Genomic DNA, 142012 nt, shown 5'->3' on the forward strand with positions numbered 1-142012 from the left:
ATGGTAGATATGTGCCCCTTCCTAGGCCTCATTTTTCTCACCCGTATAATGGGAACTGACAGAAATGACCCTGTGATATCAGGCTGCCCAGCCAGTGGTTTCTGGTTTGCCAGGTGAGCCCTTATAATACCAACGCCCTTACTTGTATCCGAGGTCCAGCTCTCAGCAACATGGTGAGGGGAAGCTTGAGGGTCAAGTTCCGGGCCAGGAGCAACTAGAATTTGAATCCTTACTGGGTTTCTAGTTCGCATTGTGACTCTGGGCAAGTGGCCATTTTGGCTGAACCTCAGTTTCCTCCTCTGTAGCTCAGGCAAAGTTTTTGAACCTCCCTGGTAAGGGCGCTGTGAGAATGAAGAAGAACCATGCAAAACACCTTGCACGCAGCAAGCATCCTGTCCTCCTGCCTCCATGGGCCCTGGCTGCTTCTGTCCCCTGCCCCAGCTCCAGCCTGCCTTACCTGCTCCCTCCTACCTCCACCTGGCCTCTCATTTCCCTCTGTTTCCTGCTAGCCTGGACTTTCCTTATTTTTCTCAGAAGAAGGGCAGTGAGTTTCTGAGAAGAGGGATGGGAATTCACACTGAGACAGCCTGGCCCAGAACACTCAGCTGTTTTGATGAAAGCCAGGACTGTGTCAATTGGCCCAGTAAGTTGAGAGTCAGGTGGCTGCCCACCTGAATCAGCAGAATGGAACGTGAAGGGCTGTTGTCTTTGCTGGGACCCACTGTAATGAACTTCTGTCCCTTCCCTGCCCTATGCTAACACAGAGCTTTTCAGGGCCATGGGATTCCAGTTACCCTCCCAGTACACATTCACATTCCTCTCTGTCTCCCTTCCTACCCCGAATCTCTCTCATTTTTTGAGATAGACTTTCATATAGCCCAGACTGGCCTCAAATTCATAGCCACAGCTGACTGTGAGTCTCCCAGGCAAGCATCACTATAGCCGATGTCTCCTGCATTTTCTTAGCAGGCATGCCCTCTGTCCACAGTGGCACTCTCCTTCTCACGGTACCTAAGGAGAGCAAAAGCCCCACCAAAACTTAGCTTGGGTTTAACTCAATGAGTTGGGGTTTTCTTTTTAAAGACACCCTGTTTTTCATAAGAAGAATAATCTGTTAGGAAAAAAAACCCACAAATTTTTATTAGCCTTTTCATGGAGTAACATTCAGTAAAATTAAAACAACAACAACAACAACAAACGAACAGACAGTTGAACAAACCAAGAGCTAGGCTTGGTGACCATGCCTTCCATCTCAGCACTTAGGAGGCAGAGGCAGGTAGATCTCTGTCTGTTTGAGGTTAGCCTGATCTACATAGCGAGTTCTAGGCTAGCCAGGGCTACGTGGTGAGACCCTATTTAAATCAATAACAAGGGTGTATGTAGCTCAGTGAGTTTTGACATAGGTAAGCATGAGCTGAAGGAAGAAAATGTCGAGCTGGGTGCTGAGCTGGGTGTGGTAGAGCATACACACCTATAATCCTAGTACTTGGGAGCAAAGAGAAAGGTGGGTTGCCTAGGTTAGGTAACATAGTAAGATCCTGCTTCCAAAAGCAAAAGAGGAAAGAGCATTTCTGGCGCAGTGGTGCATGCAGATAAGCCCAGGACTCAGGACACTGAGGCGGCGGGATCTCAGAATCAAGATGGAAATAATAAAGCAACACTTGCTAGTCCAGAGAACATGGAATTTGTTTTGTTTGACAAGAAGAAAAAGAAAAGTAGAACTTCAAGAATTAGGGAACTATTCAAGATCAGCTAATAATCAATCATTTGTGAGTCCTGGGGCCACGAGAAAGTGGCCTGCTGTCCCACAGCTGGCCGTGTGGTCAGTCCCTCCTGACCTATGACCTCAGGCTACTGCTCATCTTCCAGGATGTTCGTCAGCACCGGAACTCTACCTAGCATCCAGCAGAAGGCCTTTTCCTGTAAAGCCGCGGGCAATGAGAACAAACCCAAGTGCTGAAAAGGACCTGGAGCCCAGAAGGAACTAGTGTCAGTCAGGAGGCTTAAGCCTCCTTTTCTTCCCCTGAAGGTAGAGATAGCAAACTTGCCTTTTAGGGTATCTAGAGGGTAGTGATCTTGGGGGCCCATAGGGTGGATGCTGACGTCAGAGGCCTGGAGTCCTCTGCCTGTGTTTGCTTATCCCAACTACAGATCTATCAGATAGAGCGTTGGAAAGTTCACTCTCTGAGTTTGGGAGGGGCTGTGTGGGCCCAGCCCTCCGGAGGAGGAGGGGGTAGGTCAGAGCTCCCTTGACTTCCCTCCCGGCCTTGAGCTAGTGGTTATAAGTGTGGAGGTTAGGGGTAGAGACAGGCACACGGCAGGAAGTGGCAGTCGTGTGTACAGTATGCTGGCCAAGGGACTTTCCTTGCGCTCAGTGCTGGTCAAATGCTGCCAACCTTTCTTGAGCCCTACCTGGCAGGGGCCAGTGCTGGCCATTGGAGGGGAAGCTGGCATCTCTACTAATAGTCCTCGGCCTTTCAGTGAGATCCCTTCCCCCAGTGACAATGGCTGGCTAAACCTGTACCACTTTTGGAAGAAGAATGGCACACACAGAATCCACTATCATCAAATACAGAATTTCCAGAAGTACGGCCCCATTTACAGGTAAGCCTGGCAGAGGGCAGAGGCAGGTATATGGGAGACACAGGGCCCCAGACAGGCTCAAACATTCTGCTTGGGGTCTCAGACTTGTGTCTACGTTCTTTCATTTCTTCAAGCCTAGGGATGGTGGTAAGAGAAGCATAGACCCTCCCAATTTATGGCCCCAAGATTTCAGCTTTCTCCTTTCCCAGTTCCTTGCAGGAAGTGCTGTGAGCAAACACACCTCCAATGCCCCCTTCACCTACCGTCCTCCAGACAAAAAGACCAGCTGGCTCTCTCTACCTTCGGGGGGAGCTAGCTTTAGGTTCCCTGACTACTGGCTAAGCTCCCACCCCGCTTCAGGGCCAACCTCAGCTCCAGGCCCTTTGTGACTCCACACAAGTTGGTTTCCTAAGCATCTTCTAGGAGCAATGACCTTGTGGTCCGTGGCTTCTGAAATCTGTCTGTGGCCTATCCTCGCTTAACAGTACTTGTGGTCAGAAGTCTGTAGGCTACTTGTGGGCTTTTTTTCTTCTTTTCTTTTCTTTTCTTTTTTCTTTTTGGAGCTACTTCAAGAGATGGGCGGTGCCACAGTCGTCAGGGAGCATGGAGGGCGATGCATTTCATCCTAAATGACCAGATCCTTAGCTCTGCTTTCAAGCAGCCCCAGTCAGAATGCCTTCTTCCATCAGCTGCTCTTGCGGTCACTTTCATCTGAGTGTTGTGCTGTGTCCCTTGAAGTTGGCGTTTTCACCCCTACCGTATCTCCACTTTCTGGAAAGAGAAGGGACTTACCAAGGTCGTAGATCATCAGACTTAAACGAATACTAGAAATCCAGTTTGTGCATCGCCTTGCTCCACATCAGGGTGATGCCACAGTTTATAGACTGGAAGGTAGCAAGCACTAAAAGGGAGGGACTCAAAGCACCACCCTCATGGTCCCCTCACCCCCATACCATGAAGGCTCCTTGCAGTCTTTGGAGAATGGCTGAGAAAATCAGGGATGCATGAATGAATAATTGAAATCACATCCGTCCTTAACCTATATGGTCCTTTAGTACCACGAAGACTGACTACTGTGTGTGTCATGTGGAGTTGCTTCCCCAATGCATTCAATAGTTTTTCTCGTCCCTCTATTTGGTTTATTTTTTGTTTGTTTGTTTTTCAAGATAGAGTTTCTCTGTGTAGCTTTGGAGCCTGCCCTGGTTGTAGACTAGGTTGGCCTCAAACTCACAGAGATCTGCCTGACTCTTCCTCCCGAGTGCTGGGACTAAAGGTGTGTGCCACCACTGCCCGGCTCCTTTTGTCTCTTTAAAACGATTTAAAATAGCAGTACAATAGACCATGTGTATGGACAGCTACGTTTTGAGGACAGACTTTAAGTGAGCGTTGAGCTCACACCCTTAGATACAATGTTCTGATGAGTGTCTGTCTTTCAGGTATTCTGTTGATGTCAGATCGTCCCCTTGGGCTCAAGTCTCAGAAGTGAGGCTGATGATCCTGACAGTATTTCAAGGCCTTTTAGGATGTAGCAAATATGGGATTGGATAGTGGAAGCTGGAAAAACACTGAAGGGGTGTTTTCTAGAGGCCATGAACAAGCTGAGGAAGGCCATGGCTTATGAAGGTGGGCCTGGGCTTAGACTCTGAGACAAAAACTGTGCATTCCAGGAGGAGGATGAAGGAGAAAGAGGGAGAAATTAGGAGATAAGGAACACACACACACACACACACACACACACACACACACACACACACGGGAGGGAGACTTGAAGTACAGTGATGAAATGGTCAAGAGGGAAGGAGCCAGAGATAGGAGAGAGGAACGAGAGATGGAAGGACAGAGATAGAGGGATAAAGGGGGGAGAGGGAGGGGAGAGAGAGAGAGGAGAGGAAGGACAGCTAGAAAGAGGGAAGGAGAGAAAGAGAAAGAGGGAGGAAGAATAGAGAGGAAGGGAAAAGGAAGGGGAAGGGAAGAAGGGGTGTCAGGAAGGGGGAGAGGAAACACCTAACTTGTGTCTTATGTGTATAGATATTTGTTTTCTTATAAATCAGTGGATTGTTCTTAGGAAAAAGGTGGTGTAAACAAGAGGCAGACTCTCCTGTGGCCTTTTAGTAGTTGCGTGTGTGTGTGTGTGTGTGTGTGTGTGTGTGTGTGTGTGAGAGAGAGATAGTGGGGGGAGGAATGGGGAGAGAGAGAGAGACTTACACACACAAGTGTATTGCCTCAGAGCTCTGGGAGTTAGACCCTGTGTAACATCAAGGTGCATCCGGAAGACTGGCTTCTTCTGGGATTACTCTCCTCAGCCTTGAGACCAGTCTTTTCACCTAGACACCGAGTCTTTCTTTTTCACGTCTCTGTTAGAATATGTTTCTCTTAGAAGGACACCCGGTCATGCGTACAGTTGTGTGTTCCTGGGGACTGGCTGTTAGAAGGACATCCGGCCATGCGTACAGTTGTGTGTTCCTGGGGACTGGCTGTTAGAAGGACATCCGATCATGCGTACAGTTGTGTGTTCCTGGGCACTGACTGCAAAGCGCTCTGTGGGCCCTGTCACCTGTCAGCTTCATCCATACTTGGGACTTGATTTTTTTTCTTCTTCTGCAGTTTTAAACAAACTTTAGAGTCAAACATGACACATATACCTATGACCACTGTAGCTCTTCCCGAGGGACCACGTCATGGACACTATCCTGCCTCACACAGCATACCCCAGGACCAGCCAAGCCCCGTCCCAAACCTTCCATTTGTAACCATGTCTACAAACTAAGTCTTTGTCTTTAAACAAAGCTTTAGCTTAGATATTAATTAGGCGGAAATGTGTGCAGTGAGGAGACAGGTGCGCATAAGTGCAGTTGCCCTCAGAGGCCAGGAGGGGGTGTTGGGTCTCCTGGAGTTATCCAATATGGGTGCTGGGGACCCAGCAAGAGTGGTATAGGCTTGGGACTGGAGCAATGGCTCAGAGGTTAAGAGCAATGGCTACTCTTCCAGATCTCCTGAGTTCAATTCCCTGCAACCACATGGTGGCTCACAACCATCTATAATGAGATCTGGTGATCTCTTCTGGCCTGCAGGCAGAGCACTGCATATGTAATAAATAAATCTTCTAAAAAAGAGTGGTATAGGCTCCTAGTTACTGAGTCATCGCATCAGCCCTGAAGTATTACGTGAAGGGCAGTATCTACACTGAATTACAGTTCTACAGGGGCCCGCTGGCCTGGAGCATGGGAGATGCAGGACATTCACTGCAGGGTAACATGGAAGTGTGCTATGGCTCCAAGTTCAGCAGGACAAGAAGACTCAGCATGGGTAGGCATGGTTACAAATGGAAGGTTTGGGATGGGCTAGACTGCTCCTGAGGTATGCTGTGTGAGGCAGGATAGTGTTCATGAAGTGGTCCTGTGGGAGGAGTCACAGTGGTCATAGGTATATGTGTCACGTTGGGCTCCTCAGCAGTTCCATGAGACTGAAGGCACATCTGTCTCCGTTTCATAGAGGAAACCGAGGCTGACCCAGTTCCAACATCAGTCTCCCTCATTTTTTCCAGGGAGAAGCTTGGCAGCGTGGAGTCTGTTTATATTCTGGACCCTGAAGACGCAGAACTGCTGTTTTTACACGAGGGTCCCTACCCAGAACGATACATTTTGCCCCCCTGGCTTGCCTATCACCAGTATTACCAGAAGCCCATTGGGATCCTGTTTAAGTGAGTTCTGAGTGAACCCTGCGTGTATGGAGGGTGTTGGAGGGGGAGAGAGTGGGTCTTCTCATCTTCCTGCTCCATGAGGCAAAAGATGGTGATGATGATGGCGATGGTGGTGATGATAGGGAATTGTGCTGCAGACTTACGGGGAGGTGTCAGGCTGAGGTTCTTCATGAGTGGCGAAGGACTTTTCTGAGTTCTCACTAATTGCTTTAAACATGAAGTGCCTCTTTATCAAGCACCTGCTGAGTACCAGGCCTTGTGCCAGGTGTTGGCAGCACAGTGGTTAATAAAGTGGGGTCCTGACAGCCTGCAGGAGCTGTGAGAAGCAGCAAATCCATCAGAGAAGTGTAGACACTGTTTTCTACCAATCTGCTTGTTGAAAAATGTATTTATATATTGCTGGGGTTGAGCCTTGGCTCTGGTTCAGGTCCTGAGGAGGGGAAGGGGCGTTGGCACAAGGAAAACTTCTGACCACCAAATGGATTGAACTCAAGTGGCTCTGAATAGTTCAAGCCATATTTATTTATACTTAACAGAGTTTTTCTTATCAGGCTTACATGAACAGCTTTATTATTGGCTCCTATTTTTGACTTTAAGAAATACATCATACTTTAAGGAATACATTGTAGTCTTTATGAAAGCCCCCATTGTTCCCCCTTATGCTTCCCCAAATACACTTTCCCACCCCCCTACATAACCATATTCCAGACAGAAAGTTCAGCATTTTTGCAAGCTTAACTAAATATGGAGACAGACACATCCTGCACTCACAGCGCTTAAGTCAGCTGGCAGCTACTTGTGGTTACCAAGTTAAAAAGTAATAGACACAGGTACAGTGCTTTAAGAACAACAATATTCAAACCCAAACAATTCTCTCATATCTGCAAGATATGCTTTGATACAGTCCCCCTTTCTACAAGAGGGTACCATGTCTCAATCTCTGTAAGAGGCAGACATTGATAAAGCTCCCTTTTCCCATCTCACTATACCATACTTCTTCCACCAATATGAGCTCCTGTGTATAGTAAAGATGAATCCACCAATTCCAAAGTTTGCATTGTATTTTTTCCTCTTGGAGCATACCAGATCCTATCAATGATTCTAGGGTTGGTGTCCAGGGAACTTCCTCTCAACAGTAGGCACCATGTGTATTCCTGAGACTTTTTCCCTATTCTGTGCGTGCATATCTTACTCTCCTCTCCACAACTGTGAGACATGGTTAATGTCCCAAGTGGTGTTTTCTCATATGAACTCAACTATCTCCATTGGGTCAGAAAAGTTCCTAGGATTAGGAATTCCAGATAAGAGACTTGAGAAATGTTAGCCCCCTGCTGAATCTTAGAGGAAAATATTTGAGAAAGAGCAGAATTTCCAGAGAAAATTACAGTTGTATCATGAGACTGACAAAGTAAAACTGAAAAACACCCAAAGAAACAATAATATAATGAGAGAGAAAAGAGTCTGTAAGCTGCATGAATTTTGCAAATTCGTATGCTGTCCCGTGGACTAGTGAGAGTCAGTTTCCATGTGTGCTTTGCCCCGAGGAAACCCACTGGACAGTCATGTGTTGATCTGAGACTAGGCTGCACATATCCTAACCATATATATATATATATATATATATATATACACATATATACACATATATATGTTTGTATATATATATATATGCAAACACTATATATGCATATAACACACACACTCACACATTTCCTCTATATAGCCTAGAACTTCCTACAAGTTGCTATGTAGACCAGGTTGGCCCCAACCCACAGACATCAGCCTGTCTCTGCCTCCCTTAAAGATGAAAGACATGTACCACCACACCAGTCATCACTGAAAAATTTAAATATGACTTGATCAAGGGCTGGCAAGGCCTTGGAGAAGCTGAGCTCTCTGGAGTAGCTGCTTCTCTCGTCAGCTGTGGAGGGAGCAGAAACCAGGCCTCTGTGTGGACAGTGCTTGGATCTTATCTCCTGAGACTGACTATTCCCAGGGGACACGATGACTGTGATCCATGCAGTGTTTCTAACTTTAGGGACATATGCCACAGAGTAGTTCCCCCAGGAGACATGGACTAGAATGCTTCTCCTGTGAGAAAACATTAGAAAACACAGAAAAACCAGGAAGCTTCCTAGCTGGTTGAGAGGGTGGTGGACAAGAAGGTAGCACGTACCAGTCACCATGTATGGACTTGGGTCCACAACAGAACTCTTCCGAAACGTAAAACTGAGTACAGAAGGCAAGTGCCCCCAACTCTGACAGGTGTTTTAAAAATCTGGAAATAACTGTACACTTTTAAAGTATCTTTTAGGAGTATATTTAGATTCAGTAAAACCATACACAAAAAAGGGGGCAGGGACTCAGGCTAGGGAGCTCTCCAAGTGGCGAAGGTGTCCATGGGAGGACAAGGTAGGCTGGCGCCCTGAGTTTACAACATTCTTTGCGCCAAAGTTTTTATTTTTTAAATCCATGAATGTGTGTGTATGTCTGTGTGAGTGCATGCCATGTGTATACAGGTGCCCCTGAAGGCTAGGAGAGGACACTGGGTCCTTTGGAGTTATGGTACATGGTTGTGAGTTGCTCTACAGGAATGCTGGGAACTGAACAAGAGCAAGAGCCATAAGCCATCTTGGCAGCTCACAACAACATTTTTAGACAAGCCAGCTCCCAAATTAGGGAATGAGCTTTGCATAGGTTATTTTTTTAATGTGTGTCATGAATTGAAATTTTAAATAAAAATTGTATTTATGTGTGTACATACATGTGTATGTGTGTGGACACAAGCACACCATTGCACACGTGTGGTAGTCTAAGAATATGTTGTGGGAGTCATGTCTCTCCTTATATCATGTGGGTCCCAGGACTTGAGCTCAGATCTTCAGGCTTAGTGCTAAACACCTTTACCTGCTCAGATCCTAATCTCAAGGTTTTTATAAATGATTCTCAGTAGCTGGGGTTCCCAACGTAGTGAATTCTCAGATACTTTGGGGAGAAAAGGTCAGTTGGCTTCACCTGTGTGGGAATGAGAAAGATGAACGAGAAGGGTCTTCAATGGCAAGGCTGTGTAAGGATCAGAAGGCAGAGGAATACATGGAAGATGGGCTTAGAGGGGGGGGTCAACTCAGACAACTCAGAGTTACTTCAAAGGAGATAAGCGTTTCGGGGTTCTTGGTGGTGGTGGGTGGCAGCGGCAGCTGTCAGGGTGGAAGACAGTTAGCTTTTGTTCTCTGTTGCCAGCTCTGGTCCATTCTCCTCTCCTAGGCCAGGGAGGGCGGGGAGGGATCAAGAGACAACCGTGAATATTGGGGAGTCGGGGAGATAGTGATGGTGCAGGCTCTGAAAACTAGAGAGCCCATCCAGTGCCTCTGCCAGGCCTGGACTCTGTGACCATGAGGTGGACGTGTTTTTCCCCAGGAAGTCAGAAGCTTGGAAGAAAGATCGAATTATCTTAAACCAGGAGGTGATGACCCGCGACGCCATCAAGAACTTCATGCCCCTGATTGAAGGTGTAGCTCGTGACTTCACCAAGGTCTTGCACAGGCGCATCAAGGAGCAGAACTCTGGAAAATTTTCAGGGGACATCAGTGGTGACCTGTTCCGGTTTTCCTTTGAGTGTAAGGGTCTTACACTTGGCTGGAGGGAGTCGGGGCCAGGGAGCCAGCTTGCAGTTCTATGTATGGGGTTGGCTTCTTTTTTTTTTTTTTTTTTTTGGTTTTTTTTCGAGACAGGGTTTCTCTGTGGCTTTGGAGCCTGTCCTGGAACTAGCTCTGTAGACCAGGCTGATTTGGAACTCACAGAGATCCGCCTGCCTCTGCCTCCCGAGTGCTGGGATTAAAGGCGTGCGCCACCATCGCCCGGCCTGGGTTGGCTTCTTGAATATGCTCTACTGTCTGTCACCCGGGAGGTAGCCAGGTTCCTCTCGTCTGACATTCATGTTGTGGGGTCCCCCAAACATAGATCTTCCATGCCACCATCCTCCAAAAGCCAGAGCTTGGCCTGGTCCTTCATGCTGCTGGTCTCCCCCTCCTAGAAACAGACCTCTGAAGTTGAGCAGGACAGAGGAGGCCTTCATGGTTGATCTGAGCTGGGTGTGGACAGACACCTAGAAGTTATTCCGACTGGATAAGGTAGTCAGGCAGCTTAGACCAGGCAACAGTGCATGCATGTGGCTTAGTGGAGGTCATATGAGGCCTGTAGGAGATTTGGGGTACCCTGGGTATGAACTTGGCATTCAAATTCTTCATGTGATAGTTGAGAAAATTTGAAGGTGGTTGTGATCTTTTAGCTCTAAAAAGATTGAGTCTTGGGTAACTCAGACTGATATCCCAAGTCTCTCAGCTCATGTGTGACATAGTGAATTCAGTCAATTACAAGGGGAAATCCCTCTTGGACAGTTTTGTCCTGATTCATTTCATCCTGTACATGCTTCCCACAAAAGCATCCTTTTCGGGGCCTCCCAATGAGGGACCTGAGTGCCTTCTTTCATCCTTCGGGGTTCAGGTCTCCGTTGGAGGAAGCTGAGGATGAGGGAGAGCTCCTGTGTGTGGTGGGCGTGGGTGGAGATAATTCTGGGAGCTGAGGTTCTCATATAGCCAGGTTGGAAGGGGGTCTTCAGCCTCAGCCTCCCGCTGCAGCTGTCACCAGTGTCGTGTTTGGAGACCGCCTGGGGATGTTGGAGGAGATCGTGGACCCTGAATCCCAGCGGTTCATCGATGCTGTCTACCAGATGTTCCACACTAGTGCCCCCATGCTCATCCTGCCTCCAGAACTCTTTCGATTCTTCAGAACTAAGATCTGGAAGGACCATGCGGCTGCCTGGGATGTGATTTTTGATAAAGGTGAGGACTCCTCTGGCAATAATCAGGAAATGGGGTCACCAAACAGAGAGTGCATCTAGCTGAATCCCTGGCCTCAGGTTGCCTCTTTGTTTCAAGATTAGTCAATGGGTGCTAATTTCCCATTGAGGAAACTTCTGGTGAGAGGGATGAGTGTCAGGGCTGAAGGCTGACTATTGGAGGGTTTTTTTTTTTTTTCTGGAGAAGGGGGAGTAAAGATGTCCATGGTGTTTCTTAACAGGTCTCATGACTAGGGGTGGAGACATGGCTCAGCAGTTAAGAACACTTGCTGGTCTTAGAGAGCTTGAATTCTAGGACTCATATTAGGAGGCTCACAACTTCCTGTAACTCCAGCTCCAGGGGATTTGATGGGCTTTTCTGTCCTCCACAGGCGCCTACACACACACACACACACACACACACACACACACACACACACACACACGACAAATACACATGTACACTTCATTTAAAAAAAATAAGCCCTTAAAAAACCCCTTTTTAAAAAGTTGCTCGTTATCTATAGAGTTGATGGCTGGTGTCTGCGCCATAGTTGTCTGAGTGACAGAAGGCTTAGGGGAAGAGCTAGGGCCTATTGAGAGGGGAAGGTTGATGGATAAAACTGCCTGGGGTGTGGGGACATCAAATGTCACCTTGACCATCAGTCCCTACAGAAGCTTGGGCAATCAACCAACTCTGCCCATTCAGTAAAGTGCTTGCTTGCAAGTGTGAAGACCTGAGTTCAATTTCCAGGACTCATAGTAATGTTTGCTTGTACTACAGCTCCCAGTGCTGGGAGACTGAGACATGTGGCTTCCTGGGGTTCACTGGCCAGCTACCCTAGACACTAGGTGAGTTCCAGACCAATGAGAGACCCCACCTCAAAGAAACAAAGTTCATGAGGGTACCTCTACATACATATGCGAACCTGCACACATAGGTTCTCTCTCTCTCTCTCTCTCTCTCTCTCTCTCTCTCTCTCACACACACACACACACACACACACACAGTGGGGAAGATCTAGAATTAAATGACAAGGGCTGGAAAACTGGCTTGGTTGTTAAGAGTGCTGGCTGCCCTCCCAGAGGACTCTGGTTCAACTCCTAATCTACATGGTATCCTATAACTGTGTGTGACTCCAGTCCCAGGGATCCAGCACCCTCCTCTGGCCTTTATGGACATGGCACACACATGGTGCACAGACATCTGTGCAGGCAAAACATTAACACACATGAAGTGAAAAAAATTAAGGGAAAGAATTAAATGACAAAACAAATATGAAGGGGTTAGTACAAGAATGGAGGCTTAGTAAAATGGCTGCCTACTGGTAGGGGTTCCGGACTATCAAGCCCCTGGCACCCTCCCACCCTCCCACCTACAGGGAGCCTCACTCTGTTCCTCCTCCTGCTCCACAGCTGATGAATACACTCAGAACTTCTACTGGGAGTTACGGCACAAGCAAGACTTCAACCAGTACCCTGGTGTCCTCTATAGCCTCCTGAGTGGTAACAAGATGTCCTTCAAGAACATCCAGGCCAACATTACGGAGATGCTGGCAGGAGGAGTGGACACGGTGAGTGCTATAGGGCCTGGCATGGGCTTCCTGGTGCCCACATGCTCCCTTCCCCACCAGCTGCCTTGTCAGAAGCACTGCTGTTAATACGAGGGGCTGGGTACACATGCATGATATGCTTCTCTCTCTTGGTGCCAGGCCCTAAATGGTAGTCTTTTAGAAGGGTAACATTAAAGTCCTGCCATGAACCTGTTTGGGGAGGCTGCTTGTTTGTTCCTGACTGTCCAGACCTGAAATAATCACTCAGAAACCATATTATTTACAATATTGTTTTGCCAATAGCTTAAGTGTATTTCTGGCTAATTCTTATATCTTAAATTCACCCATCTCCATTAATCTGTGAATCGCCATGTGACTGTGGCTTACCGGGTAAAGTTCTGTCTGGTGTCTGTCTCTGGCAGGGCTACAGGGTTTCTCCCTGACTCTGCCTACTTTCTCCCAGCATTCAGTTTAGTTCTCCCACCTAGCTCTATTCTGTTAAGCCACTGGCCAAAACAGATTTATTCATTAACCAATAAATCAACATATAGACAGAAGGACCTCCTACACCAGGAACCAAACACTCTTCACAACCCATAGGGCAGGATCTGAGACTGACTCATCCGTGAGAAAGAAGGAATAACAGGTTCAGTTCCTGCATAGAACTTTGGTTGTTTTTGAGATGGGGGTTTCTGTAGCCCAGGGTGGCTTTGAACACACTATGTAGATAAGGTTGACTTTGAACTCTTGATCCTTCTGCCCCTACTCCCCGAATCTGGGGATTACAGGACTGCTATTACCATGTTCAATTTGTTAAAAAATTATTTTTTACATGTATGAGTGTTTTGCCTGCATATATATCTGCACCAAGTGAGTGCCTGGTGCCTGGGGAGGATAGAAAGTGGTGTTGGGTCCCTTGGAACTGGCATTACAGTTGTAAGCCACCATAGGGTTGCCAAACATTGAATCCTCTTAGTTGTGGAGCCGTCTCTCCTGCCCCACATTTGATTTTATGCAGTGCTGAGACCAAACCCAGGGCTTCTTGCATGGTAGGCAAGCATTCTGCCAGCTGAGCTGCATTTCCAGACCCTTTATGGTTTTCATCGTTGCTGTTTCAGATAAGTTCTGACGTAGAGTAAGTGGGCCTGGAATTCACTCTATAGGTCAGGCTGTCCTTGAACTCACATCAGTTCTTGTGCTTTGGGCTCCCAAGTGCTGGAATTAGTGTTCTCAGCCCAGAGAACTAAGCTCCCAGGAGACTGTTGTCTTGCGAGCGTAAGCCATATTAACAGCACAGTGTAGATGACACATTCTCTCACAGCTTGAAGCTATAAGCCATATCAAGGTGCGAGCAGGACTGGTTCATTCCGAGGCTTGACGGTGGCCATCTCCCTTGTGTCTACATGTGGGCATCCCTCATGACTTCTGTCTTGCCTTCTTCCTCTTCTTAGGACATCAGTGCCTGGGCTAGAGCCTACACCACGTCTCCCCTTTACCCCATAGTCTCCTTAGAGGGCATATCCAAATGCAGTCACTTATGAGATATTAATAGTTTAGATGAAGACATGTCTATTTGTGGCTGAAGGAAGGGTGATAACATGACTGTCATATGTCACAGGGCTAGATGGCAGAGGCATGCACAGCTACTGACCACTAGGAGAATTGAAAGGAGAATTGTTTGTGGGGATGGTGTTCAGTGTTGATCATGAGATTCCTCGCAGGGAGGCAGTTTTGATTCCAACTGTAATTGGAATATCATCATGACGTGATCTGCTTGCAAAGTTCCACTCTTGACATCTCCACACCATCTAAATGATTCTTATTTTGGTGTCTTCAGCCTCAAAGAGAAGAGTTAGCACAGGCCAACAAAGACCAATTGGCCTTGTGTACCAGCTTTTACAGATGTTCTTTGAGTGATCAGATGATGTTTTTAGAACGGAGTTGAGCAAGAATCTGACTCAGAGCTGAAGGTTGCAAAAAGACAGTGCTGTGGATGGAGACAGTGGGGGCCAAATTCTGGGTGGATCCTCCACCCTACGCCCTTGAAACATACCAACCTTTTAATTTATCCTGTGTCCTGTTGCCCAACAGACACCAAGGCCCCGTGACACTGTGGGGTCTATCACGGCCATCTTTTCTTTGTAGGTGAACAGTGGTACAGAGAGGTTAAACAGCTGGGCTGAGGCACACAGTTAGCAGAGTAGAATGAGCTACCTTGTTCGCCTGCTATCCTGGGTATCTACCCTGTAGCTGGCCTTGGAGGCTCTGAGGTCAGTGTTTTCAAGGAGTCTATTTGCTTTCCGGGTAGATAAGGAATTCTAGGAACTGCCTTGGGGAAGACTCCTCAGTGTCTACAGTGTCTGTTGCTAGGGCACTGGCCTTGTATTGGAGAGGTCATAGGAGAGATGCTAGGGGGGCAGCAGGCACATGTCCATGGAGCCTCCATACTTCATCTGCAGGCTCTGAGGAGCCAGGACTTAAAGCCAAGAAGTAACTTGACATTGTTTCCACTTTTATCTCTGCTGGGAAGATAGAGGTGTGCATATTTAAACCTTTTGGATAGAAATATGATCCTTGACAATGTGTCTACACTCCTCGTCCTCTGCCCCAGGAGGGAGTGTGGTCCAGGCTGAGGCCTCTGTCTGCTTAGTCTGCTGACCTGGGTGAGTCTGAGACTGTGGGGCTTGAGCAGAGTCACTGAGGCCTCCAGTGGAAGACCAACGGCTGCAGCCTCTGCTTCTCGTTGAAGTTACATTGTGAATCCCAGTACGTCTTTTGCACTAACTGCAACAAAGATGGAGAACAGATCTGTGGTCTGGCTTAAGGATGGTTGAGTCTTGTTTTCTGTTATTGCGGTTAATACTGAGACTCAGTTGTCTCTCAGTGACACCAAAGGAATGACAGTCATTTCAGTGGATAAATTTGTTTTGTTTTGTTTTATTTCATTTTGCTTTTTGAGACAGGGTTTCTCTGTGTAGCCCTGGCTGTCCTGGAACTCACTCTGTAGACCAAGTTGACCTTGAACTCAGAGATCTGCCTGCTCTGCCTCTCAAGTGTTGGGATTAAAGGCCTGTGCCACTATGCCTTTGACATGGGTAGACAAACCTTACAGAAGTATAAATGTGGTTTCTGGAAGCCTCTGGAGCCCTCTGGAAGAGGACATTGGCTGTGTAGCTCTGTTGGTTAGGAGATGAAAGAGAGCTGGGTTCACACGGGATGAAGGCAGAGGCAAATCCTGCTCTGAACATCCATCCCTTGGCATTAACTATTTTTGAGCCAGTGTATCAGGTAGCCCAGGCTGACCTTGAACTTATGTAACTGAGGATAACATCCTGCCTCCCAAATGTACCAACGCAACCAGTTTATATGGTACTGGGGACTGAACTCCAGACCTTGTGCATGTTAGGCAAGCACTCCATCACAAGCTCCCTACCTGGACACCAAGAAAACCTTAAACATTGTTCTTTCAAAGGTTTTGCAACTGGTCTTGGATATGGGGGGTTGAGAGTAGAAGACAGGGAAGTTCTTTAAGGTAGGTCATAGACACTGTGTTACCTTGAAGTGACGGGCCTTCCTGGCTTTTGCAATCTTTGTATTTCTACCAGACATCCATGACCCTGCTGTGGATCTTTTACGAGATGGCACACAACTTGAAAGTACAGGAGATGCTGCGGGCAGAGGTTCTGGCTGCCCGGCGCCAGGCCCAGGGCGATATGGTCAAGATGGTGCAGTTGGTCCCACTTCTAAAAGCCAGCATCAAGGAGACCCTGAGGCAAGTCTAGCAAACCCATGCCTCCCCATCCCCAAGCCCCTGGGGAAGGGTTCCAGGGATGGGCTAGTGGAGGAGAGTAGAAATAGGAAGGGAGAAGTGTGGAAGGGGTGAATAGGACTGGGGAGTGAGAACTAGAACCAAGTCCTGCCTTAGTTTCTCCCTGTAGTCGGGGGAGCTGCAATGCTAGGTTGGTGTGGGAGTCAGGGTAGGGGATACATCCCTGTTCCAGGATCTGAGGCCATCTATCTCTGACGGTCCTCTTTCTGCAGGCTCCACCCCATTGCTGTGACCTTGCAGAGGTATCTTGCAAATGATGTGGTGCTTCATAATTACAAGATTCCTGCCAAGGTAGGACTCAGGGGCTCTGTTAGTCACACAGAGGAGAGGAGAGAGCAGGATTCAATTCTAACTAGATGGTGGTGATGGGGGCTTCTCTCTGGGCCTTTCTTCCTGATGCTGGGGCATTGGTGGGGCACTCAGATGCGGCAATCTCAGTTTGCGTGAACAGTAGTGGCAGTGGGCATGATGGGTAATGAATTCTGGAGTTCAGGGCTACAAGGCTAACCTGGCTGGTATTTCTGGGTTGAGGTATGGCAAGGGTTGAGAACAGCATAGGAAAACCCCATGGGTTCTTCCTTAGCTTTTTGTCTTCAGCCTTCATCAAGGTTCACAGAGGGGTAGGAGTCCTGTTTGAAGCTACACAGTGGGCAGAAGGCCCTGCTCTGTCCTGTCTTGGATAGCTGGGAAGCTAGGCTTGGAAGCAGGGTCCCAAGGAAGCTGGGGTTAGGGTTGTACTCGGAATGGTGGGGAGCTGGAACCACTCAGACTTTGTTACCTTGCTCCTAGACATTGGTGCAGGTGTCTATCTACGCCATGGGCCGAGAACCCAGCTACTTCTCCAACCCAGACAAGTTTGACCCAACTCGCTGGCTGGAAAAAAGCAAAAATAACACCCACTTCCGGTACTTGGGCTTTGGCTGGGGTGTTAGACAGTGTCTGGGCCGGCGGATTGCGGAGCTGGAGATGACCATCCTCCTCATCAACGTGAGTGGGGCTCTGGGACATGGCAGCACCCTGGGAAGTCATCAACATTCCTCCCTCCATCTCAGAATTCAGGGAGTGCAGCCTCAGGGCTCACCAATCTACCCCAACTCCCAACTGCCTCCTCATTTGGACTAACCTACTTCTTACCTATCCGTTGACGTCCCTTGAGCATCTATCTATCTGTCCACACTCAGGAGGTGAAGTGGGAGACGTTGCTCAACATATTAGTTAAGGTCAAAGGTAAAGTCATGGAACAGAGCTCGCAGGACCCATTTAGACGTGGTGAGAGTGAATAATTTGTGGCATGTTCTTTAGCTCATACTCAACATAACAACCCTGTGCGTAGAGATGTCGAGTGGGTGTGACCTAGGGGAGACAAATCCTCCTTTCCATTCCTCAAGCCTACCTCCTCTTCTTCAGGTGCTGGAGAACTTCAGAATTGAAGTTCAAAGTCTCTCTGATGTGGGGACCAAGTTCGGTCTCCTCCTGTTGCCTGAGAAGCCCATCCTCTTCAACTTCCAGCCTCTCAAGAAGGACCTCGACACCACCATGATCAGACAGGGTGGCACTGTCTGAACTGCAGGCTGGAGTCACATGGGGCGATGGCCCTATGGGGGCCTTTGGGCAGGTGTCTCTGTCTGCAGAAACACCTGCTCCCTTTGGATGGTTCTGAGCTCTCAGGGGCTACCTGCTTAGGTTAGCTGGGTCCTCCTCTTCTTTATCCACTCTCCTCCTTTACTTACCCAGAAAGTTAATAAACAGATGAACTCTGCAGAGTGTTTTCGTTCCTAGAAGATCTCTAAGACATTCATTACCCCCATGGAGATGAACCCTGATCCTTGGTCAGCAGTGGGATGAGTGGCATTTAGCAAGATGGGAAGCTGTTGTGCAGCCCAACTGTGATCCCCCCCCCCCCCCATCAGTTCAGGAGTTAGCAGAATCGACACTGAGATCGCTAAGGGATCTAAATGAGATCTATCAGGAGAGGCTAGTACCATCAATCCAGCAGTTATCAACGGACCCAGGGAGCTCTGCTGTGGGGACAGGGTGGCCAGGGAGATGTGAGTAATCCCTGTCCTCCTGCGTGGAACCGCATGTGGTGAAACATCACGACGCTAAGAGGCTGAAGTGAGGTGATGGGGCCTGACGACAGAAGGCCAAAAGGCTCCACACCCTCTGCTGCCCATCCTGTGGGCACGCCCCCGGTCTGTTTTCTTGCCCCAGGGGGGTGTATTCTAAGAGCACAGGATGGAGTCTGCTCAGAATTTGGTTTATATGACATCTGTCTCTGTCCAGATCTCTCTAGACCCTCTGGTTCTATATCGTGCCATGAGCAGGTGCCAGATTCTTGCTAGCCCTTGGCTACCAGAGTCTAAGTCCTGTAGATAGGTGTGGAGGCCAGGCCAGCTCCAAACAGCAGTCAAGCTGGCTTGGTCCTTTCTAGTAAGGCTGAAGGTTCTGGGTCCACTCTTGAGCCCTTTGTTTCTCCCTAGTCTATGGCCCTCCTCCCATGTCTCTCTCTGTGTTTCATGCTGTCTTTCTCTCCTCTCATCGGTGACTCAGAAATTTCAGTGCTGCAAAGGGCCTCCTTGCCAAGACAGATGCTCTGCATGGGATAGATGAAGAATGTGGAGGTCAGAGAGATTTCCAGTCACTTAGAGTCATCCAGAATGCTCATGGCCAGAACCCAAGCTAGCTGGGACTCCAGCCTTCATGACTTCCTGCCTCTGACTATATTTGTACACCATATCATCAACTCTGCCAGGCATGACGGGATATCCAAGTAGTGTCATAGGAAAGCTTTAGTCTTTCTGTTCCCAGGACACTTGGAAGTCCTAAGCCTGAATGAAAGGGTACCAGAAATGAAAAGGTATTGGGGATTGATGGGAAACATGGCCTCCCGTCTTGCACAGAGCTTGGCTTCAGGCACCTTATTTCTGGTCTCCATGGTCTCCTCAGCATTCTCCACAGATCATAGTAGTGTTGGCTTTCTGGGTCAGACAATAGGTACAAGGCAGCCTCAGCCCAGGACTCAAGCTGGATGTGAAAATAGCTGCTGATCCACTGCCAGCTGCCGCGCTCCAGGAAAGAGACAAACACTTATTGAGTTCTAGCATTTACTAAAGACATCTTTGGGGTGGACATGACTCCTCAGCACATGGGGAAGGAGGCCAGCTCCAGGCTCAGGTCTTCTGGGAGTGAAAAATCTCAATCTTGGAGTTTGAGGGTCTGTTGAACTTCATGTCTGAGTTGGGCAGTGAGGGTTCCAGTTTGGAGGACTGTTGGAGATCCTTGGCCACTCCAGCACTCTGTGACATACAATATAAGGCAGATAAGTATATGCCCATTCCCAGGGTACACTGTCTTGGGGCATCTTGTGTGGTAAGTCATGCTTCTGAGGATCCAAACCCAGCAGGCTGTGGCATTTTATCATTGCGGGTGACCCTAATTCCTCTGGGTCCCTAGGACTACATGAGCTTGTAGAGGTAATGCTATGCCCCCTGGACAGCCTCAGGTTCTGTTTAGGGCCGGTAGAGCCTTGGCTGCAAAGTGCCGATAGATTGAAAGTAGGAGAATCAGGACCTTTTGCTGTGGGGTATGAAGTCTTCAGGGCTGGGCTTGGGGTGGGGTGGAGACACTGATGTGATTGATCTACTTGTTCCTGGGAAGAAGGGAATGTGAATCTATCCCCAGTATTGATGTCATCTAAGAAGGAAGCTAAACAGAAATCTATTGCACTAGAAATTGTGTAGGAAGAGGTACAAGGTATTCTGCCCATGTGTGATGGCAGAGTAGAACCAGAATACTCTAGAAACGCCTGTGAAGGCCATGTCTCACCCATAGTTATCTCCTCCTTGAGGTTTAGGACAACTAATGGGGAAGGGGACTTGTTGGCAGGCATTCCCGTCCCTTCAGACGAGTGGGGGAATGGAGGTCACTTGATTATCCAGTTTGTTAATGGTGGGACCTCAGCTCTAGACTTCTGATATCTAGCTTAAGATCTATCCCCCAAGTTTTTCTCGGGGCCTCATGATTGGAGGTTAGGATGGTTTTTAACCTATCACCCAGGAACTCTGTGTCAGGGTGACTCACAGGCTGGTCTGTGATGATGGAGTTTGACGGGTGTCCAAAACCATGTTGTTGCTCCTGAAGCCGTATGGCCAAGTTTTGCTTCTCACGCGCCCAGTGGCGAGCTGAGTCCTCAAGCTGCAGATTTGGAGAGGGGAATTTGGAGAGGCAGAAGTTAGCACAGCTCCTCCCCAAGAGCTAAGACAGGGTCTGGGCTTGTCCTCTGGGAAAAGGCAAAGCCCTGGCAGTAGCAGAGGTGAGGAGTCAAAACAGGCAGCCTAAGACACAGACAGATCTCAGCAGTCCGCATGGAGTACATACTCTGAGCGGCATCCACACTGGGCTTCACTCTGGTCACAGACCAAGGCTGACCTGGTTACATAATAGGCCCTAATTATGGAGTTGTACATTGGGTCTTGACCCTACTTGTATACTAGGCATTGCTCCTGGCCAGAGGCTGCACTGTGAGCTTGCTCCAGCATCTCACCTACCTGGTTTTCCAGGGACAAGATCCGACTCTGAGCTTGTTCTAGCTTGGCCAGGAGGTTAAATTTGTCTGAAGTACCACCAAGGAGATCCTGTGGGATCAGACGCTCACGTGAGACCCCATATGGGAGCTGAGGCCATGACTGAGGAAGCCCCAGGTGCTTCAGGAAAACCCAGCCAGGCCTGGGTTTCAAATTCAGTGGTAGACACAGCGCCTCAGTCCTGGGCCAGGGCCTCTGCTTAGCATCTGCATAGGGCTTGGTGTGCATTGTTCCCTATGCTGTTTCCCACTCAGATTAGAGACTCTGACATCACATAGATTCCAGGCTGGCCTTGAACTCACTATGTAATTAGGATAACCTTCACTTCCTGTCCTCATGCTTCCATCTCCTGAGTGCTGGGATTACAGGCGTGTGTAGGTTTATGCAGTGCTGGGGATTGAACACAGGGCTTCATATATGCTAGACAAATACTCTACTCACTTAGCTACACCCCCAACTCACACCTAATAACATTACCAGCTGCTTATGTAAAATGCACTAATGAACTCCCTTTAATACCAGGAGGCGGTTGAGCTGGGAGTCTTTTTGTAAATGAAGATTCAGCAAAACAAAGGATGCCCATCTTTCATGTTTTACCTGTCTGCCGGTGCGTTGGGACATTCCAAACAGAACTGACTTCCTGGATGAACACAAACACTCACCTGTGCCCTCTTGCCACCATAGCTTCAAACATTGACTCTGGGTTTGTGTACAAAGGGGTATTTGAAGTACTCCCCGGGACACCCACCTGTGCTGGCAGGGTCTCTGTGCACATGGAGTGGCCCGGGCCATTTGTGTCTCGTAGCCTCTCTGCCAAGTCTCCACCTGCTCCCAACTCCCTGGGATCCACCTGGGATGGGGAAAAGGGCTCTCCAAGGCTGCACCAATCCCAGACGGTTCTGAGAGGCCCATGGTGGGAGGAGGGTGTCCAAGTGGGAGCAAGCCAGGTGATAGGTGGAGTCAGGGTTCAGGGGTCAAGGGTGAGCTAGGGCCTTGCTCTCTCCCAGGGCTCTAAACGAGGGCAAAGCATTCATCTTAGGATCATGAGCGCAAAGAGTGCAAGGCGTCAATATGAGTTTCTGGTGCCACTGGGTGCTGGGAAGCCCAGATTCTGGGCTGGATCTTTAACCTGGCTCATGCTGGGGGTGACTGTGGGGTACATGCTGACCAGTGTCCTCAGGCTCCAGCCAGGTTGTGTTGGCGGCTCTTACCGGCAGGGCCTGCTGCTGCAGGATGATGGGGGCTGACTGCTGACGGTTCTTTTCCAACTCTGCCCGCAGCCTTGTGTTTTCGGCCAGCAGTATGGAGTAAAGATCGACAGCCATGTTCTCTCCCGTGGGGCCCAGGTGAATGCCAGAGGTGGTGAACACGGGGAAGGCTGTGAACATAGTCACTCGTGCTTGTGACATGGGCTTTCTAGCCTTTCTGTTCCCATTTTCCCCAGCATTTTGTTCCATTCTGCTCCCAAGCTAGCAATGGCTCCCTTTTGCCAGTGGAGTCAGATCCACGTCCCCCAGGCTGTTTAGGATCTTAGTCCACTGTTTTCCCTGTTCCTTCCTGCTCATTCGTCCTTGTATTTGTCTCTCTGGTCCTGACCTGGTTGTTGCCCTCCATAGATGCTAGCCCACATTCTAGGTGGCTTAAGGAGCCCTGAGATGTTCATTGTTTTCTAAACACTTTCAGATCCCAGGTGCCTAGCCATCAATGAAGACTGAACCCAGAGCCAGGCATACAGAGATACTTTGGGGGAGTCTCTCCACGTGGCCAGGGAGATATCTGACCTGATATGGTGTCATTTTATTCTTTCCTGCTTATCAGAGCTATCTTTTATTGACAGTTGTGGATAGCTGTGGTTTTCACCGATGAGGAAAATGAACTGATCCCATCAGAGTGGTTTTGTCTTTTGCTTTGTGGAGGCAGAATAGAAAAGATGCCAAGGGGGGCAGGGAGGAAGCGGAGGACGCGGGCACTGTGGCCTAGGAGGCCTTCCATCTGGGGAAGTCTTTCTCTGCTCCTGTGGTTCATGGGGCCTCAACCCTAGAAGTCTGGTCTCTGTCTGCTTGGCTCACATGGTATCCTTGTGTCCTAAGACATTTCCTGACAGAAGGGCTCTGATCACCATGGAAGCTCTCTGAACCTGAGAGAGGAGAGGACTAACACTATCTCGGGTGTCTCTCTCCTGCTCACAGACACAGAAGAGCACTGCCCCCTCTCTGAAAGTTCTTGTGAAGCTGGAGGGCTCCAGGGTAGGACAACAAGCTGGAAAGTAATTTACTCCGAGATCTACCTTGGGGAGTAGGCTCACCCACGTTGGGCTTCCCCTGCGGCCTGCTCGATGGTGCTGGCTCCTTCCTCTCACGGAGCCTTTCTTCCAGTACCTGCTCCATTTTCTCAATCACCTGGTGACAGAGACCAAGGCTGGGCTGGCCCAAGAGCTCCACAACCTCTAGGCTGCAGCACCTCCTGGGCAGCCCCAGCACCTGCCTTCTCCTGGTGCCGCACGGTGTCCTCCAGGGCCTTCATCTTCTGCAGCTTGTCCTGGTACCGCTTCAGTTGTGCGGCCTGCGGCTGCTGGGCCTGATACAGAAGCAGCAACTCCTTCTCTCGATCATTCTTCTGCAGGATGGAGGCGAATGGGTGCCTGGGAGTTATCTCAGCCACAAGGGTGCACGTGGCATCCTGCTGCACCCTGCGCAGCAGGCCAGGTTCCCTCCCCACCGTGTGCTTCTTTCTGCTCTGGAACATTTCCCGGGACTTTTCTCGGTGATGGCACTGTTCCCCTGACCACCAAGCCTTGGCTTACCCGAATCAGCTCGTTCTGCAGGTGTTGCACCCTGTCTCGCAGCCTCTTTATGTCCAGTTCACTCAGCAGTAGCCTCTGCTTCATGGACACCGCTGGGGTGGAAAGAAGCTGGCTTGAGAGCAGATGGAGGCAAGGGTACCCAGCCTTGGGGCTTGACTCAGGATTGTACTTTCTGTCCCCCCCCCCTAGGATGCTATAGCTGGGCAGATTGTGCAAGTGAGTCTACAGGGAGGAGCAGGAGGGGTAGGGGACTTGTGGGACACACATCTGGAGAAAGCTCCCCATCACCCTGGCAAAGAGCCGCGTGAGCCCCAGACTAAACTCAGCCCAGAGCCTGGGCCCCAGTAGGTATCCAAAGGCTCACCCAGGTTCTCCTCTTCAGCTCTGCTCTGTTCTTCTTCTAAGTTCTGCTGGGTCAGGTGACTCCTCAGCGTGCGGTTCTCCTCCTCCAGGATGCTGGTTTGCTTCCTCAGTGCCAGGATGTCCTCTGCCATCTTCTGCATGGCCCGCCGGTAGTTGTTCATCTCCTATGATCCCAGAATCCTCCGCTGAACCCTTACTCCATGCCCAACCCCCCAGGACTACGTCTGCACCCACAGTGAGCCTACTCAACTCAATGAGCGATTGCCCAGAAGAGGGGTTGGGCATGGTCCCCATCTTCTGGTAGCATTAGGACAGCCACACTAAGGTGCCTCCTCTGGGACCACAATAATTCATATGACACCAGGGGTTGCTAGGATTCAGGAATCAGGTGAGGAAGCCTGCAGGCAACAGCCTCAAAGCACGCAGCCACGTTTCCGTGTTCTGAGTAAATCTACAGCTTCACCTTCTCTTTCCTTCAGCCCCCTTTTCTAACCCAACTCCTTCTTAGACTGCCCACTGAAGCCACTTGGGGGCTGACCTACCATCAGCTTCCCAAACAGCCCAGCATCCAAGAAGAGACACCAAGTAGACCCTAGAGACTCAGGTAAGATCTCAAGGTCAAGGTGTCAGGATCCATATGCAAAATGAGGAAGACGCAGGAGATGGGGGCAGGAGCTGACTCACGTCTGGAAGGGCAATAATCATAGTGTTGGTGTTCACTGGGCTTCCCCCACACCCCAAGCCTCCTGCTAAGGGCTTTAGGTGTTTTTCTGCATTCAACCCCTAGTAAGCCTATGGGATAGGTATTATTGTCACCCCCACTTTACAAAGGAGGAAACTGAAGCCCCAAAGAAGCGAGCAACCTACTCAGTGATGAGAGCAATAGATAGTAAAGTCAGGGCCTGAATCAAGCCTGCTGGGGCTGGTGCTTGAGGCTGGTTTTTTATTTTTATTTTTTACAAAACAAAAGTCTGCTCATATATGTACAGGACAACTGAGATGAATTTTCGTGCATTATGTGTGCGTGTGTATGCATGCGTACATGTGTTGGTATGTGTGTGTGTTCAGTCTTGGGTGTCAACCTCAAGAATGAGATCCACTCCTTGAAACAGAGCAACTTCTCATTGGCCTGGAGCTCACCAGTCAGACTAGATTGGTTGGTCAGTGAGTCCTAAGGGTCCTTCTGTCTCCACTTCCCTCTTGCTGGGATGATAAACACTCAGTCACCATGCCTGACATTTACATGGGTGCTGCGCATCAAACTCAAGAACCTGCACTTGCAAGGCAAGCACTTTACCCACTGAGCCATATCTCCAGCCCTGTATTTTGCTTGTCAATCGGATTCTGTACCATTGTTACAAGTCTCAAGTACACAGTATCTTAAGATAAATATTATTTAAAGAGAGGAGAGTGAGAGAATGAGCCAAGACACAGCCAGTAAGGTCCTGGAAGAGTAGATCTCAGAGAAGGACTTAGAGGTAAAGAGGGAGGAGGCAAGTAGGCTATCTGAGTTGTCTGTAGACTTCCAGGCTGTGGGAAGCCTTGCTCCTGTGGGTGGGCCTCACAGACCTAGCCTGACTCCCAGGCCCCACAAAGAACAACCCTCCATGCAATCTCCCCTGGTCTCCTGCTGCCTGGTGTGTGTGTGTGTGTGTGTGTGTGTGTGTGTGTGTGTGAGAGAGAGAGAGATCCAGCTACATTCCCAGTTATACTCTCCCACCTGCTGCCTGGGGTGAGGGGATACAGCTATATCCAAGCTACGGTCTCCCACCTGCTGCCTGGGGTGAGGGGATCCAGCTATATCCAAACTATGGTCTTCCACCTGCTGCATGGTGGGGCACAGCTTCTAGGGGAGGGGTCCCCAGTCAGCAGGATTTCATTAGACACTGCTTGTTGTCTGCCGTTGCTGTCTAGCCGTCTGGCTATAGTCTCTCTGACGGTGCCACTGCTGGCTCTATCTCCCTAGAATCTGTTGTGGCTTCCCCAGATCTGCGCCCATCTGGCGTCCTCAGTCAGGGTGCTTACTGGGACCCTGGACCTGGGACCGCATGCGCGTGCACACACACATACATACACATGCACATACTTACTTTGGAGTCAGGGACATGTGTGGAGTTTGGGACCTCCTAGCGGCCCAGGAGTTGCTGAGAGCTCAGGATGGGCTTTTCAGGTGTGCGTGGGGGGCACTATTTTCAGTCTGTCTCTTTTCGGCTTCAATGGCTATTCCACTTCACAGATCCTTCCCTTTTCCTTCTTCCTACCATGGGCCTGCTGGCTCCCCCTCTGCTGAGTGGTTAGGGCACATCCCAAGACTGACTGCATCTAGGGCCCAGGGCTTGACTGGAGGAAGTCTCTGATATTTCAAAAGAGGGGATCATCTCCTGTCCGCCCCAGCTACTTCAACCTCTTCTCACGCTGCTTGGATTACAGCAGCCCCAGTGCGGTTACTGGTTTCTAAGTTATTGCCTCAACACATACACATTCCTAGGTCTATGGTCAAGGATGTTCCATTCAGCAGTTTGTAGTCTTATACTATGGCTTCTCTCATGTCTGGTTGCATGGAGTGTCCTAGAATTAGTTGTCCTGGTTCAGAGAGAAGGCCACACTCTATTGTGAAATGAAGGGTTTGTGTGGAGAATTAACACAAACTTAACTGGGATGAGATGGGAACATGCACACAAAAGGAATTCTGGGGAAAGGTTGCAGCCCCTCGGCCCCTCTTACAGGATCCGGGCAGCCCACTTCTCATTCAGGGGATTATCGTTTTTAAGATCTCACTCTTCCCCAACTCTGCAGTTCTGGGATGTGGGGGAAGTAAGTATTGCTCTTTTATTTTTACCCTCCCCCATCGATGAAGGAAACAGAGATCATAGCAACAAAGGAAAGGACAGAGGGAAAGGTTGGCTTCTGGTGAGGCGGCCCCCTGCCTCAGCCGTCAGGTCCTTCTAGAGGAGGGTCAGTGGGTCCTGGGGACTCCATCCCTTGAAGCCTCATCTTCCTCCCAGACTCTTAGCCTAGCCCTGCCTGGTCCCTGGGAATGAGGCCTCCATAGAGAGACAGACAGTATAACCTCCTGACTCAGCCTCTCAACTCCAGCCAGGGCTCTGTTTCTGTGGGGATCTCAGCTGCCCCCATTTGCATGGCCGAGTGGGGACCTTGGCAGCACAGCTGGGCTGGCAGACCATAAGGTTCAAGTTAGCAGCCCTGACCTCTGGCCACAGCCTGCAGCCGGTTTATCCTCAGGGCCATGTTCTACATCACGTTCTGGCCTTGAAAACACACAGGACACCCTGTTCCAGATTCTCTTTATAATCTCACTCTCTAGTTACCTCCTGGGGGAAGGACAGCGTGGTGGCCTCAGGGGCACTGACTCAAATGCCTGACCCTGAGGACCCTTCACACCCTTCTGGCCCACTGGCTCCCTCCACCCAACCCTCAGAGCCTGCCAGAGTGAGGAATGTCAGAGTGCCAGGTTTTAGTTTCCCCGCTGCCCAGGAGTATTTGTGGGCTTTACCACATCCATAGCTCCCTGTGGGCTCAGGAAGTGGGGTTCCCGACCTTAGGCTTCAGTGCCCTCATCTGTGGATATGAAATCAGCCCCAAGAACACTGTGATATGAGAGCTAATAGGAAGGTTAGCCCTGGCCCTGGCGCTAGGGTGCCTGGGGACAATAACTCAAGGAAACCACTTTAAAGTGCTTCAAAACACTCCAGAATGGCCCTGGTCACTGGGCCCAGAAATTCTTCTTATATGATGAGACCTAGTTTACTGGACAGAGGTTCATTTCCACTGAGGAGGAGGGTGGGAACTCTCTGAACCCAAGAGAGATACTTAGACTATGGCCAGAGCTTTCGCTAAAGTCTGAAGCACATCACCCAATGGGGACCCAGCACGCATCTGGCTGCCACCAATTGTGTAGTCAGAAGAGACCTTGTATCATCACTATACAGATGGGGAAACTGAGGCTGGAAGTAGTGTGCTCCAGAGACTGTCATAAAGCCTGCGCCCGAAGCATCGCAATAACCCCCTTGGTAGTCAAGGCTTGCTGAGTGCCACTTTGTACAGTTCTGGGTCACATAGAGCCTGGATCAGAGATAAGCAAGACTGTCCCTTCCCACAGTGGTCCACCTCCACACTGAGGGGGTAGCAGATGCTTCCTTGTCTGTGGAAGAAGGGGCCTCCAGAAGGCCTATTCCCAGCTTAGTAAGCCTGGAGAGCTTCCTGGAGGCAGTGACAACCCAAACCTCTCTTAGGACGAGAGTGGTACCTGGAGGAAGGGGCTTCCAAGACCAGGAGAAGTTGTGGGGAGAGACGGGGAAGGGGACAGCTGCAGAGCAAACTGGAGAAATGGACTCTCCTGGCCTCTGCTGGAGGAAACAGAAGGGCCCACCATGCAGGGGTGTAATAAGTGCTCGTGGCTGCCAGCTACTAGGGACAGATGGGTATAGGGGTCCAGAGTAGTGCTAGGTGAGAGGCAGGGGCGTGGAACAAGATGAAGGAGGAATAAAAGCGGAGGGAGGGAGACATGGGAAGGCAGGCCTCTGAGATGTGCACCTCGGAAAGGGAGCGGATGTTCAGAATTGGGGAATGGAGAGAAAGGATACAAAGCAGTTGGTGAAGAACACTCAAGATGGGGGGGGGGGGAGAGGAAGGCGGTGTATGGGGGTAATCGCCAGAGAGGAAGACAAGCGGGAAGAGCCGGTGGCCAAGCCAAGACCATAGGACTCCCTGAAGAACGCTTGGGCTGTGGACAGCAGTAGGAGGCTGAGCAGGGATCTGGGCTCACCAGGCCTGCTTAAGTTCTGGCCTCAACCCCCCAGGGCTCCTGCTGGTGGGCTCAAGATGCTGGCATGTGGTTTGCCTTTGCTGCCACCAGAGGGCAGCCGCCTCCCGCCAATGCTCTGCTTTCGGTCTGTCCCAAGAAGAGGGCAAGGCTTCCGAGGAGCCCCACGGCTTGTATTAGAGTATTTCACCACCTAGCCCCACCACACGCATGCCCCTTCTCCAGATGATCCAGCTGTCCTCCTGAGACATGCCCTGGCTAGGATGGGTGCCCTCTGCTGAGAATCATCCTTGGAAACCAGAGAGGTCAGTGACTTGCCTGAAGTCACACAGCAATTCTTGAACCTCAGCGGGGTCCTTTATTGGCTCTAGGGAAGATTATGAGCCTGAGGCATGAGGTAGGGCTTGGAACAAGACTTATAATGAAGCTAGCTCAACTTCTCCCACAGCTGAAGACACCTGACGCTGACGCTCGTGCACACAGTACAGCTGGGAAGGAAGGGGTGTGGGTGAGGAAGCCTGACCCTTCTCCCACACATACCCAAATCTTTGTAGAGAGAGACAATTCTTCTACCCAACTAACTATTCCATGAACACTCGACCCAGATGAAAACCTAGAGGTCCCAGGTGACTTCGTGGATGGAAGCTCTCCCCTAACCCTTAACCCTGAACTCAATCTAAGCCTAAACGTAGGGCTTTGGATGGCCAGGTTCTTGCCTAGTTTCCCCTGGTTGAACCAGTCTGAAGGGGAGTCCATTCCGCTCTCCTTGCTGAGGAAGAAGCTGGCCCAGAAGAGAAAGGCCTGGCTGTCTTTTGCTTCATTCCTAAGGGGCACAGGTGCAACTGGATGTTTGTGAAAGGAGTGCTCTGTGGAGCTCAAGGAGCAAGGCCTGGCTGGAGAGGACCTGAGTGCTGTCCTGCCCCAACACCTCTCCAGCTAACTGCCACAGCTCTGGACTCCACCATGTCTGTTCCTCACAGCCAGCTCCTCCTCCTCCAGGCTCTCCTCCCCCAGGCTCCTCCTCCAGGCCCTTCCTCCCCCAGACTCCTCCTCCCCCAGGCCTCTCCTCTTCCAGACTCCTCCTCCCCCAGGCTCCTCCTCCTCCTCCAGGCTCCTCCTCCCCCAGACTCCTCCTCCCCCAGGCCTCTCCTCTTCCAGACTCCTCCTCCCCCAGGCTCCTCCTCCAGGCTCTCCTCCCCCAGGCTCCTCCTCCAGGCCCTTCCTCCCCCAGACTCCTCCTCCCCCAGGCCTCTCCTCTTCCAGACTCCTCCTCCCCCAGGCTCCTCCTCCTCCTCCAGGTTCCTCCTCCTCCAGACAACTCCTCCCCCAGGCTCCTCCTCCTCCAGGCTCTCCCTCCTGCTCTCTGTTCCCTGCAGCTGAGTCCTCTCAGCCTTCCTCCCTGGTGGAGCAACAAGACAGCTAACATGCTTTACTCCTCTTCTCTCTCTCCTCCCCTCCTCTTTCAAAGCCCACTGTTTTCCCAGAGAGAAGCCCAGCTAACCAGGGGAAGAAGGAGCAATGATAACAGCCTCTAAGTCATTCTCACTGAGGGCCCATTTGAGGCTTTGCCTGATCTGACCAGCAGCCACCCCTGACCCATAACCATGTGGATAACCAGCGTGGATAACCAGCGTGGATAACCAGCGTGGATAACCAGAGTGGATAACCATGTGGATAACCAGCGTGGCACAGCTGGCTACCAGGGACCACTCACCCCACAGCTACCAGAGGCCTGAGAGACTTCCCTGCCTCCCTGCCTCTCTCAGGGCGCCATTGCTGTCACCCCTGTCATTTTTGATGCATAGCGCTCCTGCGAGTCCCTAAGGATACCAGAGACCTTTCTTGCTAACTTTGTGTTTCCCGTATTTTAAAAAGGAATGAACCCCAGTTTTTTGTTTTTTAATAAAATGGCCCCTTCAGCCTGCACAACTGATGCTGGCCTTGCCCATTTCCTGAGAACATGAACTGGGAGTCCACCCCAAGGAACCGATATGGGGATAGATGGCCAGAGATTTACTGAAAGAAGCTAGCGATGTCCCAAGTTCAGTATTGCTAGGCAGCTCCTGTACCCACCGGAACATCTAATACCACTGGAGTCCTGGTGCCTCTGTCCTTGGTCCATCCAGAAAAACAAACAAAAACTCCCTTTCTACACACCATGGGCAGGACAATTACCATAGAACCAACTGGCGCTGCCTAACCTTATCACCACCAGGGGGCAGGCAAGGGACCTTGAACGTCTCATTGCCTGGGTGGGGACCTGAAGCCCAGAACAGGAGGTTGGGAGACTGTAATCCAGAATTCAGAGGGCAGCACAGGGGAGGGTTGGGGCAGGGGCCGGCTCTGCCGAGGGACTTTGGCTGGAGGTGACAAAAACCTAGTGGAGGAATAGCCTCACCTGGAGTGGCCCTACCTTCCCAAGCCTGACCTCAGCTCTGTAAGGGTGGGGAGGACCATGTCCTTAGAGAGCTGCCAGTAGCAGTGTGGCTCCGAAAGTACAGCTAAGCAAGAGGCAAGAGAGGCGTCTCTGTCCAGGACCATGAAGGAGCCAGGGCTAGTGTGGCCATGGGTATGTGTGTGTGTCACAGACTTCCTGGAAGTCACATCCAGCCTCCTGTTCTTATCCTTTGCTCTGAGCCCCCTCACCTTCCCCCAGCCTTTAAGGTTCTACGCTGGCCCCCTTCCTCCGGGAAGTTCCTGGGCAACAGCAGGTTCAGAGCCTGGCCTCTGTGGCAGAAGTGGGAGTGGAGTGGATGATATGGGATTGAGGCTGTGAGACTGACCGGAGGCCAGCACAGCTGCAAGGGCTGTGACGTCATAGCACACAGGTGGCCCTGGCCTGAAAGCTGGAGCGTGCCCAGCCCCCCCCCCACTAGCCAGGGTGGGCTGTGTCCTGGGTAGCAGCCCTAGGAACTCCGCTAAAGCACAGAGAAGATGGGAGCAGACGGGAGCCATAGGAGGTTCTAGAATAGAAGAAATCCATTCTGCTCATCTGAAATCCTGTGCCCCAAATAATTTCCCCTGACTGACAGTCGGACCTCTGCACCAAACAAGCCCATGCAAAGTGCTATTGCAAACAGCCTCCACTGCTCTGTAAATGTGCCCTCCCGGGGATGGGGACACAGTGGCTTCTTTATTCAATCCAAGGTTACGGCAAAGAAACAAAAGATGCACATCTTCCCTGTCCTATTCTTGTTCTTCCCAAGCAGCAGAGAAAGCTTTTGTGCTTGCCTTCCTGAAGCTCTGAGGGGCTACAGGGCCTTGGCCTGCGTCTGACCCCAGCCCCTGTCTAATTAGCCCCCACAGGAGTCAGGTTCCTAATTGGGTCAGGCCAGGACCATGGGTCTGGAGTTGGAACAGGTACTGAAGTGTGTGGAGCTTTCAGAAATACGCCATCTAACTTCCTGCTCCCTATCCCCTTGTCCCCAGGTCTCCCCAACCTTATCCATCATTCAAGGCTACACTTTGGGCCCTCCGTCTCCAGGAAGCCCCTGGCCACCTGAAAGCCAGCATCAGTGGCTCAGAGTCCTGCCTCTGCTGATAGCAACTTGGATCTGACCTGGCCCTTGTCCCCAGGCCAGGGAAGTCTAGGGCTCAGGGTGCTCTGGAAGCTGCAGATGGGACAGAACTCTCGCCAGTGTGACTCCATGCCACAAGGAGTCCTTCCCTGTTGTCACCTCCTTTTCCTCTGCTTTCAGAGAGACGCTGCCTCTGACTATGTTCACAGGGTGGGGCCAGAATCTGGCTTCCCCACTGCCTTTCCCTGTTGCTGTCCCCCCGACTGCCAGAAGCCCCTGTGCCTCTGTGGTCCTTCATCTGCACACTACAGAGTGCTGCCTTCTGGTCTGGAGCTCTGGGGCTTTTATCACACGCTTTGGTAAGGGGTTAGAGTGGGAACGGTCACCATCATCAGCCGAACCCTGCGTTCAGCTAGTCAGCATCCTTTTAGATGCCTCTTCTCACGTTTTCACTTTCCCCCTAAAGCCCACCCCTGGGTCCGGCAGCACAGACTGAGGTCTGGGGCTAGATCTCCAAGATGCCCTAGCTAGGGTTCAAGCTAACTGGAGACAATGGCCACTTGAAGGGATTTCTCTATCAAAGCCCCGTTTTCCTCCCTCTCTGGGTTCTGAACGTGGGCTCTAGTGGCCTGAGTTGGGACTGGGGTCCCATTTGTAGGTTCCTAAAACTAGGACCATCTAGAAGTGGTGGCCTGGCCCTCCCCTACCTTACCTCCTACTCACACAGGCTCTGGGAATGCCTCTGCTGGTTGCTTGGCAACACACCCCTACACACCTGCACCCCGGAGGAGCGGACCCATCTCCATGAACTAGAGGGTATGGGGCAGACTTACAGCACGGCTTTCAACTAGGCCCAGGGCAACCTTGGGGGCTGGAGGGGCGGGGTCCCCCGGCTCCCCCATCTGTGTTGATAGCAGTCTGTTCCCCAGGACAGGTCCTCAGGGACTGTTGCTACAACAAGTGTCTGCTTGGTGACTGGGCCCAGCCCTGAAGCTAGTGGGAGACAAACCGTGGGGCCTCTTTCTTTTGTTCTTGGGTGGGGGACACTTGGATGGGGTGATAGAATCAGGCTAGGCTCACTCCTTGTTCAGGGAATCACAAGGAAATAACAGGGGGCCCGTGGGGACCTTAGGCTTCTGATGCCGTTACTTAGAGATCTTCCCACACCCTGGCCTCCAAGCTCTGTTTTCCAGTCTGACTGTCCCCGTTCTATCTCCACTTTGTCCCCTTCTCATGCCTCATCCTTTGTCTCCCTGAATCTCCCTGTGCCAGCCCCCAGTAGCCTAAGCAGGGCTCACTCCCTCCACACCCCACCCATGGCCCAGTGTCCTCCAGCTCTGCTTTCCCTACAGTCTGCACAAATTCCTTTCCCTTTAGTTCAGCACAGACATGGGTGGATGTTTTTGAAAGGAACTCTCTGGGAAGCAAACGAAAACAAACCCAAACACCCCAGCCCACCACCTAGAAACGCAGGGTCAGAGAGGCAAGGTTATCCACTGAAACTGTCTTTGAGCCTGGTTGCAGATCCTTCCCTGGGGCAAGAGCCTGGCCACACAGCTCCTTCCCCCTCCTAGGGCATGGGATAAGGTGGTGGTGGTGGTGGTGGTACTTGTTAGCCTATCTGTCCCAGACGTGTGTGGTTTAAAGCTTTTTATTCTAGGACCCCATCAGGAACCAACAAGATGCCTTGGTAGGAATGGGGACTTTATAAAGATATAGTACTAGTTTAATGAATAGATGACTGTAGGGTTCTTTGGAACCTTAGGGATGGCACAGAATAGTCTCCAAGACACCTCTACCTCAGTATCTCTATTCTCAGGGGCCTCTGGCCTCTGTCAGTATTGCTGGCATATACTGGGATGGGGAAGACTCACTTCTTCTGGTTTGTTGGCTACTTTTTTCACTTATTTTTCTCAGTGCGATGGGGATAGGCAGGGACGTTGGACAATCCAGCCCACTCTGTAGTCAAGCCAGCCTGGTGAGGCGGGAAGACTGTAGGCCCTGCTACGAATTCACTCAGACAGGTCACTCAACTCCTCTGGACGATGGAACACAGCATCCCTCAAATGGGGCTGTCAGGGAACTACAAGCAGGTCTGGAGCTCTGAGCACACTCCATGGCACATAGGCATGGCTCTGGAAATAGTGTTTCTCTTCTGTGTGACTCATGGCGACTCAAGAGGGCCCAACACTTCCCATTGGGGAAGTGAATATGTGACTTGGTGTGTGGTCACGTGCCTTCCTGACAGTAAGGCACCCAACAGGCACTAAATACAGGTTCAAAACTACCTCAATCCTCCCCTTGGCTTCTCCCCCTGGCTGCTGCCTTCTGCTATGTACCTCTCCCTCCCACAGATCCAGGGCCAAAAGCTCAGGAGGAGGGCGGGCACTGTGCCGCTGATGGCTGCGCCCTCTCCAGCCAGCCTTCAGCTGTTGTCCCCGAGGGGCCCTGGACCCCCTTGTCTGCCGCACTGCCAATCGATCGAACGCCCTGCCATCCTCAGGCGTGCCATGAATTTTTCATCAAAAGCCTGTAGACTTTGGGAAACACACAATTAGAAGCACCATCAATAATGTACCACGTGGAGGCATCCACAGGGCACAGCCAGACCCCAGACGTGACTGTCTTCCAGCCTGCTCTAGCAGGAGACAGAGGGGGAGGCCCTGACTGCACCCTCAGGGACACAACTCTGGATACAGAACAAGTGCAGCTGTTGCGAGAGGGAAGGCAACCACACCCTTGGCTTGCGTCAGCTCCTTAGGGCCCAAGCCAGCCACAGGAAGACTAGTCTGATTTTGGATGTTTTGTCAGTAAAATAAACACTGATGAGTGCCCCGAGCTCATTCCTTTCCCCATATAGCACAGCAAAATGCCAGGCTGTTATATGACATCTCTGGGTGGGTTGCTTTGTTTTTGTTTTTGTGGACCTAGTGAGTGGCTTTCCAGGATCCCAGGAAGCAGGACAGGTGTTAGGTGAGGTTGAAGAAGCAAAGGCAGGGAGACTAGAGTTGCTGGTGGTGCTTCTCACAGCCAGTCCAGCACTCTAAGAACTCCAAGGTCAGAAGGCTGTGGTGTAGGAAGGACCTAGCGATACACACCTATAATCTTAGCATTTGAGGTAGACAAGCAGAGGGAAAGATGGAGGCTATCTGGACTACACAGAGTTCCAGGCTAGCCTGAAATACAAAGTGGGATCCTGCCTTGAAGAAAGAAAAAAAAAATCCATGCTGAGGGCAGAAGCACAGTCTACTCAAAAAGAACACTTCAGTGATGCTACCTCGTCTCAGTTCTCTGGGCAACACGCTGGAGTCACCATCTCATAGCCTGTGCTGTCCCATCCACCCAGAGGAGCTGTCCAATTCTAGGCCCCTGGGTGGCCCTTGCTCAACAGAGTTGGATGTGGCTTCTTTGACCCTTCCCAGTCCTGTGACTCAAGTGTCCCTGTTCTCAGAGCATGGACCTGTCAAATCCATACTGGGGAGGGGGGGGGCGCGGTGGCGGGCAGAGCAGGAATCAGGCTGGAAATCCTGTCTCTTGGCTCCCGGACATCTGTGCTCTGGGATCACTGGGTGTGAGAAGGGGGCTTCCTCTGTAGGGCTAGGGTCCAGCCTGCTGCAGTCAGGTGCGGGGAAAGGGTTACAAGGACCTCAGGCAGAGTTTGACTCACCAGGTTGAGAAGCTGGGTGGGGAGGGAGGAAGGGGGGGGGCAGGAAACCATGCCTTTGTCTTTGGTGATCCTAGACTGACCTTACTTGAGAGTCATGGTTGCAGGAGGAGGGTTGCTTGTCTCCACTCTGCAGCCCATAGGAGGGGGAGGCAGGCCTAGCAGCTCTCAATAAGGCCGCGTGAAAAGCACAGATGGTGCCAACAAGTGCAAATTAATTGAGCAAAGCCTGTGTACACAGGCGCTGCGAACAGGCGGCTGACAGGAGGGGAGGGACTGCTGGGGGACAGGGCAGGGAGCAGGGAGAAGCCTTAACGAGCACTTATCGATGTCTCGGTGGATCCACAGCCCAGAGCACAGCTATTGACAAAGCCTGTCTATAAATCTCCCAGCCATGTCTCCAGAAGCCTTAATTACGGGGCCTCATTACCCTTCACACCTCTAGGCTCATGGGGGCCAGCGTGGGCAGGGGTGGCTGACAACACACTGGCTGACCCACGACAGCCTTGCGGAGCCTTTCTACGAAAGGTGCCTAGCTGGGCTGCCTGGAACAGTGTGGGGCTATGTATTTAGCCGAGCAGGTGGGATTCAGCCTCCCAGGCTAAAGGCAGAGTGTGGAAGGGATTTTGGAGCCAGAGAATTCTAAACTCCTGATCCAGCCTGTCCAGTTACTGTTGACTCCAGTGAGTCTCTCACCTCTCGGTGCCACAGTTTGCTACTGTACCAAGGAAGAGAGGGTTGTAAGGAGATTAAGGGGCAAGGTCTGTGCCTAGCACACATAATACTAATGTAAGGCTATCTGGCCACAGCAGGCCCTGGGGCTCTTCTGTTGCACACAGCATTCCAGTACCATGCCAGGCCGTCCAAATCTGAATAGAGATAAAGCACAGACGTCGTCCTTCCTGGCTAACACAAGCGACTACTGCAGCTTCGCGGGGCGACAGTTTGAGCCTCACTCATTACTCCTGCCTTCTATGTGTGAATTAGCAAGAGGTTAATTATATTCACGGAACCGTCTGACCCTTCATCAGCATCACCAACTGCAGTTACAGTCCTGATCTTTCCCACCACACTCAGAGAGCCCTGAAGCTGCCAGGGAGCTCCCTACACTAGTCAGCTGACCTGGAGGACGGCAGCTGTGCTCCTGTGAGGAAGGAGAGCGCCCATTTGCTCCTTCACACTTCTCTTCAGGGGAGCACGCTGTCCAGGCTTTAATTGGAGGCTATTTTCTTTTTATCCCCCTACCCACGCTTGAATTGTGTGGTCCTTGTTTCCTATTCATTGCCTCCAGGGAGGCATCTGGCCAGAAGAAAAGCCTGGGTCAGGGGCTGTGGAAGGGAGGGATCCTGGTATCTGCCTGCTCTCTGCCTGGGGGAAGCAGCCCTTTGAGCCTGGGTGGTATGTGTGTGGGTGTGTGGATTGGTGGGTGAGTTGAGGTGACAGGTTGGGGGTGGGGTCTCAGCTGTCATGGTCACCTGGTGGTACAGTGGATGAAGAGAGACATGGCTCTTCTGAGCATCTGCTAGCCTGTCTTGGGAGGGTCCATTGAAAGGAGGCACCTTCTGCCTGGAAGCCAGGAGGAGTAGACTCAGAACAGGCAGGTCTGCCCCTGCGGCTCCAGGACTTATGCTTCCCAGAATAGCCATGTATGTGGTCCAACACCAAATCATAAGCTTACTCAAAACATTGTATGTATGTATATAATATATGTATAGAGCATACATATATCACACGTGTGATATGTGTGTATAACCTGATTCTACTTGAGTAGGAATTTTGCAGAGGATGGTATCTGTCACAGTGCTGAAAGGGTTGGATATGCTTGCTCCATGGGGTTTCTCAGAGGGGTGGTCCTTGAGGTACTGTCTGGGGATGGGACATGTCCCTCACCTCCCAGGCTGTCCCATCCTCTGTCTGGATTGTCTTTTGAGGGCTATGCGTCTACCACCCATTTGTCTTCCTGTAGCTTACCTTTCCTGCCTCCCACCCGGGCCCCAGGTGTCCCAGCCCCGTTCCACTGAAAGCCTCCATTTCGCCAGTACTATCCACAGCCTCACGTAGTGTTTTAGTTTTTTGGTGTCCTCGGCAACGCTTCTAGGAATCTTGTGTCCACCTTGGCTTGTTGAGGTTCCAGCCCAGGACAAGGGTCCTTTCAGCGTTCCCCCTCACCTGGCCTGTCCTCCCCCCCCCCGACTCTTCTGACCACTCCTCCCCGAGTGCCTTCTGCTCCTTGTCCCTGAGAGTCTTCCTGCAGCACCCTTTCCAGCGTTACCCCTGCTAAGGTGTGAAGGTTAATTTGAGTGTCAACTTGACAGGATGTAGTCACCCAGGAGACTCACCTCTGGCATGACTGTGTGGCAATTTCTAGCCTGGGTTAACTGCGACAGAGAAAATCGCCCTGCTGATATCACCACCCCGTGAGCTGGGGTCCTTGGGAAGCAAAAAGGATAAGGGGACTGAGCAACAGCATTCACCTCTCTGCCTCCTCACTCGGGGTGTCATGTGACTCACTGCAACCGTACCCTCAAACTACGACCCAGGATAAAACCTTCCTTCGTAAAGTTGCTTTTGTTGGGCCTTTGACCACAGCAATGAGCAAAGTAACTAAGGCATCAGGTTCTGTCTTCTTTCCAGGCAGTGGAAACCCAGGGCCCTTGTGTATGCAGCTGAAATGACGGGAAGGGCTTACTGGGCGTCTTAGTTAGGTATCCACTGCCATGATAAAGCATCATGACCAAGAGCAACTTGGGGAGAAAAGGGTTTATTTCAGCTTCTGTCATCCAGGGAGAACAGTGCAGGAGCTCAAGGCAGGAGCTCAATGCAGGAACAGAGGCAGTGGCCATGGAGGAGTGTTGCTTATGGCTTGCTCAACCTTCTTTCTTATACAATTCAGATGGCCTGCCCAGTGGTCACCGCTCTCTGTGCAATGGCTCCTCCCACATCAATCATTAATCAAAGCAATACCCCAGTCTTGCCTACAGCTCAATCTCATGGTGGCAGTTTCTCAATGAAGCGTTCCTCTTTCCAGCTATGTCTAGATTTGTATCAAATCGACACAAATGGGGTAGCTTGCTTTGCCTAGGCGTGCCCTTCTTGGGGTGTCAGGGAATGGCCCCTGACTATCTCAGATTCAGGTCAGTTTTATCAAGCTTGCTTGGTGTCCTGCCTCTGTGCTACCCTCTTCCTTTCCAGCTGCAGGTTCCCCTAAGTCAGACGATCAAAGAGTGGAGAGTGCAGAGTAGGAATGGATAGATCTCCCAAGGAAGCAGCGACAACTAAGGGTCATGGAGAGTGAGGGACAAAGCCTGCTCTTTCAGATCCCTTCCCCAACTGTCCCCTGCACCCAGTACCAGGGACTTTTCATAGTTCATAAAGCCCTTTCCAGGCACCCAAGGCTCACAGAGTCAACCTGTGGGGTATTCTCTGTATCTAACAGTTAAAAAGACAGAGATTGCTCTGAGATCCGGCTGGAGGCCAAGCAGACAGCAGACATCCTGGTTCAGCAATCTTCTGGCAGGGTATTGTGGGGTGCAGGGAGCTGTTAGATATGAGTAGCATATTCTGGGTTCTGGTGAGGGCTTAGGCCCAGACCTCTGAGCCTTAGGGACTTACACTGGGCAGAGCTGAGAGCAGCAGAGAACTAAGGGAGGTGGCAAGCAGATTAGGACATCTGTGCTTTGGACAGGCTGTGCCTCAAACAGGAGGAGGCCCGATGAGAAGAAGACTCATCTGGACTCAGTTCTTAGGTTTCCTGAGTGTCCCCCCACCCACAAGAGGGGAGACAAAGGGGACGGTTTCATCTTCAGCCTCACAGCCCACCACCAGCGAAGTAGAGATCAAGAGGGGGTCTCCACCAAGCCTGATGCGGAAGTTGAGATGCCTCTGGTCCCCCTAAAACAACCACTTGAGGTCTCTGAGCTACTATTCAGTGCAGTCCCTGAAGCCCACTATGCTGTAATAGATTTGCATATCTGAGAGCAAAAATCATTCTGCGGCTGGCTTAGCACCACAAGGCTGGAGCCCCCTTTTGTCTGTTTGAGTAAGAGCTGGCTAAGGGCGGAAGGATAATTAGTCCCCTGTGGGCAGCGCCCCCCCCCTTCCAAGGATGTAAAGATGCAGCCTGTATACCCCACGCTCACACTCCCGCAGCCTGCTGACTACGGGATGTCTGCATCGGCAGGAGCCGATAAATGGGCGTTTTATCTGATTAAACTGGGAGTGAACTGGCTGTTCTCTATTATCTATCTGTAGGCTTGATTGGATATTTAGCACTGTGTGTGTGTGTGTGTGTGTGTGTGTGTGTGTGTATGCGCGTGCATGTACAATTTTCTTGTCTATATTAAGAGAAAATTGGATTGTACTGAACAGCATTTAATCTGAGCACACAGGAGTATACCCTAATAAAGTCACAGGGCTGGAAAGAGGGACAGGGGACGGTTGGGTCCTTAGCCCTGGATGGACAACAGGGCTTCTGCACAGGGCCCCCTGTGCTCCAAGGCAGCACTCCTTTTCAGTCCTGATCCGGCCCTCCTCTGACACAGCCCTTGATATCCGGTGAGGGGTTAGTAGGACCACCGGATGTGTCTACCCAGAGCCTGTGTCCCTTTAGCCCCAAGAATTCCCTCCTGCTTCTAGTCTGATGCTCCATAAGGTGGCAGTGCATCCTTATGCACACAAAAGAGGTTGTAGGCTGAAACAAAATGGGGTGAGGAGAAGATGGGGGAGGCGAGGGAGACGCGGGCCTGGGGGCTGTGTCCTCCCCATCACCACGCTAGCAGCTAGGGTCTGTGCTGGGGAATCTGTTTTAGGGCTGGATACAGTGTAGCGGTAAAGGCAGGGGATAGAAACTGTTCCACAGCTTTATTCCATTTGCAACTGAACACTGAACACTGAGGTGTGGGGGCCTCTCTGCCTTCACATGATCCGACCTGGGAGGTAAGAGGAGCACACAGCTGTCTGTTTTCTAGGAAACTGAGGCAACTCTCAATCCCAGATGGGCTGGAGGAGGGACGTGTGTCAGGATCCAGATTTCTGTGTCTGAGTCACTAGGCCTGGTTGGCTCTGGCTGCTATGGGATCAGGCTCTGAGCGAGAGCCCCAGACCTGAGTTTGTCAAGCACATTGGTGGGCCTACTAGGTGACAAGATGGGGGTGGGTACCTACTTGCACAACAATGAGTTGAAATAAAAGTGAAATGAGTTATGACTAGAAGTCTGGGGGCTGAAATTCAGTCTGTATTAACACACGTGCTTGGTATCGTACACTTATTATCACAAGTAGGATGAAGGCGGGCAGCTTGCAGAAAGGGACGATCCCAGTGCCCAGGTCAGCAAATGTCCCCAAGCTGTCCCTGGGTCTGGCGCATGTCCCTCTTTAAGAATTGCTGACTCAGCCTTAGGAACTCATGACCTCATCTTCTCTACCTTGTTTACTGCGGACACTGCACCCTTGCGTGTCCACCACCAGTGGACAGGATGCACCACGGATTGGAGTTTCAGGCAGTGCTGGCATCTTGCTGAGAGCAAAGCTAGCGTCTGATCTGCTTGTTCCAGCTCCATTAAGCATGATGCTATCAAACCCAGGACCATAGCCATACATCGGAGCCCAGCCTGCTCCAGAGAGGGGAAGGCCAGTGGGTGACTGCCGGGCACATATCTCTCCATGTCACCCAGAGTTCCCTCTGAGGGTAATCTCTCCTGCCTCTGGGGGCTCTTGCTGTGGGTGGTCTCTCCTCCTCAGCATCTCTCAGACAGGTCCTGAGCCGGCCAAGGCATACCCCAACAGCCCTTCAGTTCTCTGCCCTAACCTGGAAGACTTCCTCTCTCCTTCCTAGAGAGGTATGTGTTCTCCCCATTTCACAGATAGGTAAACAGAGGTCTAGAAGGGAAGGGATGTGCTTGGAAGGCCCAATGGGTCTTTTAGTGAGATCTTGGCCAGGCTCAGGAAAGATGAGAATGCAGTGCCCATGTGTACGTACGCAGGTATACACACACACACACACACACACACACACACACACACACATTTCTGCACAGCAGGGAGGCAGGTTCCTCTCTCAGGAACAAACTGACTATCTCCCTGCCACCACTGAAGCCAGACCGATCACCATTCACACCTGGCTTCTGCTCTCACTCTCTGTTGTCCCAGTGACATCTGCCCCGACCCTGAGGCAGATGAAGTGATCCCTGCCTCACAAAGCTGATGGGGTTAAGGCCAGATTCAGTCCTGGGGGAAGACTGTGTCCTGGTCCCTGTCATCTCCTCCTCCCATTTCCTGTGTTCACTGCTCACCTGGGGCCTCTGAGCACCGACATCCTAGACCGGTCCCACTTTTATGTGACTGTCACTTGAGGACGGGCTTCAGAGAGGCCTGGTGAGCTGTGCTGTCTCCCTTCCTCCCCTCAGTCTAAAAGATTCCCTGAACATCCGCATCATCATCAAGCCTCCTGAGCAGGGGACAGCTCCTTAGCGTCCCCCGCCCCCGCGGCGCACTGCAGCCCGCTCCCCAGTCCTCTCACAGATCTCAGAAGGTAAGTAGGAATGACATCAGAGAGGTGGAGTGGCATTTCAAAGTCACACAGCTCTTGACAGCAACCTGCTAGAACTGCCCAAATTGGTGGTGGGTTCCTTGAAGTGAGGTCACAAGACTTGGTACAAAGAAGATGCTAGAAAAGCTGGCTGAATGAATGAATGCACACGCTAGACCTTGGGGAGGTGACAAGCAGCCGAGGTGCGTGAAGGAGAGGTGCTCTTGAGGTTTTCAGTGCCAGAATGCATCATGCCCTGTTGTGGTCCTTGAGCCCCCCTGCACTGGGCTCAAGCCATCTTTGCCTCTTGGCTCCTGAGGGCCCTCCTTTCTCCCAGCTTTTCCAGGCTGATTCACTTTTCTGGGCCCCTGCAGGCTCTCCCTAATCAGACTACAGAGATGTCTCCAGGCCACCCCCAGTGTCTTTAGGTTCAAGAGAGGGTATACATGACAGTTCTGTGTATGTCCTGAACAGCCATCCCTGGGCTTAGGAGTGAACCATGAAGCCATTTGGTATTTGGCCTTCTGGAAGTGTGTGACTTCACCCACTGCTTGATATAATCACTGTAGGGCAGGGGTTGCTGGGCCCTTGGGTATCTTGATGTCAGTTTAGTGGTGCGGGTGTGGCTTTCATCTTAAGTCAAAGTCTCTGTCTCTCTGGTTAGTTGGGTCAAGGCCCTCCAGTGGGCAGTAGCTTTGAAAGCTGGATATAGCACCGGTTTCCACCCAGCTCTAGGAATGGAGGTTGGGAGGGAGTGGGAACAGGGGAGGGGAGCTGGCCAGCAGGGGGCCTTGCTCAGCCTCCTTGCTCCCAGCATACACCCACCAAGAGACAATAAATCGACAAACACTTAATCTCTCTGCAAATTGAAACGTAGCCGTAAATATCTGGTGCATCCCAGTAGCTGAGTTATGAGTCTCGTTTATTAATCTCTTTAGTCTCAGGTGATGGATGGAGAATGGGAATGGCCCGCCTGAGATGCAATGGGGGCGGGGGAGATGAGGAACTGTAAGCAGGGGTCTGGGGACAGGCTTTCTGGAGATAGGGTTATAGCGGAAGGCCTGGAGATTCATGTCAGTGTTTTTCATCCTAAATGCTTCTATAGCCTGGACACTGGGGCTGTTTCTGTTGCCCTCCTGTCCACACTCCTGTTCATCTTCCCCTCAGCCTCAAGAGGGAGCAAGGAGACAATATTCCTTCTCTTTAACAATGAAGAAGCAGGATCAGAGAGGTGGAAGGCTTTCTCTAACCTCACACAGCTCTGGAGGTAGACTTGAGACAACCTGTTAGAGCTGTGGGCGTCAGGTGGAGCTGAGTCTGCAGGAGAGACAACAGACCCTCCTGCAGGATGACAGCTTTGCTCCTCCCTTTCCAGCTTCTCTTTCCTCCCTTTCCCTTCCTCGCTGCCTCTCCCACTTCTCCCCCACCTCCCACTCTCTGTGCCTGCCTCTCCCTCCTTCTCTTCCCTCTCTCCTCCCTCTTTCTCTTTTCCCCTCTTTCCCCTCCATCTCTCTGGTGTGTGTGTGTGTGTGTGTGTGTGTGTGTGTGTGTGTGCCTGCCTGCAGTGTGAACCTGAGGAGGAAGCAAAGGGAGGCACAGGAAAGAGAAGGAGCTGCTGAGGGCTCAGACAGCTGGGGACTTTTGCATTTATTTTTAGAACCCCTTCCTCTTGGCGCAGCACACAAGGCTCCCTGGTTAGGAGGAGCAGAAGCACAGGGCCCTGAGACGACCTCCAGCCTGGAGGAGCAGGGCCCTGAGATGACCTCCAGCTTGGAGGAGCGGGGCCTGGAGGGGCCTTTGTAAGTGCATGGTGGACACGCACCTAGAGGTCAGAGGCAGAGCACTGGGTGCTGTATGAGTAGAGTAGCAAGGAGCAGAATGGCCAGACAATTAGAGGCAGAGAAATTGGGGACAGCAGAGACTGAGGTGTAAGGGGATGGAGCAGCAGCTACATGGAGAAGAAGGCTGGTAGCTTGGCCACTGTGATCTGAAGAGAACCCAGTCAGGTGTCTATTCTGATACTGAGGTTAGCCTGGGTGGCTCATGCTCATGGTTGCCTGGGTTTCTGTACCTCTCCTCTGTTCTTTGTCTCTATGGTTTTATAGGATCTGGGTCCCCAGGCAGGGGTGGTGGTAGTAACAATGGAAGATGTCGTCTCAGGGCCTGAGGATGTTCCTCTTGACCTCTATGATACCTCTGTGGTACCCACCCAGCCCACGGTACCCTGGGTTGAGACTCTCTCTCACTGGAGGTTTTTCTACTTCTGGTTATCTGTGTGAAAAGAGTCTAGGAGAACACTGCCCCCCCCCCCCCCCGTGACTACTACTACCGGTGGCCACAGAGGTCACCTGCCATCAGGTGGTGCTGAAGGAGCCAAAGTCAGCTTTGAGCATCCACTCACCTGGGTGGGGTCTGGGGAAGGAGGAAGCTCCAACTACACTGCCCAGTCTTGAGGAACTAGGGCACATCTTCTCCAATGTCTCCTGCTGACAAAGGCAGGAACTGGGGCCCAGAGAGGAGGGTTGAGCTCAAGGTTACTTCAAGGAGCAATGGGAGTGAGTGCAGAGCCCAGCATGGAGCTAGGCCAGGCAACATTGTGTCCTGTGGCCATGGGGTATTGAAGGAGGCAGAAGATATGAGGGACTCAGAATGAGGCAGGCTTGGAGAAGGGAAGTTCCCGTGGCGTGGAGATGGCCAGGCAACATTTGCCCAGACTAAATAGGGAGATTGGCTGCCCTTTGCCCATGCAAAGGAGGAACAAAGGCTTCAGTTCACAGGGAGCTTTGCCGCATGACCAACCTCCCTTCTCAAGGCCTTACCCATCTCCTTTGCCCAAGGAGGCAGCTCTTCCATGTTACAGACAGTAAATCAGGACACAGGGACATGAAGTGACAAAAATGGGCAGGCACAGCAGAGACTCCTCCGCACCAGCCTAGGAAGGTGGCCTTGGCCTGGGGAGTCTGACCTCCTGGACTGAGCTGCATTCAGTCAGCTGTGTGCCTCAGGTGAAGTCCCCAGGCCTCTCTCTCCATATGCACATGGGCCCCTCTCAGGGGGAGTCACCCTGCCACCCCTAAGAGCAGTTTAAACAGGACAAGGACAGCCAGTGACTTAAAGAGACCTCTGGGTCAAGGACGGAGCCTTGTAGGACTCATAGACTCAGGAAAGGAAAAGAAAAGCTTGGACTGGGGGTGGGGTAGGGACTAGGGGATGGGAGGAGGGAAGGGAAAGGCTTTCAAAGAGAGGATGAGAGAAATGAGTTATTCCAGCATGGGGAGCTTAGAAAAGTCCACTGAATCTTTTAACAACCCTGTCAATTATTCATTTTCTAGGATGCGGGGGCCCTCTGGTTGGCCTCAGAGCTGCTGTGAGCAGGGCAGAGGGAGGGAGGGAAATGGAAAGAAAGAGAGGGGGAGGGAAAGAGAGGGCTGATATCAGAAAGAAATGGCAATATACAAAGACAATGGCATGTGTGTGCATATGGGCATGGATGTGTGTGTATGTGTGTGTGTTTGTGTATGTGTGTGTGTACATGTGGGGGGAGGGGAGAAAGAGAGTGAGTAAGTGAACAACGGTGGAGTGGAGGGCAGCAGAACAAACCCTGCTTGAGCCTCTGGGTGGAAAAGACACGGAATACCTTGTCTAAAGCCTGGTCCTCCTCCTTCAGGAAGCCTTCCTAGGTCCTCTCTCCTTTTCTCCCCACCCTGCCTTTAGGAAGGTCCTTTGTCTGGATCATATCTCCCTGCTTGTCCATCCTCACATGTTCATTCTTGTCTTCTCTGTGTGGTTGACAGTCTGTGGCTATTTTTATCTCAAGGGGATTTCCAGTTCTCAGGCCTCCATCCCCTCTCTTGCCCCCACGGCCTCACTGGGTGTAGGACTGGGCACTCATTAGGTTGGGTCATCCTAGGTTTCTGATGATTTGGAGATGTCTCATGGGTCTCTGTGATCGGCCGCTCTGAAGACTGAACAGAACTCCTCAGTTTACCCCCTGTGGTGGTGGCATCAGGAGACACCAGCTAGCTTCAGTGAGGTGGCTCAGATGTCAGGGATAAGGACAAGATACTGGCAAAATGGGTCTTGGAATAACTGTCCCTTTCAGAATGGCTCGGGAGCTGAACATTTCCAAAGAAATGTATGTTCCGGGCTGCTCATAAGGGACGCAATTGCTTCCCTTAGCTCTGCCGTGGGTCTGTCTTACCCCTGATCTCCGTGGTCCCACCCAGCACTGAGCTTTTTACTGCCCTGAAAAAACATGGTCCCTGGAATGACTGCATTAGAGCCAGATGTCTGGGGATGGGAAGAAATGGCTGGGCTTGGTAGGAGTCCTGACTGGGGTCTATGTGCTGTGAGGGGCAGGGAGCATTGCACAAAAGGCCACAGACCAGATCCCTTCTACCTGTTCCTCTGTCCCCAAGGAACCCCTTTCCAGAGAATATTCAGTCCTCAGTGCTCACAAGTAGACTCAGGAGGGAGCCAGAGAGAAGATGGATTTGAGGCTCTGGGGACTGCACAGCGACACTAGACAGAGAATGAGGCGCCATGGAAGTCAGGTGATGCAGAGAGGCTCAGCCAAGGCCACAGAAGAGAGCAGAGGGGGCCGCTCATTCATCCTTGGGTCACCTCGCAAAAACTGCTGTGTCATAAGGCTCCCTGCCTCACCTACAGGCTCTGCGGATGACACTGCCTGATACAAGTCCCGAGTCACATACCTCATGACTGTCACTGCTGCTCAGGTTCCTCCGGGCTCCTCAGGTATCTGCTGCTATAGATCTGTGCCTTGAAGCACAGGTGCTGTGCCTGTGCTCTGTCCCACAATCATTCCTCCCTGCCCTATGGTGCTGGATGACATCATCTTACATCAGGGTCTATTGCTATGCAGAAACAGTCCTGGGCCCCATGGCTGTCTTCTCTGGCTTGTCACTCTGCCTCTTGGTTACATGAGTTCATCCATTGCTATGTAATTTTCTTTGGTTGCCATGGAACAGTGACCCATGGCTGCACAGCTGCTTGTGATTGGCATGGAACTGTAGCCCGTTGCTACCCAACCACATTCTGTTACTTGCAACTGGGTTCTCTTGGCCATGGGGAAGGTGTATAGCTGGGCCCTGCCCTCATCTTTCTGAGCTCTGGCCTGTAGGTTTGTAGGAGAGCAGCTGGGATAACACGATGGCAAGGGGGCTGGGGAGAGAGCAGGGGCGGGGAGAGAGTCCTTGTGCTGTGTTAGAGGGCTAAATCAGGCACAGGAAGACAAAAGCTGAAACCAAGAGTCCTGAAGGAGGATTCAAGGTTAACATGGGTCTGGAGTAGACTGGATGGGCAGGAAAGAGGGCCAGGGCCATGAGCTTTTACAGGGCATGGAAGGTGGGTAGCTAACCACAAGCTTCTGCAGCCACCCGGAATTCTCTGGATGCTATATAGCATGGGTGATAAGGTCAGGAGCCTTGGGCAGGTATCACATTACTTCTGGACCAGGTCATAACCACCACTGGTAAAATGAAAACAGGTTACCAATGGTGGTTATTCTTGGTCAGAAAGAATTTGTCCTAATGGCTGACCTTAACTTCTCAGGCTGCAGTCTAATTCTTCTCTTTTGGCTGAATCCTTAAGAAAAAGTCAAGAGGACCTGGCCTGTCCATCCATGTTATACCATCCTTCCTGACATTTAAAGTCAGGTCCTCAAATGTCCACCCATCAGAACCATCCTATCCTGAAAGGCTCTTCCCAAGTCATTTTCTCCTCCTTCTCTCCCATCCATTATCTCCCTCCATCAATTTCATAGGTGCAATGAGCCCCTCTTTCAACCCCTTTTTATGTCTCTCATCACACACAAGGGCACAGCATTAAGTTATGTGTGTTTCTCATTGCGCATGAACCAGGTTCTCAGACTTGCTGCCCGCAGCTCAGGCCTTACCAGAGAGTCCCTGCCATTCCCAGCTGTGGGATGGAGCTTGGCACTGCTCACTGCTTGCTCACACTACGTCCCGGATGTTCGGGCAGGGTCTACTCTCAGAGGTAGTGTGACTCAGGGTGAACTCTGCCCTCTGGGTAAGGCTGAGGCTTGGTTGGCTCATGGCAAGGCAGTGGGGTGAGGGCAGAATCTCACTGAAATTCTCTGGTGGTCACCAGGGAGGACCACCTTCCTTCTCCCTCCTTCCCATCTGCCCTTTCCTGGAGTGGCCCTTTCACTTTTTCTCACTGCCCTGGCTTTTGAAAACCAACCTTCTTCCCTATACCACTTTGGATGAGGTTGTGCGAGTTGACAAGAACTGGCTTACCCGTGCTGTCCCGAATCTCCCAGGCCAAGACCTGTACCTTTATTTTCAATGCAACTGATGGCTGGACTGGAGGTGGCTCCTGAGCCCTGCTTCTCCACAGGGCGAAGGTAGCATGTGTGTACTAGAAATGTCTCTGAGAGCTGTTGCTTGTATAGGAAGGCTCTGCTCTTGGGGAGGGTGCTCTATGTGGAGACCTTCTCTTGGGTACACTCAGTAGGCAGCTGCCTTTCCTACTGTCTGATGGGACATGTTTCAGAAAGGTGCCAAGTGCCAAGGGTAGATGAAGAGACTGTCAGTAGAGAAGGGCAAGTCCTCAGGAGGAGACCTGAGGATTAGATGGGTGGCTTTGCCTAAGTCCTTTCCTTGGGTACTTTGGGGTAGCATTTGCTCGTGGAATCCACTGTGGAGGGCCATAGAAAGCCACACATGGAATCTCTCATGGTCATTGACGGGGGTGGTGATATCTCCACTGGGGACTTCAGCGGGATTATCTTTTGAGCTTTTGAGTGTTGTGTTCTCTCTCTCTCTCTCTTTCTCTCTCTCTCTCTTAGTTTTCAATACAGGGTTTCTCTGTAGCTTTGGAACCTGTCCTGAAACTAGCTCTTGTAGAACAGTCTGGCCTCAAACTCAGAGATCCGCCTGCCTCTGCCTCCCGAGTGCTGGGATTAAAGGGGTTCACCATCACCACCCAGCTTGAGTGTGTACTCTTTTATTGTTTGTACAAAGAGGTTGAGACTCAAAAGTGACCCATCCTGAGGCCAGGTCCCAAGATCAAGACACAGACTGCATCTGAACATAGTATACTGCCTCCTTTATAAGGTACAGTTAGTCTCTTGGGGGGCTTCCCATGGCCCGAGGGACATACCCTGAGTTGAACATGACTGAGCAGTAAGAGCCCACCTAAAAGGTGAGGAAACCACAGAAGGAGTCTCCTCTTCCTCTTCCTCCCACTGGCTAATGTTTGGGGAGGTGTGCAAAGGGGTGGACCACTTGCCGCCTGGGGAGTGATCTCAAGGGGTGGCTCTTGAGCCTCCTTTCCCATTGCACTATCACGGCACAAGTTCTCCATGTCCTAGGGAGAGGTACTCACCATCTCGTGCAAAGTCTGAGGCTCCTCTCCTTCCTGAGAGGAGTCTGAGGAGCTCTTGGACCAGGACTCACGGATGGCACCCAGATTCTCATCTAGGATCTTCAGGTTCAGGGTGGGCAGACCCTTGCTGTTGTTTAGTGTCAAGAAGTTTTCTGGCCTCTAAGAAAAAGATGGAGAGAGACTTTGAGCCGGCCCTTCCATGGTGCCTGCTACACTCCAAGCTGTTCAGACCCTGCACACCCATCCTCTGGATACTCCCCGCCACCTGCTCCTTGATTCCTGGGTCCCAGCTGCAGTGTCCTGCAGCTCCTCCACAAGCCAAGTGATTCCCTGCCTCAGGACCTTTGCATCCGATATTTTTCTCTACCCAGGGATCCTTATACAACTGCCCCCTTACCATCTTTTGAGTCCTGCCCTTGTATCATCTTTTTGGAGAAGCGCTGCCCCTTGACACAGAGACCACACCCCAACTCCAAAGTAATCTCATCATTCATAGCACACCATTTCACAGTGTTCACAGTAATTACTCTATGGGTTTGCTTATGGACTCTCTCTGCCTTCTTCCAGTATGTACACCAACACTGCAGTTCATGTAAGCAAGGGCACCGGTCTCCCCAGCGTCCTGTTTACTGCAGGGGCTCCATGAGTACGCCACCCATGGCCACTGTGCCAATATGGTGATAACTTCTAAAATGCCCCGCTCTTTTCACCCCGTTTCCAGCTCACCTCTCTCATCACTCAGCTCCATCACCCCCTTAGAGAGCCTCTCTGTGCACCTTGGTGAACCCTTCTTCATGGCTGTCTCTCATCTCCCTCCTCCTCCCTCGGGAAGAAGCCCTCTGTCTCTGTCCTTTCTTGATCAAAGGTTTTCTGAGTTCTTCCAGCCCAGCATTGGCTACCTGCACTTCACATGGCTCTGTGGCTCTAGGCTAGTTTGCTATTTTTGTTTTCCCTAGCAAAACTTTATGTTCCCTGGGCTTAGGGGCATGTGTCAGCGGGTCTTTTTGTGGGGGTCATCATTTTAAAACTTGTTTGGGGGCTGGTGAGATGGCTGCACAGGTAAAGGTGCTTGCTGCCAAGCTTGACGATGTGAGTTTGATCCCTGGGGCCCAGGCAGTGGAAGGAGAGAGCCGTCTCCTGCGTGTTGCCCCTTGACCTCCACGCAGGCACCGTAGTACGTGTTGGCATGTACACGCAGAGACACAAAATAGAATCGAAAACTTATTTGAAACCCACTGTTAGTTCTCCCATCTGCCTTTTGTTTAAAGCAGCACACGGTCTCAGGGTATGCAGAGGCCTCAAATGTGATGCAATCTCACCCCGCGTTAACTGTTGGAATCCTCACTCTGTCTCAATGCAGACGTATTTATTCACTGGGTGGTGTTTTACTAGACGCAAACGGAGCCCTGGGCACAAACAGGAGGAACGTGCATGGGGCGCCGGGTGCCTCAGTGTCTGTCTTTAAACAACCCGAGCAAGGAGGGTGTGGGTGTACCTCACTAAGTGGACACTGCCTGAAAACTGACACACCTGGACTACATAAATTGAGATGAAGATGCTGTACTCGAACACTGAGGTGTTTGCAATGACTTCTTTATGTGCCATACAATTTGGGGTTCAGAAATGCATTATAACACGGGCTTTTATATGCTTATGTCAGCAGGGTTAGGGGTCGCCCACACATACAAGGAATCACTTGGGACATTCTATGCTCCAATTCCTTCTCTTTGAAGGGGTATAAGGTAGGCATTTCCTAAGAGAAACATCTGTAAATGTTCTTGGCATGGAAGAGGGATGCATTTGGTGACCTGAGGCTGACTTCAGCCTGCCATTTATATCTGTGAACACCAGCCCAGCTTCCTGCCTCATCTTCTCCCATTTGAAGAGGGGCAGGATTCACTTAGTTGTTTCCCATATGACATGGAGTCTTCTATGCCCTGGAAGTGCACAGGGCAGCATCCGACTCACACAGTTTGGGGTTTTCTAAGTGAGACTTTGGATAAGGAAAAGCACCACATCTGTCTCCTATTCAGAAATTTTGAACACTTGGGGATGGGAAGCACTACCTGCTCTTTCGGAGGATCTGGGTTCTAGTTCCAGTTCCCAGCACCCATGATCTGTTACCCTTGTCAAGCTTCTGTGGACACTAGGCATGCATGTGGTATATAGGAATATTGCAGGCAAAGTACTCAGACACATAAACATTTTTAAAATGCTGAACATCAGACTGACTACAGAGGGAGAACTATGTATTGCTTACTGGGTAAAATGATGGGTGGGTGGTAGAAAAATAGGAACAACCAGCCTAGCCAGGGCAAAAACCACTTCCCCAGTGACCAGGTGGGTCCAAGCTCGGGTGAGATGCTGATTCAGGACCTGTAATGACATTTCTCCTCATTTCCAGGCAGAAAGCCAATCTCAATGCCCTGGATTTCATAGACTGCCATCTAATGCAGTTAGAGGAGGAAGTAGGAGTAATGAAATCAAAAGGGGTCTCCAGAGGTGGCCCAGTCATTACAGAAAGCAGGGACAATTGCCAAGGGAGTCCCCTCCCCCACTGCCTGTCTCCCTGCTGTCCATCCTGTATGGTCCCACCACCAGCTAGGCCAACTCAGTGATGTGGAACTGATGTTTTTGGGTCAGTTACATACGCACTAGATATTTTTAGGTAGATTCTGATACTATGTATAAATTCCTTTAATTTCATTAGAAAGATAGATTAAAAAAATGAGACTTTCAGTCCAAAACAGTGAATTCATCCCACCAGTCTCTACTAGGCAGGGGAGTAACCTGAGGGGGAGGGAGGGAAAGCAGGCTGAGTAGGAGGGGGCAGGAGAGAGTAAAGCCTTGCAGATGAATTGCCTATTCAGGCCTTGCTTAGCTCTGCTAACCCCATTCTCTTCTGTATGCTCACCTCACAAGCTTGTTTATTTGCTTTTCTATTTGGCAGGCCTGCTGGGGCAGCATGGGGCTGACAAGTGGCCCCTCAGTCTGTAGCTCCGTGGTGGTAGCAGATCCTGCTTCATTAGGACTGTAATTGGAGACTGACTTTGAAAGCTCAAAGAGATGCGTGGCCATGCACCAGCTCAGACTCAGCGCCTGGCCCAGCCCCTGTGCTGTGCCAACTGCCTCACACCGTGTGGGAAACATGGTGGGGAGAAGATGTCCAGCAGGCACTCTAACCAGCAGAGTGGGGTCTGTCGAGACAGCCTGGGCCAATGGCATTCCAAGCTGTTCGCATTGTAGGTCACCTGTCTCCCCGCCCTACCCTCAATACTTCTGCCGCCCTCCTCCGTACTCAGTCCCCTACATCCCTGGTCATGCAAAATGCAACAGCTCCTGCTTGCCCTGGCAATTACAAAGCAACAGGGCTGCAGCTGCTGTCCCTGGTGCTGAAAGTGCCCGCCTTCCGGCCAGCCCGCCTCTCGCCCCGCCTTGAGCTTTCTTTGTGGGGAACACAGTCTCTTAATTCAATTAGCTGGCCCTGAACCCTCCCCAGGGAGCCTGGAGCGGAAACTGACAAATTCTGTTTAACAAAGACATTTGTCCCCCGCCCCGCCAGGCTGAGGGCTCTGCTCTCCTGTAACCCGCTCATTAGGTATCTAACAAAGTGCGTCCCAAGAAATCTGCTTCCAATCGCTAGTAATTCAGGAGGCCTGATACAATTTTCTCCCTGATAAGGGTGGCTCGCCCGCTGGCAAGCACCATAATGAGCCCTGTGCAGTGGCTCCCCGATCAGTCATTGCTTTGTCATTTCCTGTGGGCAGCAGTTGTAGGTTCTTATCTCTCCTGCTGTAGGCGAGGCTCAGACAGCAAGCCCTTCAAGAGGGCTTGCCTCCCGTGCATATGGGCCAGCCTCATTTACGGCATCCTGAGGGCTGGCTGCTGCAGCTGTGACAGGTTTGAGCATCTGAGTTGCTCTCCCAGCCCAGATGGACCCATGGTATATCTCTCAGGAAATGGTGTCAACCCCTGCCCCTCCCCAAAGCAGGGGTTAGGATGGGGGCGGTAAAGATTTTTATTTTTTTAATTCTGTTGGGGTGTTAGGATTAAATACAGCCCCGCCTGTGGCTTAGTGGATGGACTGTGGGCTCATTCACTCTTTATTCATGGAAAAATGAAATCATTTTTCCCTACCTCCATCAGCCCCTGTTCACATCTGAACAGAACCATGCACTACTGCTGCTCAAAGATTTTCTCTAGTTGCCCATCATCTTTCGGCAAAGTCTAAACCTTGTGTCCTGGCACCCACCCAGTCCTTCCACAATCTGGGTCCCACTTAGAAGTCCAAGGTCACTGCTTACTACAGCATCGTATGTCCCACAAGCCTCCTTGTTATTACATATGCTGGTCTCTGATACACCACCGCTTTCCCAACTTCCAAGCCAATGTCTGAAGTATAAATTAAGCCATGCCTCTGGGTGACACTTCCTCTGGGCTTATATTCTCAGTGTAGCACCTCATGCTGGATGCACAGGTGGTGATAATCTGTTGGAGTGCTTTCTTGTTGGGTGCAGGTCAGGGCCCAAATAAGCAGGACCCCAGTGAAATTATAGATGCATGATCTTGTCTGGGACAGGGATCCATCTGGCTTGGCTGGAGGACTAGGCTAGAGTGAGTGGCCTGGTCTTGAGTTGGGGAGAATCCCTAGGCCAGCTCTCACTTCCTTAGAAGTTTTTCTAGAAGCATCTATTCTATTTCTTTCTCTCATGTCTTCGATCAACAAATTATGCATTGAGCTTGTAAAAAAAAGCAGCAAAAGGATGTTTTAAACCTCAGCCTGCCCAGCATCCTGACTTGGGACACTATTTCTTGAGAGGCATCTCAGGCTCATGTTCTCAAGGCAACAATGGTCCACAGGCTTGTGATAAATTAGAGATGAGCCTGAATTACTTGCACCAGAAGCAGCCTGGATCTTGGTCCCAGACCCAGAAGCAGGCCTTCATGTATCCATTTCTTCCATAGCCCCAGCTCTAGTCAGGGAAATTCTACAAATTTAACTCTGGAGAGAAAGAGAGATAATCACCTTTTTAAAATTTTTCCTTCTCAGGAAATTTTCTGTGAGAGCTGAGAGATGACTCAGGAGGTAAAGGTCTTTGCCATCAAGTCTGACAACCTGGGCTAGAACTGACTCCTGCAAGTTGTCCTCTGACCTCCATATGCATGCTATAAAGCACAAGTGTGTGTGCACGCACGCGCGCGCGCACACACACACACACACACACACACACGGTGGAAATTGCTGTGAAAACAAAGGTGGAGCTGGTGATGTTTATCTTCAGCACTTGACAGGCTTTCTGATGTCTGTATGAATAGAAATCTGGTGGGGCAGCTGTCATCAGGGGCAGGTGCTGAGTGATGCATTAGTGGGGTTCTGATATTTCCCTAGCCCGATGCCCTGCCCCCATCTCTGAACTCAGTATGCTTGTCAGCAGCTCTGGTACACAGTGCTGAGAGCCCCCTCCTGTTCTGGGCCTCAGCACGGACGGGCCCCAGCTCTCTCCTCAGCACCTGTATGTAGGGTTCCAATTTTCTTTACAGGTGAGGAAACGAAAGCTCCGAGGAGAGCCAGGTCTGAAGATGTGCCCTGTGCGTCACAGGTTGAGCATCTTGACTATAATTATGGGTGACCTGGACCCTGAGGTAGCACACGGGGTGGGGGGACTCTCAGTATGTTATAAAATCAGCGTCTAGAGTGGCCTTAAGTCTAGAAAATGGGCTGAGATGAAGGTGAGATACTATAAGCATATTGTAGCTTGTCTGACTTTGAAAGAGTGGAAGTACCAGGTGAGGGTGGGCTGTCCTACTCAGGTGCCATAGACTGGACTCCCTACTTCAGTGACCCTCGCTGCCTTGGAAGGATTCAAATGATCAGACTCTGGCTGCATGAAAGGGGAACATGCATTGAGAAAAGGAGTGATGGGCTTGTGCTACCTAGTCCTGCCTATGGCGTTCCACTGTCTTGGAGGACATTTTAAGAGAGGAATGGTCAAGAGTAGATAAACAGGAGTATGGGAATCAGAAGTGAAATGTGTGACCAGTCCATAAAGAGGGAGGGTTGGCTCAGGCTGGGGAGGTTGTGGTAGAAGCATACTATAACCCCAGCCCTCAGAAAGCTGAAGCAGTAGGATAAATTTGAGGCCAGCCTGGGATACACACCGAGACACTGTTTCAAAAATAGTAAAGCGACAACCAAATTTGCAGGTGCTGGGAGGCCTGACATGAACATGAGCTCCCTGGAGATGGGCTGGGGAGGGAAAAGACAGGCCAGTGGGAGGGAACACAGGGGAAGGAGGCGGCTTACGAGGAGCTACAGAGGCTAGAGAAGGCTCCTGTCAGGAAGTGAGGGAGCTCTTGTCACGAGAAGCAAGCCAGAAGAGTCTATAGCACTGTGTGTGTGTGTGTGTGTGTGTGTGTGTGTGTGTGTGTTGGAAGAAGTAGTAGACTCCTTCCTCTCTGAGGTAGGGACTGTATCGGAAGAGTGACATGGGAGAGCATATTGTCCTCAGAGCATGCAGCACCCATGAAGGCAACTCCAGAGAAGGGAGAAGGTGGGAAGCTTGGAAGGTGACAATCCCTGCCCCATGCCTTGTACCTTGGCCCTTGGGAATCTGAGACCTTTTTTTTTAACCACCCCTACCTGTCCGTTGTCTCTTCACCTTGGATAGGAAGCCCCTCTGGATTGGACCTGAGCCAATGAGGGAAGGGTACTGTGAGAGAGAGGGATGGGGCAGAGCTTTTTGTATCCTGCCATCTGGCCTGAAGGAGTGAGGACAAGAGCATAGGGGACCTCAGGGAAGGCAGCCAGGGATACTGTGAAATGTTGGAAGGGGAAGTGTCCCTCTTCTGGGCCCATCCTCCTGCTATGGTGTAGTTTTCAGAGCTGGACTCTTTGAGGGTGGGAATAGGATCTTCCCAAGGACAGGCTAACAGAGAGAGCATGTCACTCTGGATATTGGCTGTCCAGGCAAATGAGTTTGTTGGGGGAAATGGAGGCAGTTTTGGGTCAAGATTTCTCTAAGGACCAACTCAAAGCAATCACATGGTGTTTTCGAAGAATTCATCCAAAACCTGTCTGATTGTATTTGTCCTCTGCCCTGTCTCTCTAGGCACCTGGCTGACTTTGCCCTTGGCTGGTAGCCAGAGAGGACTTTGTAATGAAGGCACCAGGGTGGTCCCTTTTCATGGCCTCAAGTGTTGCTCTACCACACTTCCAGGGAGAGAGAAAGGGAGTAGCAGGTCAAAGGGACTGTGTCTGCCACCTGTCTCTAAGAGCAGGGCCTTAAATGCACCTCCTTGTAAGAGATTCCCCGCATCCAAGGGGCTCCAAGTCTTCCCCGTGTCCTTTAATGTTGCAGGCTAAGGAGGGATGGCCACACACAAGAAGCCTGATCTCTGCCTGCCTGATGTCCCTCAACCCTGGTCAGCCACTGAATCTTGAATCCTAACCCTGAGAGAGGGAACTGTCCCTAAGACCAAAGTGCTCATGTGGCCCCCGTTCTGTCTCACTTAAAAGGAGGTGTGTTTCCGGGCAGAGGCAAGAACGGGCCCACTCAACACCTACTGTGTGCAAGTCAGGTTCAGGTGAGGGGGAATCTACTCATCTCAGGCTGCACTTCAAAGAGGCTGGCTGCAAGCTGGAGGGCTCCCAGGATGTGGTGGAATTATTAAAAGAAGGCAGGCTGCCTTGCTTGGAGAAGCAAATCCTCTTGTGGGGGTGAGGAACAACACATCCACCTCTTCAAAGAGAAAAAGTTGAGATCAAAGCGGGAAAGCAGGAGGCCAAAGGTTGATTCCTGCCTGTCTGTGGAGTGGCCCTGGGCTCATGAATTCTTAGTGCCTACATCCTCCAAAGTCCACTTTGGAGGACCGGGCGCATGCATTGTACTTCACACTCATTGTACTTCACACACCTGCATGTTTTGTTCAGGCGGTCTCCTACATATGCAACTCCAGCTTCTGACAGATCCCCAGAGGCAGCAAACACCCACAGAGATGCAATACATCAGGGTAACCACAACACCCCCCCCCCCCCCGCCACTGACAATCCCCTCTGAAGCATAATATTCCAACCCAGAGCTAATGCTTGCCAATCACTGAGCTGGCAGGCTGTGGTCGCTGATCAATCTGCCAGCATGCCTGCTGACTGATGGTGCCATCCATGCGGAAGGCTTGCTGGGTGTGCTGCAGCCATGGAGGGCCAAGCTGGGAACATGGTGCAAAGGAGAGGCCCAGGAGAGGCAGGGGATCTCAGTCTGAGTCTCTCAGTCAGTTGCTGTGTCATGCCGGGCTGTTGCTAAGGGGAGTGAGCTTGCTGTCATGGCAAAGTAAGGGGAGAGGATAGGATAACCACCTATAGTGGTGGTTGTAGCTGACGATGTTCCTGTCCAGATTTGTTGAGAGAGACCTCTGCTGCCTCCTTTTGGACATCCTACCACACTCCTGTCCCTGATCTCTGAGAATGGCTGGCACAGAAACCATGGGTATGGCAGACTGAGCTTGGCAAGTGACCAAGGAGCTAGAACAACCTGTGCTGAACCTTCAGCCCTCAGGCTTGGAGCCCTTCCTCTCTACTCCCATCCTGGTCACATGCAAGGAGTTACCCAAGGATAGACTTGTCAGTTGTGCTGGTCAGGTGTCCCAAGACACCTGCCACCTCAAGCTGCTCTGTGCAGCTAGAATGCACACAGAACTCTGGTGCCTTGTCCCTGGTAGTGACTCCTTGGTGCTTTTAGACTGTGCTGGGAGGAATTACTGGGTGGTCCTTGTTCTGAGTCTGCCATCACTGGCCCATAGACTGCACATGGAGGAGCATAGCATGGACCACAAAGCTCAAGTCTGCTCCAAGATGGAACATCAAGATGGAAGGATCCTGGTCTCTCACAGTAGCTAAGCTCCAACTTTACTCAGATTGGGATGCCAAACAGCTTTTCCAGGGACTCTGGATTTTATCATCTCAAGGATCATTAGGCTGTATATTGCTAACCAGTATCTACTCATGAACCTATGTATTCATTCTAGTCTCCATCCTTTGATGTCTATAAAGAGAAAGATTTCTTGGTCTTGTTTATTGTACTCTCTCTTGACCCCAGTACACAAGGGTTGATGCGTACTGATAGCAGGTGTGTGAGAATAATGACACTTTATCGTGAAGGTGATGGGGATCCAGGGAGAGGGCCCCTGTAGATCTACCTGAAGTACCACCTGACCCGTTCACCAATTCTCAACACTCTTCATTTGACCCTTAGTGGGAAGATGACAAAAGAATTAGTGTCTATACTGGGTGAGGGTCATGTCCAAAACTAGTTGAGAATTAATATACCTTGAGGAACACGGGTTTTGTAACCCCAGGACATGCCCCCACTTCAACCCACAAGGTCACATGGTGAAATTTTTGAGCTGCCCACTGCCTGGCATGTAGGAAGTTCTCCTTAGATCTGTATAGCAAGACAGATGTCATATACTCCTTATGTCTGTACAGCACAGAGATGGCTGTCGTTGCAGCAAGGGCCTGATGACGAGTCCACTCACACCAGCACCGCCACAGCCACTTCCCTAACTTGGTCTTCAGCATGGTAGAGTCAAATGAGTCACTTACTGGTTAGCTCTCAGCTGGCATCTCCATGGAACAGCTGAGCTACAGAGAGACTGTGTGTGGACACAGGAGTGAAATGTCCGTCATTTTACCTCTGGTGGACATATGCATTGAATGCAGGCACCATTGAAGAGGTGTGTGCCCATGCAAATCTGTGCACATGTGACTGTCCCTGTGTAAACACTCATGCATGGCTGCATGAACATGTAGACATGTGCAGAACGTCTGTGAACAAATTCGTGATGGTTGGGTCTGCATTTCTGCCAGTACTATTTTTTTTTCTGGTACACACCTAATCTTGGTCTCTTTTTTTTCCCTTTCTTCTTAGAAATCCATTACTAAAAGGTTTCTCCCCCACCTCTAGGGGAAGGGGGCTAAGGAAAGGGAAAGCTAAAATCACAAGGCCCAGATCAAAACACTCAGCAGCTAAATGAATTCGGCAGCGTTTTCCCGCATGACTTGGAGGGATAATTTAGTGAGGCCGCCAGCTGGAAGGAAAGGGATTAATTCTGCACTTAGCACAGTTCCAGTGAATAATTCATCACTGGAGACCTTTGTGCCCAGCCTCTGGGCAACAGGGGACAAGTCCTACCCACCTGCCTGTTGCCTGCCTGTCCCCATCATCCTCCCAGCCAGGGCTACCTAGCTCTTTTTTCTTCTCTGGCTGCAGAGTGCATGTGTCCTGGGGCAAGACAGGAGGCAGAGGGAGATGGCGAGAAACTGGTAGTGGCTATTGACAGACAGATCCTAGACCCTGAGAAGGCTTGGGATTCTCTAAGATGTATTTTTCCTTTCCCCGCTTCTCCTTTCTTAGGATTGAAACATTTTTAATTGAAATTTTTAGTTATTATACATGGCACACATGTTATTATTAGTGATTATGCTTGAGCATGTGTGTGTGTGTGTGTGTGTGTGTGTGTGTGTACATACACATAAATGTCAGAGCGCAACTTTGTGTACTCAGCTCTCTCCTTCTAATATACATGAGTTCTAGGAATCCAGTTCAAGCCGTCAGACTTGAGCCATCTCAGCAGTCCTGAGTCTTTTGCTTTGGGCGACTTCTCTGTGGGTTTTCTGACTCTTGCCTTTGGTTTAGTGGTAAGGACAGGTGTGGATGCCATGAGCAGGGATTAGAGGGCTCTGGAGAGGATGATGGTGACCACACTGGGGCTTTTGTGCCGTCATCTTCCCAGCCTCCTCATGCCACATAGCATGGAATTCCCACATTCTTCATGGGTAAGGACAGAAGGCTCTGAACTACCCCACAGCTGTCGGATTTTTCCTGTCCCGAGAAACTAGCAAGAGTAGATTAGCCCTTAATCAGCTCGTGAACATTTCCTGGCTTTGTGGTCAGGTTGCCCACACCCTAGTACCAGAGGGGAAAGTGGAGAGGTTACAGAGGGTGACTTTCACTAGTGGGTCCACTAGAGCCATGGCCTGTGTCTGAGCCGGAGTCAGCCACTAAGTGGCTAGAGGAGGCGTGGCCTCCCCCAGGCAGGGCTTGCCCTAGTAACCTTCCACATGGATCAACTCTGTTATGGCTGGCAGTACCCCAAAATGGGTCACCAAGCCCCCACACCTTAATGTTGAGATAGCCAAATAGCCATCGCTTTCATGATTCTGTTGGGCTGTCTGACATAGCGGCCCCTAAGACAAGATGATGATCCCATTTTTTTTTTTTTTTTTTTTTAAAGCACAGTCTCTTCTCTGGCTGCTGACAGAAGAGAAAGTCAGAATTTCAAAGTGTGCTGGGGACTGGCTGTGCCTGCTGGCATCGCAGTACAGGGACCCTGGTAAGAAGGCATGTAGGCGGTCTCCAGAAGCTGAGAGCAGCCTGGCTAGCAGCCAGCAAGGAATCAGGGCCACCAGTCTTACACTGCAAGGAACTAGATTCTGCCTGCACCCCTAAAAGAACCCCTGTCATCCCCACGGAACTTTGACTCCCAGTTAAGCTGGAGAGGGTTAGGTTAGGTTGGGGCAGAGTGTGCAGCCCTTTGTTCGTGGCTTTTCCTCATTGGAGCACTCTGCCTGGTTTCCTGGGGCCTCAAACTTCCTCAGAACTCCCTAGCTAAACCTGCAGGTTCTTTCTTCTTCCTGACCACAGCCCTGAGGGTCAGTCCCTGTGAAGGACATCGTCACTCACTTTATGGTTCTGGGGGCCATGTCTGACCTTTCTCCCTTACCTCAGAGGAAAGAAGTTGGAAGCAGAGATTCACCGTGGGGGCCTCTCCGTTGATGGTTTTCAGGTGGGTGTTCTGGGGAGGAGAAGGGGTAGTGAGTCTACATGGCCAACACAGGCAAGGCCTCTGCCCCACCTCTTGTTCTGGCTTCCCCGGGAAGAGTGTGGGAGGGAGGGATGCCTGAGCTGGCCTTCTGCCTCTGTTCCAGCACCGCCTCCACACGGCCCTTCTCACTCCATTCGACACCTGACTGGCACCTCCACACTCATCTTCTGGCAGAGCAGAAGTTCCTGCTTGCTGTCATGTCAGAAGTATTTAGGGAAATGTATTTAGGCACAGAAATAGACAATGGTGCTGGGTATGGCGGCTCTTGCCTGTAGTCCCAGCACTTGGTGAGTGGAGGCAAGGGGATTAAGAGCTCAAAGTTAACATTGGCTGCATAGCAAGGTTTGACCCAGTCTGGGATACCTGAGACCCTGTTTATATATATACAGTAATGATAAAATTATTTTTTCCAATGGGGATTGAACTTTTTCCTCTTGCAAGCTTGCATACTAGGCAAGTGTTCTTTCACTAAAGCTACATTCCAAGCCTTTAAATTTTTTTTCACCTTTTATTTTGAGATAAGGTTCCCCACACTGGTCTCAAAATCATTCTGTAGCCCATACAAACCTCAAAGTTTCCATCCTCCTGCCCAGCTTCTGGAGTAGCCAGAATTTATAAGCTCCGCCAGGCTAGACATTATTGGAATCTATTCTAAGTGCTTTATGTATTTCCTGGCTAAATCCCATAACAACCCTGTGAGCAAGCGCAGTTCTGTGTGTGTGTGCATATGCTATGCGTGTGCATATGTGTGTGCATGAGTGTGTACATGTATGTGTATGTATGTGTATATATGTGTACGTGTGTGCATGTGTACGCGTGTGTGTTATAGGCAAGGAAACTGAGGCACGAATAGTATTTTCCTCACAGAAAGGAATACGGTCACCTGTAAAGCTGGCAAGAGGTGAAGCCGGAATCTGAGCTCCATCAGTCTACCCCCCAGAGCCTGAGTGTAGCCCTCTGTGTATTGTGTTGGATGTGTGAATAGAGATGAGAAATGAGGCCTAGAGAGGTCGTCATCTGTCCCAGGTCCTACAGGAAGATGGGGTAAGGAAAGCCTTGGGCCCAGCTCTGGGAAAGCCTGAGCTCTTGCTCTTACCCCCTGAGGCCCCAGGTTTGCTTTTTCAGGGGCTCACCCTGGCTTGTCTCTCAAGCTCCACAGGTAAGACCAGTCTTCCGTGTTCCTCACACCAGCAGGTGGGCACTCTGATAAGTGTGAGGCTGTTAAGAAGTCACATTCAACTGGGTGCCTTCAATCCCAGGACTCAAGAGACAGAGGTGGGCAGATCTGAGTTTGAGGCCAGCCTGACCTACAGAGCAAGTTCCAGGATAGCCAGGGCTACACAGAGAAAGCCTGTCTTGATTCCCTTCCTCTCAAAAGACACCATTATTCCCTTCTGTAGGTGTGGCCATGGAGTGGGTGGTATCATGTGGAGGACCAACCAATGGTAGGGACTTACAGTGATGGGGAGCCGTTCCACACACAGCCCTTTCAAGCCTTTTCCTGTCAACATCTTGTGGTACAGACGAGGCTTTAGTGGTAGCACGGAGACACCCAGGGGCTGTTTGAGGCTCCACGGTTCACTGCTTTTCACTGTGGGAGGAAGGACCAACTGAAGCTCCTGTCAACAACTTCCTGTTCCTGTTGCCCAGATTCCTAGGTGGGTTTTTAGACAGGCTCCATCCTTGGCATTGGACATGCAACTCTCTAGGTTCCCACTGCCCCTGGTTCCCTGCCTCCCATTTTCCCTTATACACACACACTCGGCCAGATTCAGAGATTTATCAGTTCAGAGCGACTCTAAGCAGATAGGTATTCTTCTGACTCATCCTGTCTCCATCCTCTAGTGTGTGTGTGTGTGTGTGTGTGTGTGTGTGTGTGTGTGTATTCCTCTGCCATTCTCCAGTACACCCTCTTCTCACTGATGGATGCTACGGTGTCCAGGAAGGGATAGGCCCACAATTCCTGGCCTGTGCTCCGTAGCTGCCCTATGGATGTGGATTTAAACTAGACCTTCTTCTAGTCTTTGCCTGTACTGGGGGTTCCTGGCTCCTGGAGATCCTTAGGCAGTCCTTACAAGAAAGAGGCAGAGGCAGGCTGTCCAAATGTCCCTTAATAAGATTCTCCTGATGGATTTTGCCCTGATGGGACACTGGGCACTTACTTGAAGCAGAAGGGTAATACTCCAGCACCAGTGCTGTGTCCTCTGAGAAATTGGTGGCTCCATCTCGGCCTTGGAAGAGGAAGGACTGGTTCCATATGGGCTGCTCTGGGGGTCCCCCGGGCCTGGACAGCTGGAAGAATGAGAGAGCAGCCGTGGGGTCATCCTTTCTTCTAGGTTTGGAGCACATGTATCCGTTTGTTCCAGTTATAAAAAGGCAAAAAAAAATGGTAAATAAAAGGAAGGGGGAACTCCTATATTCTTACATTAAGACAACCACTCAAACTGGGCAGTGGTGGCGCATGTCTTTAATCCCAGCACTTGGGAGGCAGAGGCAGGCAGATCTCTTGAGTTCGAGGCCAGCCTGGTCTACAGGGCAACACAGAGAAACCCTGTTATCAGAAAAAAGAGATGGTCACTCAATACCACCGTGTTCCCACTTTGTCTGCGCACATTTTTTTTTTTGTCTAATTACCACTCTGCACTTTTCCGTTCATACTCAAAACAGAAGCACACCCAGAGTCTCAAGAAACTCCCGTTACCCATGACTTTAGTAACTTCAAGATATCCTATGTTTGGTGGCACAGACCTATAATCCCAGCACTTGAGAGGTAGAGGCAGGAGGATCGGGAGTTCAAGGACAACTTGGGCTATATAAAGAGTTGGAGGATACCTTAGCTAGGTAGCAAATTTGAGGCCAGCCTGGGTTACATATGACCCTCTTAAAAATCAAAACAGAGTCCATCTTCCCCAGAAGATGCGTTATCATGTCCAATTGCCCTGATTTTTCCTTCTTTTAAAGTTTTTAATGTGTGTGTGTGTGTGTGTGTGTGTGTGCACCACAACACATATGCAGAGGTCAAAGAAAAACTTGCTTGAAGTAACTTTCTTCTTCCACCATGTGGTAGATTTTGGATAATCAAACTCAAATTGTCAGGCATGGAAGCAAACACCTTAGTGCTCTGAGCCATTTCGCTCTCCCATTTTCTGGTATTTTTTTCCTCCGACGACACTGTACTGGGTGTTCCTTGCTCCACACCTCTGTACCCCAGACTGTTTTCCCAGTGCAAATACCTAAAGTACTGCTCAGTGAAAACATTTTCAAGCTCTAATGTGCTTGCTAGATGTGTGTAGTGTTCCCCAGTGCTGTACCAACATCCACAGGCCCTGTCTATTCCACACAAGTTACCCCAGACCTGCCCAGAAGGCCACACAGGTCCTCAGACTCCAAAATGTGGGAGGCACACATGGGCATGGCTTGGAAGAGGAAATGTGGCAGCGCTGACTAATACCCAATGAGGGAGACTCTGGGTGGTCCCCAAACCTCAGAGGAAGCAGGGCCAGAAGAGGCCCTGAAGGGGGATGTGACATGGTGAAAGAAGAGGGGAGGGGCTTCCAGTGGGAGAGTGACACAAGCCACAAAGTGTGGAGGAGGCATACAGCTTAGGACACGCAAAGAACCCTGGAAGGGAGTGGGGGGACTCATGGAAAATCCCAGAACCCACATAAATGGTGGAAAAATAGCTGCATGATCTCAGCATGGGCTGCCTTGCCACTGCCCTGCCCGGGGCCGCCAGCCACAGTGGCAGGGGTCCTATGTTTTGTTCCCCTGGGGGGATTAGCAATCTCAGGAAAAGGTCAGCAAAAACACTCCAGGGGTTACTGATGTTAGACAGAGGAATGTCAGTGCAAGCCTACTCCTCCTGACTGGGCGGGGTTCTCACATCTGTTACACTAGTAGGCTTGCTCTGGTCCTCAGGAGTCTTGCCCAAGGCTTGTCTGAATCTTTCTCTGTCCCCTAGGAGATGGTCTGTGGTCAGCACAGGAACAGATGAGCACTAGGATGGTGGCTGGAGTCATGGACACATCCCTAAGATGTCACGGTGGAAGCTCAGGGAGGGTCAGTAGTCGAGGCCCCAGAAGCCAGACCTGAGTTCTGTGAAGCTTGGTATTGGTCTCTTAGGATTGATCCCCATGCTATGACCCTCCCACATCCTGGGTATCAGAGGGGGGTGTCCACATTGCCTGGGCCAGCTGCCAGGCCCCATGGCCCCCAGGGAGGAGGGACTGTGACTTGGTTTCTTGCTGCCTCATTTGTTGCCCCTATCCTGGGAAAGGGTTATTTAATGGATGCTAGCTGTCTGCTGTGGGACTTATTAACAGATCTAAATGGAGTCTACATGGCAAGAGGTGGTAAGTGGCTGCTGCCCAATGAGGGACACCATTTCCCTGAAAGGGTCCCAGGGTAAATCCCTAGGAGAAAGCCCTTCATACCTGGAATATCAGAGGGCGGATAATACATATTTTCTCTTTCTCCTCTTTCTCCTCTCTCTCTCTCTCTCTCTCTCTCTCTCTCTCTCTCTCTCACACACACACACACACACACACACACTCGTGTGTGGGACTCACAGTTAAATAAAAATCTGTTATCAGCCCTGTGAAGAGGCAAGTGCTAGTGGCTGATCTGAATGCTGTGCAGGGGTGAGGGCGTGGGGTGGGGATAGGGTAGACATGGCCTGAAGATGCTAATGGGAAAGGCTATGGTGGGCTTTGGAATTAAGGAATATCATTAACCCTCAGCTGTGATCTTCAGAAAAGCCATTAACCCTCTGCCACTGAGGCAGACCTGCCTTCCCTGGGGACAGAGCCTTCATTCCAGGGGCCCTTGGCCCTTCCTTCTCCTCCTATTTCCCCTGGACTCACCCTGGCTCTCACCCTCATCCACTGCTGTCTGCTCTGCCCAGGAACAGCAGAGGCATGCTGTGAGGAAGAGCTGATGGTGGCTGGTGCTGCCTGGGGCTCCCGGCAAGCTAGGACCCTTGGCTCTGGGCCCACGGCACACGCCTTTAGTCCCAGCACTTGGGAGGCAGAGGCAGGCGGATCTCTGTGAGTTCAAGACCAGCCTGGTCTACAAGAGCTAGTTCCAGGACAGCCTCCAAAACCAGAGAAACCCTGTCTAGAAAAAGTAAAACAAACAAACAAACAAACAAACAAAAAACCTTATTGTTTGTATCACAGCAGGTCCCTTTCCCTCTCTGGGACTTAGTTGTTTTTTTTTTTGTTTGTTTGTTTGTTTGTTTGGTTTTGGTTTTGTTTTGGTCAAATAAATGCCTCTTGCTTCACACTTTGAAAGCTGTTTGCAAGGCTGAAGGAGACAATGGATGTTTTTCTAATAGGTGGAAGTTCAGTTTGACTTAACTTAGCAAATAATGCCTGGGACACCATGACGACACTCATAGGGTGTTGCATTGACTGTGGGAGAGCTAGAGGCAGACTCTGACTCTTCCTAGAGCTTATCTTCCAAGAGTATAGAGTATATCTACGATGTTAATAAATACCCACCCATTCCTGCCACCGTGCAGTGGCCTGATCAAGTTCTTGTGGTAGCAGTTAGGATACCTGAAGAGAAAGCCACACTGCTTAAGAATATGGGGCAGGGAAGAGCTGAGAGTTGAGGTCAAGGTTGAAGGTGAGAGAGGACTAAGACAGAGAACAGTGGATGAGTCTTCCCCGAGGCTGGGTGAGAATTGGAGTGATGAGCTCCCGTATCTGGACAAACAGTATACAGGTAACTGGGGCTTGGTTCTGTGTGAGAGAGGGCTGAAGGGGCCCAGGGAAGCCTGTGGTTCAGGCAGGGCATCCCTTACCTGTTTCTGGAAAGGGAAGGCTGCAACAATGGTCCAGGCAAGAACAGCAGCCAGTACTAGAGTGAACCCAGGGTGATGGGAAAGACTCTAAGAGCTTGGGAAGACTGAGAGACTGGGGCAGGGTGAGATGACGGGCACAGATGGGTCTTCTCCTTCATTTGTTTCACTCTTGGGAGCTCAGCCCCCATGTTGCAGGTTGTGAGAGCTACAGGAGCAAGCAGATGGGTCCAGCTCACAAGTCTATGTCCAATCGGATATGTCTGATCTATCGCTTGATTCACCAGAGCTCAGGTTTTGCCATCCTCACCAGGCTGGGGAAGGAGCAGAACAGATTGGGGATGACCTGGTATGTTCTGTGGAACAGACTGGGGGTGACCTGGTATGTTCTGTGGAACAGACTGGGGGTGACCTGGTACGTTCTGTTCTTGCCTCACAGTCAGAAGCTAGAGCCCTTTTATCCGGGTGGCTCCTTTCTTCACAGCTGCTGACTTAGGCTATCAGCAAGTCAGAACCACACCCTCCTTAGGAAATGGCTCAAGGAAGTGCTTATGATCCGACTCTGGCCAACGAGACCAGAAGGAAGGTTGGTTGGGAACTTAGTAGGAGGAGTTAGTTACTAGTTTCTCATAAAAACCTAGCTCTTTACTAGCCTTTGATCATCTCTGGGCCAGAAACCTGGGACACTTGCTGCCAGGAGCAGTTAGTCGCTGAAATGATCACTGCTAGGTGTCAGAGATCACGTCCTGAAGGGCTACCACAGGGTGGCATCTGATGCCGAGACTATGATGTATGGCGGTAGAGAGGTCCATCTGAGTTGGGGTTTCCGTGGGGCTCATCACAGGCATCAGGTGCAATGATAAGGCTGGCCTCAGGGGGAGTTCTATCATAAAGACTGTGAAACTCTGAAGGAGACAGAAGGGACTCCTGGCCTGGGTTAGCTCTTTTAGTCTAACTGCCTAGTCAGCTAGGAGTCAATAGGTCTGGAGGAACCATACGGTTTGTTGAAGGTCACACACTAGCAAGCTACAGAGTTGGGCTCCAACCTAGGTCTGCTGGGTCTCGCAACCACTCCCCAGGGGTTGTGGGAAACGCACAGCACTCCAAGATGTCAAAGACCAGACTTGGAAATTACCTGGTTCAGTCCCCACTCCGTCAACTGTAAAGACCATGAAGCTCAGAAGGGACAGGTAGGGGACTGTGTACTCTCTAGGCTCAGAATTCATGACAGGATCCCTCTTACTTCCCAGCCTGTCTCTCTCATTTTCCCTGTTGACCCCTGGGCCTCTCTGCACAGGCTACATGTAGCTTTAGACCTTATCCAGCGGCCACCATACTGGGTAACCTTAAACAAGTGTCTTGTTGCTGGGCTCTGGCCTTGAGTCCCACACATGGGAAAAGCACTGGAGAGCTCTCTCGGGAGGAGTGCCTCGCCCTTTTATGTGTAGTAGGCAGTGGAGACAGCCAGTGGTCAGGCCTGGAGAGGCTCACTCATTAAAGCAGGCAGTATCTCCTGCCCCTTGGGACAGCTGCCGATTGGTTCATAATTTTCTGTGCAAATGCAGGGCCATGTGTGAGGTGACTCTGGGGAAATCAGGCCGAGGATTGGTTTGATTTTGAAGCTGTCCCCATGATCCCCCCCTTTATCCCACCCTTCCCTGCCTACCATCACTCCTGCCTGTGTCTGAACCTTCTTTAAATGTCTGCCTTTACATGAAAGCTAGGGCTCCAATTGAGTGTCTCGTTCTAATTTTAGTGGACTGATGACAGGAGGGACTTCCAAGAACCCCCTGTCTTCCAAGCTTCCTTCATCATGTACAGCAAGCTCCGAGTGGCATACAGTCTACAGGAGGTCAATCTGGCCATTTCCTGGGTCCTGTGTACCCCTTCTCCAACATATTTAAGCAAATACCTTCCTGCCCATTCCCAGCACTCACGACATCTTGGGTTATACTATATACTATACAATATAGGTGTTTTCACTGCTCTGGACCAGCCCTTTCATAACAAAACATCAAGACCAATGGGCTGGTGAAATGACTCAGCACTAAAGAGACTTTCTGTTAAGGCTAGCCACCTGAGTGTGATCTCTGGAACCTATATAAAGCCAGTTCCACAAAGCTGTCCTCTGACCTCTATGTGTGTGTTGTGGTATGGTTGCCCCCTCATTATTAATGCATTGATAATGAATTGAAAAGGAAAAAAAAAGCCTAGAAAGTGATGACTGAGTTGGCGTAGTGACACGTGCCTGTTTTACTAGGGCTGGGAGGGTAAAGCAGGCAGATGGAGAGACCCTGTCTCAAAAACAAGGTGAAGGGTCATGACTTGCCTTCCCTAACCATCCAGACATCGGCATTCCATTTCTCTCCTTAAAAAGGTATTATGGAGGCTGAGAAAATGACCAGTTCTCTGAAGACCTTGCTAAAGATCTGAGTTCTGTCCTCAGCACACATATGAAAAAAGCTAGGCAAGGGGGTGAGCTTCTGGAATCCCAGCACGGAGAGGCAGAGACAGGCGGGTCCCCAGTCAGTCTAGCTGAGTCAGTGAGCTCCAGATTCACTGAGACAGTCTCAAAAAATAAGGGGAAGAAGGGCTCTCAAGAGAGTTCAGTGGGTAAAGGTGCTGGCTGCCAAGACGGATGACCTGAGTTCGATCCTTGGGACCCATATGGTGGAAGGAGAGAACAGGGTCCTGCACGTTGAACCTTTGACTTCTATACTTGTTCTGTGGCATGTGAACACACAACACATCCCAAATTTAAAAACTATGAAAACAATCAAGTGAAAACACTGCACGTTGACCTCTGTTACACACACACACACACACACACACACACGTGCACACACATGCATACACAAACATGCATGTTCACACATCATCCTAAGTGTTCCACACCCACAGACCACAAACCCTGTTCTCTCATCTCCCCAACCCTTGATAACACTATTGTGCCTTTTGTCCCTATGACTGTTGATTTGAGGTGCCCCACGACAGGTGGAATCCATACTTTGTTCTTTGTGTCTCATCTTTTCTGCTTTCCTTAGCTCTGACAGTCCCCATTGGCTTGTTACTAGATTAGACATGATCTGGGTGGATGTTTAGTATCTCCAGGAGTCCCGAGGGCAGGTTCTGTGCAGCACACAGGAGCGGATCCTGGGCAGCAGTGAGATGCAGCAAATACCTCGCAGCATCAGCTGAGCTGCCGCCTGATGTCATGATGAAGGAATGTGTCGGTTACTCGTGTACTTCAGTGAGAGGCCGTGGCTGGGAAGGAGCCATACCTGAGGATACCCATTCTGGCTGACCCGAGGCACATCAAAGTTCATTGGTGATGAAATAGGGAAGGAGATCTGGGTGAGGGGCAGCCCCACAGAAGCAGGGTCCCGTCTGGTCTGGTTGGCCCTGGAGAGGCAAGGAGACAGGAGTTGGAGACTCTCTGACCTGTGGCCAGCCTGGCAGCTGGGACTCACATCCACTGGGTTAAGGTGAAGGGGTGAGTGCAGTGGCCACCTTCTTTAAGCCTTGTAACAAACAAGCTGGTGATCTCTGGCCCAAGCCTTGGGAAGGCTAATTTTGGTCTGGAGATGACAAGGGTAGCTCTTAGGCTCCCTCAGCAGTGACTTGAGATGACCTTGGCTATATCAGAGCCAGTCAGCTTTACCATCTTTAAAAGGGGCCTTACCTTCCCCACCTCATCTTTGGAAGTCTTTATCAGAATTGTTCCTGACCTGTGGGAATCCTGGCTTATGCTTACCTGGTGAAGAGCCTGTGGGGGAACGTGCACACAGGCCTGCAGTTTGGGTGCAGTGGGGTATTATCACTGCAGTGGGACGTTAGTGGTTATTCCTCTAGTAAGAAAGTGGGGCTTTTAGGGTCTAAACACTCAGAGCTGTAGGTAGTCATGAAGTCAGCTTGGACAGTAGTGACAGCTGACTCCAGGAGGGGTGCTGGCCCAGAGCACACACGTCGCCTGAAGAATGTTCCCCTCTTTGGGCTTCATTGGTCAAACTATCTGGATCCATTCCTGAGATTGTGACTCTAAGGGAGATCTGGGAACAGTGGAGACCACAGACTCCTCCAGGAGGCCGAGAGAGGACCCTCCTCGCAGGACTAAAGTTCCAAGGTGGCCTTATGTCATCCACTGGGGACCACCAGCAGCAGGATCCTGAATGAAGCCTTGAGCCTGACAGGGAAAGGGGACCAAGGCGTGGTAAGCCTAGGATGGCAGGCTTGTTTGTTGTGGGGGCAGAGGTGCTCCTGGGCAGGAAAAGGGGCCTCTCTTGGGCTTCTTAATACCAGCTCCTTCCTGTTCTTTAGGCTCTATACGCTCAAAAATCTTAGGAGAGATCCCCACTTTCCCCTTCCAGGGCTTGGGTCTTCTGGAAGAGAAAGGCAAAGTTTGCTATGGGAAGCTCACTAGAGCCTCAAGTCAAGGTGTGTGGGGAGCTTTGAGGGAACTTAGGTGAGGGGAAGTTTTCCCCATCCCAGCCCTCTGCCCTCCCCTCCCTCCTAACCTGTACCCACTTACTTAAACTCAGTATAGCTGGGAACCACCCGAGCAATCACCACCATAGGGCTGGGGTTGTTGACCAGGGGCTCATTGACTCCCTGAACCAAGACCTGTAGAAGAGAGGAGTAAACAGGTGAAGGCTTGTGACTTGTGCCCCCCACCACTTCCTTAGAGCCTTTTGGCTCTCAGCTGAGCCTCAGTGAGCCTCTGATGTCAGCGCAGAGCCGTCATGCCCTGTTGCTCACAAGAACTCTGACAGGTATGCGGGCCGAAGGGGATGGTGCAGGTGTGTCTGGAGGGGATGGACAATTTACGCTTGCTGTGTGCTGACTCTGGCCAGGGGTGAATGAGACACTGGTACCCGGACACCTGCTCCTGATCGTCTGGCGAGTAGCTGAAGCAATTTCTTTTCCCACCGTGTCTCCTGGTCTATCATCAGTAACAGACGGGTGTTCCTGTGGCTGTAACTGTGACATATTCGGGAGGAAGGTCTGTACTGCAACAGGGGAGTGGGTGGATGGGCTGCTGGCGGCAGGGTAGCTCAGACTCTACTAGACAAGGCAGAGATTAAGGCAGGAGTGGGGCAGCTCGGCAGTCCTGGCGGTGTGGCCCCTTCCTGGATGAAAGTTGGGGACAGCAAAGCCACCTTGACTTTACTTTTCCTTGTTTCATATGCTGGAGTAATTGGCTGTCTTAGAAAGGGGCTAGACAGAAGAAAGGGAAGAGATGCCTGCTGACTCCCAAGGGGTGGCTGTGGGAGAAGCAGAGATGTTGTGCAGGATCTCTGGGCTCTTATATCAGACTCCTGTGGGTCTCAGTGTCCCCAGATGTGACATGGGATTCGAGATCAGTTATTGCCCTACCAGACTCATGGCGCCCCATGGCAAGGGGTCAGATCAGATCTGCTGGGGTAGGAGAAGGCTAGTGTCAAAGTCCCGTGGGTCGCACAGAGGCATCTGTGGCTTAGGGAGAGGCTCAGGGCCCAGGAGCCTGGGCCGTGCCTGCCTCAAGCATCCGTCATTCCTCCCGAAGCTGTCGCTGGGCTGAAAGGTGAGATATTATGGTTTGGCTTGTGCTCGGTCTGCCCAGTGGCTGAGGGTGACTGATGGTGTATAAATAGCTGTTGGAGGATGAGTGGGTGAAAGAGGCTGTGAACACTCAAGCAGTAGACCAGCCGAGTTCAGGAAGGGCCAGGGAGATGGCAGGTTTTGTCTGGCAGTCGTAAGCCCTAGGTCATGGGTCCTTACCCCAACAGGAGAGAACAGACCTGAACACAGCCAGGGACTGGACCAGGATATGGAAGATGGGCTTTTCCTTGCTCCTGGGAGTGCAAAATCCAAGGGAGCCTACTGTTGCTCCCTGAAATACACAGGCACATGAGAAACACAGCTGCCACTCGGCCCCTTTTTCCTCCTTCCAAGGGCAGTTACAGGAAGGAGAGACCAGGGTACTTTTGTCCCAATCAGGGATCGTCTTCACACATTCTGGCTATTTTGTTGTTTATGTTTTAAATATTTTTTTTAAAAAAATTATTCTAATTGTGTGTATGGTATGTTTGTCTGTGGGAGGGGTGCTTGTGCATGGTGCATGCATGCATGCATGTGTATATTTGTGTGAGTGTAGGCCACAGGACAACCTTATGGAGTCAGTTCTCTGTGTATATTTCAGGGACTGAACTTAGGTCATCAGGTTTGCACGCGAACACTTTACCCACTGAGCCGTCTTGCTGGCTAATTTGGAAAGGTCTCATCGCTTTTGTCCTTGTTGATTTCTTCCCTAGACACCTCTGGTCCATACTCTAAGGCCAATTGGAGGCAATCAAGGGCTCCACTTGTCCCCACAGTCCCCCCAGTGCTGGTACCTCCAGAGCGGTATGGTCACAGCCAATGTAGCGGGGTAGCAAGTTGCCCTTCCGAACCACGGTGGCATAGAGGCGGGTCTTGGCAGTGTCTTCATCAGCATTCTCAGACTGCGTGGGGTGAAGACAGGATGGAGACAGAAGAAACATAGGAAGGAGCATGTCTAAGGGGCAGAACCTGGTCATAAATCCAGCCCTGTGCGGACACTTGCTTATCATTGCACCACTGGGACTCCAGCTGTAATTAAAGCTCATGGTCCCTGGGAGCCCTTCCAAGAAGATCGGTCAATAAATCTCCCCTTTTCCGTTTGAATATTTCATTGCCCTCGCAGACACTACTGCTGCCTGCTCTCTGGGTGAAAATGTGATAAGGAGGCCTGCGATGTAGGTGGACAGAGGGCTGGGGGGGCTAGGGGCTGGCAGAGACAGATCTAGGGCTACCTCCAGGGTCTCTTGGGGAAGAGGTTTGCTTTCCTGCCTGCCCTGGTTCCCCTTCTGTAGTCCTGGAACCCAGGGAAGATAAAGATCTCTGGCATCATAGTAGAAGAGTTGCTTGGCAGAAAGGTGAGTGCCAAGGCCTGAGGGAAGGAGAAAGGATGGGAACTACCTATGCTGAGTTCTTCCCATGTGCTGGCACTTCACCCATTACCACACCAGAGCCTGTCTAGAGGTGCCATGTCTTGCCTTCGCTATGGAGTAATGGAGGACTGGAGTAAAGTGGCCTCCTATGGGTATACAGCTAGGGAGTGGCAGACCTGGGAAGGAACCCAGACAATCTTATCTCCTGTTGTCCTCTCCTTTGAAAGGAAAAGTTCTGGAGTGCTTGTTGGAGGAGAGCAAGGTGATGCTTCTACTCCTTTGTGGTCCAGGACCAGGCACTCAGTAGGTACTTAATATAATGCTTGATCAATGAGAGTGGATCTTCCCCTTCACCAATCAGCAGTAAGGAGTCTAGTCCAAGGTTGAGAGGCTGGAATTTCTACTCCAGGTTGGTATTCAGTTGTCCCCCTGACAGGGTTCATTCTGGAGAATGTTTTGCCTACCAAATTTATACTCCACATCTCTGGCTTGGGAGGAACATGGCCTGGGCCCACCCTCCACTCTATTCTCAGAGAACATTTGGGAACACCAAAGCACTTCCCCATCAGATCTCTCCTAGCCAGGCAGAGGTTAGGCTGAGCCTGGGGCTTGCTTAGGCTTACCTTCTTAAACTCAAAGTGGTATGGGTGGAAGACACGTAGGTATTTAATGGGGATTGTATAGGACACCAGCTCCTCTTTCTTGTTGTTGTCCATCACCTTGAGGATGACATCTGGAGAGAGTGGAGGGTGGGGAAAGAGCTTTCCCAGTGATGGGAGACAGCGAGAGGCAAGGGACATTGTGGAGACAGACAGATGTTGGAACGCATGGAGGAATGTAGGCCTTTCCTTGGGTAGCTTTTTCATAGAAGTAAACACTCCCTTCTGGAGCAGGGAGGGAGGCTCACAAAACTCAGGAAAACCATGAAATGGAAAGGCTCAGAAAATTACAAAATTCACAATCCCCCTCCCGATGATAATAGCAGTCAACAATTACTGGTAAAAGGAGATTCTCTGGTGGAGCTGCCTGCAAGCTGTGCCAGAATCTACTCCACACACACACACACACACACACACACACACACACACACACACACTGATGCTGCTTTTGTGAGTTGCCTCCCCAGCTGAGGGTGAGCTTTCCAGTGATTTTGCTGCCTCCGAGCCCCCATGCTCCTGTGACTGTACTGGCTGGATTTTGTCAAGTAGGCACAAACTAGAGTCATGTGGGAAGAAGGACCACCAAGTGGGGAATTGACTCCATCAGACTGAACTGTAGGCATGTCTTTGGGCCATTTTCTTAACTATTAATTGATGCAGGGAGCCCAGTCCACTGTGGGCGGTGCCATCCTTAGTCAGACGGGCCCGGTCTGTATAAGAAAAGTAGTGGGCAAGCCAGTAAACAAAATTCTTCTGTTAATTTTTGCTCTAAGCTACTTCCTGCCTTGGTTTCCCCTGATGGACTATAACCTGTAAGTCAAATAAACCCTTTCTTCCCCAAGTTGTTTTTGGTCAATGTTTTATCACAGTGATGGGGAAGGAGACTAATATAGTAGCTCCTTTCTTGAAGTAACCTAAATAAATTTTCTGGTCCATCAAGCTAGACTTGAGAGGAATCATTAGTTTGTCGTGGTACACCACATGGGATAAACACATTTGTTTTCCTGGGGAAAGTCACATGACACATGGACATGTGGGAAACATACATGTGTATAAAAACCCCCAGGCACTATTTGCATTTCTATCCAGGGCAAGGCTCCATGTCATGTACTGTGAGAACCTCCAAATGTGAAGAACCTCTGACCCAAGAATGGCCACATATGACCAAGTTCAGTCCTACAAGGCAATAGACATATGTAAGCATAGTGTTACAGGCCAACGGTAATAGCGCCCTCTGCAGGACTGAGACCCCTTGGTCAGAAACACTCCCACTGGGAAGGCGTGTGTCCTGTATGTTTTAGGTAGGGAAAGAGAGGCTCAGTCAAGAACAACAATCTATTCAAGAAAATGCTCAATATAAGAACCAGGAAAAGTCTACTTCATGGGGCTAGAGAGATGGCTCAGCATCAAGAGTACTGGCAGCTCTCCAGATGACCTGGGTTCAATTTCCAGAACCCACAAGGCAACTAACAACACTGGTAACTCCAGGTCCAGATCTCACATCCCCTTCTGGCCTCCATAGGCACTGCATGCATATGGTGCATAGACATGCAGGCAGACAAACTGCTCAAACTCATAAAATAAAAACAAATAATTAAAGAAGCTTACTCCAAGTAAATTCAGTACTTTTGGGAAGTTTAATTTTATTTTCATTTTCACTTTCTGTGTGGGAGTGTTTGCCTACATGACTGCATGTGCACCATGTGATAGCCTTGTGCCTGCAAAGGCCAGAGAGGGAATCAGATTCCCTGGGACTGGAGTGTGGTGCGGTAGTTTGAATGCAACTGCCCCATAAGCTCATATGGAGTGGCACTATTAGGAGGTGTGGCTTTGTTGGAATAGGTATGCCTTGTTGGAGGAAGTGTGTTACTGTGAAGGCAGGTTTTGAGGTTTCATTTATGCTTGAACCATGCCCAGTGTCTCAGTTTACTTCCTGTTGCCTTTGGAAGAAGATGTAGAACTCTCAGCTCCTTCTCCAGTACCATGTCTACCTGCATGCCACCATGTCCCACCATGGTGATAATGGACTAAACCCCTGAACTGTAAGCCACCCCAATTAAATATTTTCCCCTATAAAAGCTGTTGTGGTCATATTGTCTCTTTACAGCAATAGAAACCCGAACTACAACAGAATACAGGTACTGGGGTATTACTGTGAGAGACCTGACAATGGTTTTATTTGAAAGAATATAGACCTTGTGACTGTGGATTAGAAAAGCAGTTGAATGTTTTAAGTGTTGCTGAATGGGCCATCCTAGTAGGAGCATGGAAGACAGTGGTGCTGAGTGTGATTTGATGAACTAGCTCAAGATGTCTCAGAGGAGAATAATAATAGCAATATGTAGCCTAGAGATTGATCTTATTATATTTTGGTGAAGAATGTGACTGTTTTTCGCCCTTGTCCAAAAAGTCTGCCTGAATCTAAGGTGAAGAGTTTTAGATGAATTCCATTGGCAGAGGAAATCTCAAAACAGCCTAGCATAGAGTCTGTTGTGTGGTTATTAGTGGTAACTCTAACGAAGATTTATAATGAAAAGGAGCAAGTTGGGCAAATGAAAATTCAAAATGAACAGATTGAGAAAAGGGGCACCAGGAAGTAGAGTGGAGCTAAATCCTGTGTTCAAGGAGATAAATCAGATTAAGGCATGGAATAAAGGGAGTGGTGACCTCAGGGCAAGATCCCACCCAGTTAAGCTTCCAACTTGTGAAAAGGGATAAAGAAAAGCTTAGAACTGGGTATGGTGGTTCACACCTTTAATCCCAGCACTCAGAAGGCAGAGGCTGGCAGATCTCAGTGTGGGAGGCCTGCCTGGTCTACAGATCCAGTTTCAGGACAACCAAGCCTAGGGAGTAAAGGAAGACAGAAAGCTGGTCAAGATGTAATTGAACAGGGGGGGGCATATTCTAGCCCCAGCAGGCATCAGAACTTAGCAGCTTCTGCCCTGTGGTTCTGGCTTTAAGGATAGAAGGAAGAGGTAATAGGATATTCTCCATTACTCCTCAGCAAGTTAGGAAAGCTGTTGAGGTCAGACATGTGCCAGGGGTGTCTTGAATGGAGACCTAGAGAGGCCATTGTGTGAAGCTATAAAGTTGAAGCCTGGATTGCCTTGGAGATCCCAAGATGTTGGAGATGCCAGAGCTGTGGGATACCTGTTGAGGAAAACTGCTACTAGGGAGTGGAACCAGCCAGAGAGAGAGACAGAGAGAGAGAGACAGAGACAGAGAGACAGAGAGAGACAGAGACAGAGAATGGAGTTGAGATCTGAAGAGCGCTTTGACATCAGACACGGAGAAGCAGAGTTTGGAATTTGTCCAGCTAGTGTTCGGTCTTGCTTTGGTCTAGTATTTCCTCACTATGGTCCTTTCCTATGTTTTAGAATGGTAATGTATATCCTGTGCCATTATATGTTGGAAGTTTGTGATCTGTTTTTTTTTTATTTTGATTTTATAGGTGATTACAGTTAAGAAATTGCATGAATTTCAGAAGAGACTTTGAACTTTGGACATTAAAACATTGTTGAGACTGTGATAGACTATAGGTACTTTTGAAGTTGGACTAAATGCATTTGCATCATGATATTGTTACAAGCTTATGGGGATCAGTGAGTAGAACTTGGTAGTTTGAATGTAATCACCCACCATAAGCTCACAGGGAGTGGCCTACTAGGAGGTGTGGCTTTGTTGGAGTAGGTTTGGCTTTGGAGGAAGTCTGTCACTGTAGAGGCAGGTTGTGAGGTCTCATATATGTTCAAGCCATGCCCACTGTCTCAGTTCACTTCCTGTTGCCTTTGGATCAAGATATAGAATTCTCAGCTCCTTCTCCAGCACCATGTCTGCCTGTACGCCACCATCTCCCACCATGATGATAATGGACTAAACTTCTAAAACTGTAGCAAGCCACCCCAATTAAATGTTTTCCTCTTTAAGAGTTTCCATGGTCACAGTGTCTCTTCACAGCAATAGAAACTCTAAGTCATGGAGTTACAAACAGATGTGAGCTTCCGTGTGCCTTCTGGGAACTGAGTCTAGGTACTCTGCAATAGCAACAAGTGCTTTTAAACACTAAGCCATTTTTTCCAGCTCTGCTCCAAAGAAATTAGAATGAAGATCAGCACACCATTTAGTAAACATTTCCCAGAGACAACATTGTCTCCTAAAATCAGGACAAACTTTAAGGAGAAAGCCAGAATCCTGGAAATGATCACGGTACCCACTCATGAGCACCTGCTGTGTTCCAGGCACAATGCTAAAAATTCCCCAGCTAGAATTCCTATGAATTCTTATAACAAGTACCATCACCTTTCTCTCTAAAATATGAGCAGTGGCATTCAAAGGGGGCATGGAACTGGACCAACATCCCACAGCTGGGAAATGGTGGCAAGGAGGCTAGATTATTCATTTTCCCCATTCTTGGAAATCTGTGATTGTTTTTTAGAAGAAGAGGTGGGGAATGAGGAAAGAGGAGAAGGATAAAGGGATGGGGGAGAGAAGATGGAGCTGGAAGAAGGGAAATCTAAAGAGATACAGAGAAAAATGGACAAGAAAGGACAAGGAGTTTGTTTGAGGGGTGCCCTTCCTTAGAGGACGTTTGAGTGCCATGAACAGCTGCTGCCCCAGGCCTGTGCACCCCTCCCACCTGCAGTGGGGTGACAAGAGGGTAGGAAGCTATTCTTTCTAAGTCTTCCTTACAGGTACCCTGAATGCACAGAGAGGGGAAGCCACTTGCCAAGAGTGGGCTGCATGGGATCTGGACCCAGAAAGAAAGTCTGGGTTCTTTTGCTAAGGTGCTAATTTACTTTCTGGCCTCTAGGAAGTCATTTATCCCCTCTGGGCTTCTGTATAACATTAATACTTTAAATAACCAAACAGAAAAGAAAGAAATCTTATCCAATTTCTAAGATTTCTGAGGAAGGACTTATGAATGAGGACTGCATATCCCTCACCCTGGCTCTCACCAGTTTACCCTTGTTAACCATCTGCAGCTCTCCACACAATCACCCATCCCTGAACAGATCTGAGGAGAATCTGCAGTCCCAGCCAAGGAAGCTGTAAACACACACCCACTCCCCATGGACTCTGAGTCCCCCAAACCAATTGGAATTTATGAGACCCTATATCTCTGCCTGTCTTGGGACGCTCTATTTTTGTAAGAAACTGGGCCTGAGCTGTAACTGGGGGGATGGACAACCATTCCTTCCATGCTCATGTCTTCTTGTTTCAAACAGGCTTCATAAGCTTCCTGTTTGGGCACTGAGCCCTTCTGCTTCCCACCACTCCTTTTGTGTGGCCAACAAGCCATTTTGGTTACCCGCCCACTTTGGCCTTGATCCAGGGTCTAAAACCCCCCTTTGCTTTTCATCAACATGTCCTCAAGCCTCCTCTCCCACCCAATCCTCTTGCCTCTTGGCCTGGCCCCCAATTCCCTACCTCCGCTGTAGATATCACCACAGCAACCAGTTCCAACTGGGTTCCAACAAGCGACTTTAGTCTGCAAAGAGGTGCCTGCCAATATTGTCTAATTCGTGTGGCCTCCTCACCCTCCTGCCCCTCCCATCTCTCCTGCAATTAGTCCTGCTCTGGCTACACAAAAGACTCAAGACCACTGACCTTGTCACGTCCTCCCTCATTTTATTCCAGCTGTGCATGGCAGAAGGCAGGGGCCACCTACCATCCCTACTAGCTTCCTTACACACACACACACACACACACACACACACACACACAGAGAGAGAGAGAGAGAGAGAGAGCTCATGGGGTAGGGAGACTACAGCACAGACAACAGTATTATGCAATGGCATTCACAGAAACACACAAGCCAGCACACAGGTCCTTGCAAAGTGTGCGTGTACAAGCACACATGTGTATCTGTGAAATCCCAGGGATGTTTTTGCTTCTGTTCCATACCTTCTCAAACCATCCCCACAGCTCCACTTCCCCCTTTCCAGAAAGGAAACTGTTCCCCTGCCTGCCTGCAGCTAGCTTCTCCTTGTGGGTGTTTCCCTCCCACGGTCTCATGATAGTCAACTCTTGGTTCTGGGAGGTGAACAAGGACACTAAAGCCTGCTGTCTCTTCTAGAGCCATCTGCAAGAAGTAAGGCTGCTGATCTGACTAGCTGTGTCCAGGGATGTGGCAAGGGACCTCTGCTCTGTGCCGTTAGTGCTCCCAGGCTTCCCAGAGTCAGTGCTCCCAGGCTTCCCAGAGTCAGTGCTCCCAGGCTGCCCAGCGCCATTGCGCCCAGGCTGCCCAGTGCCAGTGTTTCCAATCAGTTCTGGCATCAGCAGTCAGTACTTCAATATGCCCAGCCTAACCTCTCACTTGAGGGTAGACACTAGATGGTCTCACAGTGAGAAACAACAGGGCACACTTGCGAGTGTCTGGTCTAGGACCAAGGGAAGACAAGCTGGGGATAAAGATCCACTCAGGATTTGTGTTATTTAAATTCCCTAAGCCTTAGTGTTCTCTTCTAAGTAGCATAGCTCCTCTTAGGAGGTGGTGACTCTAATGATGGATGCGTGGGGACATGCTACAAAACTATAAAGTGGCGTTTCTATGGGACGTGGCAGTAATAACAACCATGAAAATAATAACAACCGCCATAAAAAACGATAAGCTCACACTGTCTGGAAAATTCATTTATGTGGAACAACTCATTTTTCCAGCAGGCTGGGGGTGATGAGGCGTGATGGGATTATGATTGTCTTTTTCAAATGCTTTTATCGGAGCCCAGGGAGGTGCTCAGGTGATCTCCAGCTGTGTTGGGAGGAGCCCGCTTTTGCCTTCCAAGGGGGTAGAGCTGTGTTCACTGCCCCTCCCGCACGCCAGCCCCCAGCCCCAAGCCCCCAGCCTCACCTTCTTGTCCTGTATCCTCTGCCTGGACCTCCACTTTCACTGTGTCCCCCCAGATGGGTGTTCTGGTGGGTTCTGAGGCCACAGAGGTCACTGCTTTGGGGCTGTGAGCGGTGGCTTCCTCTGATGTGGTTTTTCTGGAGAGGAGGGGTGGTTGAGTTAGGAGCCTTCCTGCCTGCTGTGACCCCTTCCTGGGCTCCACTGGCAGAGGGTAGACAGAAAGTGGGCAGCTCTCCCCATGTAGACTCACATGCCATCCTGGGCTCAATGCTTCTCCCCTCAGCTGTTCTGTTTGGTGACCACCCCATCTTGCTGACCACTACGGAGGCCTTTACTTAAGGTGCAGGAGCCGGAAGTTCAAAGTGAAAGCATGGCAGATGCCACGCCTATCCGATTTCCTTCCCCTTGCCAAAGAGGGATCCTGGCAGGTGCATCTATGCCGGGACCCCATCTGGACCCTCTTCTCTGGAGGTCTGTTCTATGGGAGGTTGCTTCTGGATAACAGTTGGCCCAATGCCACCCCTCTAGGCTGCTCGTTCCTGGCTTTCATTTCTCTAAGTGTGTGGCCCAGAGTCGCAGGCTGGCCCAGATGCCTCAGCTCTGAGCCCTCTCAGTGTGGTATACTATTTCCCTTCCCACTGTGTTCAGAACCCTGGGGTGGACACAGGGTGCTGGGCACAGGGCAGAAGAGGAAGCTTCCTGGCCCTTGAGCTCTCAGGCTCTAGGGGCAGGCTTGCGGGTGAGGCAGGAGCCGGGGTTCTCTGTAGCTCAGTGCAGCCTATGGGTGCAGGAGCTGAGTAGCCTGAGATCCAGAGCCATTAAACGGCTCAAGGAAAGAGTTAATATCCTTGTGTTGTATCAGGCTGTAAATGGTGCTGCTGTAGGGATGAGCAGTCCCTGACCCAGCCTGTAGGAGCAGAGCTACACCACACACCCAGCAGAGGAGGTCTGGTGCATCCCTCTCTGTCCCTTTGCCCTGTCTCTGTGATCATGGCTGACTGAGGGGTGCCATATGAGCTCTTCCTGCCATTCTGCACTTCTATCCTCTCTCTTGATAGTTGCACCTGCAAAGCCAGAGACTAGAGTGCTCACGGGCTTTGCCACCAGTACGCCACACCGATGTAAATGCAGAGTCACCTTGGCCTCCTGCACTGGGACTCTGTACCCCTGACAGAGGCAGAGGAAGACAGCACAGCGGTCGTGGAGATGTGGGTGCACTGAGGACACGCAGGAAGGCAGGCAGGCCCTCCTACAAGCCACATGTCACACACCTGCTCCCACACTGGTTCATCTCTGGGGGCCTCTTAGGGATTTTCAAGTGACTCGATGTGTAGGAAAATACAAAACCAAGGCCGTGAGAATGGCAGCGACAGGTCTGAGATCGGAACCCGTGACCTGTTCCTTGACAGCCCGTCTTCCCCCTCCAGCTCCTGTCCTCTCCTCCTCCATCCAAGCTCAAGGGATTTTGCAGGAACAAGTCAGATGTTAAAAGATGGCGGAAGTTAGACAGAGCTTTCCCTTAGGACCACAAAGAGTTAAGTCTCCTCAGCCTAACTAAGAGGTGGTCAGGGTAGGTGAGTGAGATGAAGGGAAGAGGGGAGGAAGGCCCAGGGGAAGGGGTTGGGGGCGGAGGAGGAAGCTTTTAGCAGGTGGGGGAGTCTGTCAGGGTAATGGCTTTTCCTGGCATAGCTGACTGACTCCTTTGGGCCTTGAGGAGAATCTAGAACTGGAGCTGGGAGTGGGGAGACTGCTGTGATTCTTTCCAGAATGGACCAGTTGACTCTCCGGACTCCCAGTACAACCTCAGGACCCCGAGTCCCTCTCTAAGACCTACATCCCTGTCAGCTGTCTACAAGGCTAGGATTCCTCTCTCACTGTCTCCAAAGGCCTGCCCTTGCTAAACAGCCCAGCGGCTGCAGTTGGGGACTAGATGAACCGGAGCCTCTTTTCTCAGTGCTCAGACCTAGTTCAGTCTCAGCAGGAAGAGACTGGGGTCGGGTGTAGAAGAGGGGTGCACCTTGTGTCCCAAACTCCTCCCCAGGGTACAAGAGGAGCGTGTCTGACAAACTCCAGGCCTGAAGTTTCCAACCCAGCATGGTGTGAGGGGCCAAACTCAAGCACAGCTGTGTGTGGGAGGGAATGAGAAGCTTCTTGCTTTTTGGTTTTTCCTTCAAGGTCATGACTAAGGGAAAATGCAGTGCCTGCTTCTTGTAGGCTTCTGCTGGGGGATGGAGATGTGGAAAATCACAGACGTGGATGGAGGCTGAGGGAGCATGCACACCACATACCTCCATACCCCTAGCCAGAGAGAGGGAGAGGGAGAGAGAGAGAGAGAGAGAGAGAGAGAGAGAGAGAGCTGTATGTTTGCACATGCACATTGGTTCAGTTTGTGTGCCTCACACATTCTTTCCCCCGCCCCCTGATGTGTGTATGTGCATGCGTGTGCATGTATGAATGAGTATGCTCATGTATATGGAGGCTAGAAGTTGACTGTAGGTATCTTCCTCTATCTCTCTCCATATTTTTGAGATGGGATCTCTCAGAAAAGATTTGGCTGGATTAGCTGGCCAACAAGGCCCAGGCATCCTCTCGTCTCTTCACCCCAGCACTGTGGTTACAGGCAGCATGGATTTTGACATGGGTACTGGAGATGGATCTGAACTCAGATCCACAGGCTTGCTCATCTTGCTGACTGAGCCATCTCTCCGGTGCCTCTTCACCCTCTCCATCCCTGTCCTTACTTTCCTGGCTGTCTGCTACCCTCCAGCTGCCTCTGTTGTCTTCTAGTTCCATCTGAACCTGTCTCCCCCATTTGCCTCACAGCCCTTTGGGCCTCCTTGTCCTTTTAGAACTTCAAAGCAAACTGCACAGTGGGCCTGTCTTATCCTCAGTGCTAATCCCAGGACAGCCCACCAGGAGAGCAGAGCAAAGGGAAGGGCCCAATTTATTCTGTTCTTGTTGCTGAAGTCCTAGGGAGCTCTTAGTGGGATGAATAGGGCCAAAGCCATGTGCCCAGAAACACCAGCAAGGAAGCCTTCAAGCAGGCACTGGGGAGGATGAACGAAGGACAAGCTGGCATGGCAGAAAAAAGGTCCTGCTAGCATTCAGAGTGGTCCACTCTGACTCCGTTGATGGCTTTCCTGGAGAACCCAGAGGGAGGTGGGAAGACAGGTTCACACTAGGTGTCCTTGAGGTCAACTGCCAGGTGTGTGGCTGGGTGGGCCCGACTATCTTGAGAAGATCAGGAAACCGCCGCACCCCACCCTGCCACTCACTAGCCTTCTTCAAGTCAGGCCCTGAGCCAAGGATACCTGGTTCCTTATCTTCTAGGAGGCAAGAGGCAGCCAGACTCTCAGGCCTCAAGTCTACCTTCCTCCTGGAGGGCACTTGGCAGCTTGAAGCCCTCTCCTGCAGGTCAATCTTCCGCAACAGAGGTAGGAGCTACTGAGCTAGCCTCTACAGTTTGGGTCAATGGTTGCATCCCTGTCTCTGAGGTTATCTACCATGGCTAGCAAGGGAAGGTGTCTGGAGGACGCAGGGATCACAGAGATGTCTCCAGAAAGAGGACCCTTTCCACAGGGAATGCTTGCAGACTTGGAGGAGGTCGGGAACTGGCTCACAGCAAGTCACAGGTGGGGCAGGATTGAACAGTCAGGCTTCTGGGCCTCCTAAGTGAGTCCTTTCTGGAGTTTTCTTTATTCCAGGCCCACCTTCAGGGTCCTCTGAGGTCACATAAAGGAAGGGAAATAACTGATTCCTGTGGCCTTGGCTAAGCCACGTGGAACTGCTGGATAAGCAGCTGTGCCCCGGGAGGAGAGGGGCTGACCTGAAGCGGGTAGAATCCCATCCAAAGCCCCTCTCCTCCCTCTCTCATTCCAGACCCAGCCCAACAGTCAAACCCCATCTCAATAATCCCTCCTCTGGCTCCTGTGCTCTTCAAGTCTTTATAGGCTAAGCAGAGTCTGTCACGTGGGTCATGAATGGAACTGTTATTGTATGCAGAGTGAAGGGTTCTCATCCCAGATTCATTGATTAATTACAGACTAATGAACCGTCACTAATTGCTGATGGTATTACAAGGCACCTGGTGGGCCTCGTGCTGGCTAGTCTTTGTCAACTTGACATAAACTTCGACATACTTGGGAAGAGGGAATCTCAATTGAGGAATCTCCTGCATGAGGAATCTCCTGCATCAGACCGCTCTATGGAGCACTTTCTTGATTGCTAACTGATGTAGGAGGGCCCCGCCCATTGTGGGCGGTGTCATTCTCGGGTGGGAGGGCCTGGACTACAGCAGAAATGTAGCTGAGCAAGTAAGAGAAGGCAAGTCAGTAAGAAACATTCTTCCTTGGGTTTCTGCCTCAGCACCCATCTTGAGTTCCTGCTTTGGCTTCCCTCCTGATGGACTGTAACCTGTAAGCTGAAATAAACCCTTTCTTTCCCAAGCTGCCTTTGCTCACGGTGTTTATGGCAACATGGAAGCAAACTAGGAGAGCCTTCTCCCCAGAAGAGCTGACTCTGAAGGCAGAAGGTATAAGCTGACATCAGGGATCCCCTACCAACCAGAAACTAACTCTGCCATCTATAGGAAGGGCCTTAGCTTTGGAAACAGAAAGGAAATCTGGTTAAGCCAAAATTCTTTAAAGTTCAGGCTGGGTGTGCTGGTGCACACCACTTGGAGAGAAGATTACCTTAAGTTTGAGGCCAGCCTGGTCTACATATCAAGTTCTAGGCCACCCAGGGCTCTATACTAAGACCACCATCTTAAAAAGCCAAAACCAAAATGAGACTTTGACTCTCCTCCTCATCCCTGTCCATTTCAGCTGTTCTCAGAGGAATCGTTCATGGTGGTGGGGACGCCATCCCTTCTCGGAACTCAGTCAGCTGGGCGGATCTTCCCATATGGTTCAAGAGGGAACTGTGATCCTCAGAACACAATGGCTGGGGTAAACTTAAGAGTCAACCTGGTATACTGGGCACTGTCAGATCATCTTCTGGAAAGGGGATTTTCCTGTTTCCCAAAGATGGTCTCCGAGGCTGGGGACAGCACTAGGCCAAAGATAGCATGCTGCCTGCCTTACCTGCAAGCCTCAGGGGCATCTATCCTGGGTCTTTATTGGTGAGGCTCTCAGAAGTCACTTTCTTAGGCTAGGGAGTCACCAAAATCCTGTGGGGGCAAATGACAGTTCCCGTGACAAGCTGCGGGTCCGAGTGAGACAACTTTAGAAGGTCTCATGTCTTGAGAGATTCTCAACACATCAGTCAGTGACCATCCTCTCTTCTAGCGTCCCCTTGCCTCTGTAAGCAGGGGACCCAGGCTAGACACTGGGGTGAACTTCCCAGCCTCAGAGTTCTTCCTGAATGTTCAGATTTATTATCCCTAGTTCTGAGGGCTGGGGTATCGCCTTGCTCGAATGCTAGGGTTTGAGGTCTGGGCTATCTCCTTGCCCGAATGCTGGGGACTGAGGTCTGGGCTATCTCCTTGCCCGAATGCTGGGGACTAAAGACTGTGAACAGAGGACAAAGGAGTGGGGCTGGTGTCACCTTACCATCTCCTTCCTCCCATGTACATTACTGACTTCAGGAGTGGGGACTTGACTGGCCATGTCAGGTGTTCATATCTTATGTCCCAGTCTTGGCCAGTGGGTCCCAACTTAGTGTGAATGAGGACAAGGGATGGTGGTGGAAAGGCCCATGGAGGTAGCTCCTTTCCTAAAGCTGTGCTGGGCACCCTTGGCTCAGAGGCTGGAACCCTGCCTGTACTGCATCTATTCCTAGCTCTGCCCTGGAAGCAGAAGGCAAGCTCTGATTCCAAGGGCTGTCCCAGTGGACTAGTCTTAAAGATGGCAGAAGTAAAGCCTGGCTATAGGATCTCTTCAGGGGTAGCTGGGTCTTGGCTCTATTTTTGCTGGGTACGCAGACCATCCTCCGAGTTCCCAGCCACAGTTCTGAGCTAGTTTTTGGATCAAATTCCTCCAACACCTTCACAGCACCCAGAGGGCTGTCCATGGGGGTCTCAAGATGCCTGGGAAGAGGGGGTCACATCTGCCTGCCCCCCTCCTAGCCCCCTTCCTGTGGGAAAAGGAGAGGAATTCTACCCTTTATCCTCTCCAGAGATGAACCCTACAGCTTTCTGAGGATGTCGCTGGTGCCACTGAAGGCCAGAGAGGTGGACTGGGGTTCTGGTGCAGAGCTCTGCATCTGAGTCCTGGTCCTGGCTCCACTGCCGTGGATCCAGACTTGTTCCTTAAACACTCCCTCCACTAGCGGCGCCCTGTAGTTAACGGCACCAGATGGGGTGAGGTGGCTCTGTCCATTCCCAGGGCTGAGGAGAGGGCTGGACCCAGGGCTTTCTGGGGCTTTCCAGTGCAGTGTGAGGGTGCTGGGTCGGAAGAGGCTCCGAGGAGAGAAGGGGTGCATAGAACAGGCCACGGTGGAGCCTGAAGCAGTATTTGCAGGTGTGGAGACTAGCAATAGCTGGAGGCGGGGAAGGAAAACTTGTCATCTTGGAAATGAGAAAAAGGGAGGCCTCAAGAAAAGACAATGCCCGCTCCCACAAGGGACAGTGCCAGGGGAAGTCACTCTCCTGGCAGGAGACCACCAGCCCACAAAGCTGGATGTGACATTAAGCCTGAGATAAGTGTGGGGGGGGGGGGATCTAAAGGGACCGCTGTAGGTTCTAGCTGACCAAGTTTGGCCTGCATTGCAAACTCTGGCTTTCACACAGAAATCTAGATTTCAACACAGTGGAGACAAACCCCAGTTTCCCCAAATCAGAAATCAGCAGGCGGTTGTTCGGGTGTGTGTGTGGGGGGTGCTCTGAGGGAGCCAGGGCCCTTGGCTTTGCCAGGCTCTGCTACACCCTATGACATCACACAGCAATGACCTCAGGATTATGTCACAGGTCTGGCCCTGAAGGGGTTGACTTTGGAATTGTTAGTGAAGCCCCTTCTGAGGGAAGCTGTGTGGCTGGGTAGAGAGTGTCACACACAGGGAAGAGGCAAGGACAGGTGGAGCTCTTAACAAAGTTAAGAGGAAAGCCCAAACTCCCAGCTGCCCATGGTGTCTGGGGAGGGAGTAGCCCGGTAGGCACTCCGCACATGCTCAGTAAGAAGCTCTGGAGCCTAGGCATCCATGCCCCATGGACTCCAGAAAGAGCTCTCCCTGCCCTGCTCCTCGCCCTCTCCCCAAGCATGCTTGCTTCTCTTGGGCAGCATTGCTCTCCAGGCTGATTCTCAGGAGTCTGGTGTCCTGGAGAGAGTCCTACTGTCAGGGGCTGAATGAATGTTCAGTGCAGAAGGAGACCTCAGGGGCCTTGTGCTGGGCTGGTGGGGGAACATCTGGAAAGAATGCTCCTAACTACAGTCTGGCTGGGGTGGGGTGTCCCAAGCCAGCCCTACTTTATCCACTACCACCAGCTGTGTTTACAGCCCTGGGACATAGGGAGGTTCTTACAGAACAAAAATTTGGAGGCTGTGAGCCTCGGAAGTGAAACCATATGGAGAGCAGGTGTGAGCAGGAAATTAAGTAAGTTACAGGGCTGGGGCCTTACAGGATGATGGAGTCCCAGGGCCCACCCAGGATCTACTCCCCAGCCTTGTCTCTCTCCCCAGGGGCCTCCTTTTGGGAGACATGGAGCCTTGATCTCTTCTAGAGTCAGAGGTCAGATGGGAATTGGTACCTTTGCTCCACTCCATGGCCTGACTGTCTCCTCAGCCCAGTCCCTCACTGTTCAGGGCCTCAGCCTTCTTGGCTACTTCGAGGGGACAATGTCACTTCCTCCCCCAGGGCCCTGTGGTTAGGAATATATAGGGAACTGGATCGTTGGTGTGCTTAAAACAGGACAAAGTTACTCATGAGGTCTGCTTTCTTCCTGGAACTGACCCTCAAGTATGGTCACTATTAGTGTTAGTTTTGCTAAGTTCAGCTCTAGAGTAGCCGAGGCAGAGGTCACCTATGAGTCATCCTGGACTTCTAACTTCTCTGCTCAGATTCTTGCCCTCTGTGACCCATTGGCCAATGCAGGGAGGGTAGGTTCAGAGCACAGGCTGGTCTCTGCATCTCTTTGGAAGACTGTTGGGGCCTTGATGCCAACATTCCTCTTTCAAGAGAGGAAACTACTGCATAAAAGATCAGTTCAGCCGGGAGATAGAAAGGACTTTGGAATCCTGGGTCTTCGCTTGGGGACCCATCCACTGTGAGACCACAAGGATCCTAGAAACACCCTGAGCTGTAAGATGAGGCCCGAAACCTACACACTCTCTGGGCACATTCACCTTAAACATGCAGTTCTTAACTCTTCGCTTACTGGGACCTCTACTCTCTACTTCCAATGTCCTTTCCAAGTAGTCACAAGGGTCGGGACCATCTGTGACCAAGATCAGGCTCAGTGTGGACCAGGGACAGGGCTCACACCTGCCTAGGACTGACTAACCCTGACCTGTTTCTCACCCTCAGCTCAGCCAAGCCAGGCCTGGACCTCCCAGCTGGCTCTGCCCCGCTCATTAGCTCAGGGCAGCAGGCAGCCAAGGCAGCAGCTGCCAGCACTGGCAGTCCTTCCCCAGCCCTTGGCCAGGAGTCAGAATTCACAGGCCCTCTCCTGGTGCTCCCCCATCCGGCCCACTGGGGTACCCCCACCTGTCAGGACCATTGCCTTCCCGGTCCATGCTGGACTGTGACTGACAGGTCTCTCTGTACCAGGCTGGGAGTTAGGTACTGGACACTGGACAAGTTAAGGGAGACCTGGGACCTGGCACTGGTCCAGCAGACCTGGGTGTGGAGTCTGCCTTGTGCAATACAGTGAGGGCTCTAAAGAACAGTTTCCCAGGCGAGAGAGGAAGCCAGCCTACCAGGCCTGTACCAGCATGGAAGCCAGCATTCATATCCTGGCCCATGGAAAGACTGAGACTTTGCAGACCAGGGACTAAAAGGCAGGGGCAGTGGGCCAGACTCTGGGTCTTCCTGACCCCAGTTTGATTTATTTCTACTACTCTGCACCTTTTGTACAGTGGGTTTCATGTGCCCAGCGTGAGTGCTGGCTGGGGAGTCCTTACCCTGTGTTTTGCACTGGACCTGCCAGCATCACCCTGGTTCTACCATCCTCAAGACTCTTCAAACACTCCCACATGAGGCATTCGGGCATGAAGAGGTGAAGTAACTTTCCCAAAGTCACACAGCAAGTGAGAACAGTGTTACATACAGACACATACATACATACATATACACATACAGCAATTACTAGCTTCCAGCTTCCTACATCACATGGGTTTTGTAAAGGGGAAAGAACAGTGAGCAAAAGAGACCTAATACCCTAGTGGTTGCTCTTAGAATCAGTAAGACCTGATGAATAGAAAGTAACTAATCATACAAAGGCAGAGCTGTATCACCGTGGAAGTCTATAGTACTGTGGAGGTAGGCAATGGGGAAAAGCTGGCCAGGGAGACCAGGGGTCTCTTTTTGGAGGTGAGGTTGGAAGAGGAATACAAAGGCTCGGGGTGTGAGGGAACAGGTAAGGACTGGAGAATGCCTATTATGGCTGGGGCAAAGATAGAAAAGGGGAGTCCTGCTGCTGGGAACCTGAAGAGCCAACTAGTGAAGAATCAGCCATACTGGGCCTGGAGTTCTCTTCGTCCTGGGAACAGTAAGGAGCCATGGGGTGAAGTAATAAGGGCGGCGGGGCTGCGTTCTCAGCACCCCTGGCCGCCTGCCCGGCTAGCTTATGCCCCAAAATAACAACACACAAACTGTATTCATTTAATCACTGCTTGGCCCATTCTCTTCTAGGCTAATTCTCACATATTAATTTAGCCCATTTCTAATCATCTGTGTGTAGCACCCCAAGGTGCGCTTACCGGGAAGATTCTAGCCTATGTCCATCCCGGGTCGGAGCTTCATCCCGGAGCACGGCATGGCTCTGCCCCGAGAGGAGAGCTGTCGAGTCTCTGACCTCACTTCCTCTTCCTCCCAGCGTTCTGATCTGTTTACTCCACCTACCTATGTCCTAACCAATAAAATGGGCCAGGGCAGTTCCTTTATTAGCCAATGACCTTCCTCCATCAATGGGGTCACTTTGGTACTCTGATGCCACAGCAGCAAAGGGAAACCTCCCTTAGAAGGAACTTGGCAAATGAGCAAGATTAGATGTACCTAGAACAGGTGAGAAAGCATAGTGGCCTGTTGGGTGGTGAAGAGACATGACCAAATTTAAGAGATAAGGGTAGGGGTTTTGGTGCTCTAAGACATAGATAGATTGGATGGGCCAGGATGGGATTCCTGATGCCAGGACGGGCACGAGATGGCATGGAGAATATCAGAAATGTGTAGCCTTGGAGGAAACAAGGTGGACCAACACTTAATGCTGCCTTGCAGACCAGGCAGTGTTAACACACACCTTTAATCCCAGTAGCCACACTAGTTGCCATAGAAACCAGGCGGTACATCCCTTTAATCCCAGGGGTGCACACCTTTAATCCCAGAACTAGAGATGATTATAAAACAGGAAGAAACAGCTCTCAGACACAGTCTCATTCTGAGATTCCTGGAGGCAGGATCTCTATTTCTGACTGAGGTTGAGGTAAGAGTCAGTGGCTGTCTGTTTTGCTTTGTAGATATTCAGGTTGAACCCCAATATTAATCATGTATCACTAGTGTTACTAGGGGACCATACAGATGAGATGTCCCTTGGATGTAGTTGAGGTACTGTGCCCGCAAGGAACTAAAGAGAGAATTGTTGCCATGGGGTGGGATTGGAAGGTGGCTTGAATAGAGACTTGCAGAACCAAAAAATAAGCCACTGAACCTAGTTGGCTAGATAGCTGTGGTAACTGGACTGGCTGGGGCTAATGTCTACAGAGGGGTAAAGTGACCTGAACCCTTGGCAGCTCCCACTAGTGAAGCAGATGAGTGAGCAGCTTGGGGTTCGTGTTCCACCCAGTACCTCAACTATGAATCTGCCTATTGGAAGAACAATAAAGCCAAAGAAGACAGAAGAAGTCTCAGAAAAGGACACAGAATCCCCACCCTGACCTGAGGTGGGCCAACATGGATAGGCAGAACTCAGTAAGCCAAGCTGGATGACTAGACACAGGACATCAGAAAGCAGAGTAAAAATACTTGGAGTGGAAGTTATATATGGAGTAAGAATATATATATATATATATATATATATATATATGTGTGTGTGTGTGTGTGTGTGTGTGTGTGTGTGTGTGTGTGTGTGTGTATATATATTCTGACCTAATTGGGGTATAATTGGAAAGTAAAAATAATATGTATTAGAAATGTATAGTAGGATTTGACATACTTACCTACTATGAACGATACCATGCAATCAGGCTAACACACCCACCCCTTCACAGTTATCCTTTTGTGTGTATGTGGTGGGCGTGCCAAAAACTCACCACATTAAAAGTCTACAACGCAATATTAACAGTATTGCCGTACTGTAGAGTTGATTCCCAAATGTATTCACCTTGTAGGTAGATGTTTGGACTCTCTGACTGACATCTCCCTATTTTCCCCGTCCCTAGATCCTGGCACCATCCTACTCTCTGTTTTGTGAATTCAACAAGATTCCACATTAAAAGAAATAATGTGGTATTTGTCTTTATACGTCTGGCTTCTTTAACTTAACATCATGCCTTCCGCGTTAGAGGAAGTTACACATGACACGTGTATGTATGTGCATATGTGTGTGTGAATGTGTGTGCATGTAATTTCCCCATTCATTGATGGGCAGATGTTTAAGCTTATTCCATCTCTTCATGTGAGGATGCTATAATACAGGGATGCTGACATTGCTTCACGACACTGACTTCATTTCCTTTGGATATGTATATGGAGGTGGGATTGATCTATACTAATCCTATTTTTAATGTCTGAGGTGTATCCATGGTGTTTTCCACTGTATGAATCTGCATTTCTAGCCATAGTGTAGAGCGATTTCCTCCCTTCCACATTCTCACCAATATTTGCAATTTTATTGCATTTAATGAGTTAACCAATTAATTTTGTTTATCTGAGTGTTCATGGGATGGAGTGGCACATGGGCCATAGTGTCTGTGTGGTCAGAGAATAAATTGTGGGAATCAGTTCTCTCTTATATGTGGGTTCCAGGGTTGAATTGTCACACTTAGTGACAAACACTTTTACCTTCTGAGTCATCCCAAGCGCCCCAATTCTGGTGGCTACTTGTCTTTCTGATAACAACCCACTTAACGGGTATGTGTGGGATGGCCTTCAGGTCCTGACTTCGACATCTGAGGTGATAAGCAGTGCTGGGCACCTTTTCCTGTCGCCTGTCACCCAGTTATCTGCACCTATTTAAGAGAGTCTGGTGCAGCATGGGCTAGTTTTGAGTTCACTGCAGAGCCAAGCATGATGGCCTTCAACTTCTAATCTTCCCCGGTGGCCAAGTGCTGACAAGCTAGGTTTGGCTGGGGATCAAACCCAGGGTGTGGCATATGTTAGGCAAGCACTCTACCTTGGAGCTATACTTCTAGGTTCATCTGCCTGTTATTGCTTTGGTTTTTGTTGTTGTTGTTTTGAGACGGGGCCTCACTTTGTGTCCCTGGCTGTTCTGGAGCTCACTTTATAGACCAGGCTGTCCTGAACTCCCTAAGATCTACTGGCCTCTGCCTCTTTGTATCTGGGATCAAAGGTGTCTGCTGCCTTATCAGGGCCCTTTTTCAAAATCCGGTTGGTTTTCTGGTACTGGAGGGTGTAGCTCTCCATACGCTCTGGGCGTCGGCTCCTCGGTAGATGTGTGGTGTGCATGCGTTTTAGCCCATTCTGTTTCTTCAAGTCAGTGGAGGTTTTCCTTTGCTGCACGGAGCTTTTCAGCTTCTTGTCACACACTTGTTTATTTTGCTTTCATTGCTTATACTTTTGATGTCAAATTAAAAAAAAAAATCATTGCCAAGACCAATGTAAGGATCCTAGGGGAAACTGTTTACTTGTAGATCTTAACAGTTTCAGATTTTACATTCAAATGTTTATAATTAAAAAAACACACACATTGAAATATCCATATGAGAAAAGACTTTAGTGGACTTTCTTATTGCATACTTTGTTGTTCTATATTGTAATCATTTCTGGGAAGACATCAAACTCTTCCTGGGGTCTTGGGTCCAACTCTAGAGACTTGGGAGTTTTTGTTCCTCCCTCTGGGAGTCCTACCTGGGGCTGGGGGTTAGCACTGAAAGCCGGCTCTAGGTCCTGGCAGCTGGGCCTTCATTCCCAGAAGCCCTCCCTTCTTCTTTTCATTTGCATCTCATTAGCACCACTCAGAGCTGCTGGCAGCTCAGCCTGGAGCTCTGGGACCAGGCTGGAGCCTGGCACAGGCCCTGCTCCCATCATGAAAAAGGAAGCAGGGATGCATGCCTCCCACTTTTTACACTGCATGCTGTGCTGGTGGGTCAGAGGAACCAGGATGTTCTCAGCACTTCACACTCCTATCCAGGCTCATGTCCCCTAGACTCCCCTCCCTTGCATGTTCCTATGGCAACAGGGTGATGGGGCAGGGGTCTTGGAATAACACAGCCATCCAGCTACCCTCCCCTCCACAGCCCAGGCTGGATTGGTGACAAGCAGGGCCTCAATCTCCTGAGATGATCAGTGATAATTGGTTTATGGAAATAGCTGAGAAGCTGAGGGACATTTCCCAATAGAAACCAACCTCCCGCCAAGCAGCTTTCAGCCACCTGTCCCTTCCCTGGTTAAGAAATGGAGTTGGGGGAGGGGAGGGCAAGAAGCTGGGCTGGGGCTAGTGGGGTTTTTCTGGGCCAACCAGGCAAGAGCTTCTTCACCTGTTGTTCTTCAGCACAGCCTCTGTACCTCGTGGGAGAGGGGGTGGGAGAAGGGCTGCTTGTCATCTTAGCCAAGTTTTGCATCCTAGGTCCATTAGTCTGTGACCATGTTGGGTGCATGACTGGAGAAATGGAGAATAAGACCTGAGATCTGCAAGAAGCCTCCGTTCTGGGGACAGACTAGAAACACACGTGTGTTGCCGTTGCTAGGGGATCTACCCTGGTAGAGCTGACTGCCTGGAGGAGGAGGCGGGAGGAATGCTTTGAAGGTGAAGAATCAGTGTTGTGTGCAGCCTCCTGGGGGCAGGCATTCTCCAAAGGGACTAAGCAGTGGGTGGGAAGTGCCTGGTGCAGGCAGGGGTGCAGGCAGGGACTCAGGCAGGGAGGTGTCAGGTAGAACTGTGGGAAAGTGCAGAAGCCAGAAAGCCCCATTCTAGCGCAGTACTAATGTCCCTCGAGAGGGAAAGCTGGCTGGCTATGGTGTTGCCTCATATGCTCTTTGAGGAGGAATGAGGCTCCTGAGGTGGGCAGCAGACATGGCATGTCAGGCCCTGGCCACCAGGCTAAAAAGGGATGGAGAGAGAGAGAGAGAAATTCATTAAAGAACGAGAAGTCCCATGGCAGAAGTGAGAAGCAAGGGCCCACAGAGGTACCTGCAAGCAGCATAACCTTTTGGGACCCCCAAAAGCCAGGAGAGGCAGACTCCAAGTCTTTCTGTGGTAGGAGAATAAGGAAGGACTTCAGAAAGCTGCATAAAGATTGAAGCCGCCAAAGAGCCCTTTGGTAAAGAAACACTGGAAGCCATTCCCTACCCAGGCTTCATGTAACACACAGGACTCCAGAAAAAAGCCCATTCTATACATGATGGGATGTAAATGACCAGTAGAAGGTAACGAGTCCATGCTGAGTTTTTCCATGATTGCCCTTCCAGCTCTCGAACACATTCCCATTCTTAGGAGTGCTGTTTCTATTGATGTACCCTTTGTTCTTTTTTCTTAAGACAAACTTCAGATGTTTTGGAACTCAGATCTGTGCTTATAGCTGTTCCCCTGACCATCCATGTCCCACACTGAGCCCAGCATAGGCACCACAGACAAGGACCTTGCCCTGGGGAGGTCAGGCCCTGCTCAGTCCTGGCAGCAATTACCACACAGCAGGGAACAGGACAGGCTTCTCATTTGTACAGCCTTAGTATGATACCTCTGGGTACCACAGTCCCTTCAGGAGTTCAGCTTCCAGACATCAGCTGGTTTCTGTTTCCAGACCCAACCCCACCTCTAACCCTGCTTCCGCAGCCACTTACACCATCACATAGGGCCTTGGATCAGAGCCATCCTTGCTGGCAGGAAGGTCAGTAGCTCCATGCAGAGTGACCACAACAGTCTCCTTATTACAGGGAGCCAGGTAGCTGGTGTCAGGATCTAGGTCCAGGGGCTCCACTGGTTCTCCAGGAACCTGTAGGGAGAGCCAGGGCTAAGCACACTTATCTGATGGAAAACTCCCTACCATCACCCATAACCTCTACCAAGCATCTGGAAGCTTTTGACATTATAATTTTGGCTAAGGAACCATGCATTTAATTACAAAACAAACAAAACATCAGGAAGAAATTTTATAAAACCTGCCGATGGTGGTACACACGTATAATCCCAGTCCTCAAGAGGTAGAGGCAGGAGGACCAAAAGGATCAGAAGTTCAGGGGCATCTTTAGCTACTTTAGTTTGAGGCTAGCCTGGGTTACATGAGACCTTGTTGCCAAAGAACAAGTGCATCAGTTGGCTCACCCTTTGCTGTGTTAGCCCGATGACCTGTGGCGGAGTCCAGAAACCCCTGGGGAAGAGAAAACTGACTCGACAATGGTTTCCTTCTGATCTCCACATGCACCTGCTGTCACACACACACACACACACACACACACACACACACACACACTATAAAATACAAATAATAAAATTGAAAAATACAAGTTTTAGGTTTTAAGTAAGTCTATGCTATGATTTTGTGTTGAGCTGTGTTCACCAAGACTCCGGGCTGCAAGAGGCTGGATATAGGTTGTAGTCTGTAGGCTGGATAGGTATGGCTGTCTATTCCTTCCAGTACCGTCTCCCCTCTGTAGCATTATCCTGCTTCCTGAACCACAGAACAGTAGCCCATGAAGCCATTTTCCTCCCTACCTCTGCCTCATACACTGTCTATCCTTTGGGGTCTCTCTTGCTTCTTCCCTAGCCTATGGTATACCCCTGTTGCAGGCACAGTCTCCCTTAAGCTTCTGCGGGTACCTCTGTCTGTAACTCCTCAATGCCACCTGCTCCTCAGGTCCTAGCATCTCATGTACATCCTATGGGACAATGAGGGCTGGGACCAGACAGAAACCTCCTGCCTCCTAGCACGGGAAAAGGAAATAGCATGGCTTAGCCCTGGGAACATTTGTGAAGGCTGCTTAACTCGATTTTCAGGGCCTTGGCACTGCATGGGTGACCCCAACAGGAGCCACAACTCCCTTATTCATCCCCAGTTGACCCCCGCACCCCAGCCTTTGTCCTGGTATTCCCTTTGCCTGGGCGGCTCTTTCCAGAAGACTCCAAGCCCACATCCCCTGCCATGTTCCTCTCTTGCTGCAGCCTGCAGTCCCTGCCTAACAAGTTGTCTCATTAGGAGGTGAGAACAGGGCTTCCCAGCCTTAGACACGCCAGTTCTGCAGACTCCTCCTCTGCCTATGACTGAGGACTGAACTCCCTCCCTTCCCCAACAGGACCCAGCAGGGCCTATCACCATCTGCAGAGGTGTTGATGAAAGTTGCCCATCCCTCTGCATACTAAGGGAGGGTGGAGGGGAGATACCCGCCCCCCCTGCATGGTAAGGGTAGGTGTAATGGAGGTGGAGCATTCACAGACCAGGGCCTCCCCTAAGTCAGAGGACTTCCTTCTAGCACACTGTTCTCACTGTGTGCCCTGCCACAGTGTGGTCACCCAGCCCATTTGCTTTCCTGTGTTCTGATGGAGGAGTGACAGCGGCTGGCAAGCCAAGAGACCTGGGTCATAGCACCTCTGTGCCTTCTGAGATGCTCCCTCTCAGAGCCAGTTTCCCTGCACACCAGTGGGAATGTCCAGAATGATTTGTGATTTGACTTTTCTAGGGCTTGGTATGTCTGAGTTCCATGAAGTTAGGCTAGGAGAGCTTTGTACTGCCAGATGAACATCTTTGCTGCTATGAGGACACAAGCCTGCCATGGGCACCTTGGGGCCACAGAAGTGAAGGCCCCTCCACATGACAATTATCTACGGGTTTCCATGAATCCTTGGCAGCCCTGGAGGCCAGCCGGAGGCCTCTGTCAGCTCCAGGGATTTGAGTATCTTCTTTCCCCATCTCCTCCATGGGGCCCTCTCAGGACAGCCTTCTTGGAAACAGTGGTCACAGAAACACTGCTTGTGCTTCACATGTGTGCTTCATGTGTGTGCTTGAGGCCAGCTGCTAGGCAGGCACCTCCTGATGAGGCCTGAAGGCATGCAGCCCATGACCATGCTGGGCCTAGGGCCTGGAAGGCTGGACCCAAGGTATGGCCTGTAGGGGGTAGACGCGTGATGAGCCTGGACTGCCCCCTTCCCTTTGCCTCTTTCCTACCTTATGGTGTCCTGTCCTTGCATCAGGACCAATGTGATCTGCCTGTCTTTGCCCTGGTTACACTGAAGAATTTGTGGAGGAATACAACTATATATATGTTAACCTAATATAACCATATATATACATATATATATATATATATATATATATAATAACCTAATATAGGCCATATATATGGTTATATGGTGAGGAGGAATTGTGAGTTAAGATGCTCACCCTGGGCAGGGAATCTTTCTCCACGAGAGCAGAACTCCATGCACATCACAGCCTCTCAGACCCCATTCTCACTCACCCATGCAGCGCTGTTAAGATACAGAAATTGGCAGACTACAGTCTCACAGACCACAGACAATGGGCTGGTGGTAAGCACAAAGTCTGCCAGTTTCCAAGCAGAGTTCCCTTGGCTACCCTTTAGGGCTCGGGCCCTGGGCAGGCTTGCAAGCTGCTAACCCCAACGTCTTGTCCATCTTTGCAAACAAACTTGTCCTCTACAAACCAACAATAGCCAGCAGATGTCCTTGAGAATCCCAGAAGGCTCATTGCTTGGGACACTATTGGAGGTCTGAGGAAGGAGTGGGGTGTGAGGGGGCGATGGACCCAGCAGCTGACAAGTCAGGCTTCAGGCAGCCCTGCCAGGAAGAGGGAAGAGACAAGACTCAGTCCAGCCTGTCTGCTCTTCCAGCAACCTGGGGAGACATGGAACGCTAAGAAGCCCATATCCCTCTCCCAGAAGGGTCCATATCTGAAAGCACCCCAGCTGAAGAGGCTGTCCCTCAAGAGGGACGCTGAACTGAGAGGGTCTTGGGACTCTGATATGCCATTTGGGCAAATTATTATGCTCTGGTGGGTGTTGGGCTTAAAAAAATGGTCTCTCAGGCCAGTGAGATGGCTCAGTGGGCAGAAACTCCTGCAGCATAAGCCTGACAATGTGAGTCAGATCCCATACACAAAGTCAGATGAGGTGTCATGCATCTGTAATCTTGGCACTGCTGAGATAAGATGGAGACAAGAAAACTGCCCAGAAACTCACAGGTCACTATCCTGCCATATTTGATGGGCAGAAACAACAGGAGAGCTCTTGCTTTAGAACATAGTAGGAGAACACCAGTTTCTAAAAGTTATCCTCTGAATTCTGAACACACACACACACACACACACACACACACACACACACTCCACCCACTCACTACCACAGCCACCACCACCACCACCACCAACAGCAGCAGCAGCAACAACAACAAGAAAACCAGAACTTCACAATCCTTCCAGCTTTGATGACCGACGTTACCAGTGGGGATAGCTGGTAAGGCCCCTTCCTACTAAGGAAAAGGACTCAGGATATGAGACCTCTCCCCTTTTTTCATGCTTCTTCATACAGGCTCCTTTTCTGGGTTACTATGTCTGCCCCTAAGGCTTGCAGCCTCAGGATTGACTGGTGACGTGAAGAAGTCGCAGTGTCTGACGCAGAAGCGCCTTTTTGCACTCTGACCCAGGGCGGTGGTGCAGTTTTCACACTCTGACCTAAGGCTGCGGAGAAACTCAGTGGGAGAGCACATACTGAGCACATCCAAGGCCCCAGGCTGGATCATCAGCACCACAGACACAAAAAAATATGTTAAAAGTCAGAACTCATAAGAAAGATAATTTATAGGTTTGACTACAGTTTTTAAAAAGTCAGGCTGGGGAGAGAGCCTGCCTGGCGTGCACCAGGCCCTTGCATTCAATCTTCAGCAAGGGGAGGGAGGCCTTACAGTATTATTATAACCAGGCTTGGTGACTCATGCCTGGGATGCTATCTGTCCCTTAGGAAGCAGAGGAGGGAGGATCACCACAACTCTGAAGGCTTCCCTGGTCTGCATAGTGAGACCTTGTACCAGAAAGCAAAGGAAAAGAAAAAAAAAGATGGAGAGACAGCTGCATAAATAAAACAACATTTCTAACGAACAAAGAGCACTGAAATTTAGAAATATTACTCCAGTTATAAAAAAAGCGATGAGCTGAGCAATGGGAAAAGAAGTAAAATGAGGGAGCTGGCTTGGCATGGCTGGGGGGTGAAGGGTCCGCTAGCACAACCTCATTGAGCACCCACTACATGGCAGGCATTCTTCTGAGCACTAGATACATGGCAATAACCAACAAAACCTGAAAACAAGGGGGCTGGAGAGATGGCTCAGTGGTTAAGAGCATTGCCTGCTCTTCCAAAGGTCCTGAGTTCAATTCCCGGCAACCACATGGTGGCTCACAACCATCTGGAATGAGGTCTAGTGCCCTCTTCTGGCTTGCAGACATACACACAGACAGAATATTGTATACATGATAAATAAATAAATAAAAAAAACCCTGAAAACAAACACGAGGAGCAGAATTCAGATCCTAGCACCCACGTAAAAGCTGGGCACATGGCAGCCTGACTCCATGATCCCAGCACTGATAGGGTTGGGGGTGGGGCTATAGAAAGGCATCCTAGTTCTCCGGAGCTCACTGGCCAGTCAGTTTAGCCAATCAGTGAGCTCCAGGTTCAGTGAGAGACCCTGACTCAAAATACAAGGAGCGTTTCAGGGCTCTGGTCCCATCTCCATAGGTTCTTGTTTTCTTCCACAAATCTTCACCGAGCACTTCTCTGTCCTGTGCACTATCTGAGTGCCGGGGATACATCAGTGGTCAAAACAGGCTGCCCCACCATCCCTTCTTTGCAGAAAGTCCAGATCTGTGTTCGAGATAAAGGCAAGGATGAGGCAAGAGAAGAGAGAGCCATACAACCAAGGATTGTATGGTGACCAGTGGGCAACATTAGTGGGCTTGCAGGCAAGAGCATGCCGAGGTAGCAACCACCTTTGGGAACATTTCATCTCTGAGAGCCTCAGAGAACAGGATATCTAAACCACAGCTCTTTACAGCAGTGACTGAAGCCCAGAGAAGGAGTACTTTTGTCACCATGGGAGAACAAGGACAAGCTCACACAGCTGTGACAGCCGCTGGCCCAGCCTCACCTTTGTCTTTTGCCGTCCCATCCTCTTGGGGGCAGGAGCGCTCACTTAACGGTCTTGGGGGTTAGCATCAGCACCAGGGCTTGGCAGCTGACCCAGGTGCCTTGAGTCTCTGTCGGTCAGCGTGGTCCCATGGGTGCCATGCACTGACTTTGGGGTCTGGACTGGGTAGGGGAAATATGAGTGGGTGTATGCAATCTGGATATCTCTCAGAAGTGAGAGATTTTGTGGGTGGAGGTGCTTGGGGGTATTTGGGCCATGGCCAGCTAAGCAGGAAGTTAGGGAATTGATTCCTGGCACCCTCAGGAGGGTGAAGTGGGGTGATCCTTGCTCTGCCCAGTCCTGGGAAAGTACAGAGTTTCCCATTCAGCCTGATCACCTAGGCAACACTGTATGACATCACAGGACAGAATCAGTCACACAGATCCACTGTAGAAGGGTGGAGTCAGAAGCCGTCCTGTCCTTCTTCAGAGCTACCTGGTGTCCCTGTCCCTGCTTTCCTGTTCCTGACACCCGTTACTGGCCCTCAGTCCCTTGTAGTTCCTCTCACAGCCTAGAGACCCAATCACTGTTCTCAGAGAAGCGGCAATAAAGAGAATAGAAAATAATTCTCTTGAATCAGTAGCCTTCTAGCCTCTGGGTAGAGTCTTTCTTCTGCCTGGTAATAAACACAGGGTTGGGGAGATGGCTCAGTTAGTAAAGTGCTTGCCTTGTAAGCATGAGGACCTGGGTTGAGATCCCTAGCACCTATGTGAAAATCAGGGCATGGCTGCGTGCATCTGGAATCAGCACTGGGAGACAGTGGTAGGTAGATCCTGAACTCGCTGGCCATCCCAGCCAGTGAGTGAGGCCCTGATACAATGAAAAAACCCACCTCTGGCCTGAAACTGAGGTGCCTCTCATTTGCACCCTAGATCTTGTCTTCTTTTTCCACTCTGCTCTGTGCCTCAGTAGGTGATCCTTGGCCGTAACCACACTGGCTTCCCCGAGGTGCCTGCAGGGATCTGGGGAACTTCATCCAGGCATCCAAGGGCACCCAGGCTGCTGTCCTGGGAAGCTGCCCTTTGGGCTGAGTTCATGTTCCTAACTCTTGCCCTTCAAGCCTGGGGTCACGAGGTTGCTTGGTATGACACCTCCTTCTAGTTCCTCTTTAACCTGAGGCAGCTGCTACTCGAACCATTCCTGTAGGCCTGTGCTCGTCCCTGACATCCTGTAATTACCTTGTCATCATCCTCTCCCTGGCACCTTTGTACACCCCAGCATTTAACGAACACACACTGAGTGGGGGCTCTTGCCAGCTTCTTTATGTGACTGCCTCAGTTAAGCCTCACAGTATGATCTTCAGAAACAACCTTTGTCCTTCTCTTCGTCAAATGAGGAGCAGGTGCTCTGAGGAAACCGACGGGCTGGAATTTGAATCCAGGGCTGCTGGTTGGGAAGTCTGTGAGCATGGTTAGCAAGCCTGGCGGCCTCTCCCTTCTATTTAGGAGAAGGAATTTGCATTTTCCTTACTTCTCTTTCAGGATAACATGGACAGGGTTAAGACTAGACACGAATGTCTGTGGGTTGTTTTTGTTGTTATTGTTGTGTGCTGGGGATTGACCCTAGGTTATGGTAGGCAAGCCCTCTGCTATTGACCTTTTGAATGGACAAACAGATGGCTCAGTGACTGTACAGCTACTGGCATCACAGATGATCAAGCTGGCATGTCTTGGAGGCTCACCTGAATAGTAGCATGGCATCTGAAGGCAGCCACTGCTACCCAACGCTAACAGATACCTTGTCCCTGCCTCCAGCTGGGAGGCTCAGGACATCTGAGCTGTGGCCAGTAGTATTAATGCAGCCCTGGTCCATTTTTGGTCAAGCCCTGTGGATGCATGTTGCGTGACAAGACCTATTGGCCATGCTGGCCACAGTTAGCAGTGGAGGGCCAAGGAGGCTACTCCTGTCTCCTGTCAGTCCCTCAGTATGCAAAGGAAACCACAGTAAATGGTAACTGGGTTGAACTGGTGTGTTCATGTCTTGGTCCAGGCCATTTCTGTAATAGTTTCTATGACTGAGTCTTGTGGTCCCTTGTTCCAGTGGCCGCTAGACCCCAGGACAATTAGACCAAACACCAGCAAGTAAGCAGGAGAGATGTTAGCCACAAAATACACGACATCTTGGAATCTGTGGGGCCCACCTTTAGCCCTGGTTTTCTGTAGTCACTTTGAACTTAGCAACCCCAGTGTCCTCATCAGCTAAGTAGCTGTGCTGGCTGACTCCACGCGGAGGGATAGAGAGTGTTAGACAAGACAACGGGGGCCAGGAGGAACTGAGCAGACCAGAGAAGGGTTCCCTCCATGTCTACCAGTTTGTGTGATGGAGAGCACCCATGGCCCTGGCTTTGTCTCCAGCAAATACAGGGCTGACCTCAAAGAGAGTGGTATTCACGTTGGGGGCTTCCATCTGCTTAGCAGGCACGTTGATTGATTGCCCTATTGGAAGATTCTTCTCAGTGTTGAGTAACCAGAGCGCCCATCTAAGGCAGCTCAGGTCCCACTGCCAACTCATAAATCACTTTGCTAAAGATGCAGCGTGGCTTTTGAACATTTTTCTTTGAAGAGAATCGATAACTCGTTAACAAGCGATTGAATAAAGGGTAAGCGAGAAAGCTACCCACTATTGCCTTCCATTAGGAAGGGGCAGAGGTGGCAGGTGCCCAGCCAAGGTGGGGGCATCTGATCAGCGGAAGGCTGTGGGTCGGCCAGTCTTCAGCATGTTTCTGTGTCCGTTTAGCCTCACCTATTCCACCAGTCTGGCCTGTACGCCCCCTCCTCTCCTCCGTCCAGTCCTATTTCATACCTATCCTCCAGGCACCCCTGAGCAGGCAATGGTCTCTTCAGCCTTGGGGAATATATATATATATATGCTGCTCTGTCTGTCTGGTAGTCCTTCCCCAGCTGAAGTCACAGACAGTTGCTCTGGGGGCCACCTTGGGGATGCCTGCCATTGAAAACCTCAATTTCCTCCTGCAAGGCCCTGTGGTTCCCGAGGAAGAGGGAGGAGGGTGTGGTGGGGGCCCTCACCGCAGTTGTGGCTCCCAGACAATCGCAGTTTTGTTACGTGGAAATGATTCTGTTTCCCACAAGTTCAAGGCCAGCCTGGACTATATAGGGAGTTATAGGCTAGCCAGGGCTACATAGCAAAGACTTGTCTCAAAACAACAGTAAACCAATAGGATCTATAGAGAGGATTAATCTATACAAAGTGCATAGAACTATTCTGTGACCAGCTGAAGTCACAGACAGTTATCCACCACCAATTCTTCCCTGAAACCTGACCCCATGCCCTTTCCCACATACCTGCAACCCATAAACCTGCCCTACAGAGCTCATGACCCACTATCTACTTCTTTAGAACAGGGTTTGTCTCCCTTGAGGGCAGGGACCATGCCAGGGGAAGCTACATCCTGTGGGACAGCACAGCACAAAGTCTGTATTGGGTAGGTGCTTGGTGAGTGAGGAGTGACGTCAGCATTGAAGACTTTTCTCCCCTCTTTTGCGTTAGCCTGGGAGAATGATGTCTGTTTCTCTAGTGTGGTATCCTTTGGTGCCTCTCTCCCCACAGGAGTGGATAGATAGCATCTGCAAATCTCAGAAAAATGACTACCATTTAGTGGATACCTAGAAGGTCACAGAATAGTTCTATGCACTTTGTATAGATTAATCCTCTCTATAGTTCCTATTGGTTTACTGTTGTTTTGAGACAAGTCTTTTCTATGTAGCCCTGGCTAGCCTAGAACTCCCTATATAGTCCAGGCTGGCCTTGAACTTGTGGTGCTTCTATTGCCTTTGCTCTCTGAGTGCTGGGATTACAGGTGTGTGCCGCTATGCCTGGTTCTGTAGTTCTCATTTTAAAGTCAAGAGAATTAGGGCTCAGAATATAGTTCAATTGGTAGAGTGTTCACTTAGCCTTTACAATGCTGTTCCCAGCACTGCATAAAACTGGGCATGGTGGCACATGACTGTAATCCCAGCATGTAGGAGGTAGAGCCAAGGAGGATAAGAAGTTCAAAGTCATCTTTGGCTATACGGCATGCTTAAGCCTAGGCTGAGTTCCATTTTAAGAGGAGGAGGAGGAAAAGGAAGGGGTGGAGGGAAAGGAAAAGGAGGAAGAGGAGGAGGAGGTTGAGAATATTGAAGCCACGCTGAAGAATTTGTGTTCATCCTCCCTTACTGAAGCGCTAAATATAGGTGACCTGGAAATAGTGGGGTATTAAAGCGCAGAGTACCCACCTCAGGACAATTTTAAGGCTGGCACTGCAGTCAGGATAATAACAGAAGGTCTGAGGAACTCCAGTTACAGGGAGCTGCTCAGTCAGGCAGCCTGGGCCTGGACTGGCTCTCTCTCTCTCTCTCTCTCTCTCTCTCTCTCTCTCTCTCTCTCTCGGACCTCCAGCTCAGCACTGGCTACTCCTGCCCATGTTGCCTGCAGCCTCCACTAGAGAGCAGAGCCTTTGGCCCTAATCTCATTTGAAGCCATGAAATCACATTTGCAGTGTGTTAATGCAGCATGGGGCTGGCCCAGCTGTCTTGTCTCCTGGCAGAGAGAGGAGCCTAGAAAGCCATCTCTCTGGGAGGGAAGTCTCTTCAGGAACACCAGGAGACAGAAAGCAATTATGTTCTAAGAGGAAGATTAAAATAATATCCGTGCTCGCCACGCTCAGCCGAGAGTCTTAGCACCATTCTGTCTGCAATGACTTGCGGCAGGCTTTCTGAGGGGGGAGGGGGATGCCATGAATAGGCCCTCATTGCCCCCAGCTTACCACCTCCCCAGGAGTCTCCAAGTCCCCCAAAGAAACCACTATCTCCCAAGCCCCACATCTTTGCCCTGCTGTCCTCTGCCTAGGCTATAGCCTCCAGCCTTGTCTCAGGATACTAGCTTCCTGAGCTCTTGCTGTGTGCTCCTGTGTGCTTCACAGCTGGTCTGCTCTACTGGCAGGATGTCTTTCCCCAGTCCTTATAGCCCCGGGAATGGGGCTGCAGCACAGGTGAAGCCCCACAGCTGAAGGCCGGCAGAACTAGAACTTTCATTACCTCCTTTCCTGCTTTACTGACCTGACTCAGAGCAGTCTGCCTCCATATATATGGGTTCTATGTCCACTGATTCAATTATCTTTGGATTAAAAATACATTAAATGTATATTATTTAATTAAATATATTTTAAATATATTAAATACCTTTGGAAAAAAAGAGTTTCTAGGGTTGGTATGCTTGGTATACTTGAGGACTGGTTTTGATCTCTGGCTCCTTGAGAACAATACAAGAAAGTTGCATCTGAACTGGATGTATAGACGTTTTGAGTCTCCAAATGACACAGTACAACTCTCTACAATGTACCTGCATTGCGTTAGGTACTATAGGAAATCTAGAGATGAATTAAAGTGTAGAGAAAAAACCAAGTGCAGCTACATACTCCTGTAACCCAAACAATTAGGAGGCAGAGACAGGAGGATCACAAGGTTGAGGCCAGTCTGGGATGTCTAGTAAGACCTTATCTCTTAATAATAATAATAATAATAATGATGATGATGATGATGATGATGGTGATGATGATGATAGAAAGATTGTATAGGTTCTAGGAAAACACCATGCCATTTTATATAAAGAACTTGGGCATCTACAGATTTGGGCTTTTGTGGGGTCCTTGGAACCAATTCTCAGGACACCAAGGGCAACAGTGTCATCTTCTCTTATGTTTCTTTAACTTTCCCAGAGGGAGCCAGTTTGTGTCCCCTTCTGTACCAGATAGCTTTGTAATCTCACTATGCTGCTCTTGTCTTCCTGAGAGTTCCTAGAGGCCAGACCTGGCTCAGAATCAGGGATCGGCAAAGCCTTCCTCCTGTAGGTGGCAGCCTTCAGGGCTGAATCCAGGGGACCTTCCAAATTGTCTATTTTTTGAGGAGTTTAGGAGCTCCTGTCTCCTCCAAGAAGCCTTCCTGGACTGCAGGGAAGCCAACATGTCACTTGAATTTTACAACTATCTTGTGAGGGAGTCATTGTGGCCCTTCTACAGATGAGGAAACAGTCAGGAAATGGTGTGACTCGCTAGGAACAGTAGGGGGCAGTGAATCGGAACTCAAGCCTGACTCTAAAGTCTGGCAGTGGGCCTTTGTTGGTGTAAACACACCAACGTTCTTCAGGCAGCATATCGGAGGGCATATTCACGTGCTGGGAATTTTTATGCACGTTTCTATTAAGTCTCATTGAGCCAGTTCTAGTGAGCCCCAAGGTTGGTCCTGAACTCTGCACACTGACAACCCCAACTTTACTCCAGCCTTGCTCTCAAACCACTCAGTGCCCCTCACTGTGGGGGTCTGCTGAACTCTGGGTAACCTGTTTTAGCTGCTTTTGGTATGATATATCTTATAGTATCATATATCATATCACTCATATCATATCATATCATATCATATCATATCATATGATGCCATCAGGAACAAACTACTTCCTCATGATCCTGTCCCAGGGGCCAAGAAAGTGAAGCATTAGGGCCCCCTGCTAGAGGACTGAGGAAGAGTTTGCAAATTGTAAGTCTGCCTGGGCATGGGTGTAGCTGATCATCACCTCACCCCTCCCCTGGTGCTAACTGCTAGAGCAGAAAGTCTGGAACACACTGTGGAGAGCAGGATTCCAGCTTGGCCTTTGCTGCTGACTCTGCAGGACCTTGCCTCCTCCAGGGCTTAGCTCCCCTCTACAGAAAGTGAATGCTGTCAAGGCCACCCTACCCACTTTCTAAGACCAAGCTGATGCGCTAACGCAGGGGTTCTCAACCTGTGGGTCGCAACCCCTTGGATTGAATACTTTGATGGGGGTCGCATATCAGATATCCTGCAGGTCAGATATTCACATTACGATTCATAACAGTAGCAAAATTATAGTTATGAAGTAGCAACAAAATAATTTTATGGTTGGAGTCACCTACTACATGAAGAACTGTATTAAAGGGTCACAGCACGAGGAAGGTTGAAAACCATTGCTCTAATGGGCTTGGTGGATCCCAGTGAGGTATGAGTTCTGCCTTTGTCAGTTTGTCTCAGAGTAGCCTCCAAGACAGAAATCCCAGAGCCCATGGAGATGCCGCCTCCTCTTCATCCCCTTAGCATCCCTGTAGTTCTGTTTCCTGATTTCGCCCTATCAGCTAATCCCCTGCCCAGCTCCATATCCTGCCTCGACATTGTGCTTTTTCTGAGCATTCAGTTAGAACCCTCTCTCTTCTGCCCTATCTGTCCTTGAGGCAAGGCTCAACTATCTCCCTGATGTCTGTAAGGAGGGCTTTCCACTGTGCAAGCCACACACCCTTCTCTTCAACAGGTACCACAGTACCTATTGTTCGGTGTGGATTACGAGGCCCAAGGAGGTCAGTGGTCCTCCTTCTGAGTTATAACTTAGTCTGCTCCTTGGGAGAAGGAAAGAATGATGGATGGGTGGATGGATGGATGGATGGATGGATAGATGGATGGGTGGGTGGATGAATGAATATTTCCTTGTCAAATAAGGTTGGACCACAGTAACCCAAGGCAGGCTGTAGAAGCCAAATGGAGGAGGGGCACCCATATGCATGCTCCATTTATCCTGGAAAGGGACTGTTCTCTGCTGGCCTGAGCCTCTACTGACCCTGAGACTTTGCAAACCCCACCTAGGCTGAGGGTGGCAGTACTGACCCCTGCCTGGGAGGCCAACCCTCACTGAGTCCAACGCAGCCAGGCTATGAGCTTTCCTTGTTGCCTGCCCCCATCTCTGTCAGAGTCATATTAAATGCCAGTTTCACACAGCGCTTTAATCTCACCTCATACATCACACATGTCATGCCCCCAAGTCTCTTAGTCACTGGGGAGGGATTGTTTGGGGGAATTTGTACAGAGATGAGGCCAGGAGGTGTGGGTCTAGGTGTGGAGGCATGTGTGTGTGCTTTCCATGTGTGTGCTTCTTGTAAACTTGTCTCTGTAAGAGATGAGGTGTGTTTTTGCATACATATAAACACTGTGCGCATGTATGTGTGTTCCTGTGAGCCTAAACATCTGTGAAAGTGACTGGGGGAGATGACAGGCGGGCCCACACTTCCCTAGAGTTGCTGCTTAAGAGGAGTTCAGAAGCAGGTACCCCCTTCCTCTCAATCTCCCCCAAATCCTCTCTCTCTCTCTCTCTCTCTCTCTCTCTCTCTCTCTCTCTCCCTCTCTCTGGCATCCAGGAGGTGTGAGTCAGCACCAGTCCTTGCTGGTGGGAGAGGGGAGAGGCTGCGAGGAGGCTGCGAGGAGGCGGGCCAGCAGGGCCATCTGCTCTGCTCTCTTCCCTCACAACAATCTGCTAAGGGAGCTAGTTCCCAGACTAGCACCCAGACTGGCCCTCCCCACCCTGCAGTCTTGTTTCTGACCCAGAAATTGTGAGACTCACAAGTTCATAGCATCCCTCTTTGGGGAGACTGGCCTGGCTAGAAGGAGTTACCTTGTTTTCTAGGTGTGGCAATGGAAGCCTGTACTATCTGCTTGTTCCACCCAGATTTCCCCGCGAGCTCCTTAGTGGAACAGCAAGTTTTCATTAAAATGCCTCTGCTTGGTGTACTGGATTGTATGCTACTTCAGTATCACTTACAGCTTCCCAGCAATAGCACACACAGGAGTTGTTTGCACCCATTTCACAGGTGGGGAAGTGGAGGCTGAGAAAGTCCTGTAACTTGTACAAGGTCAAGATGCTGCTAGATAAACCAGGTCATCCTGACCCACGTGCCTTCCTGTCATGGAAAACTGACTGCTCTGTCCACTCACCTGATAGATGGGGGCCTCCATGACAGGACTCCAGGCCTACAGAGACAGCTTGATGATCAGGCAGGGTGGAGGCAGAGGTACAGGCTTGTGTGGGGACATAAATACGGGGGCCCCTACAACTGATGTGTCTTTGAGTCTCATCCGGGATAACCTCTCTGGGTGGGACCCCTGGGTCCTCTCTAGAGGATTCTTTGAATAGGAAGCATTTCATTGCAGGTGGCCAGCCATTACGGGAAGAGTCAGACACTGGCTCCTCCCCTTTGTGTGTGTGTGTGTGTGTGTGTGTGTGTGTGTGTGTGTGTGTGTGTTGGGGGAGGGATTGGAGGTGCTTTCTGCCCCATCCTCCCCAGGGCCAGGACTGGCTACTCTGCTCCTCTGCCAGCCGCAGCTCACTACCATAGTGACAGGCTACACCCCTCCCTGTGTGGGTGACAGCACTCTCTGAGCACGCCTTGACAGTGTCTTTGTTCCTCGGAAATAAAAGAAAATCGAGCTACAAAGGGAAACCTCAGGTAGCTTTTAGCAGGTCTCAGCTGCCTGGGGCAGAGTGTGTTTAAGCTGGAGGCACTTGTCACGGGAGCAGGAGGGGAGTGCCTCAGACCCCGCCCAGTCCCTACGTGGTAAGACGGGTGGGAGGGTGGAAGTCCCATGATCACGTTTACTTAAGAAAAAAGTGCTTTCAAATAATGGCAGAGGAGAAAAAAATCAATGAAAATTGATAGAGAATGTAAAACAGGGTTTCGTGTGTGTGTGTGTGTGTGTGTGTGTGTGTGTGTGAGAGAGAGAGAGAGAGAGAGAGAGAGAGAGAGAGAGAGAGAGAGAGAGAGAGAAGCATTTGTCAGGACCAAAACTGACCTGCTTGGGGCCCCAGGCCCAGGAAGGTGGGGGCTGGCACGTGCCTGTCGAAGGACGCTGGTGGTTGAGGGGGGAGGGGTGGCAGCTGAGTCTCTAACTCGAGTTAAGAGAGAGATTAATATATTCAATCTGCTCCAGGGTAATTGAGGGAACAATTGGAGTGTTTTTCTAAAGCCCATAAAACTGCCTCATTTGCAAGGAAGAGCCGCCTTGCTGCAGCCCGCAGATTTCATGGAGGCAGAAGAGGCAGAGAAGGGCCGACTTTGGGATGCTAGTCCAGGGCAGCAGCATCAGCCAGGCAAGGGACTGGCAGTCCAGTTCTAACCTGCTCTCTCCTGCTGGACCTCCTCTTGCTCTTTTTGTAGTCTCAGCATTGTTTTCCCAAACCTGTGAAATGGGCCACAGCACTCCTCTTTAACCACCAGGAGCTTGGCAGGTGGAAGCTTTGAAAGACGAGGAAAGTGGGCTGGCACTGAGGGACAGGACAGGGGCGCGAACAAGGAGGTGCCCAGGTCTCCCTCCCCACCCTTCCAGGCCAGCCCCCTGAGAGTGAATGGGCAGTAAAGAGTGGAGTTAATAAAATCCACATCGCGTGCCTCTCCTGCTCGAACCACTCCAGTCTCCAGGGCAATGGGAAAAGCACAGGCAATAGCCAGCCATAAAAGGCATAATGAATTTAAAAGCGGCTCGGAGAGGGAGAGCGAAGACTGGCAGGGCTCTGGCCTGAAACTGGAGGGTTCCTGGGGTAGCAAAAGTGTTGGCCTGCAGCTCTAAGCCAGAATCAGGACTAGGAACAAGCAGGCTGAATGGGGGAGGGGACGAGGAGAGGGAGGGAACAAAGGGAAAGGAAAGGCGGCCCCACCTAGGTGTGGGGAACAGAGGGTAGAGGTGAGGTTAGGCAAGCCACTCCGCTGGCTGCTCGGTTCTCCTCCACTTCCCCTTAACAAAAGCCCCCAGCTTGTTAGTGCTGGAGCCACGGTCAGAATCCACAGGCTTACAGCCAGGTGTTTAGCATTTGGTGATTGCTTTATTAGTTTTCTTCTTTCTTCCTTTCTCTGTTCCTCCGGGGCAAAAAATAATAATAATAATAAAATAAAAAGGTGTTTTAAATGGAAGAAATAAAAAAAAATTGAAAGCGTCTTTTAAAAGTCTCCAGGGAAACAGAATCATTTCCACGGAACAAAACTGCGATTGTCTGGGAGCCACAACTGCGGTGAGGGCCCCCACCACACCCTCCTCCCTCTTCCTCGGGAACCACAGGGCCTTGCAGGAGGAAATTGAGGTTTTCAATAGCAGGCATCCCCAAGGTGGCCCCCAGAGCTACTAGCAAGGAATTAAACTCATGTTTCCAGGAACTGCATCCCTGGGAATCTCCCACTCTAAATTTCCCTCCTCAACAGCCCTGCCTGTGGGAAGATGTCCCTGAACTTTCAGGATGTGATGGCCTTTGAGGGAAGGGAAGTCCTTTTCCTTTTCTCCCCTCTGAGAGGCATAATTTTGGGGAATTGGTTGGAGCTCAGACTTGCCTGCACTTTCTACCTCCCCCCCCCCCCCAGAGTCTCCAGTGTCTAGCACTGTGTAGGCCACCTACCTCCTTTCTGATCACTGCCCCAGTGATAGTACCAGGTGTAGTACTAGGTGTGGGCAGGCATCTAAGGATGCCCCTGTGTCCGGGAAGGGTGACAGCCAGTGGCTGCAGGGAACCTGAGGTAGCTTCTGCCTGTGTGCTCCTAGGGTCCTTCTTTGTGAGTTAGGACAGCCCCGAAGGACCTCCATCCTGAGTCTCTGACCGTCCCTGTTAGAAATATTCATGGGAACAGCTCCTGCTAACCGCCCCCACCTCCGGGAAAATATTAGCTCAGAGCAACTGTATTTGGTGCAGCCTGTTAGAACCAAGCACTGGTGCGCCGTGGCCAGGATGCAAAAGGATTCAGACTCAGTCAGCAGACATTCACACTGAGCCCTGGTCTTGTTCACACGCGGAGTCCTGCCTGTCACTGCAACCCAGTCAGACGTCAGCCTGCCCTTCGCCCCATTGTTCTATTGCCCTCGCCCCATGACCTTCGTCTGTTGTGTCTCGGGAAAAATGGCACCCGCTATGTAAAGGAAAAAAAAAACACACACCCCATAAAAGTAGAGTTCTAAATTAAATAGATTGTTGAGACACCTGGTCCCAACAGGGCTGAGAATAGTTTGGAAGCAATGACATCCATGCTGGAAAACTTCCTGGAGGAAATGGTTTTGAACTGAAGCTCCTGTTCCTGGACCTGAACTGAATTTTGCTGAAGTTGCTCTGGAACCCCCAAATGAAATTCTTTGTTGCTCCTTCTATTTCTCCTATTTCGCCCGTGTTTCTCCAGTTCCCTGGACTGTCAACCAGAAAGCCAAGGGAAGCCTCCCTCTCCCTGGCACAGTCCCCCTTCCTTAAGCAATCCTCTTATCTGGCGTCCTTGCCCCTCTTCACGGGGCAGGGAGGCAGCACGACCATAAGGATCCCTATGGTTCTAGCCCACGGGTCCAAAGAAATACTGAGCCCCTCTGGCCACCAAGTGACAACAGGGACAGGAGCCTGCCTTCGGTAGGCTGAGCTGCTGGGCCGAGTCTGTCTAACTACAAGCCTGTACTGTTCATGAGGAACCCTCCATTGTCTGTGGGCTCTGGCACTATCATCAGGGCTGTGATTGCTGACCCCCCACCCCCACCTAAGGGGAGCGATTTTCCTCTCCCTTGAAAGCTATTTTCTTGTCTTGGTAGAAGCAGACATCTGACACTTTAAGAGGGAGTGTGGCGCAGAGATGATGGCTTTAAATAACAGAAATTAGAGCTGCTGAGGTCGAGGCAGCCATCTCGCCAGCCCCTCCCCCCAGTAGTCCCAACCTCTTTCACCCCCATTTCACAGCGTAGCCTGAATGCCCTGTCCAAGCAGCTCAGGCTGTCCAGGACAAAGAGCAGGGACAGCTTGTTCCAGGGTTCTGAGCCTCCTCCCTAGATAATAGCGGTAGACAGAGGGGCAGGGCCCTAGGCCCTGGACACAGGAAGCTTTCAGACTCACCTCGGCTACCCATCTCATTTCTCAATGGAACAGAATGGAGCTGAGCACAGACAGGGTCGGGAAGGTCTGTTAATTGATTCAGAAATGAATGGACAGAAATTAGAGTGGGCCACATTAGTAGGCCAGGGAGGCCTGGGCAAGAACAGCTGTTCCTGGGTCCCTGTCACATGCTTCCTGCTTATTTTACCTAAACTCCCCTCTTTACAGACCCCCCCCCTCGTGTGCCCCCCTTTTTGCCTTCAGAATTGAATACCCACCTCTGCTCTCTGAGTTTCAGTTCCTCCCACATCTTCCCCAATTGGGCTTCTCCACAACACAGTCTACCTCCTGGGCCTACTCAGTGCTGGCCTAGATTGTGCTCGAGAGACGGGAGCAAGAAAGAGAAAGAGATAGAGGCAGAGACAGACAGACACACAGACAGAGGGAGAGAGAGCAGGAGGACTATGCCTTTGGAGTATCTTCAGTTAGTCCCTCTGCCAGCTGAACTATTCCCTTCTCTTTGCTAGCTTATCCTGGAACCTTCTCCCCTAAGCCTCAAATTGCTACCCCTACACCTCACCCACCTTGTGTGGATCCAACACAGCCAAATATGGGATGGAGGAGTAAATAGATACACGAGGAGAAGGAACAGACTCCTTCCAAAGGACACACCTGAGAATGCCTTTTCTGGCCCTACACTTCCTCTTTAGAGCCGTCCTGCCAGCCTTGAGCACCACGGGCGGGCAACACCCATATTGTATCCAACCGTATTGTATCTAGTGACACTCTGTGCTTAGGGGCTGACCTAGCCATGGATGCCACACGCTACTGCATTCCGAGAGTCCCAATAAATGTTGAAATTTAGTGGAATACAGAATCCTGGGTGTGTTTCCTCCACCTGTGAAATGAACCACTGCTTGCTTGCTCTGTGGATTCTCTTCTGGGCATGACGCCTGGATGCAGAACTTGGCCACAGTGGGAGACCTTCCACAAAAGGGCTAGCCCCCCTCGCCTGAGCCTGATGCCTCCAGGGTCCTGGTTCCCAGCTAAGCCCTTCCTGGTCACTATTGGAGCTGGATTAGCCTTGTCACTCACGACCTCCCTGGAAGTCTGCTGAGGATGTAGGAGATTGAGGTCGGGGATTGTATGGCTGTAGACAGCTGTGTCCTGAGCAGGTACCCAAGTGTACCCACCTGTAGTTCTGGTTGGCTGGGCTCCATGAGGCGGCTTGAGACAGAGGACCTAGGGGCTCGGTGCGCGTGGAAGGCGACACTGTAGGTCAGGCCTCCACAATGGCGGGCTGTGGGGTCCTCACTAGCTCGGAGAAGAGCCAGGTTGCCACAGTAGCGGTACAGGTCCTCGTGCTCCTGGGCTGTGAGGTTCATTCGGGGCTTATCTGGTCGTGGGTAGATTGGGAAGATAGCCTCACCCACCCTCTGGGCTACCTGTCCTGAGGGTCCATCCAGCCTCAGTGCCTCTACACGCAGATGTGTGTCATTCTGCCCATCATTCTTGCAGAATCCTGGGTGGAGAACATGGGGTCAGATATGGTCTCCAGGGTCTCTGTCCTTCTACCAGGGAGGAAGAAGGACATCCAGGGCCCTGGGGCAAATTTTGAGCCGAACTCAAGTGTGCTTGGCTAAGATTTCTCTTATGGGCAGCCCCTCTCAGGCTTCACCCAAGGCTCCTTCCCTTTTCCCATGCCTCGTGTGAGCCCACCAGAGTGAAGAAGGAAAGGCTTACACCTATGGGAACCATTCTGAGTCCTGACACCACTCTGGACCAGGGAAGAGTTTGGCCAGTGCCTGATTTCTAGCCAACCATAGTCTACTTCCACCAGGAAGCCTGCCTGGGTAGCTCTCATTCTAAGTCTGGATCTTCTAAATCACTTAGCCATTTTTGACTTAAGATTTTTGCCTCTTTGTACCCAGTCTGGAAGGCCCCAGAAGGCAAGACCAGGGTCTCCTATACATCCAGGTCTGTCCATTCTCCATTCCTATAACCAGCGGGTGCTTAGGGGACTTCTAGCATTATTCCATATAATGTTCACTGCTTACGACTGGCTCTAAACATGCTTTGGGCTTGCTTCTTTTGAATTCATACATCCCCTTTAGTTCTTCTTCACCCCTGCCCCCTGTGAGAACAGTGTCAGCACCCCCATGTTACAATGAAGGAAGCAGGGACTTGTACAGGGCCAGCATTTGTCCAAGGTCACACAGTCACATAGGCAGAGCTTGGGCGTCTGTCTAGAACTCTGCCCATGGCTCTCCCAGTTCCCTTTGATTTCTCAGGGCTCTGACGAAGTCTAGGGCAGAAGTCCCAAGGACCCTCCTTCCCCACAACCCCGACTCCTCTTTGTACCTTTGGGCAAAGTAAAGACAAATCTGTTCCTGGTGAAGGTGAGGCTCTGTTCAGGATCCTGCTGCTCAATGACCTCAGTGACAGCAGAGCAGGCTGGGACGGGGTCCCCATCATTGACTCGCAATTGTACTCCAGCCCCAGAGCCTGCCTGCAGTGGATTCTCAGCTGACATCCTCAGGGCATATCTGCCCTCCTCATTAAATACCACACTCAAGACCTCAAACTCCAGGTCCAGTGTCATCTCTTCTGCCTTTAGCCTTGGGCTCGGCAGCGATGCAGGCAGATGGCGATCAGAACCTCTGAAGGCCATGGCTTCTCCAAGCCGAGCTCTGTCCTCTCCTGCTCACAGTTCCATCCCAGTGTGGAGCAGACAGATTGGGCATTTGGGGCCACACCTCACCCTTCTCTGTTTGTTTGAGAAGGATCCAGGCAACAAGCCAGGAAACCGAGTCTGAACTGGGGAACAAAAGTAGCAATTCATTCTTCCTATTTAGTGTTTGATCTTTGAGCAAATATTTATTGAGAGCCTACTGTATGTGAGGTGCTATTTTCAGCATTTTGAACATAGCAGCGAACCAAACACACATTCCTGACCCCCTCCCCCCAAAACCTGTCTTCTAGTGAAGGCAGTAGGTAGAGAAGACAAAGATAAACATGAATTATGGAGACAAACGACCAGGGCTAGCTCAGTCAGTTAATTACTTGCTGTACATGCATGAGAACCTAGGTTTGATTCCCAGAACCCATGTAAGCTGGGAATGGAGGCTCATGTTTATCATCTCAGCGCTGGGAAGGTCTAGTTAGGTAGATTCCTGGAGCCGGCCTGTCACTCTAGAAGAATCAGTGAGCTCCTGGCTCAAAAAAGTAAAAGGTTCCTGAGGAATAATGCCCAAGGTTTATGGCTGGCTTCTACATGTGTGCCTGTATGTACATGTGTGCTCATAAACATATACATTCTTACACCTATACACAGTCTATGTACAAATGTACGCCTGCATGCGTGTGCGCACACGCACACACACAAAACCTCAAGTTCTTAAGTATGCAAAAAGATGATATTTTCTATGCAGTCTATAAAACATGAGGGGCACGCGGTAGTCAGAACTTTCTATTTCTTGGGTGTCTATTTCAGTGGACTGGGAGAGGCCTCCAGGGCAGGGAAATGTGTCTATCAGTATGTGTTTCTTCAGCCAGCTTACTTAATTAAGACACACGGCTTCACTTTACAGAGAGAACTTGGTCTTTCACACCAAGGTAGTCAGCCAGGGATCTCTTCTCCCTGGTCCTGGGTTTAATTGCAGCCAGAGGATCTTAGACAGTCCTCAATAAAAACTAAGTTTACTGACATCACCACTATCTTACCACTGTCACCATGACCATTACCTTCACCACCACCATCATCACCACAACTATTACCACTATCATCACCACCACCATCAGCACCACCACCACAACCATCACCACCACCACCATCACCACCACAACCATCCTCACCACCACCATCAGCACCACCACCACAACCATCACTATCAACACAACCATAATCACCACCATAGTCATTATATTATTATTGGATTAATACTGAATAATTATATAATTATCAAATATTGTTGGATTCTCATTATCCAATAATATTAGTATCACTACCATTAGCCATACTTTCTACTGAACAGTTTCTGGGCATTAGACATTCTTGTGGATCTATAAGGTGACACAACTATTTCCTGTTTTCTAGATTGAGAATATGAGACTGAAAGAATGTCCAGACACTTGTCCCAGATCAAATGGCCAGTGGGAATTGAGGTCTGGACCCAAGAAGTGCAGTCTAGCTACATATGTGATGCCTCTCCTGGGGAAATTCAGTCGCCTGAAGCTACAGAAGGACAGTTTTGAGTCTGTAGAGCATGCTTATGATGAGCATGGTTTACATTCACAGCGGTTCACCTGCAGTTAGCCATGTCAGCTGAGGTCATTTCCTGAAGGAAAGACACTGTTCTGAAGATGGCTGCAGGCAAGTGCAGCTAAGGGTCCCAGCAGCTGTGGGCTTCCTTTACAACTGTCCCCAAGGCGACACCAAGGGAGAGCTCCAGTGACCTAGCGTGTAGGTGACATTCAGTAGATCCCTTCTCTCTGGATGTTGGTGCCCCTTCTGTGTGACGGGCAGCAGTGGGATAGGTGAGCCATCCTGTAGCTCTAACAGTTGGGAACTCTGTCAGTCACACAGGGAAAAGGGCACAGAACAGCTGTTTTGGGGAGATGGTGGGTGGCAGAGGCTGCCTGAGAATCCTCATGCGGCCAGTTATGGACTGCAGACTGAACTTGTTTCTGCCAGGCCTGTCCTAAAATGAAATGGTTTGGTACAAACAGCTCTCTTCCCTCCTATGTTTGAAGTCACTCCCAGCGTCGTCAAAGATGAGAGGCCATCTTGCCTGCCCCAAGGCTCTGTGACCTCAGCACACTGCAACCCGGCCCGCTGCTCCGGCAGACAGGGCTTGTGTGCGCAATTGTGTCTTTCTAGTCGGTTCTCCCAGTCCCTTCAGCACTGCCATCCTCCCTGCTGCCCCCTCCATCTGTTCACACAGCCTTTGGGGTGGCTTGTTGGCTTCAGCATGCATTTAGGACCCTCCACTGTCTGGCATCCCGCCGCTTTCCAAGTATCCCCTTCCCACTCTGCCTCCAGGGTAGGCTCACTCGTGTGTGTGTGTGTGTGTGTGTGTGTGTGTGTGTGTGTGTGTACATACGGGATACACATGTACTTGAAACAAACAAACAAACAAACAAACAGAAACTCGGTTGACAGGATGGCTCAGTGGGCAAAGGCACTGTCTGCCAAAATGACAATATGAGTTTGATCCCTGAGACATACGTGGCAGAAGAGAACCAACTCCCAAAAAACTGTCCTCTGACTTCCACATGAGCTCTGTGGAACAAACGTTCACTCACACACACAATAAATAGACAGACAAGCAGACAAAATAAAATTTCTTAAAGTAAATAACAATAAAAGTCACAGATCTGGGGATGTAAGCTCAGTTACTAGGATTCTTGCCTGGCACACACCAAAGCCTTAGGTTTGAGTTCAGCATCACATAAAGATGAGTGTAATACAAGAGGTAGAGGGATCCAGGTGGTCTAGGTGCACACCTTTAATCCTAGCTCTCAGGACGCAGAGGCAGGTGAATCTGAGTTCGAGGTCAGCTTGGTCTACAGAGTGAGTTTCAGGGCTGTTACACAGAGAAATCCTGTTTCGGGGGTGAGGGGAGGTAGAGGCAGGAAGATTAGAAGTTCAAGGTCATTCTTAACTACATATCACGTTTGAGGTCAGCCTGGGCTACATAAAGAAAAAAAGCAACAACAAAACATCAATGATTTTTAAAATTACTTAGATAGATATAAACAGACAGATAATGTTTTTAAAAGTATATTTCAGGAGTATGTTCTCTTTGCTGTGTTATCAAATTCTAGAACTCGTTATCTGGTAAAACAGAAACTGTCTCCCATTAAAAAGCAGCTCCCTGGCAACCTTGCCTTCTATTCCTGGGTCTGAACACCCATTGGCCAGGCCCACTCCAGGTGCTCCTATGAAGGAGGCCTCACAACGCTGTCCTTTCAGACCAGCTCACTTCCCCGTGAGCAGGAGAGCATCCTGGGAAGATTCAGGTTGCACCAGGCCAGGTCCATCCTGCACCTGCGCACTGCCCCTCCCCTGCCTTTGCTGGTGTTGTTCTTCTGCCCACACTGCCCAGGTCCTTCTGAAGCAAGACTGCTCCTCCTGCAGCCTGAGGAAACTTTCCCTTCAGCCCCTCCAGCGGTGCTGTCCTTGGTTACCCTGCACCCTTTCCTGATCTGTTGTAACCCATGACCTACCCATCCTCTATTGGTGTTTCTTTGAGGAACACGCAATGGTTTGTGTGCCCAGGTCAGTAATAAGGACCCAGGAGGCGATTAAGGCATCATGGAGTGAATGAATGAGTGGATTAATTGATAAAGACAACTTAGCCAGGCTGGAGAGATGGCTTAGCTGCTGAGAGCACTAGCTGCCCTTCCAGAGGACCCAGACTTGATTCCCAGCACCCACACGGTGGCTCACAATCCTCTATAACTCCAGTCCCAGAAAAATCCAGCACCCTCTTCTGGCCTTTGTGGGCTCTGCATACTCTTGATGCGCAGACGTACATGCAGGCAATACACTCATGCACATTAAATATGATAGCGAGAAATTAAACACAACTCAACTTCTGTTTGTGGCTATTTCATCTGGTTTCCATCTGTGAGAGGTGAAGGAGTTTTACTCACCTTGAGGAGCCTGGTGTGCCCAGAAGGACAGAAAGCCCTGACTATGTACTACGCAGCAGGATGGAGGCAAGACTTCCTGATGCTTCAAGTTTTCAGAATTCTGGCCTCTGATCTTCAGAGATGGTCGTAGCATCTTACTATGTCAGGACTAGACGGCATCCACATTTTACACTTGGGGAAACTGAGTCCAACCGTGGACAGAAAGACGGGTCTGGACTTCCATCTTTAATGGTTTTCAAAAGGTTCAAACCTTAGGGGAGATTGTGCTGGGTGGCAGGGCCTGTACCCTGTGAGTGTGCAGGAAGGTGTAGGGAACCAGTAATCGAAGGCTGACTGCCAAGACACCTTCTGCAGTCCCACCATGAAAGCCTTAATGGGGCCCTGGACTCCCCTTTCTTCTGCAAAAGAATGGCCACTTAGAGGCTGCTGGGGTCTGAAGGGCCTGGGCCTGTAATTAGCCACCCAGAGCGCCTCTTCCTGTTTCCCACAATGACTCTTTTCAGCCTGCCTGCCAGTATCCCCAGGACTCCTGAGGGCTCTTAGGCCCCCATCGCTAGGCACCTACCTCCCACTCCCTTTCCACCCACCCACTTCTGGCCTCAGCATAGAGCCGAGTTCTCACCAAAAGCAGGGACGTTTGAGAGTCCCCTGGAAGCCTCTGGGACCTGTGGCTGAGACACACATCGCCTTCCAGCAGAGGAAACAGGCCAGAGAGAACAGGTGGGTGGGGTGGGTAGACTCGGATTTCCTGATACCCAGTCTGTGGGATCCATAGATCACCTCAAACCCCCATAGGGCTGCATCCTGCATTCTCCCAGCTCCTCCAAAACCTCCCTCCTTCTCAAGCCCATCCTGTTCTCTTCAGGTCTGAGTGTCACAGGCTCATAAGGTGACAAGATGGCAAAGCGAACATGGCAACCAGTCTGTCTCTACATCACAGACTGAGAGACTCAGGGCCAGGCCAGGAGGGTTTGAACTTATGATTACTCAGTTGATAAGTGACAGAAACATAGTTATTATAGGAGCATGGTCCCTTACCTTCATGGAATGCCTGGCTCGCTGGAAACTCTCTCCTGTGTAGTACTTTGTAAGCCTGTCCCACTCAGACCCCATCAGGTCTCTGAGGCCCCACACTCAACACTGAGCGAGCCAGGGGTGCCCTAGTCACTCCTGCAATCTTCCGGCCCTGGCCTTGGCAGCGTAGGAGCTGTGGGAGTGTGCAGAGGCTGCAAGGGAGGTTCTGGGGTTTGCCCCCTGCAAACCTCTTCATCAGCTTTGCCTCTGAGGGCTAAAGTTCCTGGGGTTGCAGGTGGGGGAGGGCAGTCTCACTGGCAGAGTCAGCAGCACTGGCCTTTGGGAGTCTGACTGCTGACTACTGGGTGGCCCCGCAGGCTCCCGGGACCCAGTGGTAGCTAGCTGGTCATAACTGTAGACTGGAGGCTTGTAGACTCTGGGCCTCCAGGAACTCCTGACAGACAGAGCAGGTAAGCAGCAGAACAAACTGAACAGGAACTGGGATGGGTAACAGGGGAGCTGGCCTGGTCAGAGGCCAGATGGAAGCAGGTGGGGGCTAAGAGAGATCCTATCTTAAACCTTTGGGAGGAGAAAGCAAATTTCACAGGGAGGGAAGAAGGAACGGTGTGTGTGTGTGTCATAGAGTTAGACACAGAATGAGGCATACCAACAGGAGAGGCATGATGGGCTGGGGCTTGGTAAAGTGCTTGCCTTGCAAGTGGGAGGACTGGAATTTGATCCTTAGAATCCACATAAAAATTCTGGGTATTGTGGCATGCATTTACAATCCCAGAACTGGGGAGACGGAGACGAGAAAATCCCTGCAAACCTAGTTAACTGGTGAACTTCAGGCCATTAATAGACAAAGGAGGTAGGCAGCATCCTGAGGATGAAACCTGAAGTTGCATATATCTATACACGCATGAACACACACATGCACATACAGAGACAAAGAGACAGAGAGAGAGGTATGCACACATATGCACACACATAGAAGTACACACACACAGAGAAAGAGAGAGGTACACACACATATGCACATACACAGAGGTACAGAAAGAGAGAGAGAGAGAGAGGTATACACACACCGATAGAGATATACACATAGAGAGGTACACACATGTATACACACATAGTGGTACACACAGAGAGATGCACACATACATATACATATAAAACAGAAAAAAAGGAAAGATAAGAGCATATTCTAAACCAGGCATAATGGCTCATACCTGTAATCCTAGCACTCAGCGGGCAGAGTCAGGAGGATTACTACAAGTTCAAGGCCAGCCTGAGCAACCAATTACTATAGCTAAAGTAAGGAAGGGAGGGCTTAGAAGTAAGTTTTGGGACAAAGAAGGAGACCACCACTCCAACTGAAATATCTGCACAAAGTGATATCGCCTTTTGATCAAGAGGGTGAGCTCAGAAGAGCAAACACACTGAGACCGGAAGTGCATTTGGTTTTTCTTTTAATCAAGTGATGACTGTGTTTCTTCCCCGTTGGCTGGGGTCTGAACTCACAGACTTAATTTGATTGGCGAGTCTGGAAAGAATTGGCACCCTAGAAATGATGGAATGGGAGAGAAATCACTGCTCCAGGCCATCAAATTCCTGGAACACTGCCACGGGGCCTTGTGTAAACCAGGGTTTTACCGGATAGCGTGTATGGGGATTAAAACATTTGCATAAAAGTCTTATAAGGTGAGGAATATAAAAAGATCTGAATTTTTAGTCATCAGTACAGGTTTTGCAATATTTGATAGAAGATATTTGGCATTTCTTACAGACGGAAGAAAGAAGTAAAGGAGGAGAGACGAAAGATGGAGACAGTGCTAATGTCCAGGAAGGAGGGAGTGATGGACAGGGACAGACAGCCAGGCAGGATAACGAGATGGAAAGCAAGGTTACTCCTGGAGATGGACAGACAGACATGCAATGGACAGTATGCAGACAAGGTGCTGGGAACGACGGCCCAGGCTCTCCACTTGGATTAGTGAACTGAAGGGGTCTTCCCTTATCCCAGAGTGGGTCTCCTAATTTCAGAGTGCAGCAAGTCCCTGCTACAGGAAGGGAGACTCAGGCTAGAGCAGGGTTCTGTGAGCGGAATGGAGGTGGGGCAAATATTGGGTAGGGATTTCTGACCTAGTTTTTTCCTCAGTTATTGACCCTGCCACTTGGCAAGATCTCTGTAGTTAACTCTCTTTTGGCTGTGATAGACCATGAAATCAAAGGATAGACTATTCACCTTATGGTCTAGCCTCAGCTCAGGCTCCATCTTTGCAGCTAACTTATTGATCTGTTCTGCTTAACTCTGACCTCTGCCTTAGTCTCAGAAGGCTTCTTGAGATCTAGCCTTCCAGACCCCATTTTAGCCTTCTGGAGAGGAAGAAGTAAAGAAAATACCCCTCTTTTAAAAGAATATCCTAAGCATGATACCCAATACTTTTTCCATTTCTCTGATGAATGCTCACTCTTAGGGGAGCATCTGGCTGCAAGGGAGCCTGGGGGATGAACCACTGGATGAAAGTGGAGTCTGCTCAGTGTTGCTCCAGGCTGCCTTCCAGCTTCTTCCCCACACCAGGTTTCAGCACATCCTCACAGTTTCCTTTTCCTTGTAAAAAGTTACAGGTATGATGAAAGTCTGAAGCATTCATTCCCAACCAGTAAAACCCCTTCTGTCAGGTTTTGCCCCTTGCCCACCCGTGTGCTGAGAATGAACCAGACAGAAAGAGGAAACAAGAAATGGACCTCTACAGCCATCTGCTTCCCAGGTACCATTTAGGACACGTGACATCAATATGTGGACATCCTCTGGCACCTGACCTGGCATGTCTGATGACTTGTAGCTCTCTTTACAAATGACTTACTGGGTAGTCAGTAGAAGACAGTCAGTGGCTCCCTGTCAGGACTAGCCTGGAGATGCCTTTGTTTGTTGTCTCTCCTGGGTTAAAGAGGAAAACCCTACATGCAACCTCAAAGAGACTTGCATAAGCCAAAAGGTAAAGGAGAAGTAAATGGGGGCGTAACTGTCCCCTTAGTGAGACCTGTCCTCCTACACCTCAGCTACACCCCTCTATGCAGGTCACAAACTCATTGCTAAACCTTCTGTCTTTCAGATCCCTAAATCCCTAAATTCAGAATCCATTGTCTCTTCACCCCCCCCCCCCCCCCCCGCCACCCAGTTGCTAAAATTGGGCTGTCAGGTCCTATTGGTCAGGGGACTCTCTTTGACTCTAATAGTCCTCAAGGTTTCTTCTGTATCTTTTTTTTTAAATTCCTTTATCTAGGAGATCAAGAACCTGCAGAAGGCTGCCTGTGGCGCATGACAACAGTGTGGCCATTCTGAACCGGTTGCTGTGTGCCTGTCATGACAACAGTGTGGCCATTCTGAACCGGTTGCTGTGTGCCTGTCATGACAACAGTGTGGCCATTCTGAACCGGTTGCTGTGTGCCTGTCATGACAACAGTGTGGCCATTCTGAACCGGTTGCTGTGTGCCTGTCATGACAACAGTGTGGCCATTCTGAACCGGCTGCTGTGTGCCTGTCATGACAAGTGTGGCCATTCTGAACCGGTTGCTGTGTGCCTGTCAGGTTCACTGTTTATGCCCTCACCCAAACACACATGCATTTTCTTGCCCAAAGCATAAAACAGGGTGGCTATTTCTGTATTGCTTTGCCACCGACAGGATGGTCACTGCCACTGGGCAAGGTGTCTTGGAATCTGCTGTACTGGGAAGTGCCTCCTTCAGCACAGTGAAGAGTTCATCACTGGAGACTACCAAAGCTTTTTGATGCATACAGAGCTTATTGCTCATCATTTTTTCCTATTGTCAACAGCCTTGGGCTGCTCTGCCTGTCCATGAAAGTGGCTTCACAGCGCTTTAAAGTAGGGCAGGCAAGGGCGATTCTTTTGGCATATGGTTTAATCCTGCCTACCTACTAACAGTTCTCATGGGGACCAACAGCACCCAGCAGGCTGATAGCTTCCCAGCAACAGCCTTGGGCTGTTTGGAGTCCCTCTCCACCTCTCCCCTTCTGTGGACACCTGGGAGGGGGGTGTGGAGGGGGGCGGGGAGGGGGGCACTTTCTACAATCCTACTCTCTTCTCCAGGCTATGGAAAGTTTATGGCCCTCAGGCTGCCCACCCTGATTGACCTCAGCAACTTTCTCTTCCAGAAAGGAAACTACCCTCTCTAGGTCTTCCTCCTGAGAAGCCAGACTCCTTTCTCGTCCTAGCTCTTGCCCACTCTTTCCTTGCTTTGCCTGTCACAGCAAAGGGTGCAGCATCTTTTGAGCGTCCTCCTCCCCTGTGCAGCTGCCTCCCTGAAGGACATCCCTTCAAGGAGGATGAAGGGGGGTGTGGTGAGCAGTGTGGGGGTGCTAGGGATCTGGTGATGTTCCCGTTGCCTCAGGGGTGTACAGAAATGTGCTACACTGATGAATGGGACCCAGAGCCTCACAGCCTCTTTGTGAAGCCTGGAAGAGGAGGGTCTCCGAGGGGGCTCTTTGGCTTCCTCCTAGAATGGCTCATACCAGAAATTCCAGCTTCCTCTCTACCCTGTGGTCAGGGCCCTCAGCCCAGCTGGGCAGCAGCAGGGTGCTGATCAGTTATTAAAAGCTGAGCTGGTGGCTGGGCTCAATACAATTCATCAGGCGATGCCCCCTGGGAGTGATGGATGATGACAAATGGGGGGTTGTGGTCTCTGAGCTACCCATGGCAACAGCTGGGGAAACTCAGCCATCAAAGCCCGGGGTTCTCCAGTGGGGTGATTCTGAGGGCCAAGGGGATCAAGTTTCGGGCAAATGGGTTAGGGGCGGAGAAACTCCACTACAGGAGACATGCTGCTGCCTTGTGTGGGGCCCCAGCAGCTCAGGGGCACAGAGCTGAGCTAGACAGAAGGTGGGGGGAAGGGTTGGCAGACCCCTCTCATCCCAGCACTGCAGGAAGAAGGTCTGGGAGGGGATAGGCAGGAGGAGGGACAGGACTGGGATTGGGAGGGGGCTTCTGGGAGATCAAGCAGTGCCACTTAAAGCAGGTGTGGGGACCTGCTCAGGACAACTGCTGTGGCCTTGCCACCAGCCGGTCTGCAGGACCTCAGCTCTAGCAGGGCTGGGCCTCAGAGAAGAAGGCTCTAGTTGGTCAGGAGCACTCTGCGGTTGCCCAGATCAATCAGGAGTGGAAGGAGCCGGAAGGGGACGTCAAGGGAGCGCTCCAGGTGAAGTGGAAACCAGGCCTTGAAGGCTGGAAGGGGCAGGAGCCAAGGGAGAACCATTCTGAGGGACCAGATTGCAACCATGGACATGGCAGGGGACTGGGAAGTGAGTGGGAGCTTTAAGGAAAATACGAGAATGTTGCAAAAGTCACGTCAGAGCAGGATCCAAGTTCTGGGACAAGAGATGGTGGGAAAGCCCTGTCTTGTGGTCAGCAGATCTGCCAGCAGTCAGTAGTCAGCTTGAAGTTCAAGCCTGCTTCTCAAGGCTGTATCATGGCAGTGCCACCCAGGGAGGACATAATGGGGAAGGATACTCCAGACCTTACAGCTGTGCAGTCTTCATGGCCTTTGTATCACTCCACATCTGAAGGTGGAGTAGCCTGAGTAGCATCTAGAAGCCACCTGCCTTCCGCTTATTGGAAGGTAGACTCCTTATTCCATGAGAGTAAAAAAGTGGCCTCTGCCCTGTGCGGAAGTTGAGCTCCCCTGGTCCTCTGGGAGGGGAACAACGCGCCACTCCCCTGGAACAGCCAGCTACCCTCTTCTGCTTCACCTTACCCCGACTCAGCACATGGTGGTATAGGTGAGGAGGCTTAGAATTCCAGCGAGGCATCCCATGATGCTCTGACACTCCTGTTTGGCAGAGGAAGAAAGAGATAAAGAACACCCACGCTAACTTCTCTCAAGCTGAACAGCCAACAGACCTGTTTCCCTGTTCACTGTGTGGCATCAAGATAGTTTGGCTCCTGTGTGTGCTGGGGTTGTTTGATGATGATGATGATGATGATGATGATGATGATGATGATGAGTGTGTGTGTGTTATGCTGGTAAGCAGACTCCCAACTGTCTGCCTTCTTGGAACTGAGGCTGCCTTTCTGTTTGCCTGCATGACCTCTGAACTGCCAGCCAGCCCCACAGTGGACTAAAGCACCCAATGGGCTCTGGATCTTTCTGGGGTTGGGGTATAGCTAAGTTTTTGATGCTGTGTGATTTGGGGTGTGCTGCTGGACTTAGAGTCCAAGGTTGGGGTAGGAGGGTAGAGAGAGATGGGGATCTGTGGGCTCTGGCTGCTGCTCCCGGGGATTTGAGCCTTCTTTTTTCCTCTCCCCAGGCTGAAATCCTGGGGTTTTTGAGTGGGTGTGTATGCTTGTGAAGTTCTGAGGGGCCTCAGGGGAAGCACTGATGTTCTGGGGTTCTCTTGGAGTTACTAACATGTTGGGGTACTGCTGAGAGGCCTTCTAAGGTTCTGGGGGTGCTTGCTCCTCTCATTCCTGGCAGGTTGCTATTGACTTCTTCTGAGCTTAGCACTTTGCCCTTTGAAGATTTTGATAACCACCGGCACACACGTGGGCCTCTATTCCGGAACACAAACATTCCTCAGGTTTAATCAACTTGAACAAAAACACCGAGAGGAAGGAAGCCCTATTCCAAAGCTTTTAAGGACCAGCTCCATTCCAAGGGACAAGGTTTCTCCCTATCGAGCCTAGATAGCCAATGGCCTTAGCCTGAGGAGGCCTTGGCATTTTGGTCAGCCAAGACCAGCCTCACCTCAATCACCAGAGCCCACACAGGCTAGAGTGGGAGGCAGCCCTACCCTCCCTTGCTCTGTGTTCTCTTGGCTTCTTGTATTCCCTCTCTCAACTTCCTAAGACACATCGTTTCTTGTGGCCCTGCCTAGACCTTTCTAACCTCAGGATCCCTGCCAGGAAGTCCCCAAGACCGTTTTTCCTCCCTTGCCCTTCACTTTCCTCGGGTCTCTACTGTTCTTTCTGGCAGTTGCCTCTTCTCTGCAGCACTCCGTCTTGAGGGCAGAACCCACCTGCTGTTCTGGGTACCTGGGCCTCTATGGAGCCAGCTCCTAGGGGCAGCCTGGGCCTGCTGCCCAGGACTTTACAGAAATCCTTCAAGGGCACGTCTTAGCATTCCTGACCCCAACCTTTCTCCTTACCGGCTTGCCCATATGGCTAGGCGATTTATCCCCATCCTCTCAGAGCTAGTCCTTTAGTTTGTGGGTAGGAGGATCATGCTGTTCTTGTTTCAGTCTGAGGAAAAAACTTGGGATTAAGAATTAGGTTCGTCTTCAGCTGCTGGAACATGATTACCCATTACTCATGGATCTTTCCCCTGGTCCCACCAGAGTGGATGGGGAACCAGAGGGTAGGTAGAAGTCATGGGTTGGGGGGAGACCTGCATAGCCATAGCCAGGCTCTGTGGCTTTGATATGCTTTGATATGCTTGCTACAACAAGGTCTGGTGCGGTGCCTCCGCATTCTCAGGGCCTGAAGTCACTGAAGACAGTCTTGGGGGAGAAGCCACAATAGAAGAATCTGTAGGCTGGATGCCATGGAGGCAGAGCTGAGAGTCACTCAAGGCTGCAGGGGCAGAGCCAACACTCGGGCACAGGGAGCCTGCCTCTTCCTAAAGGTTCCTATCCACTGCCATGTGGGAACCTGTCTTGCTTCCCCTGCCAGTGCTGCCCTGCCCCAGGCACTAGACCCAAGGCTGCTTCTGGGTCCATGCAAACAGAGAAAAACAAATGTCATACCTTCCTATCCCTGGCGGGGAGGTAGGGCTGCCATCAAGGTGGCTGCTACATCTCCCTAGAGAATAGGGAGGTGGTATCTTTGGATCTGGGGCAGCATTTATAGGAATCTCTTCTAGGGGAGCAGATTTGGTACAGGGAGGTGGGGTAGCGGCCATGTCTGACCTTGGCAAGGAGCTATCTATATGACTTCACTCTTGAGTGAACAGAGGCTTCTTCAGGCAGCCTGATAGGGTTCCTCCCTCCCTCCCCTCACGTCTAGGCTCCTGCCCAGTGAGGCCTTTGCACACCAGTCTTCCTAAAAGTGCTGGTTCCACACTACCCGCCTCTTCTCCTACTGTATCTCCCCCTCAGCTCCGATGGCTCACAGTGAGCTGTCCCTTTCTACCTCCCTTTATGCTAAGTCTCATGGGATGACCCTGTGCCATCAGCAGGTGGAGACATGACTGCCACACAAGATATTTGGAATGAATGAATTAACAAGGCTTGGGAGGTAGCAGAGAATCCCTCTAAGACAGGACAAGGTTGACGGGCAGAGGTTTTCAACCAGGAGTGTCTGTCCTGTTCAGGCAGCTGGCTACTGTCTAGGACTGAACTCTTTGTCACAGGTACCACAGGAGGCAGGGTTAAAATCAGTAGGGGCTGATTACTCCATGTTGAGTGTCTGTTAACCTTGAGAGGTGAAGGGCTCCAGCAAGCTCGGGACATCGCAACCTTATGATATAGGCTCATGATTGAAGAAGAGCCACTGAAACAAGGAACCTTTCTGCCAGACTGTTTCTGAAGTCTCTGTGATCTCGAAGCCAGGTTAAGTCCTAAGGTAAAGAGAGTCAGGGACAGAGAAGCAGGGCCCTGTCTCCAGAGAGCCAACAGCATGTCTAGGGGCTGGTTTGCCTGAACCCTGAGACTAGATGGGCCTGGTGTTGACTCCTGTGCTGTGTCTGAGAAAACTCTGTCTTAGCAATTCTTCTGTGGAATCAGAGGGGAAGTCAGAGTCATCTTCCTGGAAGACAGGTCCTTTGGGAAGGAGGCAGAGATGGCTCATAGGGCTCAGGGCCCCATCCGGCTTAATGGGTCTGGCTAGCAGTGGGAGGTGAGTTGGTGAGACTGAGACCTGTGCACTCTGAGCGTTTGCCAGGAGCTCCCCTCTATGGGGAATTCCTCTCGCTCTGAGCATTTGTCTTGGAGCTTCCCTCTGTAGCTCTGTCTGAGCCTCTGGCCAGCTGGTATCCTGCAGAGTTCTACCCAAAGACGATTTTCCTCAGGAATCCTCCTCACTCCCACTGCTCTTTTGCCAAAAACAGTCCTTGTGGGACTGATCAGGACACCCTTTGGATTCTCCTGGCAATCTTCAGGCTCTGGGGGTTATTTAATGTATGTTGGTAGGATAGGTTCCTGAACTGTGTTCCCTAATAGTCTCAACGTCCAGAACAGTCCTGGCACACAGTAGGTGGTCAGTAGGTTTCTGTTGAAAGAATAAATAAATAAATAAATGTTTTTTAAAGGGGGGAGGGCATCAGATATCTCTGTGGGAAAAGATGTTTGCCACCAGGACCCAGTGACCTGTGCTCTGTCCCACGCGATGGAGAAAGTCAATTCCTATATGTCATTCCCTGCCATGGCACGTGCTGCCCCCCCCCCCAAAAAAAAACTACACACTCACCCGTTAGATAAATGTAATAAAAATGCTTTTAAAGCTCATCTGGACAAGGTCATGGCCCAAAGTCTTTTAGCATCAGTGCTGGGAGAATTGTGGCGCACTGAAGGGCTAGAAGCCGCAAAGTGTTGGGTCCCAGCTGAGAACAGCTCTTTGCTTTGTCTGCCTCTTGCTCCTCCCCACAGACTGGGCCAGGGAAGGGAGGGGGCAGCCAGGGGTCCAGCTCCTCTGGGAGGATAGGAAACTCTCACCCCTTCACCGGGGCTGGAACAAACACAGCAGCAGGCAGACGAATCTTCTCGCAGGTCTGGTTTGAGTTTTGAAGGACTCATTTCCGCCTGTGGGGTGAGTTATCTTCTTGTGAAATCAAGTCGTAAGAACAAAAAGGTTTGACTAGTGTAACACGTGTGTTCTCCCTCTTATATACTCAGGAGACCATGTGGATAGGTTCCTCCCTGCCTCTGTGGCCAGCCTCAGTAGGGTGTTGTCCTAAGATGCCACGATACTGGGCTCTGCAGAGGGGCTGTGCCTAGCGGGGAGAGCTCGCTGGGGGCAGGTGCTGGAGGTAGGTAGACTTGCACATCCATCGGTGGGGGCAGGGAGGGGACTCATCAAGAATCGTGGTGTGTTCCCAGCACTGAGGCTATAAAGGTAAAGGGGCTGACCAGGGGCAAGCGGACACTGGGGGATGGTCTCAAGGGAGTTTGGCAAAGGGGGGAGGGCTTGGGCTGGACCCCAGAGCAGGAGGGGTGGGGAGCCCAGCTGTGGGACAGACCAAGTGGTGCCGGCCACAGCCCGCCCACCCTTTCATCTCTGCAGCTCCTTCCTCCTTGGTCCCCCCTTTCTACTCTGTCTGTGGGTCCATCTGGGTGGGCTTGGGGCGGGGAAGGAAGGGGTCTGTGCGGGCAGTTTGCACTAGGGAAATCTTTGAAAGTAGACCAGCTGGTAGCAGGTCAGTTGGCCCACTAGGTGCTCCAGCAAGAGCCTGGAACTCCAGGGGTGCAGGAAAGGACTGTCAGACCAAGCAAAAGGGTAGGAAAAGACAAGAGGAGACTTCTGAATGCTCCCCCACTCCCCTCCACCCCCACCCCACCAGCCCTTCCCTGACCTGAAGTCCCAGATGGCTTTTCCCAGAGAGCTAAAAGCAAGAAAGTAACCTTTGGGATTAAGAAGAAATGCTCCTTTGTTTCTGGTTTTCTTTCTTTCTTTTTTTTTCTTTTAAGCCTCTTTTCACATTTGTATGCTCCCCTTTTTCTTTTCTGTTGCTCCCTTTTCTGGATTCAAGAAAGAAGGGCTGGAGCATGGCGTCCCACACAGGAGAGGATGGGAACCAGACCTCCTCCGGGATGACTGACGACTACAGCAGCTGGTACATCGAGGAGCCTCTAGGGCCTGAGGAGGGGCAGCCAGAGGGGTAAGTGTAGCATTTGGCTCAGTCAGCCATCAGAACCGGGCATGGTATAGAGGTTACCAAGATGGAGGCAGAGAGACCCTGGACTAGTGTTTTAAGAGTGGCTCTTCCATTTATCTGCGGCGTGACACCAGGCAGGTCACAGCTTCAGGCTGTCTCTAATACCTGAGAACAACTGTTCTTGAGTTTTTAAGAAGGGCTTGAGGCCATCTGGCCTGTAGCCAGCCAAGATGGTAGCGGTGTGACTGTCCCAGGCCTCTGTGGTGACTGGTATATGGTTTGTACCTGGGGCTTTACAAGCATGGGAGAGTCAGAAACCCTAGAAGGAAAGCCTGGGGAGTCACTGAGGCAACCTTTGACTCATCTCTGGTCCACGCTGAGTCGGGTTTAGTAAGGTACGGAAGGAGAGGAGGTCTGGTTTTAGCAGCAAGTGCTTAGGCTAGCCCAGGGAAGGTACACACGCAGTCCAACTCACCCTCATCCCACGGGTGTCCTGAGAGTTCTTGGCCTTGACCCTTCTTATCTGCTTAGTCTGGGCACTGAGGTTTTCTGTGGCATGGCACTCCTCTCCCCTAAGACCCTTTGCCTCCATGGCACTCTGAGCTCAGCTCTCCCGGCATTGTTCCTGGCCCCTGCTCCATCTGAGGGTTTTTGAAGAACTGGAAAGGTGAGGCAGAGAGGTGGGGGTGGAGTGGGATGGGGTGGAGAGGAGGTACTAAGCCAGATGTGTGTACATCTGTTCCCCATTAAAATTTGAAACTGGAGAAGGAAAAATGCTCAAGTGTTTCCCCAGAGGCTATGGCTGCGGCATGGCTTGGTTGGGGTCACCCAGCAGGGACTGAGGCCCCTCCCAGGCCAGAGGGAAGGTGCTGTTGTTCAGAGGACTTAGGGTTCTGGCCACCTACAGAAGTCTGTGGTCAGCAAGGCCCTCGTGACCCCCTCTCTCCCAGTCTCCCCAACTCTGCCACATAGGCATGGGCTAGAGGAGGGGCCTAGGCTCTCCAAGGACACCAAGCTCCAAACTTGGGGTGAGGTCCCAATCAGAAACTGTGTCCTTGTGAGTGTCAGGGACCAGGCTGGGCATGGGCTGGAAGCCAGGTGCCTGCAACTAGTTCTGGGTCTGCGGAGAGGTGGGTCTGTAGAGTGAAGGAGATTATTACAACCTTCTTATTCAGAAAACAAAACATAGCAAGTCTACACACAACTCTACCTCTCCCCCACCCCTACCCCCACCACCAAAGATGAGAACTGAAAGCTGAGAATACAGGGGATTCCCTAGGAGATGAACTTGGGTTCACCTCTGCCTATGTGAGTCAGACACCCCAGGGGTGTGCTACTTCAAAGCTCCAGGATGCAGACTCTCTGTACCTTAGTGTGCCCTGCACCATAGGATGGAGCTAGGGTGGGGTCCCAGGGTCAGGATGGACTCAGTCACAGACTTCTAGGCTTGAGACCTCTGCCTTGCACAAGCGGGATTCCCAGTGCCTCCCACACCGGCTTTAACCTTGCCCTGGCCTCCCTCTGGGCCAACAAGCTGAGAGGATTGTCTAGTGCCAGTGTCTTCTCTCCCTACTCAGGCTCTTTCTGCACCCCAGGGTTGGCTCTTCCCTTCTTTTCCTGAGGGGATGCCAACCTCTGTCCAGCTCAAGTCCCAACGCTCTGTAAAGGTTACTTTTTTATGGCTGTGATCCAGTTTGGAGCCTCTCAGCCATCTTCTCAGAAGCCTGGTAGAACTTTTTTTCCCTTCTATACTCTTCAGTACCAGAGAGGTAGTTCCTTGCCCTCCCCATGATAATATCTGTGTTATCCTGTCGGATCAATCACACAAAGCCTGAGTCCCCACGCATCCTAAGTGAACAACTAAACTAAGGCGTCAGGAACGTTACGTTCAATAAGGACCAGAGTTTCTCCAGATAGGGTTTTAAGTAAGGTTTCCAGGGTTGAGGTGGCTTTTAGTTTGATGTGGGCTCATGAGAAAGTGACCAAGTTGCTCGAGGAACAGAGTACTGTATCCCTGTCCTGGCAAGGCTAGAAGTCCAGGACTGAGCAGGACTAGACATGGAGAAGGGCTTAGGGAATTGAGCGGTGCTCCCGAGGCTCCAAGGCTGATCATATTGCACTTGGGAGTGAGAGGCTACAAGACTCAAGCTCATGCCAGGTGGTGGTGGTGCATGCCTCTAATCCCAGCACTCAGGATTCTGTGAGTTCGAGGCCAGCCTGGTCTACAGAATGAATTACAGGATAGGTTCCAAAACTATCCTGCCTTGGAAAACAAAAAACAAAACAAACAACAAGACCCAGGCTCAGGCAGTGGCTATCCATCCCCTGTGCCCTTGCATGACAGGCATGTTGCTTACAGGAGTGGCTTTGCTGGGGCTAGAGATGGCACATTAAAGACCCTTGTGACCCCTCCACCTCAATGATGATCTCAAGAAGTCCCCAGGAAAAAACCAGGTGGAGGGGGGAGGCCAACCAGCAGATGGTCCCAGGGCTCAGCACACCTGTTTGCTTTCTTTGCTACTCAGCAGGCAGGTGCCTAAGAGGGTGGCCTAGCCTCCTGACCAACAAAACCAAGCCATAGCAGATACCTTTCAGTTCCATCCCCTGCCCCTCCCCCTTCCCAACTCCTCACTCTTCTCCCCCACGTCCCCATCCCACACATGCCACACCCCCATCTTCCCAGGTCTCTCTAACATTGGAAACCTCCCTCTGGCTCTCAGATGCAAGCTGGGCATTCTAGAAAACTATCCTAGCCCTGGCACCCAGCCTGCCTGCTTACCCGTCTTTAGTGGAAGCTTTCTCTGCCACATGACTCAGCCATGGACGGTCCTCCTTGAGCCTTTTATTTCCATGGGTTTCTTGCTGTGCTTCAGGGCAGGATCTCTGCCAGTGCCCAGGGAGCCTCTGTGGTGATTAGGAAAAGGGACCCTTCATTTAGTGTGTTCAGCTCAGCAGGCACAGAGCGTGGATTTCGGAGTCGTGTCCTTGTGCAATAATACAATCTGTTTTTGCTGCACCCAAAGCCTTTAATGAGATGGAATGGGGAAAGAGAAAGGACCCTTCCGGTTCTAGATCCTTCAGGCAGCAGAAGCAAATCAGACAGGGCTAAAGGCTAGACTATTTGATTCAGGTCATAGGCTCAACCTCTGTAGGTCTGTGAGTCTGGGAGCAGTCAGGAATCCCCTAAAGGTTAATGGATGATGACGACCTTGGAGGACAGGAACTATTGGGGTGACCAAGAATAGATATTCAGACCAAGCTTCACTACTATGTGTTTCTCAGGAGTCTCTTGTCTCTAGCCCTATAGCATGGCACAGGACCAGCAGATACAGGGGCATAGGGATCCAGACTGACCCTGAAGAGCAGAACTAGGCAGCCTGGGGTCGGGGTAGAGGAAGGGAGATGCTGGTGAGACCTCCTCGGACCCTAGATCCAGCTAAACCTATGGTTCATTTTTTTCCGTAGGGTGAAGCCACCCTGCCAGCCCAGCGTACCACCTGCCCTGCACCATGCCTGCCTGGCCTCACTGTCAGTAAGTCCAGCCTGCCTCACCACCTGCTGCCAGTCAAGGCAGAAAGATTTGTGTTCTTATTTGGGACGGAGCTGAGGACCTAGTGCCCCCCAAACCAGACATACTGACCAAGTCTAGTCTCTTACAGACTCTGTCATCTTTTAGCCAGTCCCCAAGATGTCACCTGAGCATGTGTTGGGTGGGTGAGGAGCCTTTTCAGACCTACAGGGACAAGTCTTGGAACTCAGACCTCAGGGAAGCCTGACACCCAAGCCCTCTCTCCTCTCTTCTTCCAGCTCCTGGCTCTGCTGTTACTGACCTTGCTGGTGAGGCGCCGCAGGCTTTGGCCACGGTGTGGTCATCGCGGGCCCGGACTTCCCAGGTTGGTGCTAGGCTCTGGGAAGCCCCACTTGATGCCCAGCTGACAAGGTTCCTCTGGGAGGGTGGGTAACTTCTTAAGTGCTTTAAAGCCAGCTCTGACTACAGAGACACTCCTGTCTCTCTCAGTCTGGAGCCCTCCCCTCCCAGAGTTCTTGGCTTAGGCAGGAGGGTATAACAGAAGGAGGTGGAGAGGCTGCTCCACTCACCTGCTTCACCTGCTTGAGTGTTCAGGAGATAGGGTAAGGAATTTCAGGGAATGGAAGGTCCTGGTAGGAAGCCCTCTGACTTAGAGTGGCCTAGAGTGGCCATCACCCCCTGATGTCATCTCAGTCTCTTCCCTTGAGAACATCCTGGGATCACGATCTGTGAGTGACTGCCCTTCAGCCCCCATGGCTGCCACTTTCTTTTTCCCTTTTCCTTTGGCTGTGTAACTCACTTCAGAGAGTGAGGCAGGGGACATTCTGACGACACAGGACTGGGCTGAAGAAAGGGACAGCGAAAGTTAGGAAAGATAGCAGGTGCAAGTCCTGTGGGAACTGGGGGCTTCTGTGGGAACAGGCTGAGATGTCAGGGCAGGGAGAAGCACGCCTTGCTGGGGAGTACAAGGAAAGAGGATGGGGCTCCCAGAAAACCAGGACAAACTAGAGTAGAGAAGCAGAGACCACAAGCCTGAGACTGCCGTGCCCGCTGTCTGCCCTCTGCCCTGGTCCACACCCAGCCCAAGGAGGCGGTCGTTGCACAAGGATGTTATGACTCGCTGTGTTCTCTGAAGGCCTGCCAGCCCAGACAGACAAATCTACTCCCATGGAGGCGGCTGTTTCCTGGAGCTCCCCTGGCGGGTGGAGCACCAAGAACTTGTTCCCACCCGCCCTTTGCCTCGGTGCCCAACTGAGGATGGGTGAGAGGCCCTTCACAAACATGTTGATAGTGAGTGAATGAACAGTGAAGAGAGACCTCCGTTCTTCCCTTTGCATGGTAGACTGACTACTTCACAGTTTAGGGAGCATAGTGTGGAGGGGCAAGGCTAAGGGACTGAGTGCCTTCCTTCTATCTGTCCCTGTCCATGGCAGCCCTGTGGATTTCTTGGCTGGGGACCGATCCTGGATGGTGCCCACTGCTGTCTTTGTGGTCCTCTTCAGTAATCTGTGCCTGTTGCTGCCTGCTGAGAACCCACTGCCTTTTTTGAGCCTCAAGGCAGCATCCACCCCAGGTATCTGCGCAAGGACTCCGGGGGCTGGCCTGATGAGACAAGGCAGGGTGGGGTCCTGGTTTATTGAAGTTGGCTGGGGGAGGTGATGGAAACAGGAACATCTGTCAGTAGGGGGTACGCTGACCGCACACTGACCTCTGTAGATCAACAATCTCCACAAAGGTGGACAATAGTAATAGCTCTAGTTTAGAGAGAACTAAGGCGTCAGAGAAAAAGCGGTGATCAAAAGTACTTAGCTTGCCGAGTACTTACTCAGGCACCATGCTAAGCACTCCTCAGTTAGCCTTTGCTAAAACATTGTGCTTCTTTCTTTTTTGCAGACGGGGAGACAAAGACACTGCGAGGTAACTTGGCTAAGATCATAGCTTTTGCTCGAACCCAAGCAAAGTGAGCTCTTACCCACTGAAGAAGCTGAGGGGCTTGGGAGATAGACAGGGAAGAGCCTTCGGTGGGTATGTCCAGGCCCTCAGTCTTTCTCTCTGTTAGTGTCTCTCATTTTTTTCCCTTTCCAGAGCCCTGGAAGCTACTGGCTCTGCTCTACTATCCGGTCCTTTATTACCCTCTGGCTGCCTGTGCCACGGCAGGGCACCGAATGGCATACTTATTGGGCACAGTGCTATCCTGGGCCCACTTTGGAGTTCAGGTCTGGCAGAGAGCCGAGTGTCCTCAGGATCCCAAGGTAAGCCTGACTCACAGTGGCCTAGGAGAGACGAATGCACCTGCTTGTCTCTTCTCACCTCTGCCCACACTCTGGGCTTCCCTGCTTCCCCCGATTATTCTCAGACTCTCCTGCATGTCAACCCACATCTGTGGCCAAGCTTGGCTGCTCTGGGGCTGAGGCCTGGGGCGGGGATCTGGGCTGTGTCCTCCGCAGCTTTCAGCCTAGGAGGGCAGAGTGAGGACGAGGAAGCCCACAGCACCCTTCCCCTGATTTCCGAGTCTTTTGGGGGGCAGAATGAATAGACAGAGGCAAGTAGTCATGAGTGGGGAGATAGCCTAGGGGCCCAAAGAAAAATTCTAGAACCCCAGAACAGCTTCTCTAGCTCCTGGCTGAGATTATGAAGCTCCACAGGGCAGACCCAAAGATCAGTGGTGCAGGTGCATCGGCTTCCTAGCCAGACATCCCAGCTCCACGGCTTCACCACACTCATTTTCCAGGCACGGCTTCTCTTATTCAGCCACTGCTTTAGTCAGGCCTCGAAATACCCCTGTGGACAAAATAAAGTAAGTCCCTGGCCTTCTAGGAGCTGTCCTTCCAGAGGAAGAAACACAGTACACAGACAAGCAAGGTGACCCCACCTAGGGCTGAGTACTCAGGGAACAGAGTCACTTGTCTGAGCCTCGGTTTCCCCTCTTGTCGACGGAGCTGGCAACACCCATCTCTCCAGGAAAGCGAAGATTAGGAAATTTTTAAAAATTTAAGGATCAGAGCTGGAGAGATGGCTCAGAGGTTAAGAGCATTGCCTGCTCTTCCAAAGGTCCTGAGTTCAATTCCCAGCAACCACATGGTGGCTCACAACCATCTGTAATGAGGTCTGGTGCCCTCTTCTGGCCTTCAGGCATACACACAGACAGAATATTGTATATATAATAAATAAATAAATATTTAAAAAAAATTTAAGGATCACCATCCAGTGGATGGAGGTGGGTGGTCCTTGGACTTCCCACTGGGCAGGGAATCCTGATAGCTCTATGGGCTGACAAGGGAGGGGAACTTGATTGGGGGAGGGGGAGGGAAATGGGAGAAGGTGGCGGGGAAGAGACAGAAATCTTTAATAAATAAATAAACGGAAAAAATTTAAGGATCACTTCTAATTCTAGTTCTTGGGAAGCTGAGGTAGGAGGATCACTAGCTTGAGGCCAACTTGGCTATGTAGCAAGATTTTGTCTCAAAATAGAAAACAAAGACCCCAAACACTAAAGCTAAGAAGCTTTTCTGCTAAGGCACTTGAGTATTGTTCACCACTTAGTACATGTTATGCTCTCAAGAAAAACACTGACTTGAAAGTCAAATAAATGAATACAGAAGGAGCGGACCCAGGGAGGTCTCCAGTGGGTGCTGGGGCGTGTACTAGACAAACTGTACTAGAAAAAATTGGGTCCTTGTCTAGGTTTTTATTTATTTAATTTTCATTGTTTAAGTGTGGATGAGTGTTATGTTTTCATGTATGTGTGTGTACCACATGCTTGCAGTGCCTGTGGAGGCCAGGAGAGGGCACCAGACCCTCAGAACCAGAGTTCAGACAGTTGTGAACCCGCCACGTAGGTGCCGGCAACCAAATCTGAGCCTCTGGAAGAGCAGCCAGTGCTTTTTAACCTCTGAGCCATCTCTCTAGCCCCTTTTGTAGTCTGGTTTTTAGTAGTGTGTGTCCTAATGTTCTAGGAGCACAGAGACTGAGAAACTGGGTGACTGGTCGCAGGCCTCACTGAAGTCATGGGAGTTTAGGAAAGGATTGTGTCACCTTCTCTGGATACTGTTTAAGCTATTAGGGGCCCAAGTTGGGAGGTGAGCCAGTTTGGTGGCCCTAGAACCAGAAGGCTTACCATGGACCCAGGGCCATCCCCGGGGCCCTGTGTGGGGTGGGAAGGGACATGGATTCTGGGAAGAAGGCAGAAGGTAGGTCTGATTGTGTGTCTGTCTGTCCAGATCTACAAGTACTACTCGCTGCTGGCCTCCTTGCCTCTGTTGCTGGGCCTTGGGTTCCTGAGCCTTTGGTACCCAGTGCAACTGGTGCAGAGTGTCCGGTACCGGATGGAAGCAGGTTCCCAGGTAAGCAGACTCCCAGGTAAAGTGTGGACCAGGGCTTCCCTGACACCTGCCTTCTCAGGTCTATGCCCCCTGTTTTATAAAACTGCATCTTTTTCCTATGCACCTGTACATGTATGCACGTATGTGTGAAAGGGAGTCATGGGGAGGGGGGTGTGCAGAGTGTGACCAGAGTCCAAGGACAACTTTCGTGAGTTCTCTTCTTCCACAGTGTGGGTCCTGGGTCTCAAACTCAGGTTATCAGGCTTGGCAACACCTTACTCACTGCCAGCCCATAAACAATTTCTTTTCAGA

The 142012-nt window shown here is 50.7% G+C and overlaps 3 protein-coding genes across 3 annotated transcripts in view; 2 read left to right on the plus strand and 1 right to left on the minus strand.

Moving 5' to 3' along the window:
• Positions 1–2344: 2344 nt before the first annotated feature.
• LOC121445604 (cholesterol side-chain cleavage enzyme, mitochondrial) lies at positions 2345–18065 on the plus strand. The gene is made up of 9 exons (XM_041647753.1): positions 2345–2604; positions 6128–6283; positions 9701–9900; positions 10921–11124; positions 12537–12694; positions 16279–16445; positions 16715–16793; positions 17292–17489; positions 17910–18065. Exons 1-9 carry the CDS (start codon positions 2345–2347, stop codon positions 18063–18065), a joined length of 1578 nt encoding a protein of 525 aa, XP_041503687.1.
• Positions 18066–19672: 1607 nt separating this feature from the next.
• On the minus strand, positions 19673–118022 carry Ccdc33 (coiled-coil domain containing 33). Its single transcript, XM_041647752.1, is given in 22 exon segments — positions 19673–19798; positions 20583–20696; positions 21050–21136; positions 21748–21806; positions 21809–21935; positions 22297–22463; positions 23391–23484; positions 23570–23701; positions 23889–23980; positions 24253–24415; positions 50110–50268; positions 63447–63580; positions 64152–64281; positions 71074–71194; positions 72321–72412; positions 75363–75472; positions 82249–82382; positions 97354–97505; positions 116364–116428; positions 116431–116461; positions 116545–116873; positions 117713–118022. Coding segments are annotated over 22 exon segments (2928 nt in total).
• A 14857-nt stretch (positions 118023–132879) lies between these two features.
• Positions 132880–142012, plus strand: part of Stra6 (signaling receptor and transporter of retinol STRA6) — a 20291-nt gene continuing 11158 nt past the window's right edge. The window contains exons 1-8 of the mRNA XM_041647750.1: positions 132880–133003; positions 133724–133852; positions 137315–137381; positions 137657–137742; positions 138812–138951; positions 139272–139295; positions 139464–139630; positions 141599–141721. Coding sequence (XP_041503684.1) covers positions 133740–133852; positions 137315–137381; positions 137657–137742; positions 138812–138951; positions 139272–139295; positions 139464–139630; positions 141599–141721 — 720 coding nt within the window. The 5' untranslated portion in view covers positions 132880–133003; positions 133724–133739. The remainder of the gene's footprint in view (positions 133004–133723; positions 133853–137314; positions 137382–137656; positions 137743–138811; positions 138952–139271; positions 139296–139463; positions 139631–141598; positions 141722–142012) is intronic.

The sequence above is a fragment of the Microtus oregoni genome, unplaced genomic scaffold (genome assembly GCF_018167655.1).
Source record: "Microtus oregoni isolate MIOR12 unplaced genomic scaffold, Mior012 000226F_ref0000253, whole genome shotgun sequence".
Taxonomy (NCBI): Eukaryota; Metazoa; Chordata; class Mammalia; order Rodentia; family Cricetidae; genus Microtus; species Microtus oregoni.

Bases quoted from the DNA above. Each gene is read 5' to 3' on its own strand.
- LOC121445604 (XM_041647753.1), top strand. From the start codon at position 2,345: ATGCTGGCCAAGGGACTTTCCTTGCGCTCAGTGCTGGTCAAATGCTGC. The intron at 2,605-6,127 runs GTAAGCCTGGCA...CATTTTTTCCAG, and splicing joins AAGTACGGCCCCATTTACAG to GGAGAAGCTTGGCAGCGTGG. The intron at 16,794-17,291 runs GTAGGACTCAGG...CCTTGCTCCTAG, and splicing joins ATTACAAGATTCCTGCCAAG to ACATTGGTGCAGGTGTCTAT.